Below are 144,179 nucleotides of genomic sequence, written 5' to 3'. Positions count from 1 at the left end.
GATATCAAAAGTTTTTTTATTTATAACAGGGAAAAGGCTACTTAATTCATATTTCTTCGAGAGTAATTTTTTTGTAAAAGGCCTTTTATTATTTCTCGAAACAAAATACATACATACATTGTTTAATTAATAGTACCGTGTGCAGATTCATATTTTTTATTCATCCAAGAGATGTTTTTATAAATTATAATAGTAACTTCGTTAGCAATAACAAAACATAAGGAATACGAATAAGTTACTCTTATTATTTTAATTTAATTATCTTTACTGACTCGGAGCTGCATAAAAGCATTCTTTATAAAATTGTAAATTAATGAACTCGTAAATATTTTTCAAGTTATTTGCAATGGGGAAGGGATGTGTGGGAGATGGTCCCTGGAGCTACATGCATCAGGGCAAAAAGTGACTCACAAGTGTTTCAACTATCCCTTGTCTCTCTTGTTATCTCCACATAAATCAGATTGCAATGCAACATCCAAACTGACAGTCACAATTATAAGTATAGCTAAATATGTATCATCATCATCATCATCATCAGCCTATCGCAGTCCACTGCTGGACATAGGCCTCTCCAAGTGCATAAATTAAATATGAATAATTTAAAAATATTGTAGTGTTTATATAGTTTTAAAATACTTCCTTATCCCAATAGAGTGCTACAGATATACAAAAACAATTTCGCATCAATTTGCGAGCCCGTTAAACGGATAGTTGGTTTGTTCAGAGGTAATTTAATTATGTTTAACATGGAAATAAACGCTGCAATATTTAAAATGCAATTCAGTCTCTGGTTGCAGAATGCACTGGTTTCGAGGTTTATTAATATGCTTATTTAATTTTGAGGTTTATCATTTACAATTTAATAGTAGGTTTTAATTTATTTTTGAAAATAAAATGAAGAATTTACATAAATTATTAAATTATGAATATAAAAAATACTCCGATATTTGAATGCCTAACAACCTAAGAACTTAATGATGATAATTTTTTTAAAGATAAAAATCTGTAGGTATATATTTTTCATTTCTTTCATAGCAAAAATTGCACAACACCAATAGAACAACAAACTATAGCTCCTTATTTACAACACACAAATAAACTCTACTCTAATATAAAAAAGAAACACAACTAACCATTTCGTTCTACAAAGTTCATCTCAGAAATCTTTTGGGAAAACTGTGTGCACACTCGATCTCGCTTCAAAGGACTGGCACAAAGTTTTGTCTTCGAACCAAAGAGAGCTTAAAGTATTCTAAGTAGTTTGTGCTAGGTAAGTATTTATTTAGTTGCGTGCGTTAAAGTGAGTTTAGTGCGCGATGGGTTTAGTTGGATAATGAAGACACTTTTTTATCCAAAACGCTAGTTTTAAAAATGATGCCTGGAATGATTGGCTAAAAGGCTGATGATCAATGATGATGATCGATGATGATTCCTGATGAATTGAAATTCAATTTAATGACTTTAGTTTAATACACAATGGAGATATCACTCAATTATTATGACAGATATGTTTACAATTTAAAAACCCGAGTCTAAAGTCTGATGACCAAATAGTTTGGTCCATGATAGTCAGAACAGACCAGGAAAATGGATGCCTCCATAACATAGTAGTGACACATTTGCCACAGAAATCACGTAGTTTCCCGCTCTCACGAAGTCAAACCCAAGGTCATAAAGGCAAGATTGCACGATTATTAATACGGTCTCATTTTGAACATTCAAATGCAAAGTGCAGTCGTGTTCACACATGTCACACGGTAGCTACGTTAATGCGCTAAATAAATTCATGCAAGACACGTCACGGCTCGCAGGTGTGTTCCTAGCTTGAGATATTATGTAGATAAGGTGAATAAATTTTATAATAATTCTCTCAAATCTTTTTAGTTAGTGAAATGAAAGTACAATGGGAAGGATTAGGTGGGCTACATTAATGGCGGTCTTTTGCGGAATTGAAATGGCCTTTTTGCAAATGATTCGGTTTGTAATAGGGATTCAACTCAAAGTGATATTTACGGATATTGTGAATGAAATTATGTTTGTTTACAGGAAGACTGTTTATTAAATTACTCCAAAAGCAGTATTTAGTTACCTAAAAATAAATCTATAACAAGAAAGAATAAACTTACTCGAACGGAACTAACCCGACAATAGACCAATAAATTTAACCTAATAGCGAATCGCTTTTGTCATTCCTGAGCATTATACTAGAAACGGATCCCATTGATACACACCCACACATATACAGATACACACACATACGCAAGCTATTCTGTGAAGATAATTGAATAGATTATTAGCGACCCCAAGGACCAAGGATCGAAGCGGGAAATCGGGCATGGTTCCATCCGAAGTATAAACAAGGAAAGGTATCGTGTAAATAAAAGATAAGAAAGAAAAGATGTAATAAAATTTAAAAAGATCTTACTGGTTAAAAATAAATTTTTGAAATTAAAAATATGTGTAGATAAAGGATAACAAAAAAAGTCTAACTTACACTAGGTTCACACTTATTTGTAAAAAAATATGGTCCATAAACAGCCTTATGAACGATGTTTTCATAACAGCGCCTGAACAATTTTTTAAGCATTTTTTTCGTTTGAATTTGTAAAATAAGTAAGAGAGTATTCCATATGTTTTTATTTTTTTTATCTTTTTTTTGAGATACGTCACTTTGTTATGACGTGGGGCAATTTTAATCCATTTTCTTTGTCTAACTTACACTAAGTGCATACTTATTTGTAAAAAAGAAGCTGAAAACTGTAACATTTAATACGAATAATTAAGCTATACTAGTTTACCTTCAAATTATTATTTGTCAACAAAGAAGAGCAATTTCAAGTTCCTTCCAAAATAACTACAACTTACTTTGTCACTTCACTCGCGGACACCTAGACTTAAAAGTTTGTTGATTCATACATAAATGATGCTCAGAAACTTGAACCCGGAATACTGCAGACAGGTAGATATTTTTGGTGCTGACATTAATATAAAGATGCTTTTGCTCCTAAGAAAATTTCTAGGAAACAATGTTACCAAACACTTAACTGGCGCTTGGAAGAGTAAAAACCAATTATAAAAATTACCAGATACTAAGTCTATCATCACCTTTGTTTCTGCAAAGTGATGAGAATAAATGGTAAATACTTATAGGTACTTTCGAGTTCGAGTTAAATGTCTAAGATTGGGAGCAAAGAGTGCCAAAGATTTTGAAATGTAAAAATATGGTGAGTTCAGATAATTTGAGTATAAATACCCTCATTCATCTTTAAAACTGGAATAAGAAAGTTCTGAAGTTTTCGTCTTTCAAACGTCTTCATACATATTAAGGGTTTGCCTTATGAAATATGTTAGCTGTAATGAACACCTACATGTACCAGTATCCTGAACTCTGTTCTCAAAGTAAACATTAGACTGTGTCAAATTTACTCCCATTTGCTTTTCTCTGTTCTTGCTCTTAGAGTATAAAGGGCAGGAAATGAAACGTCTGGTTTGTTATATCAGGCCAAAGTTTGAGATATAGACTTAACAAAATGGCTACTTTGTTCCGTCTCGGGCACAATTCGTATTCTAAGTTAATTTAAATTAAAATATTTCAAGTTATCTCATGAAATTAGTTTTGCCGCATTGCGCTTTCTTGGCTGTCATATTATTATGTTCTGATTATGAATATCCGGAAAAACCAGAATTACTTATCCAGTTATGTGCTATATTCTAAGTACGTTTCTCAACAGTACTATACATATGGCTGCTTATTTCTCACGGCTATGAATACACAGAGAATTCGCAATTAATCTCTCCCTGTTTGCTCCGGTGTTCCCAGTGTTTGCTCTAAGTTCGCTTATTTAGATTTTCGTGATACAAACACTTTAATATTTCTTATTCGTTAAACTGTTGTGGAAGTTTAGAATTACGTTGCTTACGTGTTGAGAGATTAAATAACTTTGTACTAAGTTCGAGGTAAGTTGAGTAGCTTTTTGTAAAGAGGCGAAGAAATCCGATGAAGTTTTAAACCATAACTATAAGAAGTTATAATTGCTCGTTCATAATGAAAAATGGAATAACGTGCTTTGTAAAAGTATCGATTAGTATTCTTTGGACGAACTTTGCCAGATTTTCTCAGTACAAAGTATGCTTGTGAAATTTTACGGTTTGTGTTGAGTGTTTAAACTGTATCTATGAAACGAAAATCCGATCTTAAAGTTGAGAGAATAGGCAAATAAAATTAAATGCATCTCTAGCAATATTGTAAAGTAACACATTAGATTATTGGAAATGGCAGTTTCCTGTAAATTCAAAATAGAAATGTTGTAGCTTTAGTCAGGCATATGCATTTCGAGAGAGCAAACGTCAAAAATATATTTCTCTGCTGCACAACTGAAATATTTACGCCATCATCTGCCTTTTTTTGGCCGGTTTCCCGTCTAACTATGTTTTACATGGAACCACTTCCTATCTGACCTCCTCAAACCCAGTAGAATTACGGAAGGTCAGATAGGCAATCGTTCAAAATTCCTCAAATATTCAAGTACGGTTCTCAATATCTTCTGGCTTCCGACTTCCGTAATGACTGCCAAAGATGTTCAATGAAGACTGATCAATCCCTGCAGTTATTTAGTCAGGAGTTTTCTAGGACTATAAAAATCGAAAACAAATTCTGAGTTATTACAACATCACAAGTGAAACCTAATCTATTACCCTCAAAGACCGTCACAAACAAGATAAATTCGAATGCAATTTTTCATCGTCTTACTTCACACACTAACGATATGAAAGGACCACAGACGCCTGACGTGTCACCAGCTAGAAAGATGACTTGATACTGTAAGACCAATGTTGATAGGGAAGCCTGATAAACGACATCTGAGCATCTACGTGCCTGCTTCGGCAATGACTGATTTTTTTAACCTACCTTCTTGGAATAATAAGTGAAGTAATGTGAATGATGTATAGAACAATTTGTTGGAGGCAAAGACTGGTCCTTTGAGCCTTAATTCGTATTGAAGGTTTTCGCAAAATGGTCGTCAAAATTTCAGCGTAAAATTAATTAAAATTATAGAATGAAAGCTGGTTTTTATCCATTAATTACAATGATAATATCTCGGTTTTTTGTTAAGTTTACCGATGACCATATTTTTGAAAGGACTATTGAAACACTATTGAAAATAAAGCAGTTCAAGCTTCACCACAAAAATCCTGCAATACAGAAATGTAACAATACAATTCAGTGTGAATTTTTCGCATCCATTAATTCAGTTACTTTTACAAAATAAATTGTTCGAGGAAAGTATTTATTTCGATTGTTGGAGCTCAGTGATTGCATAACGCAGTATTTCAACTGGTAATCAATTAATCTTTCAACAATGGGACAAGTTGATGACATGTTTTCAATTAATTATTTAGTACTATAGATCCTGTATGTATATTTAAATTGATTTTGAAATGTTGCATCCTTTGTTTATTGGTAACTGTTTGCGTTACAAATTATTTACAGGTTTTGTATAAAACAATAAACAACTAGGTATAACAATATGAATTATTTACAAAGTGGCATAAAACTGGTGTAGATAAGAGACATGACAGAATGCATGACAGAATCATCTTTATAGTCTTACCGTCACTGATTTTAATAACACTCACAAAAATAATATTTACAAGGCTTCTATTTCAAGTCTACGAACTAGTCCATACTTGTAATGATCAACTCAGCTTTATAATACCTAACTTTAATTAAGTTTCAAATCACTTGCATGCTCCAGTAAATTAATACTTATAATTAGTAAACTATGACCCTAAAGTGAGTGTACTCATGAGGTCACATTTGACCCATTCGACCCACTTTACCTCTCGAGATTGGTTTCATTCCAATTTAAGTTTCTTTAAAGTTGTAACAGCTAACTTTGTCGATAGTTTAAAATTATTGAATTCGCAGTCCGGCTGATAGAGTAAACGTGAGTGCGATGTTGATCTATGGGTAGCTATATGAAACTAGTAAAATAGGGATACTTCAGTCAAAATTTTTAAATGATTGTGCCATACATACATATGTACATTCGGAAGAAATATTTCATTCACTAATTGAAAAAAGTATCTACAAGTTTTTATGAATGGTTAAAACAACCATTCATGCAAACTTGTTGTCTATATTCAGAAATGTAGGTACATTTCTACTTATATTAACTAAGTGAATGTAAGTGGGATTTATACTAAAAATATTTTGCTATTTACTCAAATAACAAATGTCATTGTTAATACCATATTTTGTAAAATTCTCAACAATCGAGGCACAACCAAAGTATCTAACTATTTCACTCCCGCAAAAAACAAAAACGCGGTTGAAAAATTATTCTTCGCTACGCGTAACTTTTTTGTTCAAACGTTTCAGCAACGTTCGTTTGACTATCGAATATCGCATTCCTATACCGATATAAGCCTATCGCGTCGATGTAAAAACTGTTAGTTCAGCCCTTCTCATATTTACAATGTACTTCCGAAGTGTTGGCATATCTGTGTTTTTAATCTTAAGTAGGTACCTATTTCCGTGAACTCATTTTGACATACAATGGCAAATAGTCGAACGAGGACGACCTTGGAAAAACATTCTGTGTTTTCCTTGGTTTACTGGAAGAAAAGTTTCATAGATCCAGCTTAAAAATAACCCATGACTACCTCGAAGGTCTTAAAGGTGCTTACCTAAATGTGAATTGTTTTCGTTCACTTTCAAGGAAAAACTTACTATCCTGATTTGGACAAAAAATAGTATCTTTAGAAAATTTGGAAAAATATATAATGATAGACTTGGTTTGAAGATTTTCTTAAAATCCAAATCAAGTCAGCCATTTTCTCGTTGTAAGTGTAGAAAAAACACTCACAATTTTAAGTTTTCTTTGTAAACGTGTACAAAGAAAAAAAAACTCACAAATTCAATGCAAGTTTCCGATTGGTTAAACAGATTTTCCCTTGCTGCCCGCACCACTACTTGCGCTACTTAACTTTTAATGCAAAATCGTTTATAGAGTTAGCTAATGGCTTGGAAACTGAACGTAAGTATTTTTAGTAAAAAAGGATTATATACGTTTTTCAACTTAAGATATCTTTTCTTAACTTGAAGTAAAATATGCTTTTTTAACTTAAGAACATAACTTTTAACGTTTTTATAAATGTTCCGCTTATTTTTGAGACATTTTATGGATTCATGTGAAAGTAATATTTTAATGTAATTTCGAGTGATGTTATTTTTAGTCACCTAGAAGAATTTTCATTAAAGAAATTATTTAGGTAGGTACATTGAGCAAAAGAAAAGAGAATTTAATTAAGTCGAAAATGACATTTGTTGTTCATTGTAAATGGTTTTGTCTGTCGGTAAATATCTTTCTTTTTATTAGGTTTGGACAGAAATATGCATTTAGGTGGCTACCTTTTTCTAATTTGAGTATGCTCAGCAACAACGAAATATCAACGCCTCTTCCTATCGATGACGTATGAAATATTTTTTGTAAAGCTCTATCTATCAGTAGAAAACAGTAAGTATATATGTAGTGTGTTATTAGAATTTGTCGCAAATAGGTACATGTAGCGGGACGTACCTAAGTGATGCTGATGTATAATCTATTCACTATTCTTAAACAAACCATTAACTGGTCTAAGTAATCCGTCAAAATCACAAGCCATTAATGCAACATTAAATTACAGTTTTATTCTTAGTTCTTCAGAATGCAAGTGACTTATCCATCGAAATGCGTTTAAGTCCACCGAGACGAATTAATTGCTTGAAGCGAGTGGGGTCGGAGATCAGTAAATCAATCGGTTATCCGCTCTCTGAGGATTTAATGCATTATTTATAAAGTGAATTAAACTGCAGAAGTTGTTATCTTATTTCTTTTTAAATAAACAGTATTTTTGGTTTTAAAAATGCTCATTTTAATGTTTCGTGTCAAAGAGATAGGCCTTTTCACGTACGACAAACAGACCACCAGTTCCTTACAATATTATTTCATGATTAAACAATAGTAGGTATGCAAAATTGTGAACATTTAAGCTGTATTATTTTCGTATAAGAATAAAAAATGGATTTCCGAAAACATATACTCATTTCCTTGAAATCACGTTAAACCAGAAACAGTTAATACCTCAAACGAATGAATACGGCAAAATATAATCTGTGGCAACTTATAATATAACTGCTCAAAACTGTGTTACCGTATTTATGTACGTTCTAATAATTCCATGATCCTCTTATAGAGATTATAGCAAATAAGCCGACTTTCAGTACGTTTACCGGGTTTAAAATACATATTTTATACTTTGATATTATTATACTATAAAATATAGGTACGTAGTGATGCTTATAATATTGCAAAGCTACTTTCAAAGGATTCCTCCTACCTTCTTGCTAGAAGAAGTAGTTATATTAAAAAATAAAGAACAATGGAAATTATTTCTATAGTTACTAATTTCTTCCAAATCAGCACATTATGTGCCATTTCTGAACATATACATAAATATATAGGAAAAACTATTATTAATAAATTAAAATAACTATCCGTTGTCAATGTTAACTAACACATGAAATTGTGATCTAACCAATTCGAAATTCAGAATACACATATTTAAATAGCTCGGAATGTTAATTTACATATCGAAAATTAGCTATCTATAATCTAGCAACACATGTTAATAAATATATCGTCATTACATATGATAATAATATAATGACAATGAGCTAAACAGATCAAAATGAAATAAATGCATCAAATGTTAATTTATAGCTTGCTATCTATTAATTGCGTACCGACTGAGCGAGCAGTCGCGAGGCAGCTAGACGAGGCAGCCTCGGATATTTGGCAAGCTATGATAGGCGCGCGAGTCCGCCTCGGTCTACAATTTTATTGGATGAAGCATGGGCTATCATTCTAAGGCTGACCAAGCTCGTAGATCACCTTACAATCAAGTGACTGTACTACTTTTTAAAAAGAGTGTCTATGGAGTTTCTTGCCGGCTCTTCTACATGAGACCAACTTTTTGGAACCGTGCAACTAATGTGACGTTTCATAGGTGCCTGCAAAGGCCTATGTGAAATAAAAAGATTATGTTTTTTTTTTATTTTGATTGATTTTGAATTGGAATTGGGAGCAGCAAACCAATCAAGACATCTTCTATCATCGACAAAAACTGACATACCTAGCTTAACTTGTGGATGAGGCAGGAGTCTGCGAGGCAAGTCAAAGGTACTGACTGACCGCAAATGTGCCTCGCGAGGCTGCCACGCCAGGCAAATCTGGTCACTCAGTCAGTACACGACTATTGACATTGTACCAAGCCAATAATTGTATTGGCTCGCGATTCCACATCCATAACTGTGTTTCATCGAGTGATAAATGTGTATAATATGTATTGTAGCGGCATATCAAACACAGGATTTGACACACTGGTTGTGAAAAAAACATTCTTTTTTCATTGTTTGAATTTCGAATGCCTATTTGTCAGTTGTCCGAAACAATTGAGAAATTAAATTTTTGAATAATTCATCACACTATAAAAACTTAAAAGTTTGAATGAAGTTGATGCTTGTTCACGAGTCTCCTTCACGCGAAATACACCTAATGCACGGATTTTGATGATCCTAAATAAAGATTTTTTATGGACACACATCACCTAAAATTTATAAATAGGTACAGTTAGAGTTACTAAAGGCACTGCATTTATTGTATTGTAATCAAACGAATACCTAGTAGGAAAAAATAACAAAGTTTATAAAATACATAATCCATCAAGCTTAGTCTAAATCGAGTACAAATCTGTAAAACAAACAAAAACAAAATCTCAAATAACTAAACAAAGTAACCTTGTTCTATTTCCAAACAAATTATGATTAAAGAAATTCTAAGAATAACTGAATAAATAAAGCAGTAACGTAGCGAATTCCGAAAGGAATGGTCCGAGATTAATTCAATTTAATACCGTTTTAGAAATCTTGACCTGAAAATAAACGGATCTTACTTAGGTATATAACATTTCTTGGGTTTGGAATCTAGTACTACTACCAGGTACTAATACCAGTTGGGAAATTATTTGACACCTAAGGAAAATTGACACTCGGTGCATGGTCGGTTCACATAATATAGGTATGTTATTAGCATCGTATGTAAAAATAATATAAGCACGTTAAATAATTGTTTTATTGGGAACTGAACATTAGAAAATTCGATATCTTATGCACACGTAAATAAAGAACAAAGCGCAAAGTATAAGTATACAATCTTGTTTCTAAATCCTTCAGATTCCCAAAACGAATTTCATAAATAACCTACAACTAATGAAAACCGACTACTAAATAAACACAATCAACAAACGCACACAGAAATAATGATCCAAAACCGTCTCAAACCACAGAAATAGATGTCTATCTTAACCTAGATACGTTACAACAACGTTTACATACAGGCGTACTCGACAAATCAGATCGTAATCGTAGTGTGCTAACAAGCGCCCCACACGCGACGTCCGTATGTCACATCATAAGTACATGTGAAATAGTCAACGGCCGGCTATACGGGCTGACAAATGACGTCCGAATATGAGGTCAGTGGTGGACAATGATAATGTCGCCCGTAACAAATGGAGGGCTGCACCGAATAGCGGGGCCGTCGTGATTTGAGGATTACGATATATTATTACCAACGACACTATCGGGCCTGAGGTCTGATGACACGCGATGTAGCATGTCCAGACGGCCGAATTCTGAGAGTTTATTGCTAGGACTATTCTAGATATGGTTTAGGGTTTGTAGTTGTGGTTGGTGATTTAGAGTTGCTGGTCCTTTGGGATTTGAAGGTCTGATATGGCAACGTCACTTCGACAAATACCCTTGACTTTATTATATGTAAGTGTAAGCACTCCTATGAATACACTTCGAAGCTAATTAACTGTCCGAAAATATTTAAAAAATTCATCATTTTTATTTTAAAAGTTGCAGAGTAATTAATTAGTCATTTTTATTAAGCTATGCAAAATAAACTAACGCAATAGTTTGCAGAAGATAAATTATAATCCATTTTGCATAATGTAAGAGATATTTATCACATCAAAAAAATCTGGCAGGGCCATTATAAAATCTACATTACTTAACACCTGCGAACTCATTTACGCTAAACTGTTCATACCTTCTAGACATCTTGAACGGCTTTAGGCAAGGCTCCAAAATGTTATCAAGTAGAGATATATTACACTAGAAGCCACGTCAGAAAGACGTATTAGGCTGGAAGCCAGGCCCAATAGTACGTAAGGACCATACTTATTAATGTACGAACTAGCCTAATAATGTAGGTTTAGGAAGATGAATCGGAACGAATTTTTCGTAGGCTGATAGAAAAGTACAAAAATATAGAGCTTTTACCGGTTACCTGAGAATGATACCCCCGTGAACATTATAAAGTTCAAAAAAACATCCTTTCAGTTTTTTGCCTTCGGTTGAAAATTTTACTCCGATATAACTGCTGCTAAAAGATTCAATATTTTTATATCAAAGAATTGAATATTGATTGAATTGAACTATGATTATTGTCTACTAAATAGTGTTTTTAGAAAAAAAAACTTACGCGGTGTCCTGCGTGAGCGACGAACGCGACGCGACGCGACGCAACACGACGCGACGTAATGCGACGCGATGCTATACGCGACAGATGTCCTACGTGATTTTGGTCATTACTTCTCAAATCATGGAGAAGTTGTGTTACAATTTTGCTTGAAAGTTCATATTTAAAGTACAGACAGCAACAATCTTCCAACTTGTTTGTACTAATAAACGATTTCTTTAATATTTATGTTTTTTTTGTCCCACAACAATCAACGCTTCTGAATAGTTCGCGGTGTCGCGTCTGGTCGCCCTCAAAACAAGTACGCGTTACGTCGCATCTCGCCGCAGACTGTCACATAGGCCGCATGTAGGGAATTCCTTTGAGTTGATCGCGTTCGTCGCGTTCGCAGCGTCGCGTCGCGTCGCGTTCGTCGCTCACGCAGGACACCGCGTTAGCGGCTTAATAGCCTTTTCATTCCAATGATGAATGTAGGTCCGGTGGTGGTTTCCCAATGACCGCCAACCATACCGGTTTTAAGCAGCCCACATTCATCCACTGTCCGTCCACCTGTTACTGTTACAGCCTTTTAATCGTCCCACTGCTGGGCACAGGCCTCCTCTCACAGGGAGAAGGATTGAGCATTAATCCGTCCACCATCTTTATTTATTTATTTACAAAGCACACCAACAACTTATTTAGAATTACTTTCGCATACCTATATAAGTTTACAATCATGGTTAGTCCTGTGTAAATAAGTTAGTTACAGGTGCGCACAACGCTCACAGAGAAATCTTCTTCAAATCATCTTGTCAGTGTGCAGAAGAACATTGCACGCTCCTATGAAAGAGGTAAGGGAACTCAAGTACTACTTACCTACATAAAACAATCTTCGTAACATCAGCTACATAACATTTTAAAACAAAACAAATGCTTTGTTCTACATTTTCCAACAAAACATAATAGGATTGTCTATACAGAAACATGTTTCAAACATACTAAGAAGCTCTCAAATCCTAACAACATCAAGTTTCCTACAATTTAAGATAGCAAACAAAATAATAACACAAAGTCTGTTATTTAAAACAAGACTCTTCAAAGTTGGGTAAACAAGTAAACATTGCAGTCTCTTTGAGACTTCCAAAGTGAAGTTTAGACTTTCGGTGATATCGCGAGAGCTTTCAAAAACGATGTTTCACCACCATTTGCAAACATAGTGCATAAATGTTTGCTTAACGTTTAAATGTACGGAATGTGTTCTAGGAAATGTATGCTTTTCTGGTATTCTTAAAATGTAAAGTTAACATTCGGAAAAGACAAAGAGAGAGTGCTTTTTGAGGCTAAAAGATATTCCATCAAGATATGGGTCTTAACAATATCTGAATGTACTTGAATACTTGATTGCATCTGATCGGCACTTAAAAATGAAACAAGGCTGTGTTTTAAAATCTATATCATATTATGTAATAAAATTATGTTCTGCCCACGCACCATATACATAAAATATACCTATAAAACATAATCCAGAACACACAGAAACACTGAAACACTTAATCCAGATAAATATTTAGCTAGATAATCCAGCAATATAATCTTATGTAAATAGAGTCGACGCCCACACTTCAGCTATTCGGAGCATATTCTCGATCAGGTAACGGAGGTAGGGTTGAGAAAGGTTATCGAAAGGAATTCCAACTAGAGATGTCTTTTTTATTAAGTTATCGTGTCGATAAACGGGTTTTATTTATCCGTTGTTCGATAGTTGAAGTAGGTAAAATGAGACTTCAAAGTTGGGTGAACAAGTTTTAGATTGAGGCTTTACAAAATGTAAATAAATTGAATACTTACGTTTACTTTGTTTTTTAAAGGTTGACGCATGTTATCAATTTTATTTTCAGCAGCTTTTAGCATTAACAGTTTTTGATATACCTGTTTTGTTTAAAGAATTAGCTTACTTGCATCCTCATAACACCTATTTACGACGGTGTAAAAGTTTGAAGTACGCTTAATGAAATAACAGGGGTTAAAGTATGAAATTGCCGTTTTATTCTAGTAGGTTTTTGAATTGCCATAGAGTCTTCATGGTTTGAGGTTTTCGAATGAAACTTTTTTCACATGGTTTCTGTGATGTTCTTCTTTTAAACAGTAGGGACAGAGAGATACGTTCACCTGAAATATATTTTTATCGATAACCAACAGACGGATATTGTCCACCACTACATTATTATCGCAGTAATATATCAACAGCGTAAGAAATGACACGGTTCATTAGTTGGGGATTAATATCACTAACGCCAAAATGGCGGGTTTCATTCATCACGACGGTAATCCTGAGTCTGCCATTTCAGGACAGTATGGTCAACGAAAGTAACAATGCAAATTAACGTGTGTAACCAGTACGGTGGGCAAAAAAGTTAAGTGTGTTTGGGTTTGTTTGTTAAGCTCGTGTGGGTATCAAATTGTGAAAAATTGTTGTTTATATGACTTTTGTGGGGGCTTTCAATGAGATTTAAAAGACTAACAAATTGAGTTCAACCTAGACAAGTTATGGTATAATTTGAGCAATTTTTATAGTGATCGATATATCCATTAATTTGCTCATCAAAAGGCCCATTTTGAATGCATAGGAAGTAATAACATTGCATTAAAGCAAAATAGGCTCAATCAGTACCACAAACAATTCCTGAACAGGATTATCCGAATCCAGATTGATACAAATTACTGTACAAATTCAAAATATATTTCAACAAAGCGGGTTGATAAAATCGATCCAATAAATGACAGTCCCAAAGGGGTAAAAGAATTTCTACATAATTATCGCTATACAATTCCTTTTTATATCGGACAAAAGGACTGATCCGTCTGTCCTATTGAGACGAAATATGGAAGAAAAGACCTGAATTGATTATATCATCCCTTTGCATGGAGAACAAATGCCTAGTGGAGGTGTCATAATGGAAAATGTCCTAAGAAAGTAGCACGGCAAAATTGCGGGTGAGCGAGGGACGACGAACTTTACTCTCCGTTTTCGCCCTTAGACGCCTTCTTTGGACCCGACCATGTGTTTTTTTATTATAAAAAATCGTTCACAGATCTCTCAAAGAACCCAAACACCTTGCCAGTTCACTAACAAGTGATCGTTTTCCACGGTAAGAATATGACCTAGAAGAATCCGCCTGACCTACCTGCATTATGACATCTCCGCTCACCTTTCCTTTCTGTATGGTCCTTTGTAATTCGGGAAAGTGATGACACCTTAAATGAGGGTGCTTTGTAAATTAGGTTCGAAAGCCTTCGATAGGTCTGATAGGCATTACTTTTGTTCGAGGCTCTTCCTTATGAGTTTGTTATGAGTTCAATGTGTCAGCACCAGATGTTAGGGATAGGCGTCCAATATAAACTGTAAATTGTCTTTATTTTCACTTTGTTTTATTGTTTCCGGATCAGGATAGTAGGTGCTGTAGTAGGAAGCCTTGTGATAGCAATCTTGATATTTTAACAAGTGTCAACATATTTGTTTAAGATTTATCTCGATATTTAATCAACTTGGCAAATATTTACATTAATTATAAAAAGTAAAAATAAACTTATATATTTTCAACTTAAAACTAATATATTGCATGTCACTGGGTAATGTACCCAAAAGGCTGGCAGCAAAATAAAATAATTGACAAAGATAATCCTCTAAATGTTCAAATGTTACTTAACTTTTATGTTCTCATTTCAGTATAATAATAAAACAATGTTTGAGAAGTAGGTACTTAAAATTTTAAAAGTTACAATATACAGCCGTAAACCATTTAATTTTGAGGCAAAATCATTTTTGTTTTTACAAATCAAATGACATTTAAGTATGTATTACAAAACAGAACATTACTAAAATTTTCGTGCCAATACTGGACGGTAAAACCGTGCCATTTCCTGGGTTTAATGAGAAACTGCTAGCTGTCACTATGAGCTTACCTAACACCCTATATCATGGAACTTCGTTTCGAAACAACCTGTATAAAATATTAGGGTGCATGCTTTATAGGATTGTGGTATCATATAAATTGTGAGGAAATTATTATTTAGTATTGCGTTTGGTTATTGTGATTTGAACTATTAAAATGAGGTTTACATTTACATAAAGAGAACTTTTTTGTAAAACTGAACTGTCGAAAAATTTGTCCTCATCGCTGTCACCTGGTAGTATACTCAATAGGCTGGTGACATTGTAATCTTGGATGGCAATGTTTAATAGCTTTTTAAATTAATAACATTATCCGAAACATTGTTTTATTCACTGTAATGCACTTTCTGTCACAATAGAGTACAGATAAAGTAACTATAAAATGTGGAAGCGAGATAAATTAAAAGTAATGAAATCATTTTGGATTTATTTAATTTGTAGTAACACTAATAACCACAAAAATTTTGTACTACTACCCAATAAAATAGTAATAGGAATATACATAAAAATCTTGTATCCCCAATTCAACAAAAAAATTGCTTGTTATCAAAGAACAATAACTTCTACATTTTGTAGAAATGTAGTAGTAAAGAAATAAAATTCTACAACAACGTTTTTTGTTTCTCGCCCTCTACAATTTGTTACCGACAGCTGTAAGGGGCGGCTGTAAGCTGGGCTTGACAACTTGTTCGATGTTATTTCTCAATTGAGTTCTATTGGAAAAATGTTTGATTTTCACTACAATATAACCTTCACTCAATTTATTACATATTTCTTTAAAATTTGATCTGTCTATCAGTTACGCTGGTAATAAAATGGCTGAACCATCATCATCGTCATCATGTGCCGAGCCTTTTTCACAACTATGTTGGGGTCGGCTTCCAGTCTAACCGGGTGCAGCTGAATACCAGTGCAGTTATAACATAATGATTAATTAACGTTAATTAACACTTCCTTTCTGTAACAATGGTTTTTTGGTTTTGAATGAGGTACGCTTTTAAGTTTGATGTTTTATGAAATGATGTTATATTTTCTTAATATAAATGGTTCATACAGTAAAAACAACAAAGTAACAAAGAGTGTGTAACATCATTAGGACAGAAATAGCTGCTTATATTTATGTATACGTGAAATGATAATTAACAGAACACGTGGCTTCAGTAATGTTATGTAAATAAATACTTACCATTTGTTTTGTAAATAAAAATACAAATAAATAAAAACAAAAAGCCGTGATTCAGTTTTTATACAATATTTTTATTATTCAAACAAAAACGTAGCAATAAAAATCGATTTCAATTTAGATGATAACTATTCAATAAAACACCTTTTAATCGCTACATCTAAACTACTCAACGAAGTGCCATCAATCACAAAAGAACTAAAACGCTTATTCGCAAAACATACAAAAATAACACTTAAAGCATTTTCAAATACAAATACAAGAACAACATTAAGCTGAGATCAAAACCTTAACGACGTCGGGTGAATGTTCTAAATAGCAAATGTATTAGAAACTGATATTCAACACATTGAGTTTTCCCACACACTGGGTACACCAAAAAGTTCCCTAAGGACATATTTCTTTCAAGCCCTCGGGTTCATTGTACACAAAATTGGTGGCACAGCATCAACGTCCTCTAAAATGGTCTATCTGGCGAAAAAATCGTTTCAAAGTGATACATTGGTTCGTGAGCGTGTCCACTGTCCAATCTGGTTGATTTACCGTGCCAATAATCTGTGTCGTCGCGTGACGTCAGGTGTCAGGCGTAGTTGCGGCGCGGTATTGTCACGTACTACACAATGGAAACATACGGAGTTGTGTTTTGATAGCAGCCGTTGGTGTCAAAGTTTTGGACATACATAAATGTCAAGGACGAGCGAAGAAGATAAGTTTGTATGTTAGCAGTTTGGGGTGTGAAATTTTCTCGACTACCGATTTGTGTATTTTGGAATATACTGTAAATCGCACAGATTCTGCCTTCTGTTGTTTTTTTTTATATAATAACAGACTGAATCGAGAGTTAAATGCATCTTACGAAAGGTGTAATAGTGGGGTAGAAACAACAATGAATAAACTGACCGTGGCTTATTTCTAGTTTAGCGTACCGCATGCGCCATTCAAGAAAATGGATATTAATTCGTTCGCTATCTTCTTCTACCGGCCAAATACTGATAGGACGCAGATAGAGGCATTTGACAGTGTGAACATGTGCAGAGTTAGTTACTACAGAGTACTTTGAACTTCGTTCGTCAATATGCAGTGTCTTCTCTTATTTCTGTCCAAATTCATTACTGTCTTTGAGATGTAAAGGCACTAAACTAAATGTAATCGTTACTTGGATGCAACAGCTACCGTTAACTAACTCGTAAGCAGACCAGCACATTTTAAACCTACCCGTATATCCTGATGCTACAAGCGAGCAGCAAAAAATGTCGGATTAAGGTCAGACAGACAATGAAACAGGGCAGAGTCTGTCGTCCAACGCCTGTTTTCTTTGGCCTCGAGTCAAATGTTGCATTTAGAAGATGAAATGTACCCTAGAAATTTTTGTAAACCTATTGTGAGCTTCATAAAGACATCCATTATTGTACTCCTCGACGAAAATTGCATGTTTACTGTTCAGCTATTAAATAAATCGTTTGGATAATCCACGAGGAAATACCAAATGAAGTTTGTTGCCTTCATTTTATTTTCTACTTCGCTAACAACAAGATATTTATATTAAGGGGTGTAGGCGTGCCGGGCCGCAAGTATTGAAAAAGATAATTTTGCGGTGGCTTTCTTTGGATTTAATTTTACATTTAATTAACCAGGTTTACCAATTAAAATAGCTATTAATAAGTAGGTACTTATTGTGTGATGAAATGGAGACAAACTTAATGTATTTTTTGTATTTCACTATTTGAATTTTGATGTTTTTTATGAGATCGAATAAAGAATCAACTTACTAACACCATTAATTGCTTCATTATATTCCACCATGACCAATTCTTGTCTTACTGACACTTTACGTAGTCCTGATACATCAACACAAATATACAATTCTCGATTCTCTTACTTCTAAATCGAGCTGCATATTTCAATAAAACTTTCGTCTTTTGTCAGGTACGAGATTCATAAAGTATTACAGTCGTTTCAATGAGACCTTCCCACGGGGTAAGAAAAGATGAGCGGAGATACCATAATGCAGGTAGGTTAGGCACCTTCTTCTGAGTCAAATAGATACAGGCATGACCAAAACTCTCAGTTACGAATGAACTACCGAGACTTTCGGTTTCTTTGAGGCATCTGTCAGGTCCAAACAAGGCGTATAAGGGCGAAGACAGGCACGTTCTTTTCACACACCTGCATTTTGGCGCGCAACTTTCTTAGGAGATTTTCTGTTATGCCACCTCCGCTTGCCATGTTGTTCTCTATGGACCTTCCTGAATGCGATGCTGATGCGATGTAGCGTAAATATTTTACGATGGACGACGTAACTCCCGGGTGCAATAGATGGAATTCTTATTGAGCTCAGATATCAAGTTTGTTTAGCTGTAACGAGTCAAATTGTTTGTGCTTTGCATTCTGTTTTTGTTTGTTTGAGCTGCGATTTGAATGTTACGTGTTCAATGTGGGGTCAAAAGTAGATGAGTAGGTACATGACATTCAGAGACCCATTTAATGATCTATGTGTCATACTATTGTTTTGGTCGAGTATGTAATAACAATCAAGTTTGAATACGCCAGTAGAAAAAATAATTATTTAATTCCTGTTTTGACAACTATTATGTAAAATTTTACATGATACAACACAAAATTCACTTCGGTGATTTTGTTTTGTAAAAAATAACCGCTCTATTTACAAAAGTGAATAGTTCAGCCAGTTGTCAATGCAGGCTCTGTAGAAGCTGCTACAGCGTAGTACGTAGCGCTACGAGCTGCGTAACAATTTTAGTAAAACATAAAAAAAATATTTTCTTTTAAGAAAAGGTTAATTTTTGGTTGAAAGGTTAAGTATATGAAATTAGATATCTTGTAACCTTGAGGTCTTGTGACAAACTTCTTGTTACCACCTTATTATTTTTTACTATTAATATACATTATACATCTAAGAAATACTCCAAAATAACTTTTGAACAAAAGTTCAGTATTTCATTTCGTTTCGTAGGCACACCTAAGTTTGTGGCCTTGAATCCAGTGAAAAGAGGTTACCTACGTACATGTTTAAGCTCGTATTTTAACCAGGTAAAAAATACATACTGGACGTAATATTAATCACCAAAGAAGTTGAATTATACATTACATTGTGTGTTTTTGTTTTATGTTGTATTGTACGTAAAATAAAAATAAAACAATTGTCAATACATTCGCATTTGAAAAGAAAGTTTACAATCAGCTCGGAAAGAAGTAAATTAAGTTTTTTCCAAGTTCAGGAAAGCAAACTTTTATTAAGTTGAAGAAATTCAACACATTGCGGAACCGTGGAACCGTGCTGTTGTAAACTTGGCTCAATTAATTCCTCTAGAGACTGAGTAAAAGCTTCCAGCTTCCCCTACATTAATGAGGAATTTCTGATAATATTATAGACTACAAAAGTCATTTTCTACTACTAATATTACTATATAAGGCCCTTGAATATTTTGTTTGTAACATTAATGAAAAATAATTAAAAAAATATATATATTTATTTATTCTTTTATTTCAGGCAACTAGGGCCCATAAAAATACAAATACATATATATCATTCATAACAATACTTATAAACTAATACATAATTAATTTAAAAAAACTACTACTACTAATTAAAAAAAATATATATAATTGAAAAATGAAAAATATGTTAAATTATGTTGAAAGTGGTTATTGTTTCGGATTTAATTCCTTTGGCATACTTATTAAATCGTTAAGTAGTTCTTCCACGTATCCATTATCCAGTATCCATTAAAGTAGCTTATTTATTCAGAGATTGCGTAATGTATTGTTTTTCGTTCTTTTTAAAGAGCAATATGCGACTATAAATCATTTATATAGAATCATCTTTGTTTTATGCGACTATTTCAATTATTTCAGCTCACCTTTTTTGATAAAAGTATTTCCTTTTTTTTCCGTGGTAAGTATTAACTGGTTCTAACCCTTACTAACATAAAATATAGTTCATTTTTTATTTTACGGAAGAGTGTAGCTTTCCAACAGTGAAAGAATCTTTCAAATCTGTTCAGTAGTTTTGGAGCCTTTAGGGTGAAAACAAATAAAAAGAAATCCTCTTTATTGCATTAAAATAATAATCTTTGTTCTATGGGACCTTTCTCTTTAAAGTTATACCCATGTTCAATTTTTTTTATATATTTAAATAATGGTCACCGCCGACTTCGTGGCCACAATATAAGTGAAACATCTTTAATATTCATCGCGACGGTGCCGTCGCTATTTATGTCAACGGCTTCGTACGTAATTTGACAGCAAAAAGCATTGCTTTTGAAACAATATTTTTTCTAACACCATTGTCATTTATAAGGATAAGGCATTCTCTTTAATTATATTGGTAAAGGTATATTACTTTTTCAAATGTCTTCTTCAGTGACAACAAAAATATTTATCACCTCTGCCCTTATCGCAATTCATTATTTGCGTTCAGTTCAGCATGTCATCTTCTTCCATACCTTCCTATCATTGTCATCTTCCAAGCAACAACTCTTTGAAATACCTATACGGTCTTCACACAATCCATCCATTGGTGACATTTCTAGAAAAAAGTGCACGAACAATATTTCATAGAATCCCATCATAAAGAATGTCCCAATAACCAAACCACACTCAAAACCTACTCTTTATAGAAAAATCACTGAATGCAAAGATTCAAGGAAAAAGGAAAACATAATACGCATTATTATGCTATCGAGAAATTGAATCATACAATTCCTAGGTATTTTGTAATGGCACCTACGATACTGAAAAAATAATTCGTGTAAAACTCTTTTTCACAAAATGACAATGAAATATGTAATATGCATTTTTGTTTGATAACTATTTCGTGGACCAGGGTAAAAAGTAGCTTTTCTTAATAAATGGGCTTTTATAACTTATGTTTTTTTTATTTGTATAAACATTTTTAACCCCCGACGCAAAAACGACGGGGTGTTATAAGTTTGACGTGTCTGTGTGTGTGTGTGTGTGTGTGTGTGTGTGTGTGTGTGTATGTGGCACCGTAGCTCCCAAACGGATGATCCGATTGTAATGCGGTTTTTTTTGTATAAAAGGTATGTCAGTCGGGAGTGTTCTTAGCTATGTTTGGTGGAAATCGGTTCAGGTCTTCAAGGTCATCAGCTCGTTTGCTAGATATGATAGAGGAATGTTACACGCTCAGTTTACTTGCAAGTATATGTGGGATCTGAAATTTGAAACACTAATGTCTTTTGGAACCACTGAGCTGGTCTGCTGTTAGGGCACGAAGGTAGGAGACGTAATCCTGAACTGCCTTTTAGTAAACCCATCGAGTTTGGGCTCGTTGAATTTGTCTTGACAAGTTCTCTTCATGTTTCTGATTGACGAGAACCTGATGCTGGAAATGGGATGTGGCGGATGAAACCCTGAAATGCCGGAATGAAACGGATAAACCGATTTATATTTTTGCTGAAAATCTAGAATGTCCAAATGTTTCTCAATCTGTGCAATTCTCCCAGAGCCAGTTTGTCATGAGGATTGTTAAACAGCTTCCTTTGGCCGAGATCGCATATAGCGACCCCATCTTAAGATAAAATAAATTAAATGAAAGAAGGAAAAATTAAGGAGCTCCTTTAAAAAGCATGAAATAAAATTAAATTATAAATTTAAAAAAACCCCCGACCCAAAAAGGTACCTACGCAATAATTATGACAAAAGGTTAAAAACGCTAAACCCTATAAAAAGCAAAAAATAACTTTAACACTACGTAAACTAAATTTTGACGTGTCGGGGGACCGCTTTTTACCTTCATAAATACTTACATAAATCAAATGATACCTACCTAATTACAACATTCGTTAAAAAAAAAAACACGTATCTAAAGTAATGAATTAGAGCGGTCCCCCGACACGAAAAAATTTAGTTTACGTAGTGTTAAAGTTATTTTTTGCTTTTTATAGGGTTTAGCGTTTTTAACCTTTTGTCATAATTATTGCGTAGGTACCTTTTTGGGTCGGGGGTTTTTTTAAATTTATAATTTAATTTTTCTGAAATAAGAACAATCAAGCAAATGACCAAACTCTTCTAATCTATTTTATTGTTCTCCGAGTGAATTCACAAGGAATGCATTATTTATTATTAGTTATAGATAGTAGATAAATACTTTAGTTTTTAGTATAAATAATTTATATGTTAATTAAGGCGCATTTATCGCATTGGGGTAACCTGTAATGGTAAATGTATGTAGATAAATAAATAAATATCAGTTTTAACTTTTCTGTGGTCTTTCTAATGACTATTCAATATGGAGCTATTTCATCAAAATACATGATTGTGAAAACAATTTACACCATGTTGAATGATTATAATGTTAAACACAAACCTCAAGGTTATAGGAATCATGTTACCATGATCACAAAGCCATGGAAATTACCATATTGTGAATGTTAATATTGTTCCATAGTTTAGGCCGTAACTTAATCCGATTCGATTATACAACCTGCCTGTTTCTGATGTTGATATTTGAATTAGAATTCGATACCTATTCTGTTATGTGTTCCTGGTACACTAAAGTTAAACTAGGATACATTGAGACCGGGGCTACGGAATTGTTCCAAAGAGTTACCGTGGCCCTGGTACACAAAGGGCTCAAGAAGGAACAGGGAAGGTTATAGACAGTAAGAGTCTGATACTCCCTCATGCTACATTCTAAGCGGGGGAGGCATTTGATGATTTTCCATCGAAAAAAAAGATACGTTGGGACTGTATTTAAATATTTTGAGGACAGAAGCTACGAATATCTATGACTTTTTTTGAAGCTTCAGTTAGATCCAAATTAAGGATAGCTTTATTTCAATTTCCTAAAGAATTTTCTATAGTGAGTTTTTGATTTGTTTAAAATTATAAGCGATACACCATCCATGACCATACATAAGTAGGAATGTTTTCAAACAATTTATTAAAATAAATTAAATATAACTTTATAATTACAGTAATAAACAATCTATAACGTATTATTAACCCGAAACTGTGACAGTTAATCACTACAGCGCCAATATTCTGGGCGGAATACACAATTATTTTCCTCGGCGTCTAACTTAATTAGTGTTGCATCTTACCGCAACGGCTTACGCAAGTTAATTAAAAACTGTTATATAAGCAAGCCGCGTATATATTTAGATTAACTGGAGTCTTTGTTTTGTCATGATTACATACTAGAAGTATTTTGAAATTGGAATCATTTTGTTTGTGTATCCAACCAGAGTTTAACATTTCATATTTTTTTTCAACCTCTGGTTTGCATATTTTACGAAGGCTTTACTGATTGGTAAAAAAATGTTTTTAGAATGATTTGTAGGTAATAAAAAAAATTATAACAGACTTATTATTTTGGTAATTCAAAATCTATCACAAAACCTTAAACTGCCCACTAATCTGAACCAATTTTTTCAAATATTTTATGAACACAAATTATACGTCTAACCTAATCGAAGAATAATTTTCATCAAAAAGAAAATTAATCATAACTCATCAAAAAGTAAAATTGGTAAACGGCAAGAAATTACTTGCAGTCCATTTAACGTTAAAAAAGTTAATGGTGACAGAATTCCATGGAATAAAAAGTTTTATTTACTCCTAAAAAATTTGGTTCAAAGCGAACATTTTTGATTACCCACGGAATTTCAGAGCAGAGACGAATATAACGAAATTGAAAAGCCATGCTATCAAAGTATTGAAATAAAATATTTTTGAGACAAAATAAACACACGTGTGGTATTAAGCTGACAATTTTAAATGTGTATATTTTTTTATACCAAAACGTCCTTCATAAACTTATCATCCGCCTAGCTTTATACCAACTGTTGAGGTGGGCTTCCAGTCTAGCCGGATACAGCTGGGTTGTTTTACTAGGATCAACTGACTGTCTGATCTGCTAAGCCCAGTTACCCGGACAACCCAATACCCCTTGGTAAGACAGCCTTCATAAACTATTTTTTCATGCCAATACTATCTTTCAAAGCAAAGCAATCAAAAACTGACTTTAAATCCTAACAATTTTCACGGTAAACTAACACCAGTTGCACTACGTTCGATCAATATACAGAGTCGTGTTGGTTTAAAAATCACAGCGTATGTATTCAGCAGTGGCAACCTGTACTTACTGTTTCTCGTTTACACCAACACGGAGTAAGGAAAGATGAACAGAAGTGCTATAATGCAGGTAGGTCAGGCACCTTCTTCTAGGTCAATTTTGTACGGCGAGCATGACCAAAATTACCTGTTACGAGTGAACTAAAGAGGCGTTCGGGTTTTTTAAGACATCTGTCAACTATAGTTATCGGCACGAATCTTGATCTCTGACCGCTGAAGTGATTTATTAGCACATAACCAATCCTGAGTGACGGCTATGACGCGATGCACTGCGGGCCAATCACCGCTTTAGCCCGCCCTCACGCCTCACTTTATACCACAAAAGGGACCCAATAAATTACTTCTGCGCAGGTGAAGGTCAGAGCTCAAGATTCGTGCCGATAACTATATCTTTGGTATTTCAAAAAATGGTCGGGTCCGAAGAAGGCGTATAAGGGCGAAAACAGTAACGTTCCTCGTCCCCCGCACACTCGCATTTTGGCGCGCTACTTTCTTAGGAGATTTTCCGTTATGGCACATCCGCTAGTAATTCTGTTCTCCATGATCCCTCACTAGTTCCACCCCCGGGCTCCGTTGTAAAGGATATGTTTTATTTACTAGCTCGACCAGATACTCAGCACTTAAATAGTAGTTAGTTCACTGGCGTTGAATGCGTTAATACAAATGCTTTACATCCAATTTAACTGTGCACAAAATTATATGGTTTACAGACAAACAGCCAAAGTTATTTGGTTTAGGTTAAAAGTTGTGTATTTAAATATGTAAAAATATACATATTTTACTTTACTTTATTATTCCTAAATTATCGAATCTGAGCTGTCCTGACCTTTCAGTTAATTATTACACGTATATCCATACCTATAACATATCAGAAAAATTTAATGAGGTTATAAAATTATTCATGTTTTACGACTCATAAACTGGCCATGTTAAAAAATAGATTTCATGTCGTGTCCTGTAAATATAATGAGTTCTAAAAATACTGTCACTCAAAACATTAATCTATAAAAAGAAACTGCCTTAAAGAAACATGATTGATGTACAACAGTTTAATTAATGTACTTTTCTATATTTAGATTATTAATTATTAAGGAAACAAGACCTTATTAGAGAACCAATGTACCAATAAGCCGGGATACTTTGGATAACACGAAAAGAACGACTTTATAAAGCATCTATCCAACTACCTAATATGACAAATTCGTGGAAAATGAGGACAGCTGATGAACCTTTGAAGGGAGAAAAAAAAACTTTCCTAAGAATCTTACAAAGTCTAGCCTTGTAAAAAACTTACTACCTACTAACTGATTAAGTTCTACAAAAACTAATTCCACCTACTCAACGTTTCGTTCTACGCTAAAAGTTAAACGGTAAACCTCCTCATATTAAAATCAAGACCGGACTTGTAAGCCAAACGGGAAATTGAAACATACTTTGAAATAAACATTTTCGCCCGCTACATTTCCGTATTAAGATATATTTGTAGGCATTTTCGAGAATTATTAGCTCGCCAGTTTCTGTCCGTGAATTTGGCTACGTTAATATTGTAATTTAGTTGGTTGTTTATTTTAAGTACTAATGGTAATAATCTGCCTTGCAGTGAGACCTGGTAGTGTTTGCATTAAAAAGGATAAGATTTATTTACTGCAATATACTTTATTATTAGAAAGTAAAAGAGCATTTCATTGTAGATTCAATGTTCCATGTAATAGTTACAAATCATGTTCTTTATCGCTTCTTGCGTAGATGGATAACCTGTTAAAATAACCAAAACTATGGCTCTACTAGACCCAACTTACCCTTACTTACTGACCCAATATTATTGTAAAAAAAAAGTAAATCCACAGCATTAACATCACGCCCTCAACATTCGAGCAACGCCAGTCAAAAGCTTAAAAATACACCCTGTTAAACTTATTTGAAAATATTCTGAAATTTCCGTGGCGTGCCGTCCAAAAATGTACCTATAATGTTTATTTCGATAACCGGCCGTGGACGATCGCTGCCGTCACAGCGATCGGCAGTGCCGTTAAAATCGCACGCCTGGATGTATTTCGTGACAGTGAGACGTAATACCTACCTGAACTTTTGTGGAGTTAGGGAATATGGAAGCGGCAGAGAGTGCACTTCACTGTCCTTGACTTAGACGCAGTAGTTAAGCAATCGATGTGTACCACATAATGACATGACTCATAGGACTGGGAAGTTATTAAAAGGCGGATTCATTTTATCTCTAGATTCACTGAATTTAGAAACTTGAAATGCACAGAGGTTCCTTATATAACGTAAGAGCGCCTTAAGAAAAGTTTTTTTTTTAATCCATTAGAACTACAAATCGAGTTATTGTATTATTCTTTTACTCTACTTCCAAAGGATGTTGTTTGAGAAACTGTCTTCATTAAGATAAATTATAATTTATTAATGACAATACTACAAACTTCTAATTAATCAAAGTCGACAATGCAAAGGTTATTTATGACCGGCTAACATTTAACTTACTGAAACAAAAAGCTATTGAAAGCTAATATTTTTCTTTAAAATAATTTAGTTGGGACAAATTAATAATAACAAAACTTTATAACTTTGACATTCAAAGGTCAAACAAAATGTTAATATTAAACAATTTGGTTACAGTTTATTTGCGATCAAAGAAATGTTAAAAACAATTATGTTTGAACAAAGTAAAGACAAATAAGCAACACAATATTAAACAGCATTGCTTTTATTGGTTATGAAGTCAATAAACTTTAATCTGTTTATTTTAAATGGATAATAAACTTTCTATTATTATAGAAAAAAATCGATAATAGTGTAGTCGTAATAATGTTACTAGTGGCAGAGAAAAATATTGTGAAAAAAAAGACTCTTTTTCATAAAAAGTTCTGTGATACGGTTCTACACGTGCCAGGACACTCCCACGCACGCACTCAAATACATTACACTTATAAAACTGAAAATTTTGATAAAATATCTGGATAGATGTAACCGTTTCACGCAAAAAAACTGAAGGGATTTTAACTGATGATGAATTTACCTGCAGTAGGTATGCTTAGAATATCTGCTAAAATAATATAGGTAATACTATAAAAAAAATATAATAAATAAAGTACTTTTACGGATTTTATCGCGGTTTTATTAATGATATTATATTGTTTACTTAAATATCTAATGTCGTATCAGAAATAAAAAAAACTTTAGTGCTTATTAATTTGCCTGCAATTCTATCTACCACTGAAAGCCACTTTAAACGAAATAATTACAAAAAATATATACTAAACAATTCACTTGTTTCAAGTTATATATTTACATAACATATTTAAATTATTTACAAATAAAAAAGGAAACATTTAAACTAAAAAAGTTCTAAAAAAACTAAAAAAGTCCTGGTTAGGCTTAACACGAAGCCACTTCCATTTACCCTAACTCCTTAGCTCGAGCATTTCATATCGAGTCGGGGACGCGTCGGCATTTCCCGAACCTCCTGGGACGTCCTACGTGACGAGCTTTCACTCCTAAAATATTTGTACTATTCATCGCCACGAGTATTAAAATGTGTGCTATTCGACCCCGTCTTTTTATCACACTTTATTTTTTTTATGAGCAAAGATTATGTGCCTGTGTTTTGTTTACTGCAGTAACAATAACGAGGTGTTATTTTGCTACCATATATAACCAGCTTAAAGTGGGTTGATGCGTTTAAAATATTTTAACCGTTTTAATTTAACGATTTTTTTAAACGACGGTTTCTGGGACAGGTATATGGGGGATTTCTCGGTTGTATTTCGGTAATTTTTAGGCTTCGTTTCAAGACCGCAGTAGCTCTTTTGAACAAACCCTTCTAGGTCATATTAGCCCATACCCTTAAAAACAAGAGTTTATTCTTTAATTCATTCTTCAAATCTTACAAACAGACGTGTTGCTGGGGAGTTTCTTGCGCCTCTTCTCGTCTCATATAATATTTGACGGCCGAAAATTCTGTTTTTCAGCCCATTTTGAATAAATGCATTACAACCAACAAACAAACAATCGACATTCCAAACAATAGCAGTTAATTGTCCTCAAAAAACCAAACAGCAAAACCGTAAAAACCTATAAAAAAATAACGAATACAATGAAAATTCCGAATATGGTTGTCAACACATAATAGAAGTCGATACAAAGGGTGAAAGTACCGATTACAAGAAACACCAGTCATTTCATTATTGGCATATTTCACCTCGATTGGTATAAAACCTGGCTCAATCGTCCTCATTGAGCTTAATGATCAGGCTTTTGTGTAGTAAGCTGCGGGACGGTTTCAACTGTTTTCCGATAGGAACTTATAAAAAAAAACACCCTGAAAAAGAACTGAGAGCAAGACTGAAGTTATTTAAATAGTTACATTATTATATAAAGTATGATGTGAGCAAGAAATATATTATTCTATCTATACTAATATCACAAAGAGGAAGTTTTTTTTGTTAGTTCGTTTGTACCCAAGAGGCTCCAAAACTACTGAACCGATTTGGAAAATTACACTCTTTTAGAGTAAAATAGTCTATATTTTACACGGAACGCGGGTGAAACCGCGGAAAAACGGCTACTCTTTCATAACAGAAACGTAAATGAAATTGTAATTACGAGAATAATTTAACATGTCCTAGATCCATTATTTTAAAACACCAACTTACATTAAACATAGGCACCAATTTTTAAACTAGCGAGACTATTATTTTAGGTCTCAACGTGTCACATAAATGTTTATACAAAAGAAAGTCTCAATTCAATGTCAAAGGTCAAACTCGACCTTTTCAGTTATTTTAGGCGATACATTTACACAAGTAAAATTCTCATTTAAATATTAGATCTTTCCTTTTTCGACCAGCTCTCAGGTCAATTGACTTTTCCATTTTCCCATTTCTGAATGGTCGCAGTATCTAAGGAAAGACTTTCCGGTATCCCGAATATAGCCGAGTATACCCGAGTGAACCCGACATAGAAAGCAGGAAATCGTATATTCTAACTTGTGACAAGTTTAGCCTGTGGTCCGGACGCGGTTGGTGACGTCATTTGATCCTGAACCGATGTAATATCAGATAATGCTTAGAATATTGTCCAATATCTATCAGCGAACTATTCCAATAGGGTGCTGTTAGGTTAATATTGAGCGGTGGTATTTTGGTTTATGCGCCAATTAATGCATAGATAAAACCATTGCAGCTTGTGCAGTGAATGTGATTACGCAATTTGTAGGCAGAGGGACTGAAAATTCAATATTAGTTTAGGTATATTGTGTATCTTTTAAAAGCATAGGCCTCGAGGTCAATAACTTAGAAAATCATATGTTATAAAGGTAATAAATAAGGTGGTTGCGGCATTTTGGTTTAGATTAATTTAAATGGGGATTAGGAACGGTCATTGTTACCTATAGGTCAGTATATAACAGTCAAATATTAACAGCTTAACTCACATCGCTCTCATTCACGTCAAACACATACTCATCAATTCCATAATGACAACAGAATATTCAGTACCAGCTAAATCTATTGTTAAAAGCACATAATTATGCTATTTACAAACCACCTACCACCAGAGAAATCTAGTTTCAACCGGTACCTAGCAAACAAAGCTTTTGATTTAAATCTACGCAATAATGGTGAGTGAGTGAAACGTGACCAATGCCTGAATGAACGAACGAAAAGCTGAACAATTCGATGCTTCGAACACAATTCATTCAAAGTCTGTGAGCATCGTGAAAGCCGACATCGACGGTTAAACAGTGATGTCAATTGCAGTTGAATACTTTTTACTGTGTATAAACGTAACTACAGTTGATTTTATCCTCGAAACTAAAACAGCTTTTTTAAGATTCCAATATTGTTAGTGCGATAATATAAAAAGAGATAGACAAAAAGTATCTAACAATTGAACAATCCTTAATATTAACAAGATAGAACACGATCGTAACTTCGATAAACAGCTAGTTTATTAATGTACCTCTAGTAACTTATAAAATAAAAATATCTTACAAAAGAAAACAATTATATTTTCCTGTAAACATCACAATAGCGCGCTTAAAGCTTCAACCAGGCGTGCAGCCACTACAAAAACTCAGTTTACAAATTCAGAAGAATATTAAAATAGTCTGTACAAACTCTGTGGTAAAAGGTTAGAGGTTCAACCTGCAGCTGTAGAATTTTTAATCTAGTTAAAAGGCTTTAAAAAACGTTTTTGGGAATCAAGCATTGCCATAAAACCCTCAGAGGATACCAAAAGATTAATTGCAATCGTAATTTAGTGCAGGTTTATTGAGAAAATCTTGTTAAAGCTTTACTCATTTAGCGTACAAAACAAAACTCAGAGATGAAAAGGAAAGAAAACAAGGCGACAATCTCATCATCTCTTTAATACTTCTAACAAAATACACACTTAAGATTAGACCCTCATCGCTCCATTTAAACAAAAAACAATACAAAGTACATTAATTAAGGCGAACAGGACCAAAATTTAATTACGCCGTGCGTAAGTTATGCTAATTCTTCGGCCGATTATAAGATTAAGTTGAGTGTGAATTACTGTCGTTCCTTATAAGAAAAAGGCGGGCTCGTTATACCGCCTTGTTGTTCTTCGGGTGATTACATTGCGGGAGAATCCCTCGGCGCGTTTCTCGTACCTTCAACGGGCGGTCGGCGGTTTTGCAATTTAGTTGGAACGGGCGATGAGAAAAATTTGCGGCGGAGGACGCGGAGCGCTTGCGCGCGGTAGCACGCGGCGCGGCATCCGCGGCACGGCAAGCCCGCAGTCAGCGACGCGGCGCGACGCGACTAGTCTGCGCCGACACGCTCCGAGCCCGGCCCGCGCACCCCCCCGCACGTCAAACTAACTAATTGATTTATACCCCCAAACATTAGTAAACGAACTTACTACAACTTTATGTGCCACGCAATCTACAGTGCTGTGAACTTTTTTACGTTGAACAACTCCCAGTTATGACTTTAAAGTGTTTTTAGGCTCGTTTAAAGTTTATTTTCCCATGTTTTATTTAATGCTGGAGCCGGAGGAGCAGCAATATGTCATGGTAAAATGACACTGGATGAATGATGGTAAATATTATAGCCACGTTCTTTGTGTTAAGTTAGAACATCACGCTGAGTCACGGTGACAAAAATGAGCTAATGGATTCCCTCGCACAAAATAGACACACAAATAAAACGTGAATTTTAAAACTCTGCATCATTTATTATCTCGTCACCAACGCAATTTGTATGAATAAATGAATAACTAATCAGTTATTTCAACTTTTACATAATAATATAGCTAGAGTTCTGGGGAAGACTTCGTTACGATGTGAATTTTAATATAACTAATGCTCCGGTTCCCGGCGACTTCTAATTCTACATTTTACGACTTTTTTGAATATTTAATTTAACGTTCCAACTGTTCAATTTACAAGTGAAACGAATGAAAATCTCTGTCGCACTTTTTACGATTTTCTAACGACATTTTTAAAACAGTCAAGTTTATATCTTTTAATTAACTTCTACTGAAGCTGGAGGAAATAATTAAAATTAAAACCAATAATGGTATACTGTTAATTTTGTAGGTACTGTTTAACGACAAAATACGCTATGTAAAATACTGTTACTTAATCCAATAAGACTGGAAGCCGACCCCAACACAGTTGTGGAAAGGGTAGGCAGGAGATGAGAATGACATACCAAAAAAACTTTTTTATAAAAAATAAAACAATTAATATTTCATTGTCAAACCAAATTCTGGACAGTTGGCTCTTTGTATAACTTTTTATTTGCTAATTGAGCAATCAGCGGCTTCATTAAGACACTTCCTATTTCCTTGAGCGCCAACGAAGGGAAAAGATCTTTCTCATGTTTTATTTATTTCTATTATTGCTTTTCTTTTGGGCGTAGTTAGCAGACCATTAGGTTTTACTAGTAACTTTCGGTATTTAGCTTCAGTTTTTTTTAGTTTAGGTATCACTTATTTTATATTTTATACAGAACAAACGTTTTCGGAGGTAACTTATTATGTCTTTAACTACACTGTAGGAAGACTGTTGATTGTTGGAGAATTGGCATTTAGCGTATTATTATGAGAACTTATATTGTGGACTCAGTGTGATTTAAACACATTACACATACAAAGATATTTTATGTGTATTTCAATAACCCTACAAAATAAAAATTATTATTTCCATATCAATGTCTAAAACACACACAGCCTTTATCAACATCAAATGTAAGCCACAAAACAATTGCCACACGTTAATTTTTTAAAATTGGAAATGACAGGCGAGCAACAATTTTTGTCCTTTCTTACTCATATTTTATTCTATACAGTTCGCAAAAACTGGCTTAGTGCCAATATCACAAAATGTACTAGGTAGTAATTTTGAGATTTGCTTCGCATACTAAAATATCTTTTTTAAATTCGATAAGAAATCCATAAAGTTGGTATAAACTTCACGGTGAGCTATTTTAGCCCATTGAGTGTTGGTTTTACTTCTGAAAATTGTTTTACACGGGTGTATTTTTTACTCATAATTGGAGTCTTGAATAGGAACTTCCAAATATTTAATACCTGGTTAGATAGGTATATCAAAGCTGTCGGTGCGTGGATTCAAAGGCACAAGGTATGAAATTGATCTTCAACCATCCAAGAAAGAACCGATTGTGATGTAAACGTCAAAGGCTTAACCTTGATCGACCTGTATGATTTCTACATACATATTTATATAGGACGACAAAATACAGGAGTCATAACACTGTTCCAAAATATAGCGATTAACCGGGTTTAAAAACTCCCCTCGATTACCCAAATTAAACTTAATAAAATATTAGCCATTTGGGTGCGACGATAATTAAATTTAACGCTTATGCCTTCATTAATAAAGTCCATATTTACGTGTTAATTTGCTACAATTTACATACTTTCGCGTAATTTTTACGGCACACCCTTCGGAAATATTTTTAGTTAATAAAAAGTTTCGGTCGTTTCAGTATTTGGGTTGGAAAGTAGGTATATTATTTTCACGTAATTTTAATGGCAGGTTGAGTTTTGGAACTGATGTTTTTATTGCCTTCCATAAAAGTTAATTTACGTTTGCTCGATTACAATATTGTTTCCTTACTCTGTGATCAATATTTTTGTCACCCTCGAGGAAAAAGGTTCTAGAATAAACACCTAATTCTTTGCCTTGAAAACAAGGATGATTTAATGATGACCTTTTTTTGGAAAAATATGTAGGTTTTTTGATTTCATAACTACCTATATGTACTTGCAATTTCAAACATTTATTTTATTACACTTCCGATTCACGAAACAGACTCAAATTGTTTACAATATTTAACAAAATACAATGTTTATGAGATAGTACGAACCGGTCTATTAGATATTCATTCGATTGAGCTCAAACCAGGAGCGAGCAAATTCATGTTTGTCAGTTCTCGCTTCAACATTCACCAAAGATATTGGCTAACAGCGTTACTGATGCAGCTGAAATGTTATAGATCGTATACTCGATGTTCCTTGTAGATTTCTGATATTCTAAGACACTACATTATTTGGTGGTTCCCAATATTCGATCTATCTGTTTGATTGGCTTCTAAAGATGTAATTTTGGCATTGGCCTCTTACAAGTAATTCCTATCTCCAGTTAAGTATTGGGAACAGTCGTTAGATGAATACATTGGGTACTCGGTTTGTGTAGGTATCAAGCAGCAATTTTAAAGATCGAACATTAAAAAAAAAAACAATTGAAAATACGGAAAACAATGAACTGAAATAAGCTCATAATATTATGTTTTTTTTCCATTGATAATATTTGTCTGTCATGTTATGACAGGCTTACCTACATACCTACTATGTTTTATGAGGAAAAGGTCACCAAAACATTCGTCTCCGTAGTTGTCAACATTTTTCTTCAAAATAGTTTCTTTTTTTGGTAACTCTTATAAAAACACCTTCATAATACTTAATGTCAATATGATTTGTTATAAACACCTTCGAACTAGAATCATAAATAAAAGTGAAAATAACTCTGTTTATCTGTCTGCCCCACTTTCACGCCTAAACAAGGAAAACGGACATAGCCTATGTGTTACGCAGCTGCAGGATGTAAGTAGTCTCCCGGGACACAGGTCCTCTACATCAGGTAGGGAAATAGCTAATCCTTACTATGTTTTCAAACCTTTTGTATTTTGTGTTCAAAAACCCCACAAACAAAAGTTGAAAAAAAACTTTAATTCGATTGTCCGTAAAATTTTGGAAAATTTCCAGTTTCATAGAAAAAAATGGCACACCCAAATAAGTTTTTAATTGGCTCTGTCTACATAATAACAATTGCCATTGAAAACTTTTAAGTAATAAGCAATTGCGTAATGACTTTATGATGAAATTGGTAATTTTATTCGTTTACAGCGAAACCCAATTAATACATGCGGCTAATGTAATTTTAAGCTGGTTATTTAATAATTCTATATTAAGTATTATTCATATACGATACATGTCACAGTAATATTTAAACCAATAGTATAAAAAAATATATTTTAGTTTCTCTTTCACCGTCTTCAAAAAATGGAGAATCAGTTCAGTTTTTTTTAATAGGGACAAACATTTCTTCTAAACTTCTGCCTGAATCAAAACAAAATGTCATTAGTCAACCGTATTTATTATCAATCAATGAATCGATTCTTGAACAGTTAACTACATATCTATTCTCAAGCATAAGCCAAAACCAATTTCGCCTAAGAAAACACATGCGATCTTAATCCTTCCCCATCAATTAACATCGATATAGCTAGTACATATACCCCGTTTCCTCCTGACTATTCACCAAGTGCTGCAAAAACACTCTTATAAGCTTGTTAACGTAATCGCTCACTCGTTCGAGATAATCGATTCGTCTTGTTCCACTAAACGTTGGAAAAGTTTTTCGTGTACAAACTGACATATCAATCAATTTTCTGTGTCTTAATTATTTGTGGAATATTTTTTGGGTAAACATTGATCTATTTTTAATATAATTACAGAAGTATTTTTAGGTACTTGGTAATTTTCCTTTGACCGATGTTGACGAATCTTTAGTTTTTACAGATACTACCTTTCTCCAGCGGTTTTGCCCGCTTCTTGATTGAACTATTACATGTATGGATAAAAAGTAGCTTCTAGGTTATTCTAATTTACAAGCTATGTTACTGTCAAGTTCATGAAAATCCGTGCAGCGCGTGACAAAGTAACAAACACATTATACACGCAAAACTTTTATAACATCGGATATCATGGCCATCAATAATTTTTCTTAGAAGAAACCACAAAGATTCTTCTTTCTTTAGTCCACGTGCAATCGAAGGCCAACTTCTCAACGACAACAAAATAATTGACGATCACGAACACAGATACCATTATTTGTGACGTCATTATGGTTAATCACATTCAGGTAGGGGATCCTTATCAGGCATACAATACCCTCCTTCATAATGATCTCCTTGGTAGGGTGAAATCACGTCATTGTTGGCTGATAGTGATGTGTTGAGGACAAAGCACCCTTGATTATAGGAAACAGATACTGGGTAAAATAGTGGCTTGATTTAAGAAATGATAGAGTTTGAGGTTTGGTATAGTATTTGGTAGTAACAGAGCCTTAAAAATAACTGAATAGAGAGCCTCCTCCTTTTTGCGAAGTTGATTAAAAATAAGTGTTGACAAAATGAGAAAACAACCGGCATGATAGGGTATAAGTATAGTAATAGTTAAAAAAGTCATAGCGTAAAGTTACAGTTCAGCAGAGAATCATTATCGTGTATGCTGGTCGTATTTGTAGTGTGTGACATTTAACTATATATATGTACATAGGTAAGGGAAGTAAACACCTATAGTTATTTGCCAACTAGAATTTGCGTTTGCGGACACAAATCAAATGTACACAAATATTATTCAGACTAAAGGTCATGGAATCGATCTCAACGAACCGTTATTCACTGGATAACTGTGCCAAGCGGCCAAACACATCGCAATGCTTGTTTGTTAACAGATAATATATAAAAAGAAATTAGGTAGCTTCATTTCTGATGATTATGCTTTGACAAATATTATAAATAATGTGACAGAAAAATACATCTTATACTATAAGATATAATTAGCTAAACTGAGGAGGGCTAAGCTCCATTATTAAAGACCAAAGTACTTTTATAAACTAGCAACATTTAATTAATTCTGCCTGCCAACAGCCTATCCTGGCCACAATTAATTACATTCAAATACCTCACGCACACAATACCGGCACACTAACACAACAACACGCCCTAAATTGGCTTATAATGATGTCATAATACAACAATAACGATACACTTCTAACAAAGAACAAGGGTGCTAACAATAACCGCATTTTTGCGAGAATTTCCAGCACCAACAATTTGATAATTACATGCCTAACTGTTATTGGGGGACTCAGCACACCAATTAGCAGCTCGATGCTGCAAATTGCTTCTCGATTAAGCAATTACCACGCAATTGAGTTCTAACATCAAAGCACCCCACCTATATTTTAATCAAAATTAGGTTATCATATTTAGATCAACACCACGACCAAGGTTAAGATGCTAATTTCATTTTGACGCAGGTCAGCGAAAATGGAAAATAAAGGAAAAGCGTCCATAGGGAAGAAAACTTAACAAGTGACAGCTTCCTAGGGTTTTCGGAACTGACAAGGGTCAAAGGAATCGTTGGATACAAGCCTCCCAGAATCCTCGTAAAGTGGGGATCCATAAGTTACGCTGAACAGCGCCTTTCTGCGCAGCTCAAATCATTGCGTCTAAACAAAAAGATTAGATCCCTTATCACGTTTACCGGATTCTTTATAACAAAAGGAAAACAATGAAACAAAATAAAGCGTCGCCGAGTTCCGTAAGTCACATCACTAGTGATCCACTCCCTCAGAGATGAATGTATTAATATTCTCCTAGCGTCTCTCCTGGGTGATAAACGAAAAAGTTTGCGATCCAAAAAAATATTAAAATAAAAAATAGGTAGCAACTATATTAATAAATTCTTTTCACGTTCAATACATACGTCTCCGCAGACATAGGCGAAGGGAATTTCAACTAGGTGTACGGTATAATATTGTTACTAGAGAAGGGAAGATTAATCAGAATTCAGATTTGGCTTCCTTGTTACTTTAGGGTAACACTACGGGCTGACGGCAGCGTTTATTTGAATAAAAGGGTTGTTTTACGCAGATATTTTAATCTAAAGTCAATAAAAAGATCCCATGTAAAGGATTCAATGATCCCCAGTAACGCTGAAAATGTTGTTTATTGTTTTGATAAAACAATTTGTCTATTTAAATCGTTTTGTTTATATTTATATCAATTTTGCCTCTGCAATAAACAACATTTCAGATCATCAAAAAATAAAAATATAAATCAAACGACGTCAAAAATTAGGCTGCTCCAAAACATCCAACAGAAAGAACTCCAAAAGAATTCTTCGCAAAAAACAAATGCATAACTCTTGGCAACGATCTTTGTCAGAAAATAACAAAAGTATCCGAACATCGTCCCGGCTAAGCGATAAAAAGGCCGAAGATTCGACGTTGGCCGAAAAATTGCTCTCGTCCGGACTCAAACATTACGTATAGGAGCATTATAGGGGCCCCTACCAGGCATTTGTGTAGCTCGATAGTTTTTAGAATTTCTCTTATAACCTAGGTTCTGGGCTCTGGGCAATTTAAAGCCTTTACGGATGATTGGTAGTTTATTGAGAGCTATTGGCTGTATTTTGTGGGGCTTATTTACTGAAAGATATGTACTACCCAGTAACCGAACCCAAGAAAGTTCGTTAGGAAGGTAAACTTATAATTACTCGTATAGGTATCCTGTTAGTCTCCACTTTGTTCTACATACGAATCTTTACTCGTCGTTTGGGCTAAATTGTACCGACCGCGGTCATGGGTGGACTCATAATTCATTTTGGGTCTCATAATTGTATCCGAGACTCTAAACACACAATACATTATAATTAGTCAGATTCGTTATTTTACAAGAACACCAAAATAGTACAATAGCTAATAAATTAAGAACATTCACCTATATCTTAAAGGAAACGATTGTAACCACAACTTCCAAATTTTATCGATTCTCAGCTTCCTACTACGGACTTTTGAAACTCGATTTTTCTAATCATTCGGTCAAATGTTTGTTCGACTAATATTGTGATAAAGTCGTCGCCCTAGTTCTTAGAAACTCTTTCTTGATTAAATAAAGTTCTATCTTGTTTAGAGATAACTCTGTGCTTGCCTGCGGGGTGTTTGCTGGTTATTAAATCTCATAGATTTACCTTATGACTACGTTCTATGAGAAATATCAGTTTTCGAAATACAGTAATAGTAGCAAACCCAAGAGTTATTTGTTATATTTGTATGTGACTACCAGCTTTTCTTCCCGAGAGAGCTACTTGGAATAAAGTAAAGTTTTTAGAATTTTATGCATAAGTTATTTTACTGCCAATATTTGTCAAAATCCAATCAACAGTTTACACTTGAAGAAGTATCAAATACACACTCAAGCTTACTCTTTCATAATATTGTGTGATTCACTCCAGAAAAAACCTAGATCTAAGTGCCCATTTTTAGTTAATCCCAGTTGACACAGAAGTGATTAGTTCACCCGCATAACTAACCAAACTCAGATAAAACTAATCTAGCCCACCGTTTGACCTTACAGCGTAGACACTCACTAAATATTTGTGGAAAACAAACCTGACGAGACGAAATCTATTTGAAGCTGACCCGAGATAGCGCGCTCAATATGCTCTGCGAACGAAGATTCCTAAGTTTATCTTGACCAATAAGTACACTTGAAGTAGTCTAGTACAGTCACGGACACGGTTGAGACACAGGCCACTGTTCATATTTTACCCGAGTAGGTCGAAACAAAAAGTCAGCTTTAAAAAAATGACAATCGAATGAATGCAACATTGATAACATACTAGAATCGTACCTATACATTGCTTGTGACCAGAAGATGCCTTTCTGTATGTATATATGCCTTATCTCTTTATAATATGTGAATGTATTACACAACAAAAATCCAAAGGTTTGAAACTGTGTGAAAATTAATGCCAACGATTGTACCATCATTCCTTTCCCAGACGTTTGTATTATGAATGAAGATACGAAGCCATACGTGCGTAAGATTCACGTACGAAACATATATGTAGTTGTTTCTCTCCTAACGAATTGTCTGCAATTCTATTTTGTTCCCAGTACTTCATAAGCCCAATCTAAGATGTGTCGATATCTTTTAGCTCCAATAAATACTATTGGATTTTGTGTTGAGAATAATATTTCGTTTCCTAGCTGTCGGCAATTAAGTGACTTGATTGTTCTTAGTTATGGTGGCGTGGTAATTAATGATATCTGCGAAGGTATTGTTTCAGTGTTAATAATTTTGGAGTAAATTCAATATATAGGTGGTGTTAATTTTACTAGTAACACGTTTTGGTTGCATATGTAGAGTAGCCGTGCGACATATCCATTAAAAACAGACAATATTAATGAAGAAGCAGGAAATGAAACGAAATGATTTATTTAATTTAACCTAACTAACACAACTTTGTTCAGAGAATTTTGGTATTAGGTAACCTAACCACAGGTCCCGTGCACAAAACCATCTTTTCACCTCTATAGGACAACGCCGTCTAATATTGGTATTTTAGGTCAAACCAGCTTAAATATCTTAGATTATTTACATTCTCGAATAATTGGGCGGTAATTTTTTCTCATTTACATACTCTCTCATCTAAAAACATAATATGTAACACAAATAATCAATCATAAAAAGTGTCGTTCGAAAAATTCAACACTTAATAAAATTATCATCCCAATTTATGAACAAAAAAAACAAAGTACTATCGAGGTCACAACACTGAATAAACAAAAGCTCGTCATCCTACCAAAACATAATTTAGAAAGAGGTTAATCAACTTTCTAAGTACCGAAGTTTTATGACTTTAGGGTTCACTAAACGCCTAGACTCAAAGATAAAAGTTAGTAGGGAAAATGTTCTAGAACAAACAAAAGCTAACCCGCGGAGTAAGGAAAGATGAGCGGAGATGCCATAATACAGGCAGATCAAGCGCCTTCTTCTAGGTAATAACTAAATAAAAATATACGGTGGTCATGACCAAACCGACAGTTACAAGTAAACTAACGGGGCGTTTGGATTATTTGAGACATCTGCCAAAGACGTTTGGTATTACAAAAATTATCGGGTCCAAAGAAGACGTAAAATAGCGAACTCAGTAACGTTCCTCGTCCCCCGCACACCCGCATTTCGGCACGCTATTTTCTTAGGAGATTTTCCGTTATGGCAACTCCGCTTGTAATTTTGTTCTCCATGGGCTCACCAATTTCTTGAGCAAGCGGATCAGTAGCCAAACAATAAGAAGTCATTAATAAGAAATTAAAGTTTAATTCGGGAAGTTCAATTAGTTTTCATCGCTTTTAATTTAAATTGACATTGTTTTATTTTGAGAAAACTTTAAGAGTACTTTAAGAGAGAGCACACTACAAACTTTTAGTCCGCCGATGGTTGTTTTGGACTCACAAATTATTATGAAGATGAATGGACACGTAACAAAGATCAAGTATTTGACCGGAATCGTTCTGACTAAAAACTTTAATTGAATTCACAAAAAAAAAAAAACTATCACCGGGCCAACAGTTGGCCGACTGCTTAGTCTGCATGTACGTGTAGGCTAAAGGTGTATCGATACCTTTCATTTTTATTTAAAAGAAAATAGTACAAGATATTTTATATTGTAACTTCTTGGGAAGTTGTCTTTGTCATGTTATCAAATAGGAAAATATGTATGTATCTTGTATTTTCTCGGATAAACAATAACTCTATTTCCTTATTTAATCGGTACCAAGACAGAAGCTTGGATATCAATATAGGGATTGAGATATACTTGTGTGTATCCATGAACACTGTCTTTGTATAGAGATATTTTAACATTTGTATGCGGTTCTTCAAACCATACAGACAGAATCGTGTTGCTGGGGAGTTTGTTCCACCACTTCTTCTTCCCAGCAAAAACACATAGGAAGTGGTGAAGGGCGGGCGTTTTGGGGACTGTCTTTTGTAAATTTGACATTTGAAAAGTGCTGATTTTTAGCCTATTTTGAATAAATGACTTTTGATTTTGATTTTTGATTTTTTAAGCTCAGGAGCGCTCAGTCATACAAGGTGCTTTGACATTTTCACACAGAAGTATTTCTTGACCGCTGTAGTGGGATATATCATCTGTATTTCGTTAATTTTAAACAATATCTTTCATACCATTTGTCAGCTTTGTATCTCCTTTAAAGTATCGCAAAATATACCGATTTTGCAACTGTCAGACAACCTCTTTCCCAGACCCCTTCTAATTATGAAATTTGAAGCTAAAATCTGAGACTCAGCCCTTAAAGCCTTTAGCTTCCAATCTGTGCAATCAATACCTTCACTCTAATTGGGGTGAATTTCAAATGGTCTGCAATCATTAGTGCGTGTCAAGAATTCTAGACAGTCTATAAATTAAACGTCGGCAGCAATAAAACAGAACTTATATTGTCATTATTTCTTAGTAATTAAGTTCGAGAACTAAATGCAAATTTAAGTATTTAGGTTTGCATAGTAATAGGTCGCGTCTTGATGATGGTTGATGGAGGCTGTAAAACGATTTCTTAGATTCTGTAAGTGTTGAATTTGACCTATAATATAATAGTTTGATAGTATGTGGTTAATAACAACTGGTTATGAAGTTAATGTCTTAGTTCCATGTTGTAAAAACAGTAAGGACAGTATACAAATATATACAGTATAGAAGAACATATGGAAGTAAAGTTTGAATAAAATGGCTATTTGCAGTTTTCATCAAATAACTTCGCTAAATGTCACTCGTAGCCAACTTCAGTTGTTTCAAAAGAAAATAAGCATCTGTATGTAAAGTGTCTCCAAGTGACTTTACAATTAAAAGGCATTCTCCTGAGAATACAACTCTCTTCTATTAATTAGTTAGAATTTATTACTCAAATAAATTAATTGTTTTATTTATTTTCAGTTTCATACAGTGAATATATATTTTTGCAATTAATATAATACCAGCATAAAAACCTACACTAGACTTAATTTTCTTTTATCAGACCTACAGAGAGATCAGTTCCTATGATTAATACGAGTATAATATCCATTTCAGATGAGCATTAATTACTTTTTGCTCATTACAGACATATAATCCATCTAGAAAGGTCTTATTATCCCTTACGATACCCTACGGAATGTCTAGCCTTATCTTAGGTCTGTGGCGTATTAACTCTAATGATTTATACTCTATTCTGTCAGAATGGAATATCGATAGTTAAGCTTAGATCTACGTCTGATCTTTTTGTTCAAGGCAGAGGGATTATAATAATTATGATGCTTTTTGTTTGTATTGTTTTTTCATATTAAAGCAAGTATCCCATATAAACATATGTATATGCAGACTAGGTCAGTTATTTCTATTAGTGAACTGACATTAATTTATTTGATAAATGCAACGCACAACGCATTTTGATAGGTAGGTATATGAGCCATATAAAGCTACGCCATATAAAGGGGACTATCATTATTTTCGCATCTTTACCAACCTAAAGTTATTTGGGTTCGAAGTTTGTTCTGACCCTCCATACATCGCCGTCATCATCTCAATATAGACTTCCTTTATTCATGCTTATAACATTATACCTGAAACTATTAATTGAATTGAATTTAATTTAATTAAGGATTATTATTATTATTAAAAAAAAACAGTTATGACGTAATACTGGTATTAACCACACCTTATAAAAATGGAAGCAAAAGCCGATGACAAACGTTTGCGCGAATGACGTAACATTCCAAATAGTTTCAAAAATGGAACAAGGCGCAACACAATAATGATGTACGTAAGTAACAGCTATCACGGTTCCTATTATTTGTTCACAAAGAACGGTTCCTTGTCCCCTCGTATCATTACGTTCCAGTACTAAATTGAATAAAAGGCGGACACACCGACATTCGTTGTTAACCCGAGATGGTCCCGCAAATGACTGACAATAGACTCGATTGTGTCTGAATGAAGTGATTTGTGACGGATCACAGGTGAATGTGGAGTCTAAAGGTCAATTTGATACTTTTTGTGAGCGTTCGCACTTATTGAGATAAAAGATTTATCTGAAGAGCGTTGAGATTGTATTTTTTGTTAGACTTCAAGGAGGAAATTACTTGTATTTGAAGAGTTATTTTTATGCTTAGATTTTTCTGATGTCTTTAACATAAAGACTTCAGTATAAATCCTATACAAATCTATCTTTTGTAACGACATAAGTATCATTTCCGTAACAATTGATGTTATTATATATCGAAGATCTCAGTTAATTCAACACACACAAATACATATTCTACATACTACAAATATTATATTATTCATAACTACATTCATGTTTATCAGTTTCCTGTCAAACTTTTCGAATATTGTCAGTCAGTCGTGACAGCAGTTTCAGTAGTTTGAAATGATATTGTCATGAAACCACTAACAGGATGTGAAATGTTGATACATGATAGCAAACAGACATACATACACAAACATATAAATAGCTGAATTAATAGTATAGGTACGTACACTCGCAAGAAAGTAAAAATTTATCCTACTTAAAGAACGCAATATGTATGAGGTATGTAAATTGTTAGGGGCTACTCTTTCACGCAAAAGATCTGGACGTATTTTCCTACGATGCTACTTTTTCATATGCAGCAAATAGCTTTCTCAAGGTACTAGTAAAACCACGGGCGGAATAAAGTCCTTTAAAATATTAATTGCCAGAAGCCAGAGATTCGCTTTTTATGAAATCCGTTAACAAGATTTCATCAAAATCTGCTACCAATTTATTGGTTGATGGAATAATTTATTTTTTGCCCACGAATTTGCATACATATAATTATGATATGTAGTCCGAAATAATAATTATAATTCTTAATTAGTTAATTCTGCTAACGACTAGTTAACTTGATTTTATATGTTTTGTTCATTACAATTCATTTGTGGTTTACTTGTTCAAATATTTTAATTAATTAGTTTAATTGACTTCCACTAGTAATTTGGTGTTCGAATACATTTGTTATTTGTAAATGACTCTTGTTTTACTGTTTCTATTATTTTGTACATTATTTTCAAAAAAAATATATTGTGACGTAATAGCTTGATATAGGTACGATATATCGATAAAGAATATCTTAATACAGTATGTTGTTGAAATTGTTTTCTAAGAGAGGTCCTTAGGGGCATCAAAACATGCGTAGGCGTCTGCCAGACCCTATTTGCCTGCCTATTTAATACTTTTTTACATACAGAAAGTCTACATTATTATTCAGATAGGCTAGACGGATTTAACGATCTGATGATAAAATATATTATAACTAGCGAAAGGTCCAAGTTTTTTCAATGTTCACTAAAGATATTTTTGATCGGTAATATTTGCGTTCTGTGTGTGTCAGTGCTAGTAAAAATACAGAATGATATTTTTTTCGCGTACGCGTTGATTCAATTTACATTTAATAAAAGCCTACTTTTTATCCCACAACGGTACAGCAAAGGAATAATAATTATTTTGCAAAGACTCACGATCGCAGTTCGAACTACCAGTTGCATTATTAACGTAGACTTTTATATTTGCTCATTAAAATAAAGACCTTTCATAAGCTGATTATTTTAAGAAAATAATATGTAAAATGGTTTTTTATACTTAATATAATGATGTAAAGCTAAACAAAACGCAGCACAAAGCTTTCTAATACAGATTATTCTGAAAAGAAACTCTGCATTTTTTATTTTAAAGAATACAATGACAATACATTAGCAAGAATAATGCTTCCAATTTCGACGAAAGTTTAAAAGGTCGTAATACTTTTGTGTCTCCGTTAGTGGTTCTAAAAGAAAATGTATAAACTGGTTCATTGTTCGTTTTTGTGCCAGTTGTAACATAATTTCTTATTACCCGCTTGAGACTTGTTTTTGGCAAATATTTTCCATGTTGAAGTGCTCGTTTGTAAATAACTAAAACTGTTCCATGCCTCTGAAGATAAACAAGAACATAACATTTTTAATAATGATGCCGAAAATCTGTTAAACTACTGTACAGTCAACGTCAGGTGAGTGGTAACAGTTTTATAGGAGAATCGTTCTTATTACTATTGAGTTAAGGTGCATGACAGTTACCACTGATGTGCGGTCTACTGTACTAACAAAAAATATTCCATTAATATTTACATAGGTGGTGTTTTTATCAAAGTTATTACTACTGTATATTTAGAAGCTTTAAGGCGGCGCTATATCTTAAAATCAGACACTTTCGCCTGAAAGGGCATTATTCATAAGCAATTCTGAGATTAGGTCACGCGAATACGACAGACTTATCGAAATGAATAAATTCAAGGTCTTTGAGAGGCATATCCCAGTTATTTATAAGAGACTGTGCAGACGACAGACTTGATTGTCAATTAACTATCGGCCGATAGTTGGCCAATAGTTTAGTTGTAAGGAGATCGTGATTTTCGGTTGTTTCTTGATTTGCCTAACGTGCACATTACCATACACGCTCCAAACTAAAGAGCGACTAGAAGTGTTTGACCAAACAATACGAAAAAAGAACTTTTCCGTAAACATATAAAATTCCTAAAAGGTTTACCTTGTTTGATCGAATCCAATTCCCTAGGAGTAAATTCTTGGCCCATACAACACATAAGCGATATATTTCCACCGCTAAATCAATTTATCTGAGCACCTTTGAGAGCTCGCTAAGCTATCGCCTAAGTCTGTAACATGGAGAACAAAATGACTAGCAGAGGTACCATAACGAGGGCTGCGGCATTTTTCAAAAGAGTTACTGCAGCCCTGGTACATAAAACGCCTAAAAAGCAAGATGATGAGTTTTAGTCAGAAAGTGTCTAACACTTGATGATTTCCCATCGAAAAAAAGTTCCATAACGCAAAATCTCTTAACGAAAAAATAGATGTAACACCCAAAATTCGTATTCTTTGATGCATCTGCATTAAAGAATACGAACTCCTCGTTAGTTCACTCTTAACTGATCGTTTTGGTCATGTCCAGCGTACAAATTTGACCTACAAGAATTCGCTTGACCTAGTTGCGTTATGGCATATCCACTCGTCTTTCCTTACTCAGTGGTTTTATCGAACAAGATCAAGCGTTCTCTAAGATTCGCAATACAACTTGCAGGTGGTTTTCAGAGCTTAAATGTATACCTGTATAATCTTTCTAGGTTTACTTTCCCAGTATTTGATGTGGCATAAAGCGAAATGTAAATGGGACATAAATATTTATGAAAGAAATAAGAGACATATTTTAATAATGTTGAGAGGTAGTGCAAACAAATATATATCCTTTAAACAATGATATTGAACAAGAAAACGTACGAATAAAATTGTCCGAGTTATTTATTCAATTATTTAATCATATTCTTTATTTATACAAAAACCTTTTACATTGCTTAGAACTAGGATACAGAACATGGTTAACTAAAGGTAACACGGAATTGGTGAACCCAGACTCCTAAACTAGGTGATCCTGTGACTTAGGAGTCTGTGTTCTGCTGTCGCTGTTATACAATCAACCTTTTTTTTTTTTTAATTAAAAATGACCTACTTCTGACTTACGTTACAGTAGGTATACCTACTGTTCTATTAATTAAGGAAATAACATTAAACGTGACATTGACACCGTGAAGTGTCTCGTGTTTCTGTGACACTTGTCGAGTAGACAGTAGACATATAGAAACAGAATTATATTTGTTTTTAATTTATTTAATTACATTTAGTATACACGAGCCTACATTGTTCATCTGTAATATAATTATATCAAGACTGTGAACCTTGAATTTGTTTCAATGTTTCTTCTCGAGTTAGAAAATACCGGCCTTATTTGGTTTGAAAATATATGTGTGTATATTCAAATAAATATTATTTAATAAATTACTACACTCATTCAGACTCAAACCGAGGAGGTCAGATAGGGCAGTTGCTCCTTGTAAAGAACTGGTACTCAGCTGAATCCGGTTAGACTGGAAGCCGACCCCCACATAGTTGGGAAAAAAGGCTCGGAGGATGACGATTCAGAGACTCAAACCACTCTATTTAGCTGATAAGCAGCTATGTCATATTACTTTTGTCATTCCGAAAATAAAACAAATATTTTATCAGATTTTTCTCAAGATATTACTTTTGATTCCAACCAGACTTATCCGTTTCGACAAAAAAATAAAAATTGTATTCAAATCACGTACAACGTGAAAGGTGTATTCTCAGTTCGTTTTAAACCTGTACATTAAATGAAAATGTACCATATACATATACATTATTGATACATGTAGCTTCCGAGCAAGGTACGTTTACCAGCTATTGTACTTACTCTAAAACGATACGGGTTTGAACAATAGTAGGTCCCATTTATTGTATGTATATTATGTGTTATATAAAAGGTATTTGTAAGCTTAAGTATTATGTAATTGTAGGTATATTGTGAGCGGCTCAGTTTTGCTAATATTACTTAAGGGATATACGATTGATATCCTACTGAGGTTCAATTACGACTCAATTGGGGTTGAATCATATCGGACATTCAGAAAATATGAACTATTATTGTAATTAAATAAATTGAACCATATTGTCTGCAATTGATTTATGATCGTAATACTATTGTAGCTTAGACTATCCTTTAGAGGTAGACCAACGGCAGAATGTCATTGGAAAACGATTGGTCTGACTTTAGAAGAAAATGCCCGCTCGAGTTAAAACTGCTATTTAGAATCAATTGATATCCAATTGAAACATCATTAAATTAACCCCTGGTTTTTCAACGATTATGCTCGAGCTTTCTTTGTATTTGTACGGGTAAGGTTGGATCAATTTAAGTGAACACGTGTAAATCTGTGCCTTTTCAGTTCGTGATTAAATTATAGCGATTTACATTTTCGTGTTGGCAATGAGATGATGAGGTGTAATTTTAATGTCGTACATACAAAAGAGAAATTGTGAAATAATAAATGTCAATTTCACTTTCGCTTACTTTTCGTGCGCTAGGTTAATTAACAGTATCATATGAAGATATGCGCTCTTTAATATCTTCACTGCAAAATCCAAAATAAAAAAAACGTTTATAAATTCGTTTATAATAAACATATCGCTTAATTAATTTACAAGCCGACGTGAAGCACCTACCAAAATTTTTGCTTACCATTAGGGTCGGTATACATCATACTCGTACCTTCAAAAACCCACACAATTCAATTTGAATGAGGTGAAGAAAAGCATCTAATTAGCCCGGGTTCAACTCGAGTGGGAAACCGGGGTTAACTCAACCTGCCCTCAAAAAGGATGAATATAAATAAGTCCATCTTTTTTGGGCCATATTGAGATCGAAAAGCGTCTGTACCAACAAGGCCTCAACCTAATTTGTATTCACGATTAATGATAGTAATAAATCATACAAGAAATTTTGGCACATAAGAATCTTTCAAAAGTTTTATAAATGTTAAACTCGCGGGCTGTAGGTGATTTTTGGGTCAAACTTTTGTTAGAACGCTAAGAATTTTCGATGTATTCAGTAACTAGCTGTTGACTGCGAGTTTGACAATATGATTGTATCCAGATAGTGGAATAAAAAGTTATTCGATATCATAAAATATCTGAGATTATGTTTACCAACTTTGATCCTGAATCTTTCAATCCTTTCCGTGAAATAGTAACAGCTATATTTCCGAACGATTCGATCCGAACAAACTTTCACATTCGTAATATTCTCAGAATTGTGTAGGATTAAGTTTCATCATTATAAATGTAAAGTACTGTATATTTTCGTTGGTACGTATCTTTTGTTATCAAGTACGCGACCGGCATTCACGTACTAAGCATCCCGACAACAAAAGGGTGAAATACTTTAACCAAAATAAAGATCTTTCTCCTTTATCCTGAAATATTCACAAAATTCAACGTGGTACACGTTTTAAGCAATTGTTTGCGGATTATGTTTAAAAATTAAAAAGGTTGACAATCTCTTAAGTGGGTGGTGAGGGTTTAATATATTTAAAACATTTGGAACGAACACAGCTTTCCGTTTAATAAAGGTTCTCTTTGTTACGTCCATTTCTGCTTAAGAGTGAATACTATAACAATTCGTATTTCAGTGCCTAATATTTCAGACCATTTTTATGTGAAATTAGGCTTTTAGATGACAAGAAATCTAACAATATTTCCCAAAAACTTTGTGACCCTTACCTTTTACCAAAAATTTTACCCCAAAAATATTTAGGTACCTATCACAAAAACATAATATTTCAATTTAAGGGTACACCGGTTCCCAAAACGTCGCAACGTCCCAAGATACGAGGTCACTAAACAAAAAAGTTACAGCAAGCAATTATTGCCAGCCGTCGTATACGCAGCTTGAGAAAGTTGCTCCATAAACGCTGCATGAGAATTGCTTTGAATAAAAATGAGTTCAGACCACGGAGGTTTTTTACGTTTCCATGTTCACGAAATTGATAAAACGGTCGGTGGAGATAGGTTTATAGCACTTTTTTTGAATTTTTGATGTTCCATTTTTGACCTGGTTGAATGGAACTTTGAATCTGCAGGGATCTACAGGGAAGACTTTTATAAGTAACTAGCTTTTCGCCCGCGGTTTCACCCGCGTCCCGAGATGACTGCTTCCCGTAGCCGGATGGTAACAAAAACCTATGTCCTTCTCCTGGCTCTAAACTACCTCCCTGCCAATTTTCAGCTAAATCGGTTCAGCCGTTCTTGAGTTATAAGTGGAGTAACTAACACGACTTTCTTTTATATACAACATGTAACTTAATTAACGCACATCCTGAAATTAGTTTGTTCAGAATCGTTTACTGAATCGATTTATATAATTTTTAATATAGGTAATTTTTTATCCCAAAAATAATTAAAACTACGAAAATTATTGTCATATTAACCCTGTACAGTCAAAACAAATTCAAATAGACCGTAACTCAAAGTAATAAGACTTCGAGTATTGTCGGCTTTTTCCGTGGTTTCGTTATGTTGTGTCGAGTCGAGCGGCGCTCGGCGCGGTATTTGCGTGCGTAGTAGTATGACCAAAAAGTTCTCCAAGAATTGGTATAATTAATTTAGTAAATAACAATGCATATACATGTTAAATTAAAAATTCAGTGTATGTATTATGATTATAACATAATATTCTAATTGGGGTGTTTGAGGGTGTGCGTTAATTACGTTACATGTTGTATATAGATTTTGTCTAAGTTTTTTTTTTTCGTATGTATTGATTGTACCAAAGTTTTGCTTACTTTTTTCCGTTGAATATAAAACACGAATGTTATGTATGTGGGTCAAGAGAAAATGTAGGGTCGGGAATGTTTGACTTGTAACAAATGTTAGCAATTTCAGATAAACACAGTTTTGGTACCTTAGTGGAACCTAATGGTATCGTATTTTGTTAGTAGAAACACTTTTAACGTGGGTAAAAAATACTGAGGAAACCTTTTAAAATAACAGTCATTTTGAGTATTTTTTCTTCGACTCACACAAATGTCTTATGCCTTTCATTCCTTTCTTCAAGATTGTTTAATATTCGTACTAATATACCTGGAATTTCATCACATCTATTACTTCAAAATTCCTGCCGTCGACAAGCATATTATTTTCACAGCAAAGACATGACTAGATTAGTAAAAATCAAATTAAAAATGACACAAACAGGTGTTTATTTGAGACAATTTATTTGAAACAACACATGTCATTGTTCAAAAACCTCACTCAAACCTCCTCATTTAAAATCCTTACAAATTATCACGTCACAATTCTCTTTGTACGAGCAGACATAATCAGGTGTTCGTCCCGCTAAGCGTGGTAGACGCGCATTCGATACGACGGCTAATTCACAGGCGACATGACAGGTGCAATCTATCGCGTAGCCTAGCTAGCCTACCCACTACATGCGCCTCAAATTAGCTGCGTATCATTGGCAGAGCGTTTAGGTAATTAACTTGAGTCAAGTGCACAATGTTTTCACATGGTGGAATTACAAAAAACTAAGCTTTGTTTATAATGAATTAGCTTCCACCTGCGGCTTCGCCCGCGTAAAGTTCGGTTATATCGCGTTCCCAAGAGAATTCTCAAAAGTCCGGGATAAAAACTATCCTATGTTCTTTCTCAAGGTCAACTCTATCTCTGTACCAAATTTTATTAAAATCAGTTTACTGGTTCAGACGTGAAAGCGTAACAGACAGACAGACAGAGTTACTTTCGCATTTATAATATTAGTACGGATGCTTGTATGCTATTCGTTGTACATTCTTGGCTTTCACTCACACCGTTACGTCTCAAGAGAACTACTTCCCGTACCTGGATAGGGTTAAAAAGTCTCCTCTGGTTTCAAGCCCTACCACAATTTTGCAGCCAAATAATTACAAAGTAGTGTAACTTACACTACTTTCTTGGATATTATAGTTTGTTTAAAGTTTAAAAAGAAATGTCAAATTCCACTAATTCATCGCGATCCATTGACCTTTATCCACAAACAAGTAACCTACGCAGTGCAGCCACATCATCAATGTTTACGATATTGACGGTACGGCGAAGCTATAAATAAATTCATGAATAATTATTATAACCATATAATCAGTTCACTGCCTACTGAGCCTACGTAAACTGTAATCACGTCATATTATGGTGTTGTGAAGTAAATATAGATTACCATATTGATAGCACGGAAAAGTAGTGATGTCAAAAGTGTCGATAGAATCCTTATTAAAGTTGTAAAGGCGAAAGTAATCATGACTATTTGTCTGTTCGTCCGGCTTGCACACCAAAGCTACTGAACCTATTTAAATAGAAATATTGAAAGATAATCTAGAGCCCAAGAATGGACTAAGACTACTTTTTTATCCGGGTGTAGTCGACTTCAGATAAAAAAAGATTCAATATTCGTGTTAATATTCTTTGTCTCCCTTAATATTATTATAGAGCCATCCACCGATGCTCTATTTAAAAGTGTTCTAGTTTTCTGACCATGATATAATTTAAACACTTGCCTGTCGTATTCTATCAAGCAACCAACTGTGAGAAAAAATGTTTTGACGCCCTGATAATACTCCATTGCAACGCCCCTTAGAAAAACATCTTATGTAAAATGATTTTCCGAGCAACTGAGCTATTTCATAGTAATATGATTCACATGGGTTTACATGTTTTGAACTTATAATTTACCATCCTAATTTATAATAGTGTTTTTGGAACAGATTTTGTTATGATAACAAAAATATATCATTTAGTTTCAAACTTCTTTTTTTATATATTTATGCGTTCCTCATATCAAGACTAAAAAATTGTGATCAACTAAAAGTTCTGAGCTTACAGCATAACCAAAGGCTTGTAAAATCAAAGCCTAGTTTAATAATTTCACTTAACTGGAACGCTGCCCGTGCACCCTTTGACAGAATGAAAGCGAACATGGGTGTCCATATAACGAAGTCTATAAAGGTCTTATTTTATATTGAAATATTTTTATAGAACTAAAATAAGGAACTGTTCCTTACAGTGACTTATTTAGGTAATTTCCTTTCAGGTAGAAATTATTTTGTTGAGCATTTTTCTATTGAAAATAAGTAAACTGAGAGCGTGTAAGTAATTCAATTATTGATAGGCATTTTTGAATACCCAAAACCAGAATAATTTGGTAGGCCGTTAAGTTTATGTTGCTGTTCTGTTTACGCGTTAATTCCTGTATTTCATACTTTTAAGACGAAGTTATCCTGAAATTAAGAAGTGAGAAAAGGCATACTTACTAAACAAACCTACCACTTAATCTCAAAATCAGGAAATTAGACCCAGTTTTTCAAAAAAAGAAAAATCAGTTTCTTATACAGGCATTCGATCATAATTCTTGTTTAAACCATCTTTCATCTGCTTGTGACAAACATTGGACAATAAAGTATATCATAAATCATGAAGACTTATCTTGTGAAATCTAGACAGTTTTCCCCTTTTCATTTTTGTGTCTACAGTTCTTTACCTTAATACAGTTGAGACAGAGGGAGATATATTCGATTTATGTATGTATGAATGTTTGCGGCAAAACTGCTTATTCTTCTGTCAGCCTTTTCTCAAAATATGTTGAGGTTGGCTTCGAGTTTTAAGTGAATGCAGAACTGTTTATTGCAGCCACGTAATTTTGTCGAATGATTTACCAATGGTTTTGATCGAGTATTTGACAAAACGAGCTAGGTTGATATGCTAGCAACCAGAAAACTCTATCGTTGAAAATTTAGATTCTTAACTTAATACCTATGCTATATATTTTCTAATAAAGCATACGTGCCTAAACCCTTAATTCTACTATGACTCTTCATCTTACTTAACTTCATCAGGTGCATGCCTTAAAAAATATTCCCATATTTAATATCAAATAAGTAGAACCACTCTATCACGAAGTTATTGCAGTACGTGCCATATAAGTCTGGAAAATATGTTCCCACTATACGAAAGAACCTTTTTGATGACACTTTTATAGTTCCCAAGCTTATACCTAGAAGGTTTCAATAAAATTTTACGTCATACCTCCAAGATGTCGAACCGACAACTTAATATCGTCGATACAAGAACTTTGTATAAAAATGTTGAAGAACAAATGGAATTCTCAGTGGGGAACTCCCTTGAGATGGCAACTTCTAAAAGAACCGGAGGCCAAATCTGTAACCTAGTTCTATGATAAAACTTAAGCTATATCTCATGTTTACTTACATAGTACTTAGTTGATACCTAGGAGACGTAACGTCTTAAAGTTCAGTGCTTTAGGCTCCCCGTTGAAACACTTAGATTGAGATTTTAAGTAAGTTCGCGAACTTGTTATGTGAAAGTGAAATTTTCTAGGCCACGGACTAATATTTTGGGTTATACGACTCTAGTTTTAGACTTAAATAAACAAACGGAGACAAATTGTTACTCGCGGTATCTTCTGCGGTTTTACGTAGTAGCTACGCCGTAGCAGTGCTACGACTTCGTAGTACTTGTAGCTACGAGAATAAACGATTCCTACTCTAGCGCAACTATTTGCCTTTCATTATAATAAACGCCTAACATTTTTGAAGTGTTTATCTATAGAGCAATTTATATAGTTCCAAATATTCCATTCCTATACTTTATTAGTTAGCTAACATAACCACTAGGGACAAGTTTGTGGCATACATTTACATTAGATGTAATTGCCAATTAACCGGCCGTAGATAATTACCAATAACAAGTATTGTCAATAATCATGCGGCATCTGCCATATTATCGTTTAGATCTACGACCCTTGACAGTTTGTAGCTATGTTAATAATATTACATGTATAATAAATCATGTTAAACAGTGTAGTGGGTAGCTTATCGATATTAATGGATTGCGTTACTTTGAGAATATATATTAGTTTATGACATGCGGCTTCAATCATTCCAAGGAAACACTTTTACGGTTCTATGTAAAACTGGTATAAGTTTTTAGTATTTTTTCAACCTATTAAGCAGCTCAACCTCAAATGGCTATGTGATGATCAAACATATTTATCCTCAAGTTCTTTTCTGAGGACAAAAAGAATACCATACTGCTTTTCAAGTTATGTCACTCAAATGCGTGGGTTTCAGCTATTTGGTGTCTCCTTATCTCTCTTCGGTCGTAGCTGATTGTCGGCCCTTTGGACTAAAAGAGTGAAGGAATAGGGTTTGCACCTGTGTCTGTGCAAACGCTTATACAGTATATTACTGCGCAGCTGGCCGACAATCGGCCGGGATGCCATCATCATCATCATCAGCCTATCGCAGTCCACTGCTGGACATAGGCCTCTCCAAGTGCACGCCACTGAGATCGATTTTCGGCTCCTCGCATCCAGCTCCTGCCAGCCGGGACGCCATAATTAGGTTTATTTGAAACCCACAAGAATAGCGAGTCATATAATTCTTTATTGAGGGGTTTATAATTATTGTGTACTAGAACTAAATTGTTGTAGTTACAGTAACAAGGTTACGTAATAAGATACCGCAGACATAAAACAATAACTTCATACGTACATAACTTAATAAAATTAAGCTGTCATTCCTACTTAATGGGTTACATAAAAGTTTGTTTACTCTACTTGAAACAATGTTATTTTGACGATGTTTTGTGTAAGAAATAGTAGTAAAACTGGCTCATTTTACTGACTGTAAAAAGGTTTCTCTATTTTGCCTACTAACATAAACTACTTACTAAATAATTCAGCGATAAAAATGTCCTAATACATTGAACAAAAAAACCTATTCAACATTTTTTTTCAGTCCTAAGAAAATCTCTAAACGTTCCTATTTAACCATCATCTCCAAACCCTCTTAAACAACCAATAGTTAATCGTATACTATAACATTGTTAATTGCTAATCCCATTAATCCAATCAGAGGTCCAGTTAAATAATGCAACATCTCAATACAAACTAACAGACTGGCTAGTTATACTGACCAGCGATAATTTTCCCTTCAATTGAGACCTCTTGGCTCGTGATTAATTGCACAACAGATTGGACCTTTGCACCCTTGGCTTAATAAAGTTGCCACCCTTTTTACCTACAAGTCAGATCAAGGTCTTTTGGAAATTTATTTTGTTTTCGAAAGCTGGGACTTTGTTTTAGAGTGCCTGTAAATTATTCTCAATTAATATGTCCTATTTTGAATCCTACTGATATTAAAATGCAAAAAAATAAGGATGTTTTGTGTGTATGGTTTTTACTCTTCATGCAAAAAAATAGCTGTAATATAGCCTATATAACGACATTGGATATATATTTCTCTATATCCATGTGCAGAAAGTAATTTCCTCGAAACGCGGGTCGAGTGAGTGTTGAATAAATGCGGTCATCAGAATAATTAAATTCATATTCCCTAGCACTGTAAATTATACGAAGCTAACGCTCAATAATCGTAGTTTCATGGAATTTCATTAAATAAACCAAGCACAAGAACACTATACAGCAATAAATTCACAAAATTCCGAGTACACAACAGTATTGAATTGCATAAATTACTAAACAATTTCAATTTTGGTAACAACGCCATCTAGCGAAATTTCCTCGAACTACGCAGAACAGTAAAACAATATACTCGCGAAAACATGTCTGAGTTTGCAACAGAATTGTGCTTAGAAAATGTTTGCAAGTAGTTAACCATATTTACATACATATGTAGGCACGCTATCTGGTCGGGAATATCAAATAGGGAATCCCATACAGGTTTCTAGGCTATCGTAAATTATGTATCTACTAAGCCTTCAGTGTAGGTTTAGGCTGAATACAGTTATGGAAGTAAATATTTATTTTTGTTTGTGGTATGGACTTCGGCACAAATTGAAATGGATTGTGCTTAGAGACTAAACACACTAACTTAGTAAATTACACAATCAAGTATCTATGTAATAAGGACCACGGTGAACATAATTCCTTCCTCCGTTATAGAGAATTGTGTACCTAAAACATTGAAGTTAAAATCAGTAAGTTTCAAAGTTGTTATTATGCAATATGAGTAAGAATCACTACTTACACGCCTTATACAAAACGCGAAGAAGTTTTTTTAGACTGTCACAGAAAAAAGTATATTAGCTATTAATAATTTCCGATCATTCTATTATTCTTCAATTGATAAATTAATATAATCAAAACTCTAATAACCACTGACAAAATTAACACTCGAATTTGCATTAAATTCATAATTACTAACGCGCCCAGTCTTAACAAAATTGTCACAATGGTCCAAAATTCCCGCGAAATATTAATTAAGCAACAATACATATTCGGTTATTGGAAGCCATTGCAAATATGAGTACTTGAAATTATGTAGGATATGTACGGTCAGCGTCAAAAGTACCTGAACAAAGTAACATTTTCAAAAGTGGCTAACAACGCAAAGGCTCATAATTCCTTAAAAACAAACGCCAAAATTTACGTAACATCCTAAACTTACAAAAAATTGAACACTTGACGACACATTTTTAAATCTCTGGCAGTTGTCACAGGTAGTCAGTAGAAGCCAGTATATCTGACAACCAGTCTTACCTAGAAGTATTGGGTTTCCCGGGTAATTGGGTTAAGGAAGTCAGATAGGGAGTCGCTCCTTGTAAAACTGGTACTCAGCTGCATTCGGTTAGACTGGAAGCTGACCCCAACATAGTTGAAAAAAGACAAGCCTGATGATGACTCGATGACACAGTGTTTAGCAGTTTTAAAAATTTTGATTTGTTCAGGAACTTTTGGAGCTGACTGTCCATTAAATTTTGTAGGTACAATTGTGGCTCAACCCACATGTATTACGAAAGGTATTAATCATTTGAGAATCGACACTAATGTTACAATATTGGACATTCCCCGACAAGCAATTATTGATGATGTATGTACTATTCATATTCAATACTAGATGATCTAGAACAATTGTTCAGGGATGTGGGTGTTTCAAATTTAGTCGGGCGTAACTTTGAATTATGAAGGCCCCGATTCCTATTGGTAAATTTTGATTTGGGTGGTAAACTTTTTTCTTATGTATATTTTATTCTTCTTCAATAATTAAGTTGAACTACTTTAAAGAGCACAAATAGCCCTTGTTACGGAATACTAAAACTCGATTTTAAGGACTGCTCAAATGCCATTCTACGTATCTCTGTCACATTTAAATTTAAGTGATATGCTTTAAGTTCTAAGTTAGTCAAGTTAGTAAGGTTTTTACAATTTGTTTGCTGACTTTCAAATTTCCGTTTTTGGGCTTTCGTTCCACGTTCTGCAACTAAATCCAAAAATATCTCAAACGAAGCGATCTCCTCATACTTTATTTTATTCATAGCTCACGGACGGGGCGTTCCGTTGTATCATGTTACAGAAACATTACACGACTGTATTGTTTATGACGAACATAAAAAAAAATGTTTTTACCGCACACACCCACACACATGTAGACAATCTCACACACTCATAAACTCATAATGCCTTTATCTTATGAACGCGAACATTGTTTGGTGAAATGCTTAATATTACTAGTTGTTTGGATAAGCTAGGGACGTTTTGATTTAGTATAGATGTTTTATATCAGGAAAGCGGCTGAGCTGCAGTTATGTGATATAATGCTGCAGATATAAATGTACATGCACCTTGTCGTTGTATGCGTAAGCCCGGAAGCACTTAGTAGTATTACATATGAGTATTATGCGCCACTATTTCAAACATAAGCGTAAGAAAGAATTAAGTTTTGTTTCAACATGATAACTGCCCATTAAATATCTGAAATTGCGATATTTCATTTTTGATCCAAATAACCACAACATTTGAAAGACAAAATCGAATTACGATTCTTAATTCCGAAAATTGGGATTTCACTTAATGTCGGTCTTTTGTGCCGGTTCATGTTATAATGTAACTTGAACCGATACAAATGACGGAATTTCATTATTTACATCGTCTCGTTTGACATGTTGGCTTTCATTTTATATGAAATCATCTATTACTAAGATTTTTACGCATTGGAAATCAACTATGTTGAGAGAAAACTAGATTAGTTGAGAGAGAACTGATTAGTGAACAGTGCCTTCACTTTTAGGTAATTCACTCTTGTCAAATCACTTCGTAAAAATGAATGAAATCCATTGTTAGCCATGTTTTAGACATAAAAAAAGTTTGATTTTGCTTCAGAAAGTAATAGTCTTACTTCAAATACATTTTTAGGGTTCCGTACCTCGAAAGGAAAAAACGGAACCCTTATAGGATCACTTTGTTGTCCGTCTGTCTGTCTGTCTGTCTGTCAAGACCCTTTATCTTAAGAATGCGTGGACGTATCAAGCTGAAATTCACATGAAATACTCGGGTCTATTGTCCCTTTAAGCTGTGAAAATATCAAGCTTCTAAGCCAAGCCAATCAAAAGATACAACCGATTATGTCGATATTTTCAACAAATTCTCGACACTCGCAAAGGAATCAAAACCTACAGGGTACTTCCCGTAAACTCAGAGTCTTGAAATATGGCATGAAGCATTGTCATATAATGCAAATATAGGAAAAATTCCGAAAATCTCATTTTTTTAGTTATATAATGTAAAAAAAAATATTTTAATAAAATGAAACTTACTACCTTATTTCTCACGAACGAATAAAGGTATCAAATTGAAATTTATACCAAATACCTAGGTCTATTGTCCCTTTAGGTAGTGAAAAAATCAAACTTATAAATTAACGCGATCAAAAGATACAGCAGTTTTACCGACACCTTAGACGAATTTCCGTCACACGCTAGGGAATCAAAACCTACAAGGTACTTCCCGTGAACTCAGAATCTTGAAATTCGGCACGAAGCAACGTTATATAGTACAGATGAAGGAAAAATTGCGAAAATGATAAATTTGAAGTTACATAAAATATTAAAATATTATTTTTGCTTACATGACATAAAATATTTTTTTAATAATTATAAACTTACTACCTACCCTTTTTCACATGAACGCGTAGAGATATTAAAGTTTTGAATAAAAAGTGAAATTCATATCAAACACTTCTTAAATATAATGGCCTCTAAACTGTGAAAATTTTAAATCATTCAAAGGTCATTGGGCACCTTAGTATGAAAACCATACCCACGGCGGATACGAACGAAATATAGCACAGTATAATGATAAAGGCTCTGATTTACTATGGCATTAGTCGCATCAATGTGAACCATGGGAATCTAGAGAAAATCAGGTGTAAACATCAAATATTTTCCTCATTTCAATGGGGAATTTAAACGACCAAGTTTGACGGATTTGAGAAATTATTTCTTTGTAGTGAAAGAGTATACTCGCCGTTTATTTCCAATGTCATCAGGTCAGGATCTGATGATGGAAATCCTGAGAAATCGAGGGCAACTATCAGAAATTGTAGGCATGCATAGGATTAAAACTTGATTCTCAGATGTATGTCTGGTGATACTATCAAACAGTGAAGGTTTAGAGCTTATCTGATGATGGAGACGTGAGAAAGTCGAGAGAACTCGGTATGTTTTAGTAACATCGTGTTTGGGCTTATATTATTCGTATTGACGAGAACTTTTCACAAAAGTTAAAAATAAAAACTTTTTACAAAAAAAAAACAACTTCTAAAAACAACAAGAAAACTGTTTATATTCATCGGTCTAGATCTCGGTGGTTAAATAAATATAGATGCATCCTCTAGACACCGACTTCTAGACCGATGCACCTAACATCTTTTTAATTTCTTTCTTGCTTTTGTTTTCTTTTTGCTTTTTTATATGTTTGAAGTTGGATTTGTTTGTAAAATGCTACAGAATAAAATAATGCCGACTTTATAAAACAAAGAAAGGGACAGAATTACACTTTTGCCAAGGGTCTAGAAACGTAAAGCCAGCAGCCCCGAATCCTACTCTCTAGAAGTCGTTGTTACAATTCGACAGCTACAAGACGTCAGGCGGTTTCGAAAAAAACCTGAAACTGGGGCTCTTTAGGTGATTAATCCCTCAAAAATAAAAGATCCCATTCCTGCAATGGCTGCTTTAACCCAAGTTAGTAGTGAATTCTCATCACCTAAAATAAAATAAGCTCCAACACAAGGTTACGTTATAAATTGTAAAGGAGTTCCCATAACTATATCTGATCTTAGCTGTCGATCCCACAATGGCAGTCAAACCTATCTTTGTGGAAAGTCTTCGCCAATACGAATTAAATAAGCCCAAACACGTGGTAGTTGTTCAGGAGTTCCCTCGACTCTCTGAAGTCTCCATAATCAAATCAGCTCCAAACCTTCACCGTTTACCAGTACCCTCAAAATGCGTGCCTACAATATTCAAGATTTGCCCTCGATTTCTCAGGGTTTCCAGATCCTCATCAGATCCTGGTCATCCGGATTGGCACCTTCCTTCTTTATGAAAAGTCTTTAACAATAAAAACTAGCATTGCAACCTGTACAATCCTCTGAAACTGCTTGTCTTTTATATTTTTCAAACGATCCTGGACATTCGTCTCCATGGAATTTTAATAAAATATTTATATTCAAAGAAACGTCATACCATTCTCCACGATTTAAAACTACTTTGATTCATGTCCGCCACTTTTTACAAAGCGGGTCAGATATGCCCCATGACCTTTAAGACATAATTAGTTATTTTCAATCAGATTTCTGAATGATGACTATAAAATGTTGTATATAAATAACTTCAATAAAATAACTTTTACAAGGTACTGGCCTACTATTTTAGTTATATGATAAAATAAAAAATATTAACTATTTTGACTCTCACGAAATTACCATAACTATGATTGATCTAAACTGAACGGTTGGCGCGAAACTCACTTTTTATCTATACAGCATTTGTACCCTCGGTGCGCGAGTCCGACTCGCACTTGGCCGGTTTATTGTTAGCGTGACCTACTTATATTTACGAGTAGTTTTTCTCCTACGACACACTACATACTTTTTTGATTGATGATGTTAATATTTGAATGTCTTATCGAAAATCCCTATTCAATCAGTACACTATTGGCAAAACACACAAATAAAAAAGTTACTAGGTACATAAATTTATTTATTTTCCTTTTATTTTTGGATACAATAACAATGGCAACAATTAAGCGAACGAAAGCTTAACACAATTGTTCATTTTTTTTAACCTAATCGCTGGTTGAAAGTATAAACGACTACGCAATAAAAAAGGTTTTATGTCACAATCATGCGGATTGAACAAAATAACTGTGTTTTCAAAGGTCAAAAACTCGTCAAAAATATATTTTGTATACTTACACAAAATGTAGTTGTTTCTCGCCGTTACATCCACGTCTTGAATTACTTCAAACTTTAGAGCGAATTAAAAATAAAGCAGCTTACATTGTAGCCTTTCTTCATAAATTGCTTACCAGTATATATTTGACCTATTGGACCAGTATTTCCAGAATTTAGAGAGTTCAACCAATCAAAAAAATTCATCAGGTTTATTAAACAAGTATAATATTTATGTAGATTGTCACAAAAACATCCACATGATTGCTAACAGTTCTCGTTTATTTCAGTGATCTCGCTTCGAGCTGATCGTAATGGGGCACACAGCGAGCGGAGTAAAATCCGCTTTATGGCTATCTCTTCTACATGGCTTCCTCTTCCTCATCGGTAAGTATCCTCCTGTTGTGTACCGTGTTGTATTTACGTATTGTTTTTGAAATATTCCTTTTTTAAAAGCTCCTGTCGTTTTGCTAATGGCATGTGACATGATGTGAAAAAGGATGGTTGCTTTTTATTTTTGCAATTTTTTTTGTACTGTGATAAAAAGAGTAACTTAATGTTTTGTTGTAAGAAATTGTCTTTATTTAAACCATTGATTGGTATAATGATGCGTGGTGCTTATAAAGACAAGCTGTAGTAGACTTTGTATTTTCAAAGCAAGCCTAGTACTGTGTTTTGTCCTCAAAAATACTTGCAACATTAAATCTCCTGAGTCAAACACAACAAAATCTTTATAACAAATGGGTACTAACCAAGAACAAATGAAGGTTTATAACTTTACAGCCTTGAAATATAGCTTGAACGGACACACGGCAGCTAGTATTTTAGACTTGAAATAGGAAAACCTATTTGAAAAATTGTTACGTGGAGTTTGGTAGTGGCTGATAAATGACGTTAGGTTTGTTCTCTATCATAGTGGGGCTAATACTAGCTATAAATCTGTATAGTCATGTAGATAGGTCATGCTCGAATTGACAGTTCTCCGAACTGGAATTCACTGTGATGTTCCATTGTTTTTCGCAATTATTTTGAAGCGGGATTTTTGGTGTGTCCGAGTTTTGTAGGTTAGATAGTTGTTTTTAGAATTATGCGATTCAGATTTTGAGCTTTTGATGCGCATTATAAATGCCGGTGCTGTGAAATGCAAAACCACCGCAAAATAATATAGGTACTTGTGATCCATCGCATGACAATGATGGCAAAGATGTTCGCGAGAGACAGAAGTAACAAATTTTATGCTAATTTTCAGTATTTAATCTAATTTAATTCTTAACTACCATATGTTGCAACTTTATCTGTATTAAAGACTTAAAAACATAATAGGCTCGGGAGGGTTCCTAACAAAAATGAACTATGACGTAGAAGCCGATCAGTTATATTCGATCATCCTTTGTTACAATAGTAGTTTCAACACGAATTGAAATGTTGCACATAAAGAGCTAGGGTACATCGCTACATTGATGGCACATAAAACTGGAATCACGTTACGAACGAAATGAACGATACATACATTCCATGGAGAACAAAATGACTAGCGGAGGTGCCATAACAGAATATTGCCTAAGCCAGTAGTAGGCCAAAATACGGACGAGGAACGTTACTAGCTCCGTCTTAATACGCCTTCTTTAGACGCGACCATTTTTTGTAATCTTTGACAAACGTCTCGAAGAACCCGAACGCCTCGTTAGTTCACTCGTCACTGATTGCTTTGTCATGTTCACTGTACGAATTTGACCTAGAAGAAAGCGCCTGACCTACCTGCATTATGGCATATCTGCTCATTTTTCCTTAACCCGTGGTACACACAAACATTTTACGAGGAATGGCTTAGAACATGTCCGTGTGAGATTTGTCGGGTCCCATTTTATTTGATGGAAATCTTTTAAGCTTCCGTTCAGATAATTGGCATTTTCATTCTTTGACAGCTGTTACGAGTAGTGAGAATTTTATAAATGTGAGCTGCAATATTTTTAAAAGGCTTTATGTTATCCAATACCAATTGTGGAAAACTTATCGGTGCCTAGATGAAAAAACTAGTATTTAGCGCTTTCTTTTATTTTTGAGGTAGACTCAAAGCCCGGCAGAAGCCAGGTAAAAAAACTGGGGCAATATACGTTTTACGGCGATATACATTACCAACTATACAAACAAACATGCTTCGCAGTGCTGTGAAAACCAGCAACATTTAACAGTTACCAAAACAAATGAAAACCTCATTCGAATTTCATATTCTATTAAACAAAACGTTCCAAACTTAAAACGTGCTTCTTAAAAGCAAAGATGCAGGCATAAAACAATTTCGTCCACCCCAAGTCCTTCAAAGACAGACAACAAAAAAAAAACAAGGATTATTAACTATTAACAGCCAGCAATAAAGGCCGATGTCGTTGCCAAATAACTGATACAAGTCTGAATGATATCTGGTCGTAAATCATAGAACCTCTTTTGTGAGGCTCGGCTCGTATTTATTTCCTTTTGGTTGGCTGGCTTTGAATAGAAACTGAATGTTATGGAGATAATTTACTTGCAGTTCTGTCTGGCGTCGATTTTATAAGGTCGCGGTTGTATTTTTTTATTGGCAGTCGGGCCTTTACTTTTAAGAGACAAGATAATGTACTTACATTTCGTTTAAGTTTATGCTTTGAGATTTATTTTCAACTTGAAGTTTTGAGACAAATCGAGTATCTGGTTTCACCCGCAGTTCCTGTCCACAGTCACGAGGAAACTGCTTGCCGTACATGGATAAAAAGTAGCCTAACTGTTATACGAGTGATGTCGAGAGAGCTATGAGTTGAGTCAGCATAACTTTTTGCCTGAAATTGTGTCAAACATACCCATGTAGGTTTCTTTTCATAGATTATTGACATGTCACATTATTGTCAAGTAATTTAGACTCACAAACAAAAAACCGGTACCTACCGATGGTACCTACAAACGTATTATGTAGGTAACATAAACAGACCCTTAACAATACAGCGTATTGTCAATGACCTTATTAGATACAGACCTCCTTACTCACTAGACGTCCACTACGTTCGAGAGCATTACATCAAAGAGAATTATGAACTCTGTTCACAATGTGTACTGCGTTCTAACGTAAGAAATAATAATGGTATTTGTAGTTTTATACTCAAGAAAGCGGATAGAACTAGCCTACATGTAGTCGACAATAGGCTGCTATGATGATGATTATAGTCTACAAAATCCTTCACCATAAGTTTTTACTTGTTCACCATCCAATAATGGCACGGTACGATAATATATTTTTAGATTAAATAAATAATAAACAAAAAATAAATTAAATTCACTGATCACTATTGTGTGTAAAAACAACAAAAAGCTGCTGCTTTTTCCGTTGAATTTTTACCCAAAATACTGTAGCGTCATGCGCCGTCAATGAACACCGGACCATATTCAATCCTGTTATTGTTGAATTTTCAACGAAAACTTACCGTAATGTGCCATCAACGTACACCAGGCCTTATTCAAGTTAAGTACGTAAATCTCCTTCTCTGCAAAAACTGAAGTCCTACATTCACATGTATCTTTTACTACGTTCAAATTCCAAAACCAGCGTAGAATTTCCGAATTCATAAAAAATGGATCATCCAGTACATACCTATTCAAAAATCCGAGAATCTATTCTGATAATGTTAAGCCGTCAGTTCGTTGATATTCCTGTGAGTAAAAATTGAAAACTCAAACGTGAGATTCGTTAGAGGATTGGTATTTTTCGAAAGCATTGTTTTGTATTTCTTTTTCATATGTAGCAACCGCTGTACAAGTGTACAGACAGAATTTTGAATTGTTTGGTGTTTTGAATTACGAAGATAACCTATTATGAAAGCAATGAAACATTTGCCGTCACAAGTCACAAGGAATTTGAAAAGTACACAGACGTAGAAGCAACTTAATATGGGACACGCACACATAGATAAATGTGACGGAGATGTGATGCAAGCTTTGAAGCATTTATGATCACCCATACCTCTAAAATGCGTCATTTAATAATTCACGCCAAAATAAAATAAAAAATATAATTCAACAAATCATAAATAAAGAATGAAATAAAAACAAAACAACAAAAATAAAATGGAACTACATTTAAATTGGACACGAACTTCTGAATTAAATTCGCTAACTGCTTCCAACTATGAATGCCAAGTATGACGCTGGACTGCTGGGAATACCACAACAGGGGTGGTTTTCACACCCCCATGAAACTAATTTAAAGTTCCACAGCTAATACTGATAAAACAAATTATGGCTATGGGGATGACATTATCATAATGGAAGTGGAGGTAATATTTATCTCAGACAATGTTTCACTCTCTATCTGGTATGCCTAAGGGATAAGCTTATCTAGGGATTCAGAATTTTGGTAGACTTAAATATGGAGCATGGTTCTAATACATTCAGTCTTAAAACAAATGAAGATCTGAGGCATGAAAAACACACAAAATACAACTACTATTATTACTACAGGGGAACCTAATGCAATAGTGTATTTTCAGTTTTTATATTTAGCCTAAGTTACTCTATTTACTTATTATTTACGTATTTTTTTATCTCATGTTATAGTAATTCGTAGGAAAAAGTGTATAATTTCGTAATGTACTATTATTTATTTAACAGCAGGGTTTCAAAAATGATATTATGAATGCACCACTTTTCTGGAAAAGACAAACGAGTCAAAACCTAGATAGAAATAAAAAAAATCGAAAGTTAGGAGGACCCAATTATTAGTCTCGTAGAATGTAGTTTCATTTTCACGCAGACAACTAGGTTAGCAAAATATGGAGGTAAAAATATTTGAACGTAGACTCACCTTATATATGAACCATTGTAATTTGAAAAAAATGCTAAATACAAAAATCCTTAAATGTTTATAAATCTACTTAAATCTAAAAGACTAACTACGAAATTGGCAATTAACTTTAAAATTCGATGTACATATTTTCCAATACTAAAGTAAGGACAATAATAATAAATTATCACTTAATTACTGTTTATTAACCTTATTAACGAAAATGTACTGTAAACTTTACACCCACGGTTATTGAGCGTATAAATATAATTTCGAATAAAACATACATTAATTCATGAAGTGAATAGGTACATTAATTCACAAAGTAATAAAGACTTTAATGAAATACAAACTCTAAAATGCCATTTTTGGAAGTCAAATTAACTTTTCCTTACTACATGAAATCTGGGAAAAATACATAATTACTAAGTATATTATCCTGATTCATTTTTCGTGCCAACATGAACAACACTAAAAGAGAAATACTGATATTCATAAACATTTATCTCAATTCTGATAGCAGCAAGCACAAATAGAATTCTCAGATAACAGAATTTACATTGAATTCTGAACAAGGAAAATATATCTTGAACAGATAGAAAATATACGGGTAAAGCTCATAATCCCTCATTCAGTGAGTTGACCTAAATCACAATATTATCCTAATATAAGTTACAAGTACCAACCAAACAACCCCACTTAGTTTTAATCCTATTTTATAAACCTAACTCAGCGAGAATTGCTTATTTTAATCGTCCCAGCTGCCCTGAAATTTAGACTACAAAATTGCTTTCAGGGAACTCCTGTAACACTAAATTCAGCTGAAAACAATAACAAATATGCCCAAGCCACTTAGGTGTAACAACGTCAGTGAGATTTGAAAATTCCACGTAGTGAATGTAGATAAAAGGAGCAATTAATTAGTTTGTGTTAACATTTCTATCAAAGCATTGAAATAATAAAATACATTGTTCACTTTGAAACTGACGCGGAAATGTAATTAATAATTCACCGTGTTGTCCATACTTCTAATGAAACATTAACTTTATTTAATAAATATTCACTGGAACGGAACTCGGTTTATGGATTATTTCACGGTGTATTTAACTTTAATACGTTTTGAACGTTACGAGAGCTCTGCCGTACTTGTGATCGCGAATGGACCCTTAAACTCGGAGATTCAAATGGTGCTTGCAAGGAATTCAGCCGGGCTTACAGAAGTGGAAATCTATACTTAGGAGCTCAATTCTTGTTATTTGGTTATTTTTAGATAGCTTTTTTGTTGGTTTGTTATTTTTAGACTAAAAGAGAGGAAAGTTTGCTTTATCAAATATGTTTGGGTAAATATAATCAATCAAGGCGACTCATTTAGTAGGCTTTAAAGTATTACTTAGATGAAGGTTATATATCAATCATTAAATCTTATAATAGTCTACATAATTATGCTCAAAATTGACTGCTAATGTAGCTTAAAGGAACCTTTTTACAACAATTGATTAGTACACTTCATTCGATTTTTTTCAAAAGCCCCTCCAGAATAAAATGACTGATCAAATTGCTTTCTCTTCCCACCAGCTGATTCTGGCACAGAAACTCCTCAAGACCACTCAACCATGGACATCTCTTCGCGCCACTTCAGAGCTGAATTCCTTCAAGAATGGCAGGGTTCACCAGACGCCCCGTACTTCGACCCCAGCACGCCGAGAAATATCACTGGTTTGGTCGGACACCCAGTTAGACTGCTGTGCAGAGTGAAGAATTTACAGAATAGGACTGTGAGTATACTATATCTATGTACCTGCCTACTAATTATTTAAGTAAACCTATTATATTGATAAACCTATTATTTAAAAAAACTTACGTACCTAATAATTAATAGGAAACTAACTGTAACTTAATATAGTTTCCTATTAAGTTTGGTAACTGAGAATAGCCAGAAGATACAACTAGGTTATTTAACGAGGTATGAAAGGGCCTGTTAAAAATAGGCAAACAAGAGCTTTTTTGCAAAAAAGTTGTTAAAGTTTTTACAACGTAAACATTTCTGACATGCCCTTAAAAAAGTAACTATTCTCATAAACGAAATAAAAATCTAAACCACGAGGCTGTTACCCAGAATACGAAACTACAAAATTGCGAAAGTTATTTATTTCATACAAAGTAAACTTTCCATTAATTACTGCTGTAGCAAACCATTTACATTCCGAACATACTCGTCCAGTACGAGCGTCCCGTGGTCGCATCCCCCCGCGCTACCTTGACGGCGCGGACATAGATGCGCTCGGATAGCTTCGGCTTCTTTCGGCTCGCGCCGCTTAGGCGTCGAAGCGCCTACGACTGTTGGCCGGCCCGCACCCCGCGCAGTCCGCCACCAACCGGCGTGTGATACACACATATACAGTCATGGACACATAATTAAAGACACCCCCCGACTCGAAGTGAAATAAATAGTTATGGTACCGACATGAGCTTAAGCACGGTATAAACTGTAGTGTAATAACTATTAAAAGAAACATTACATTGTGTTCTTTAAATTAAGGACAAAAAATATTTTCTTTCTTTAATACTTTAGATATAAAACTCTATGGGAAATGAACACTAACTTTTGTAGCTGATACTTGGCTGGTCAGCTAATTAAAGACAGTTAAAGCCCAGTTAAGAAAAAAAAAAACGAAAGATACAAATAGTTGCCATACTTTTTTTAGAAGTGAGTAAAATACTTATGAAAACTCGAATTAGGTTATAATTTAGGTTTATTTCATTAAAAATTTTCATTTTAGTCCTATCAATAAGACTAGAACAAAAATTCTGGTAAGTAAAATGTTTTAGGCTTTTTAATATTATATTTTGACATACGGATTTATTCATACCACTTGATCTATAGTAAGGACATGGTAATAAATTTATTATTAAAGATTTCTTATCAATGGCACTAAAAAAGGCATGGTTTGAGAACAACTCAAAACCGACCCCAAGGAAAACTTGTCCGCAAACAGACTTTAAGGCGGTGTTATAGGCAAATAGTGAACCATTTACATGATTCGGTACTGGTTTTTTTGGGAGTCATCTGATGCTAAAAGGACGACAATTGTGTCTGCAGAACTTTTAGACTACAACCGGGTCGGGAAAAGCTGTAAGGCATAGGTATCGGAAGATGTTACTTTTGGAAAAGCACCGCGTGTCCATACTGTAGTTGGCTATTTCCATCAAATGTGAAAGGTGCAGTTAACAAGTGTTCAAAAATGTATTTTTTTTCTCATTAAACAAAGGGATACGAATAATTCTAAAATAATGTATCGAAATTAGTCGCCTCCAAAACATGAGATGGAACCAAAATACACTAAGAAAGTTCTCAAACATAGGAGGCGAAAAAGTAATAGTGTGGGGCTTCTCTCCACTACTTGGTGTGGTGATCTTTTAGAAAGATATTATTAAAAATAGGCGAATTCAAGTACTATAATATTTTAGAAATAGCATTTTGTTATATGCTAAGCATAATTTACCGGTCCTTAGCGCTTTCCTTAATTAGAAAAGTTCTGAAAAACACTTTAAGAGTAGTAAAAAGGACTCATTGATCGAGCAACTTACGACTGTTTTGGTTTGGCCCATCGGAAATTTAATAGAAAAAAAAACTGGTGATCGGCCAGAAAACACAATGGCGATAAGTCACACATGAAAAATTGATCAATTTTACACAAATTTGGAAGAAAATTCCCGTAGCGACTTAAAACAAAACTGACCGCTTGCACGCTTAGGGATGTCGTGCTGTCATTGAGGTAAAAGGAAATAAACCAAATATTAGTTCTCATTAGTATGCTTAGTTACAGTGTAGGGAATGTTGTTATAGAAAAGTACCATCAATAATATTAATAATTTGCATTTCTTCCTCTGAGCAAATGGAGTGTCTTTAATTATATGGCCAGGTCACGGTATGGTTCATACCGCTTGAGATTCGGATAAAGCGAAAAAAAAACTTGTCGCGAAGGATCACTGAAGATAGTCTTTAGTTTTAATATTTCACAATGCCCTCTTAAATATTTTAAAATAGAAAATAAAGTTCCAGTAGCAATCAGAAAAAAGAAATACAGATGAAATGCGGCAGCAATTTAAGATTCCAACAGTGTCTTTAATTATGTGTCCATGACTGTATATGTATGCTCGTTCCGCGCAGCCCCGCCAACAGCCGAGGCTAGTTAGTTTTATACACGAAGTCTATGTATACCACGAATCCTCCCGATAACTGTGTTCGTTAGTGATTAACTCTTTTTTTGTAATAATTCTTATAACTTTTTTTGTACTTTTCTGATAATGGTGTAGTGTGGTTATGTTCTTTCTTCATTATACAAACGTAATCATAACCGGTGCGTTTAATTGGAAACCCCACTCCCATATGTGGCGCCCCAACGTTTATTTCGTGTGATAAAACTATTCCTACGCGGACATAAGTGTGGTGCGATAAATAAGTGGACACTTGTAGTGACGAACTATTTAGTTACCTACGTAGTTTTTACAATGCCGATAACAAGGAGCAGAGCCGCTAGTCTGACTCGCAGGGATGATACCCTCGAAGTATTCCCCGACCCTCGAGACCGACGACGCCGACGCCGACCGCGCCCGCCTATCACCAAGATGGCGGCGGCGTCTTCGCCGCGCACCGACAACAACAACGCTACGTTTTCCGCCGATAACGTCGCGACTATAATTGCATCTTTGCAACGCTCGCAGACGGAAGCGTTTAAAGAGCTGTTCGACTCGGTGAATCGCGCAAACACATCTACTCCAGTCGCATTGTTAGGGCAAAGCACCCTTACCCGCTGCAAGGCCACCTTCTCCGGCCGACCAAAAGAATCGGTCGAAGCATTTATTGACGCCATCGAAGCATACAGCGAGTGCGCACAAGTGACGGACTCAAATATCGTCCGCGGACTTGCGTACCTATTCAAGGACGAAGCCGCAACATGGTGGCAAGGCATTAAGAGTTCCGTGTCCACCTGGAGCCAAGTAAAGGAAAATCTAATTAGTGCCTACGGGGACCGACGGCCACCGCCACGTATTTATTTAGAAATATTTTCCACTCCGCAACAACAACACGAAAATACGGATATTTTCGTTGCACGTGTTCGCGCCCTATTAGCGAGGTTGCCGAAGGGCGACGTATCAGAGTCAGCACAGATCGACATGACGTACGCCCTGCTCCACAGCCGTATACGCAAAAGATTGCGGAGGGAGGAAATTAAAAGTTTCACTGAGTTACTCCGCCTAGCACGGAATATCGAAGACGCGTACGATCAAAAGCTCACGACGCCGATAAGTGATAACAGAGTGCAACAAAATGTGCAACCGCCATCGCACATCATCATCACGCTCCGCATAGCACGACCGTGCGCGCGCCGACCGCAAGTGTCGTGCACGCGCGCACGCCGACTTCGAGCGACGCGATCGCGCGCGCGCCTGCCGCCGCTCCAGCCGCCGTCGCCGCGCGGCCCGCCGCGCCGCTCGCGCCGGCGCCCGCTCCGCCGACTCGCGACTCGCAGCGGCCCGCCTCGGTCAACAGGCAACGACCCGTCTGTTCGTATTGTAAGCGATACGGTCATATTAGGGACCAGTGCCGTAAGTTGGTGAACCAAGGTGAGCGTATCCAATCCAATATAAACTCTGCGGATAGTGAAACATTTTACTGTACTGATTTATTTTCATTTTATTGTACTGATTTTTTTTCATGTAAATATTTACAAAATGTTGTATGTAGCGATGCTACTACGGAACCCTCTGCTGGACGTAGTTTACGGCCTATTTTTAAAATTAAAATTATGAATTTTAACGGTACTGCGTTAATTGATACGGCCGCAAAACGTTGCATTGCGGGTCATTCGCTATATACTCTCCTTCTAGGTCAGGGACATTCTTTTAACTCCTCCTCACAGAACGTGAAGCTTGCGGATGGTATTATTCGTACTATGGACGTACTCACTACCACCTTAGAAGTACACTTAGAATCAAAAGTGATAACGGTTCCGTTTATAGTTTTTCCCGACTCTACCAATAATGAAACATTATTGGGTATTGATTTTATTACCGCCGCCGGAATAGTTATTGATTTTGATAAAGATATCTGGTATTTTAGTAGCGATGACAATATAAAATACACCCTGTCCTATGAACCTACGTCGCGTAGAGTGTCATGCGCCTCTACAGATATACTAAGAGATGACGAGGGCACTCATCTTACGTCAGCTGAGCGACAGGCGCTCGCTGATGTTCTTAACCGACACGCACACGTTTTTAGAGCAGGGGGAGGTCCGACTCCATATGCTGAGCACCGCATAGAGACGGGGGATCACCCACCTATTGCTGTCCCTCCGTATCGATTAAATCCGTCGAAGAAACAGCTGATGAAAGCCGAGTTGGACAAAATGTTACGTGATGACATTATAGAAGAGTGCGAGTCAGCTTGGTGTTCACCGGCGTTGATGGTGCCGAAGTCCAACGGTGGCATCCGCTTCTGCGTGGACTATAGGCGTCTCAACGCAATCACCAAGCCTGACACATACCCGATGCCACGCATCGACGAGCTACTACAGAGCACGAAGCGAGACTGTTACATGAGCACGTTGGACCTTCGTTCATCATACTGGCAGGTAGGTCTTCGGGAAGCCGATAGGGACAAGTCTGCTTTTATCTGCCCTCTCGGTACTTACCGTTTCAAAGAATGCCGTTCGGTCTCCGAAACGCACCTGCGACGTTCCAGCGTCTCATTGATCGTGTCCGCTCTTGTTCAGCTTTACAGGATGTAACCTTATTAGCATATTTAGACGATCTTTTAGTCATTTCTCAAGGTTATACTCAACATTTAAAAGACCTCGAGGCAGTTTTTAAACGTCTGGCCGAATTCAACCTCTATGTAAACAGGGAGAAGTGCGCTTTCGCTAGGGGGAGCGTTCATTACCTCGGCCACGTTATTACACAAGAAGGTGTTTCCACCGACCCTAGGAAGGTGAGTGCTGTTCTCGAGATGAAGGAACCAGGTAACCTTAAACACCTGCGCACCTTTCTACAAACATGTTCGTGGTTCAGAAAGTTCATACCGAATTTCTCGAAGGTAGCTGAACCACTTACACGCTTGACTAGGAAAAGTCAAATATGGTCTTGGGACTCAGAGCAGTCTCAAGCTTTTGAGGAGCTGAAGCGTTTACTAACCACAGCTCCTGTACTGATCCAAGCTGACTTCAATCGTCCCTTCATTCTGCGTACAGACGCAAGTAACTACGCCTTAGGTGCGGTTTTATTACAGGGCGATGGTAATCAGGAAAGGCCAATTGAATACGCCAGCCGACTCCTCAACGCAGCAGAACGCAACTACTCTACCACCGAGCGTGAAGCGCTTGCTGTAGTGTGGGCGGTGGAGCGTTTCCGGCCTTACCTAGACGGCCAACCGGTCGTAATCGGCAGCGATCATCAACCACTGCGATGGTTGCTTTCACTTAAATCACCAACAGGTAGGTTGGTCCGTTGGGCGCTCAAGCTTCAAGCTTTTGACATCCAATTCCAGTACACACCAGGGAAAGCGAACGTCGTGGCAGACACGCTGAGCAGGCCGATCTGTTCTAGCGACTCTCGTGACAGCTGCGGTATCTGCTCAGTCATCTGTGACTTGCCTACGAAGACGCCTAGTGAACTTCGCTCGGAACAACTCTCAGACCCTGAAGTGGAAAAGATTGTCAAGGAGCTTGAGGGACCTGATGATGTCGCGGCCCAAAGATGGCTAGAAAGGGGTTACCTCATGGATCAAGGTGTCCTGTTCCGATATAATCCGGACTCTGAGAGTGAATCACCGCAACTAGTCATCTCTGCAAGCCACGTTCCAAATATTTTAAAAGAGTTGCACGACTCTCCAACAGCCGGCCATCCAGGCATTGACAGAACGTACCAGAAAGTAGCACAGCTGTATTATTTTACAGGAATGCGGAGAATAATCACTGATTATGTCAAAGCCTGCATCCACTGCCAACGATATAAGGCCACCAACGCCAAACCACCAGGCTTACTCCAGACACCCGTTATGAACCAACGTAACGAGGTGTTGGCTATAGATTTATTCGGCCCGCTACCGGAGGGAGACCAGGGGGAGCGATGGATTTTACTCGTTGAAGATACGGCTACACGATGGACCGAGCTGTATGCTCTTAAAGAAGCCACAGCAGAAGCTTGTGCCCACATTCTTATTGAAGAATACTTCATGCGCTTTGGTCTACCTCGTAGGATTATTTCAGATAACGGTGTCCAATTTGTTTCAGCCGTCATGCGCCAATGCATGACAGTATTGGACATCAAACAAAACTTCATTCCTCTCTATCATCCAGAGTCGAATCCTGCAGAGCGAAAGAATCGTGACCTCAAAGCCATGCTAGCTCATCTCGTAGAGGGAGACCACACTTCCAAAGAAGTTGCCGGTGATTCGATTTGCCCTCAACAGCGCTAAGTGCCGCACTACAGGAAGATCACCCGCTTATTTGTCCTTTGGCAGAGAAATGCGATCCCCCACAGAGGTCGTTCATGACCTTCGTGCCATTGAGGAAAAGCATAACTTCGTGCCGCAAATTACACCTTATCTTAGGCAGTTCCTCCACTCGTTCTCAGCTGTAAGAGAACGCGTGGAGGTCCAACAGGACAGGGCGAAACGGTATGCTGACGCTTCGCGCCGACCGTCGGATTCTTTCCAGGTAGGTGACTTAGTAATGTTGAAGTCGCACCTACTTAGCAGCGCATCGAAAGACCGTACGTCGAAGTTTTACCCACGTCGCGATGGACCGTATAAAATCGTGGGAGTAGTTAGTCCCACAACATTCAATGTAGCCAGCACGCAGCAACCTGATGTTGTCATAGGCAGATACCATTCGCAAGACATTACCCGTTACCACGGTAATGAACACTCCTTCCCTCTTCCCGTCATCCCTAAAAGGAAACGCGGACGTCCAACGGTTAGCATACCAGTTCAGGAGCGAGGGCGTTCTCCAGAACTGGAGGGGGAGTGTGTAGCAAACCATTTACATTCCGAACATACTCGTCCAGTACGAGCGTCCCGTGGTCGCATCCCCCCGCGCTACCTTGACGGCGCGGACATAGATGCGCTCGGATAGCTTCGGCTTCTTTCGGCTCGCGCCGCTTAGGCGTCGAAGCGCCTACGACTGTTGGCCGGCCCGCACCCCGCGCAGTCCGCCACCAACCGGCGTGTGATACACACATATATATGTATGCTCGTTCCGCGCAGCCCCGCCAACAGCCGAGGCTAGTTAGTTTTATACACGAAGTCTATGTATACCACGAATCCTCCCGATAACTGTGTTCGTTAGTGATTAACTCTTTTTTTGTAATAATTCTTATAACTTTTTTTGTACTTTTCTGATAATGGTGTAGTGTGGTTATGTTCTTTCTTCATTATACAAACGTAATCATAACCGGTGCGTTTAATTGGAAACCCCACTCCCATACTGCCAAAAAAACTCTCGTGTAAAGTGGATTTCGCCGAATTTATCCGAACAATATTTATTTTGAAACCACGAAACATTTCACATTTAATGAAAAAGGTAACTCTTGAAGTTCTCACGATTTATCATCGTAAAAATCTTTTATATTCCAGTGCAAAGGCTTTTTCGCCCGGTTTCGTCCACGTTAAACTTTAAATTTACTGCTTGGTCGTAAAACCACTACAGCAGTATTCACTTGTCGTCAATTTTAAAGCTCGTGATTTTAATATTTCCATTACTGTTACAGAAATAATAAAGTGAAACGGAACAATATTCTTTTGTAATGGAAATGAATGGACATATCACAATAACATATCGCATATCGACAAACTGATGTGATGAATTCTATTGTAACAATATCATATATCCAAATGTCATCGAAATGGACATGACCATTCGGATGACGTTTTAATTAAACAATCGTTATCCATTACGAACTACTGAAAAATTTCTACGAATAGAAAATAGCTCAATAACACATCGACTCCAACATGGTCAAAATATTAAAAAAAATCTTAAAATAAAAATAAGTTTCTCTTGAAAAATCACAAAACCGCCTATAAAAATTGTTAAAACACGATATAGATTAATACCGCCATCCCAACAAATGACCATAGATCCGCCCTGTACTAGATCGTAAAATTCTTAAGTGTTACAGACCGGCAATTTTATATTTACGCTTAAGTTGAGGTATCGACCATTTTGCCTCGAAAGGGCACACTTTACCGCCATTGATAACTTCTATCCAGTAAAAACGCTTAAGAAGATCCATTACAAGGAATTCTTAAAAAAGCTTAAGGGCAAATTGAACCCGTATTTTTTTTCTTCTTTATGCCTAAAGTCCATCAACGTTTTTCCCGGGCCGTTAAGTGACTCGACGTCACAGTCGTGAAATAGCTGTTTGTAAACAACATTAAAATATTTTTATAGCGAGTTATAAAGTAAGGCAGGTTGACACTTGGAAGTTTTTAATAGAAGCTGACGTTTAAGTTGCGTTGAGACGAGTTTTGTACGGTGGTGCGGCGTTGAAGATTGGTCTTTACATTGTATGTTTTAGTGCTGGTATTTTTCGTCATACTAATATAGCAGTCGTGATGTCTCAACTATAAAATCCCTCCGCATTCTCTAAACTGTTGGCCAATTGCTGGCGGACAGTTTATTTTGAAAGTAAACGTGAATTCAAAGACTTTGTAGTCGGTCTGATACCGGCTGGACGCCTGATCGTTGAAATGTCCCCACTTACATTCATCTCCATATTAATTTATGAGCTCGCTCAAACGATCAGCCGGCTGGTCTTGTAGCGTGCCGGGAAACAACAATGGTAATTTCCACATATTCCTACCTGTACGAACTGAATGCATAATTCATACAAAAAAAATCGGAATTTGACAAGCGTGACCACTGAACATGAGGGGTTCATTTCAATTCCTTGGTAATATTTTACTGTTGTACTACTTGCCAGTGTAATAATGGACCATATTTCCAAGATCGTAAAGTCTATAATGATTTGGCATGAGTTCTGTGACAATTTTACCGTCTTCAGCCGTATCATCATAACTCACAGATAGAATTTCAAAGCGGGGGCATAGTTCAGATCCATCACGCTGATCTATTAGCAAACTGGTATCAATTTGTCGTTTGAACCTTCGAAATCAATACCTTCATTAATAATGTCTTTGAACACTGAGAAAACAGCTTCTGTTATAATGACAGTGTCCTCCTTTGTAATGCTAAGTTGGTCTATTTATATTTTAACGTCTTAGAATATTTTTGTTGCTAAGTAATTTAAATGGTAGCGTTATACCGCGGTGTTGCCTCAGATTGTGAGGTATTTCTTTATTATGTCTCAGTCAGTCAGTGTCCGTTTCAAGAATTTAATTTATTCAAATTAGGGACAATCTATCTGACTATAGCGTATCCAGTATTTTTGAATGCGAAGTACAATAAAAACTTCCTAAAATTTTCATTTTGAGAGTTAAATAAAAGACTAGTTGGTTATAAGTTTCAGCGAGATAAATGGTCAAAACGTATGCGGAGTCCAATATGGCGATTCCTTCATAGTTATTAAAGTATAATAAGTACCACCTGGTTGTGAACGTAACGTCCAAAATGGCTATTCCTTTATAAATATCAAAGTATTATAATCACCACCTGGTACAATACCACTTTTTAAACAATCTGATCAGCAATTACAAACCAAATCCCTCACATATATAAACCCAAAAATCCGAGATATCAAGACAAAGTCCAAGAAAGATCATTAAAGACTTACTATTAGCATGTTCTACAGCTGACAACCGGCTTCATAGTTGATGAAGGAAGTTTTAATAAAACACACAAATAAACGTTGATGCAGCTAAAGTTTCAAGAATGCAAATGCAGGTTTGCTATGCTAATGAGGAAAGCTTTCTTTGCACAAATGAGTGGCTCTCAGAAGCATTTCTCAGCAATAGTAAAAAGTACAAATAGGGGTACTTTGGTATTTTGCACCGCAACTATTTTAGAGCTAGGTTTTCTTAGTGATTTTTATTGTGTCTTCTAGGAACAATTGTATAGAACAGAAATAAAAGTTTTTCTAGGGGTTTGGTATGCTGATGCAACATAAATTTTGATAGCGACTTTTACCTACTTTCAAAAAAAATATTGTGTTTAATATGGAGCTCAGGAACGTTTATTTTGTATTTAGAGCTTTTTTTAATGTTTTGTTAAATAATGATTTCCGTATCACAAACAAAAAATAAGTTAAATTAGTAAAAAACCGATACGAGTATGTTACTTTACTCTTGTACTTATCAAACACATTCACAATTTCTAAAGATAAAACAAAATGTTTTGGTTTCATACGTGAATTTTATGTGTTCGATTCAGGAAACCCTTTGTATCGTATCTATGTGTGTCATCTAGCTTTGCCGTTGGAATGAAAAAGGTATAAAAGATAGGGAATAAAAAGGGTATTTTATGTTCATGTTCCTTTAATTCTTGGGTTGTGTTTATTTGTTATCATTTCTCGCTTGATTCGGGAAACGAAGTGTCGTTGAGGGTTTTGCGGCGACAAAGAACTGATACGTATCACTAGTAATACAAAGATTTGAAAAGGTCACAAACACAATACAAGAAACTTGTTTTCGTTTATTTGTAAACTTGTTTTTGTTTATTTTTGACATAATAAAGTTCCTAGAAACGTAGGAAGTTCCTATTAGAAGTTCCAAGTTTAACGTCTTCTTCGTTCTTTTAAAACACGTGGATTTATCCTGATAGGCATAACTTATGTAATTTCTGGAAATTTGTATAATATTAAATTGTGACGAAAAATTGTTTGAACTGACAGCCACGAGCCTGAAATTCTGACAAATAATCATACCATGGGGACTCGGGTTGTTCAGGTTACTCGTTTTAGATCGTCAGTCAGTTCTTTGCTCCATGCAAAACACTGATCTTCGGCTGCATCCGTCTTAGCTAGATGCTGACCCCTACATAGTTAGCTAATGGTTATGCAGATGATGATGTTCATGTTTTTCTTTATTAGTACCATATTAAACGATTATTTCATTCTCTTCGTAGGTATCATGGGTCCGTCACCGCGACATCCACCTGCTGACGGTGGGGCGCTACACGTATACCTCGGACCAGCGCTTCGAGGCGCAGCACAAGCCGCGCTCCGAGGAGTGGGCGCTGCGTATACGCAGCCCGCAGCGCCGCGACTCCGGACAGTACGAGTGCCAGATATCCACCACGCCGCCTATAGGCCATGCTGTCTTCCTTAATATTGTAGGTTAGTATGCATCATAGCTCATGGATAAGACAAAGCTGCGCGGATCGATCCACCGTATTATGGGGCTATATATCGGGTGACCATCTTATTATTATTAAGAAGCATTTTTTTCTAGTTTCATTTTCAAGTACGTCTTTCACGTCACTTCTTTCTTATTTTTTTCGTAACTAATTACAACAGTAACGTTATCTAAGTCTTTTCAGTCGTGGAAGCGTCACTGAAAGATCTGATTATTTATATTAGGTACAATGCTTAAAAATAATATTCCTTCTTCCTGTCTACTACATTACCTAATGAAGACCAAATAAACAACAAACAAAACTCCCTTTGCTCAAATGTTGCTGTATTTTTCCAAAAGAAGTTTCTGAGTATTAAACTCAAGTCTGATTTGATTCTGCCCTTGACTTCTAAAACATTTTATGTATGGATTTCCAAGAACAGGGCACGAGCAAACATAATATTATTCCGTACATTATTTATTGTATCCTGAAATACTTCCAGGAAATTGTACACAAACTCTCTGGTTACTTTATACCGGTAAGCAATTTATAACTTGAATATAAAATTCAAGTAACCTATATCTCGATGAAATTCAAGTTTTTACATAATTGTTCCATCCAAATATTTTATTCAAAGAAATAATTTCATTCGATTTTTTTCAAAGACTGGCTAGCTGTTTTTCCGTGGTTTCATCCGCGACCTGTGGGTACTACTGCCCATACCGGGATAAAATATAGCCTATGGTAGTCGGGAAGAGTGTAGCTTTCTGACAAAGAACGATTTTAAAAATGGGTTTAGCAGTTTTGGAGCCAAATGTTTCTTCTTAATTACTATTATTCTTTTCATTCAAATAGAGATTTTATTAAATTATATTCAAAGATAAACAATTTCATTTATATTCTGTAACAGTATCCATTTCACAAACATATTTATGTAAATCACACATTCCCTAGAAACGGACTTAGTATTTGCATAGACCCTAAACAATTTGGAACATAGGGTATTTGTTGATTCCACGGAGAATGTTAGAAGCCCCAAGCCCTTGAAATCAATATGGTGGTGCCCTTTTTAGTATTTCTATTTACGAAATATTTTACGTAACAAAACTTAAAAAAAAACTGACTTCAATAATATACCAAAAACCTTTTCAGTGATATAACCATGCTGAAAACCGCATCAAAATTAGTTCAGAGTATGGTGAGATAATCGCGCACGTACATACATACGTGTGAAACGAAAATCACCTTTTCTGATTTTTTTTTAAAGGTTAAAAATAGATGTTAGTAAAACAATAAACTTTTAAATACAACATTCGTTATAGCTATCTAAATTCAGCTGAAACCAGATCTCGTTGTTTCGTTGTTTGAAACTTAAAACTAAAACAGGTTATTTGAAACGTTTTCCTAAATTATTTATTCACTGTTACAATGTTTGAATTTGCAGGTTATTTTATGTAACTATTTTAATAAATAAATAAACTAGATGGATTTTAGTTTACTAACTGCATTCCTATGGTATGAAGTATTTGCAGTAATTCAATATTTTTCCATTAAGCTAAAACGATTATCTATTTTTAACTACGTACATAAAATATATGTGAAATAAATGGACTGATTAAATTGAAAATATTTGTATAATAATGATAATTTTTTTATTGTTTGTTTCTAACCTAAAGGCTCCGAAACTACTGAACAGATTTGAAAAATTCTTTCACTGATGGGAAGCTACATTATGCCCGAGTAACATAGGCTATATTGCAACCACCTACAGGCAGTAGTTCCCACGGGATGCGAGTAAAACCGTGGAAAAACAGCTAGAGTTTGATAAAATGACAAAAAAGTAAATACAATATGCCTGGACGCATTTCATCATTTTCCTTAACATTGTTCCTTATTTAATCATCTTATTCAGGATCTAATATATAAAAGATCTTACAAAAAGTTATTAAATAGGGATCAGACACTATTTACGGAGAGGATATTAATTTTCAGAAAAAAGGGACGGCGCTATCTGACTTCTATAGCTGTGTCTCTGTCTCGCACTGAAATCTGTCACTACGGCTTGTATACGAGTTTTGTATACATAGGTCCTCTTTATAAGTCACGGCCAAAGCTAAGTACATTATGTATTTATTGGATTTCGTCCTTAAATATTAATGCTTTATAAAGAAGTCAGGATTTATTCATAAGATATATAATATAGGTACTTTGCTTTTCAATGATTCATAGATTCAAAAAATATATGTATACCTTACTTAAATTTCTATTAAAACTAAAAGCTAGCGACATATTCTCCAGTGTATAGGAATATAGATTGTATTGTGTCCTTTGTTATAAATATTTCTGCCAAATATCTACATTAGAGTATATTGTGATTTGAATTGGCGAACTATTAAAATATGGGAAAAATCGTTCTTTCCTGTCATCTTTCTTTATTATGTGTGTGTACAAAAATTAGTAAATAAATAAATTAAATAAAAATAAAATATGGGGAAAATCTATTCATTATTCTATCCATCTGTATGTAGCAGTTCCACGTCCAAACTAGAACCGATTTAAATTAAATTTGGTATACAAATAGTCTAGAACCTGAGATGGGACAAAGGCTATTTTTTACCTAGATGCAGATAGTAGTTCCTTCTGGCTTCGAATGGAACTGCGTGGTACAGCTGTTACTCAAAATATTCGACTTTAGAAGTCGCGTACGATGCAAATAACACAAATAAAACCTACCAAAAAACTTTTTTTGTTAAACCCACAATTAATTATAATCTTCTTTTCACCCTCTAGAACCAGAAACAATAATCTCCAGCGGACCAGAACTCTTCATTCAAGCTGGTTCCACTATCAACCTGACATGTACCGTACGCCACACACCCGAGCCACCCAGCTCCATAACGTGGACACATGGAGAACAGGTAATTTCAAATGTATGTTTTACTTTTATATTATTATCTTACCCGTAGTTGCCCTTTAACTTTATAGACTTTGATTGGTTTTATCAATCAAAAGTTCCTTTGTCGTTCTCGTCAAATAAGTCTGCCGCTTAGGTACACTTTGACTTTTCATATCGACTTTCATATAGGCGGCCATATTTTGACTTTAACATGCTAGCCATTTACGGAGCTCAACATTATATTGTTTTATTTATTAGAGATAGGAATTTGACATAAGTTGTATGGGGTTAGTATCAAAAGTCTATTTCAAGTAGGCAAATGCACCGATACAAAAGAATAGCCCTTACACTAACGTGAAGTTCTTCGTAGCAGGGTTCGGAGTGGCAAACTTATTTGACGAGTTGAACCTAAAGTATTTGAGAACAGACTGATAACTAGTTAATTACAAACATTTTGAATACCAAATTGACAATAACGTCCATCAAAATTAATACTGTCTGTATAGAAATTCAGTTAATTAAACTCGTAATATTGACTGAAAAGCCAAGCCAATATCTAATTAGGAGCAGTTAGAAATGTGGTCCCACATTAACTATTGTTAACCGCAATACAGTGTGCAGTCTCCGTACACTATCTGCGGTTTCATGGGTCCAACACATCGTTTGTAATGCTAAATTCCATTTAAAATAGTCTGAGCATTAGTATATAATTTGTTGGTTTAGTTAGAGACTATTAACGAATAGCTATTGCATTTGAAGTGATTAAAGGTTCAACTAAAACTAGACCAGTCGAATATTCGAATTACAAATTTGCTAACATGAAAAAATGGAAATCCATTTTGATCAAATATACGTGCAACATTCTATGTTGACAGTACTATAATTTATGCTTAACTGAAGAGACTACGACACGTTGAACAAAACATCCACGAAATTCGATGCCAAAAAAAGCATTACCTTGTAAAAATTCACTGAATAACTTCGGAAACTCGGCTAATAACTGAATTTGTCGACAAATCCCCGCCAGGCGGGATTAAGAGCATTAAATTCCTGATGTATACGGAATTGGGAACTTAATCCTCAGTCAATCGATTTCATGGTTTGAAAGTGATTACGTAATGACTGGCCCGATGAACAAATTCGTTCAGTAATTATGTCAGCAGCGAATTAGCACAGCAGTATTCAATTTTAATGGAAATTCAATAGTGTCAACATACTGAAAGTTTGCTTATTAAAAACGCAGTAATGTTGTTTGCAGCAATTTAAAATTTGCATTATTAATGTTGTGCAAACTGAAATATTTAATTGATATTTGTTTCGTTAGTAGTTTCGCAAACAAAGTCCTTTTAACGGCATTTGTTTATTACTTTTACTGATTTAAAGTCTGCTAATAAATGAATAAGTATTCCAATTTAGAATCTCTTCAAGCCAATTAAAATGAATTGCAAATATTTTAAGTCCCTTAAATTTTTAGGTGATAAACTTTGACTCTGCACGGGGAGGTATATCATTGGTCACAGAAAAAGGCTTGAAGAGTACCAGCCGACTCCTAGTCCAGCGAGCCACGGGTTCAGATGCAGGTATTTACACCTGTGGACCCAACAACGCTCCCTCGGCAGCCACGAGAGTACATGTCTTATCTGGTAAGAAACATCAAAATTATGTTCCAAAATAAGTTTTATATTAAAACTAATTAATATTAAAACTCAAATTAAAACAATCTTTGTCAATATTTAATAGAAGTTTGGATAATTTTCGAAGCTAACAGTGTCAAAGGCTTCGTCCAAATCTCTGTGATTAATTTCTTGTTTAAACTACATCAGCTATGTTGATACTGTATCTCATTTGAAATGTTCTCCGTTCCTAGGTGAGCACCCAGCTGCGATGCAACAAGGATGTGCAAAATCAACACTAGACAAGACCGCCTCCATACTATGTTGTTTGTTAACACTATATGTACTAAGAAAACCTTCGTTTAATAACCTACAGTTTGGTACTTGAATGTAAAAGCCCCTCAAGAGAACCATAAGCTGGGTCAATAAAGTATTGTTATTTGAATGCTTGAGTAAAAACAAGCGTGATTTGATTGGTAAAAGGGATAAGGAAAAATGTGTGTACTTTTGGTGCCTAAAAAAACTTTGTTAAAAAGCCACGGCGTCTTGCAAATAGACAACTTTTTGGCTCTAACAGCCTTTAATATCTCGTTATTTGCTTTTATCAAGTTACTTTGTAAAAGTGATTTTGTTTGGGTCGTTAAACATTGTGAATAGAATCCTCAATGGACAACAGTTTCATCATTGGGAAAGTGTTTTGTAGGGTTAAAACCCTCGTTCAATTAAAAAATCATTAGGCTGTTATATTTAGTTTTAAATGTACTATAGTTATTTTGTAAATATTTCTATCACTTCTCTGTATATACTACTTTAACATATTGGGAGTACAATTATATCTTGTAAAGCTGTCCGCCCGTATCATTATGTTAACACATTGAAGGGTCGGTGAAACTGCGGCGTATTTTGAAAAGGTATTGTTTAAACTCATTAGCAGTAACGTAAGGGTATATAATAATAATTAATTATTACGGACGGACAGCGGAACCCTTCTAATTGTAACTAACGTCTAGCTCTAGAGAATTTAATTGACGAGATAAAATGGTTAATAACGATTATGTTTATGTGATCGAAAGGCGTGGTTTGAATAAGATTTTTACGTAAAGATAAGGCCCATAACGTAAGGTCCCCCATACGTTACGTGAGATAATAAGCAGCCGACACGGTCCATGGTGATTGTCAAGCCTAATGGCGGTCGCAGATGCTTATAGAGGTTCCCGGGAGTATATTGCACACTTTTAGAAGACATCGGCACGGATCGGGTTCGGAACAAAGTCCCTCGAAATATAAATAACACGAATAAGCGTGGGTTTTACGAAATTTGAGCTCAGTCCTTTCTCTAAATAGTGAGCGGATTTGCTTGGTAATGCTTATATTTTTCAGTCGTCTGATAATACCTACATTTTTCACTAATGAGTTCGGCCTGATTTTAAATTAAGGTCCCTGTTTAATAATTTCTGTTCGGCGTAATTTTACTCTAGAGATTCATTTGTTTATTTTGGGCAACAAGTTTTAAAATGGCCTTGTCGACAAATGATCGTCTAAAACCCTTAAGTAATATAAAATATCAGAATAAAGCTCAACTATGAATAAATAAGGAGACGTGTCGGCCATTACGTAAAGCCTTGAATTTTAATGACACACTAAATTGTGTACAAAATTTGAAACACGCCAGGCCATTTTATAAAAGATGCTTTCCGACGTTTAACACAATTATCTTGACAGCTAATAAGATGTCGTCATTGGGGAGCGAATAAATTAATGTAAATTGACTGTAAATAATTAAACCCAAATTATTGTCCAATTTTAAAATAAATAGATACGGAATGTATGAATAATGAACGTCAACGAAATAAAATTTGTTATAAATTACGTTTTGTGTTTTATTGTGATATTATGATGGAATTTCGTATAATTATGATTTCTGTTTTGTGAACAAATGAATAATGATGAACGAGCGTGTTTTTTCTTTTTTCGCGTGTAAGGTTCCAATAATTGTGATTTTCAGTACTTATCTCACACCTATTTTACCAAGAGGGGTAAGTAGACATAAGGATTCAAATAGAGTACTCATAGTGTTAAGGTGAATTTTTGAAGTGGAACATTTTTCTAAAACGACAAATTGGAAGGAATTGTTCAGAAATCTATCTTCGTCCACAGTTTATTTACGCGGCCTAGATTTCAATGAAAATCGATACGAGGCTACGTAAATATCTTCAGTTTAATCTTTGTCGCTTTCACGGCTTAATGAATAATGGACTCTATTTTTATTTAACACAGAGTGCAGTTTCGTGTTCCAGTTAGTTTGTTTATTTTTTTAATATTGGACAACTATGAATACGATACTGTAAAGCCAGTTACACAGTTAAAATATAATATGATTGAAAGTGCAAAATAAATTGTAATATTTATCAAACTAAAGAATATTTATAAGAATAACGAGGAAAATATTAATTTTACCTTCCCTCTGAGTTATTAATTAAAATCCATATTCGTTAGGTAAGATTAGTTTTATCAGTTTTTTGGACCTTGCATTTCAATTCAAAAATTGACTATTGATTCAATTATAATCTAAAAACAGGCGGTCTCAGCAATATAGCAGGCTGACCTGATAAAAAATTAAGGAAATTAAAATTAATACTTTCTCGAACCAAAATTATAGGTACACGCTCCTGGATAAATAGTAACTCAAACTCTGAAATTATCTTCGGTCCTGTAGTTGGTTGTACCTGAAATGAGTAAAAATACTGAACAAGGCCCCCAATAAAACCTTACACTTGGTTTAAAAAACACCTAAGTAATCTTCCAGTAATGTAATACAGCAGTAAGTATTAAGTAAGTAATAGGGCATTCACTAAGCTATAAGTAATAGCGGTAAGTAAGAAAACTGTTGCGCTCGCAACTTAACAAGAGAAAACGTTTTTAATTTAAGTAATACGTTCACTTCTCTAGAACAAATGACACTCTTTACTTATTTCCAAGTTATGAAACTTTTAAAAGGAGTCATAAGGTTTACTGAAACATTTCTTCATCTTAAGCTAACCTGTTTTCCTTGCTTCAACTGTTTTCATTGATTAATTTTACAGAACGTCATCAGACTGGTACATTTCGAAAATGGTCAATAATAATAAGCAATTATAACACTAATGCCCATTCTCATCAACAAATACCTATATTTAGGGATCCCCTGAAAGAATTTAGGGAACTCTTAATACGAATTTCGTTTCACCAAAGTTTAAGTATCCCTTATAACCTTTATTATTGGGGGAGGCCTTATTCTAAGTGACACTTAGTTAGGGAAACGTTAAGAGATTGTTGGTGAAAACGGGCATGGTGTCATGAAAAAGGAACCAATATCCAAGAACACGCATTAAGGTATTGGTAAAAACCGATTTACCTGAAATTCAGACGTTTCAGTACCATTAAAACGCTTTGACACTAGCGTATTTGAAAACATTTGGCTTTCGCAACAACACATCCAGTTTGCTTATACTTCCATACTTGTTACTGTTACAGCCTTTTTATTGTCCCACTGCTGGGCACAGGCCTCCTCTCACATGGAGAAGGATTGAGCATTAATCACCACGCTTGCTCAATGCGGGTTGGCGATTTCAGACTTTATAGTCCAGGTTTCCTCAAGATGTTTTCCTTCACCTTTTTTTTATCAGCCATTGGTGTCTAAGTATTCCATACTTGCGTGCGGGAAATCCGCTGGTGTCAAAGTGCTCATAGATACAGCTGTAGCTCGGAATAGGACCTAGTCAACTATATTTAACTTCATACCAAATCTATGTGTCCATGGCTCAAGGCAAGGAAAATTTTAGTTCAAGAATTTCTTTTAAAATAATAACAAAAGTAAATTCGTATTCTAGTACTACGAAAAGCAATGGAATGTCAAGTTCTTGCGGCCAGCCAAAATATTTTAGTTCGTGCCTCGGCCAGCAATGCGATAACGTTGATTTATAACAGTAGTTACACAAATACCTATCCATTCATAAATTGCATCCAACGCCTTCTGGAATATATAAGTATATACATTTACATTTTCTTTTATTTTCGTAAAATGGTAACACGCCTTTGAATTTGTGTGGATGCTAATTGATAAGGACTTTAAATCTTGCAGACTAATCAACCTGGTATAATTATGTTTATTATACTTGAACCATTGTTATCAATTAGCCGAGCAAAACAATTAATCCTGAAGTCAGTTCAATGCTATATTATGGAAATAAAGGGCCACAGGAGAAACCACGGAATCTCGCAACAATTAAGACTGTCTGTTTTTTACGAGTCGCATTTCTCGATCTAGGTACAATGATCGATATTATGATTATAAAATATTCCGACTCTTATTTACCCAAATAATTGTATAAACTATTAGTTCACATAAACTATGTAACTATTCTATTTTCGTTATTTACTCAAGTGACGAAATACTAGAATTATGTCCCTAACTACAGGACGATTGAAACTTCGGGACAAATTCAGCAAGTTCCATATCAAACTTGTGTTAGAAAGAAGAAAGTTTGGTATTTCCGTGAGCGGCGGGTAGCGGCCTGATTGAAGTATAATGTTGTTTACACATAAGCCTTGAAGAATTTGTAGTAAGTATGCCTAGGTATTTTTAAGTCAGTTTTGGACAACAATGACTATAAAAGAAAGTAAGAAAAAAGAGGAATAGAGGTTAATGGATTGTGTAAGTATATGCTGGATTAACAGTCAAAGCCTTACCCATGCACGGTGAACAATTTTAGGTCTACAATTATATAGATCCTTGAATCAGATAAGCAATCATGCCTATAAAAATAACTAGTAAGTTGTAGTTAATAAAAATGTGTCCAAAATCAAAAGAAAACATTCATTTCAAAAAAAGTATCGTCTCCCTATTACTAATAACACATTTACACAGACATAGTATTCATATTATCACATTCAATATTCAAAATGTTCTAATGTATCATCAATAAATCGAATTACACATTATACCTATCCAAAAATAGAATGTACCGAAATGTATTTTTTAAATAAAAATGTATTCCTAAAATATTGAATAAAAATTCACATTTAGAACTCGCATATATTTTAAATAAAAGAACATTAACGGCGTTCGTTTTTTAAATACCTCCTAATTTAATAGCTTATGTAAAAAATAAACTTTCTTTTTATGACGTCGTCAATTTCCTTTGCTTACGCGCCAGTAGCTTGCCAAAAACGTTCAATACTGGCATGCCAACATTTACAGGCTTTATGTAAATGTTCAAACGTAATTAATTATACCCTCTTTAAGCCCCCAACGTCCGTTAATGAGGCAGTATAATTTATTTTATAAAACAATTTATTTGTATTGCACGCCGTCTTTAAACAGGGAATAGATGTAAATTTCTGCTGTTAAATTATTCGGAAAATTTTTGGAATAGCAGCTCAGAGAATTACGATCTGATAACAAGACAGAATTACGGTTATTGTTTTAGGTTTTAATAAACATTCTGTGTAGAAACTGTGATAATTTTACACTCTAAAGATTACGTTACTAAATAAACTAATAGATTTAAAACGTAATTAACAAACAACGGGTGATCGTAATCATAAACATGGATTTATTTTCTTTCGAACTATTTTCAAAATTGAAAGTAAAATTCATGAAAAGGAAACTAAATTAGAAAAATTAGACCTGCAATGTCAATCTAAACAGTAACAGAAATACGCAGTAACAAAACTACACGTGTAAGTTAATTTTCACCTCAAGCAAATTGTTAACGGTATGCCAGTTGCAATGTACAGAAACTTGTAACTTCATAAGTAACTTATTGCTAACTTAACTAAGTATGAACATACCGCATGCACGCACTAAGAATGATTATGTCTTGTTAAGTTAGGGGTGCCTTGATAAGCTACATGTGTTAAACACTGCATTCATAGACTGCTTCCCGGCTCTGGGTGAAGACGTGGGTGGGTATGTCTTAGAACTGTGGGGAGCTGGGTAGTTTGTTCCACCATTTCTTCTTCCAAGCAAAAATACATAGGAAGTAGTGAAGGGCGGCGCTTTTGGGGACTGTCCTTTGTAAACTTGACCTTCCAAAAGTGTACTTACAATAAATTACTTTTTATCTTAAGGTTCTAAGCGGTCAATAGATTGTTCCTATTGACGTCAGAATTTTGTCATATTGTAGAAACAGCCTTAGAAAGTGAAAACAAGTTGTTTAAGGAAAAAACTAACTTAGGGATATTTACTTTATTTTTACCGAAATTATGGAGATTTAAAGCTTAATTCAATATTTTTCATTATTTTTTTCCTTGATGTTTGTTTTTATTACTTTTATATTTTTTATGTTTTTTTCCACGTGTACGAAAAGGGAGATCATCGCTAAAGAATTATAATTTTTACCTTATTTTGTTATTTATTTCATTAAACCACAGTTTACTTAATAGTTGATGAAACTAGCTTCGAATAATAGTAGCCTTAATGTTCCAAGATAAATGGCTTATCCAATACTGAAAGAATTCTGCAAATCAGTCCAAAAGTCCCTGAGATTAGCGTATAGAAGTAACAAATCCTGCAGCTTCTGCTTCTACTGATATACTATACTTCTTACATGCTAGTGAAAAGCCCTAAACTTACGTTATACTTTTTCGTTTCATTCGGTACATTTTTTACACTAAGCTCTTTCGTATTATATTTTTCTTCACCCTATAAAGTAATAATGCAGGCCGAAAACAAAAACAAAATAGAATCAACTCCAAATTCAAACTACGGAACCGACCAAAAGTCTGACGCTAAGAACCCGGGAACTACTCTTAGAATAAAAATACGAAGTGTTTGGAAGCCGGCGCGAATCAAGTTAGATTAGTAAAGTTTGATTTATTTAGTTAATTACACGACGCGTCTGAACTTAGTTGAATGTTCAATTAAAATCTAGATATTCCAGCCTTTGGTTAGTATGCCAAAAACATTATTTTTTGTTGGGATTTAGGTTAATAGGTTTAGGAAAATAAAATGTCTCTGTTTTTTTTAAGGTGGTTAAGCCTCGCTAGGTTGGTCTCGCAATATATTTTTTTAATATTTATTATTTTTAGACGCAGACAGTCTTTCAAAATAATGTTATTTTTAGCATAGTTAACTTCGTTTAGGTATTTTATTTAGAGCTTCAGCTCCCTAAAGTCTAAACAGACGGCCGACAGTTTGCCTATGGTTTGCAATTTTTAAAAAGAAAATCGTGTTATTAATCTAAGTTTATAGTCTGATACTGATACCAGAAAAATATTAATTTCCTTATAATATGAGCCCCAACAAATTATAGGCCCACGCAAAGTTTGCACTGTGTGGGCGTTCTTAGGACATCTAATATTTCTCTATATTTTTTTTATACATAATAAAGTCTTAAACTAAATGATTTATACAGTCATAAAACATTCCCCTCGGGTTTGGTATTAAATTAAAATTAAGGAAATGAAAAAGGTAAGATAAATGTGTCCCAGTTTTTACGGTTAAAACAAAAAATAAACTGTGAATGCCTAAAAGCTTTTTATATTAGATCTGGGACGCCTAGGACTTTTAATATTTAAAGTATCCTTTTATTTGAATAATGCTCAAGAGATTAAAAATGAATTATACAAAGCCTTCTAGTTGCTTAACTGGTTTTAAGTACTTAAACCGATTTCAATTAAAAGATTACAAAGAACAACGGCCATCAATAAACACTCAATAAAAATAAAATTACAACACGAAATAAATTGAATGAAGCAAAGCAATGAAAAGTTACAACGGCAGCGATAGCCAATTCATTCAGACCGGTAATAAACCCTTTTAGAAGTTCACTGTTCACATTAATTGTACTAAAAACCTGTCTTAAATTAATACTATCAGCAGTTCTATTCCGAGCGCTGCAATTTGTCCTGGAACCTTTAAAATTTAATTATATTCGCGAAAATTTGAATCCTTGAGTTCGAGACGAACTTTGAAAGTTCCATCTCTGTGATTCGGCGGAGCAATATTATAGATTGTGCCAGCTAATTGGTAGAGCTTAATTGAATTCAGTTCAAATTGAGTGCCGGGAAGTAAGACACCTCCGATAGAATTGTTAAAACTTATTGATGTAACAGAAGTTTTAGTATAGAAAATTACGTTCATTCTTGTTCTGGAGTCCCGAATTTTCTTGGGCAAGAATAAAAGTAGCAAAGCGAGTGTATGGACCAAATGATCCCAGAGGGATTACTGTGAAAATTAACTTGTTCAAATAAAGAGCACTACATTGCGCAAGATATTCGCAATAACGAAGGGAACAGAGAACGAATAATTATTTTTTGCCATTTTTCCGAGAAGGTTCATTTAAGTCCATAGTCACGTCGGCTCGGAATCCGTAACAAGTTTTTTCTTGGTCAGCAGAAATTAATTCACGTAATCGAAACCCAGACGAACTTCATTTCGATTTGGTAAAAAGATAAAAGATATTTTATTCGAGTTGGAACAGAATAAATTAGGCAAATTTATTTTTCCATTGAATAATATTGTTGTAGGTACTTAGCAGAAAGTTTTACAAATGATTGTGAGATAAAGTACAAAATTATAATGAAAATCTAATTTTCTATGGTTAGAAGAGTTATATTAACCAGAAATCAAGTTCCAGTAATGTAACAGTTTCCTGACGAAATAATAATTATTTTATTTTACCGTATGTTTATATATGTACCTAAACCATAAAGTTCCAGAAACTCACCTCAATATCCCATTTATTACGCACTCCAAAAAATACAAACCACAAAAGCAAACTGTAGTTCAAAAGGATTAACCTGAGGAAAGACAGTTGGAACTTTCGCTGAGTCAATTTACGAGCCTTTCGTCTTGAACCGTACCCGCACGTCAGCCTCAAAAATCTCGTTAAAACTTAACTGGGGAAGTTTAACCGGTCCGTGGGTATAGCAGCGCAATGTTGGCTGTAGCTACGGAACCAAGATTGGACGAATGTATTGAAGTGCACTGCACGAACGGCAAGACGGTTGATTGATACTTCTATTACGTCTTGTTCTACAGAAATTGTATGCCCGTTGGAATTAGTCTGTCGTTGCTTCCTCAAAACAATTGGTTCTTCGAAACAAGTGAAGTGTAGAGATTCGATTACTGGTGTATGTCTTGCTGTAATTTAGATTGATATGTAATTGTTGATAGTTTTGCTGCATTCAGCGAATTTATAGTTTCATAAATTTATCGTGCTTTTGAAGTTTGTCGAAATAATTGATTCTGTAGATGTCGTGTGCTGATTGAAATACGAGGAAAGCTCAAAAGTGTTTTAACTCTATCTTTTGACTTTGACAAGTCTATTTATTTTGTGTGCTTTTGAAACACTGTCTAGACAAACTTGGCGAACTATTCCGTTATTCCATTTAGACGAAAGAAAGTAGGTTACAGTTGAAAAAATGTTTCTAATAATTCTCCATGTAACACTTAAATAAATTACTGGCAGAAAAAAGAAAAATAAACATTGAATACTAGTAGTACTAGCCCATTTGTTAGGCTGGAGTTTTTCGACAATATCAGAAGTAACAACATCATTTCGTTTCATTAAATATTCTGTTCTCGTATCTTCGCTTATTAGTTGTTCTTTATGTTATCCTTAGAGCACTCGCACACTGTCAACTTTTAGTCGACCGATAGTTTGTTTGGGCCCATTAATCAGTATGGCTATGAATGGTACATTAGACATGGCACATTCGAAAGATCAACCGTCTTACCACAAAAACTTTTAAACGTCAGTTTATGCCTTGTTTAAAAAAATGTCAAATTATGACGTTGACATATGGTTCATTTTGCAGCCAAAATTTTATTAGACAAGTGTAAAACAGGGTTTAAAGTTTTTGTAGTAAGGCCCCAAGTATTTAACCGGTACCAGACCGACTTGCAACTGATTGGCATTAAGATTTTTATGAAAAAGAAATTTCAACCATCGAGTCAACTGTCGGTCGACTGTTTGGTCTGCATTGTGTGGGTTCCTACTAAAAGTTTAGTAGGAATATGTCCACATCTGAATAATAACCAACACGGAACAAAACGTGGACTTACCCTTAACAATTACCCCTTTAATTAAATCCTTATCAACATTTGCAGTCACGTGAAGTCATTTTGAGGAAGCAGGAGAAGACCTTGTTTTAGAGTTTTATAATTAGGGAAATAGAAGATTTAAAAAAGTTTATAACAATATGTGAAGAAAAAAGTTTATTATTTTTATCAGTATGGTGCGGATAGTGTGTTGTCATTGATTTATATAGTAGTAGCAGTATTCCTTTCCATGCTGTATTGTAGAAGTAAAACGAACAAGAAACATTTTCATGGAAGCTACCGTTTTGTTCATTAAAAACAACAAAAACGGGATAAAAATCGAAATTACAGCGACGTCTAATAGAGCGAAGCATAATTTATTTTCAAGCCATTAAATTTTGGCAACGGAACTACATGTGAGCCGGTAGAAATACCTAATCCTAAACTTAACCAAGTAGAGAGAGAAATTTGGCAGGCTTCTGAATAGCGGACCGAGCAACGGTATCACCCTAGTCTACAATAAATAAAACCTTTTTAAATTAAAAACATTTCCGCTGTTTTCCTCGAAGAAACTGCTGATGTTTTACCATGGAGGAAAGAATTACCAGCAGAGACGCCACAACGTTATGCCTCCGCCCTAAACACCTTTGGAAATGGCCCATTTTTTGTAATGCCATTAATCGTTGACAAATATCTCAAAGTACCGTCAGCCGAACGCCTAGATAGTTCACTTGTAAATGATTGAACTTTCACAAAGCAGCCCGTTGTCTGAAGGTTGGTGATTGATTCACCCGTACATCGGAGAGCACGTAAATGTCGGTCCTGGGCCTGATCTCTTTCCGGTCGTCTCGGATTGCCATCCCATCGCGCTATGACAGTGAAGGAATAGGGAGTGCACCTGTGTCTGCGCAAATGCTCGTGCACTAAAATATGTCCTGCGCAGCTGGCTGATCTCCTTAAATGAGAACAGCCGCCGTGGCCGAAATCGGCAGTGGATGATATGAAATGATCGTTTTGATCATGACCACCGTACGAATTTGACACAGAAGAAGGCGCCTGACCTACCTGCATTATGGCATCTCCATTCCTCTTTCCATACTCCGTGTGTTTTACTTACAAAAGTTGCTGAACCTATTTTCTGAAAGTGAAGCGTCTAGTTTATTAGCTACCGCGGCTACACAACTTTTCAGTTAGCTAATAACTTTCTATAATCGATACCCATGTTTTCGACAACTATTTTAAGTTCGAAAGATGGGATTAATCGGTTTGAGAACTAGTTTTCTTTAGTTTTCATCGAATAAGTTTACCTGTCTGAAAGTTAGATACCTACACAGGTACTCTGGAGTCTACGAAAATAGAGAGGATACTTTTTGTTTGAGTGCGTAAAGTACATGGGTAAAACTAAAGGAATAGCTAGTAATTCCTTAAGGTAAAAAAAAACGTAATAAAATTATGAAAACACAAAAATTGCGAGATTTTAAAAGCTTCTCAAAGATTTATTAAAATGAAGTGAATTCTTTAATGAACTTAAGCGTTGAGTTATAATCTTGAGTAAAAACATTTAAGTGCTAACAGCATTCCTGCAGACGAAGTTTATTTATGAGTATTACCGTTTTTAATGGGTGTGTTTTTTTCTTAATATTTTTGACTTTTTTGTAGGTAATGGGATAAAATATGGGAGTCATTACATATGTACGTACGAGTAGGTATATGTATACCTACATAGGTACAAAGTTGGTGTTGGTCAGTTGTAAAATTGTAAGACACTTTAAACGGACCTTTACATGCACTGTACGTAAGAAAAACGTAGAAGTCCAAATTTTCAAAAGTGACTATTATTTAATTAAATTATTTCAAATATTTCTACTAGAAGCTAACCTTAATTCTCGAAATTCCTGCTCAAAATGAAATAACTAAGTTGTCTAACCCTATTAAACCTAAAATCAGTCGTAGATTGTTATTTCATAAATACTCTGGGCCTTACTACAAAAACTTTAAACCCTGTTTTACACTTGTCTAATAAAATTTTGGCTGCAAAATGAACCATATGTCAACGTCATAATTTGACATTTTTTTAGACAAGGCATAAACTGACGTTTAAAAGTTTTTGTGGTAAGACGGTCTGAATTCAGTAAAAACTTTTCGATCTACCCTCCATTGTTCTTCAGTTGAAGTTCAATACAATAGAGTTATTATTTGGGAAGCACTTAACGGCCTTGTTTCTACTTGGTTAACTTCCAGGCACTTTGGAAGTTTTTCCAAAATTATTACAGTCAGAACTTTTGTTTGTAGTTCCTGTAAGAGCGATGAAAAACATCGGATATCTGAGAAACATGTATATTATTGTGTTTCTGAATGTTACTTTTGTATTTTTAGAAGAAAACCTACAATTTGTAACATAGGTAAGAAAGTAATGAAAAGTTAAATAAAGTACTATACACCTATTTCACTGACTTTACTACCTATACACCCTTTAAAAAAATAAATAAAGAAAACTATATTATCCCCGTTGTCCAATTACCCGAATAAAATACATACAACAGAACATACAGAAAAATAAAACCTTAAAATAAAGGTCGAGTAATATTCATAAAAACACGACTATTGATGGAAAAATACTGTTCATTAAAAAAACATATATGTCTGTTGATACAGGGGAAAAGTAGAGGTAGGTACAAAAAATTGATTTTCCTATTCAAGTCGGGCTTTGACTTACCAGAAACAATTTTTTAGACAAGTAAAGTGTTTATAAGCAATTAATTAACCCACACCTCTCAAAAACACTTAACAACTTTTAGAACATTAGGCTTTACACGTGCGTAAAAGTACAGAATCAAAATGCTCGATTAGTACCAACTTATTTCTTTGAACACGTTAACTTACCTAAGTTTAAAATTCACTTTACCAGTACTCATAGTACACACGTACGTTTGAAGACTGTGTAAGTCCGAGATGTGTTTCAAAATTAATGTAAATTGAGCTCAGTTTTCAATCTCATACATATTTTTCTATAAGCACAACACACTCAAAAGTTCGTAAAGTTTGCAGGCTTGAGTCTTTTTATTACTTGTGCACTTTCAACTGTACAACAGGATGGTATTATTGTTATACCATTAAACTCATAATTCTTTCACACGAAGCTATATAAAATATATTTTCAAATCGTGTTAAAATTAGAATTCACGCTACCCATTCATCTGAAAACAGCCGCCAACCCTGACCCGGCTGACACAATAAAAACAAGCTTACCATCATTACATAAACGACAGCAATTACATTATCAGTCTGACACCTGACCACACAATGCTTACTAATTAAAAGAATAATGAAAAAAACAAAAAAACAAAACAAAAACGGCCGGTATCACAATCGTTGACACGTTGAGGTAATTTGGGATAATCTACCGCCCCCGTCACTTCCGTAGGTACCAGGGTATAATGGTCGGTATACACCCTACAGAATTTAACTTTGTACAAATATCTGTACGAACTAAAGTTTGAGAAAACATCTAAAGTGGAAATGGAAAGTCTGTGTAAAAATCTGAAGTTTTTCAGACTACTTATTATTGGCTAGTTTTTATTGGCTCAGACTTTTGTGTGCACCGATTTGTTGCGCAGACAAAATTCTATGAAAGTCTGTGAGAAATTGGTATCGTGTGGACCCACCATTAAGTGTAAAAGGAAAGTCTGCGTAAAAATCTGAAGTCTGAGTGCAAAAATGGTGACAAGATGTTTATGCAGACTTATCATTGGCTCAGACTTTTGTAAGCACCGATTTGTTGCGCAGACAAAAGTCTGTGTGAAATTTGTACCGTGTGTGAATGAAAAGTCTGCGTAAGAATCTGAAGTCTGAGTGAAAATATGGTGACAAGATGTTTATGCAGACTTATCATTTCGCTGGCTCAGTCTTTTGTATACACGATTTGTTGCTCAGACAAAAGTCTGTGTGAACTTGGCATCGTGTGTACCCACCACAATAGGCGTACCCTCGACAGGATTACGCGGCAGAGCCTGAAATCCATTGGAGGATCTATTGGCTAACTGGCAGTGTACTTTATCTACAGCTAATTGTGTGGATGGCTGTGGTACGCTTTGTAGAGACAATGTTGTGTCGATGTTGGTTCATGTTTGTTTGTTTCAGCCGGATTGTGTGCTGATAGTGCTGTTGAGAGGTTTATTGACAGTGCCAGGTGGAAAGGACAGTGTTACCAAAAGGTTGTTTCGGTGATCGTCAATACATATAGGGGGATATGTGACGTTGAAGGACTTTTATATATTTATGAACGTTATTTTCACTCATTATTAGGGGTCAGTTGAAACATTTTCAGTCCATATGGGGGGAGGGGGCTTATTTAATATGTCTATGTGTGGGATATCTGGTATCTGAAAATTTTCATATTTTTAATCACCCACTTAAACAAATCGACCTTAATTTTCCATAATGTATACTAATAGCAGCGAAACTACAACGACAATTACAATACTGAACCTCTATATTTAAAACCCCAATTATCCCCTACAACATGCCACAAATCAATGTGGCGTATTTACCAACACCCCACCCTAATCGTTCATACAAAGGGGAGCGTGGGGTAATTTCAGCCACTTCACAACACGGCCGGCCAGCCGGGTTTAATCGTCGCGCCTCGGTAGGATTACGCGACGGACCCTGAAAATCGGTGGAGTGAATCTATCTAGAACTATCACTGGCTAATAAGGATTTATGAGTGTTACAATGTGAACTTATGTACAGCCTGCTTCTCGATGGGAAAGAAAGGGTTTTTAAGTTTGATTTTCCATAGACTATTACAACCTTTACATTATAATAGAATGTATCTCCCCATATATTCCCTTATGTACTTACTCCATAGACTCCCTTATGTACTTACCCCATATGCTCCCTTATATACTTACCCCATATATACCCTTATGTACTCTAAAAAGTGTTGCATACATTTTTTGGGACTTTACAGAACCTAACTCCAATCTCAAATGCCAACACAAAATCTAGATCGCAACGTGCCAAAATAGACCAACACCAGTCAAAATCAGGTCCAAACGTGTCCTTAATTTTCATGTAAATCAGAAATCAGTACACTCGCAGAGAACGTGGTCATCTACGATACAGTCACTAACAAAACTGAAAAGCAATTTTGGAAGTCACGTTTAATAAAGTATTACATTACGTGCCGTTTTAAGTGAAGTTTAAATCTCTTTTGGAGATAATAGCTGTTAGTAAGTTTTCAAGCACGTTTATATTGATCTGTTCTTTGTGTCTTGGGTAACCAGGGTACCAAGGACATTTAGTAACAATAGAACCTTTTTGTTTAAATAGCAATAAGGAAGATAATACTGAGAAGCTGAGTAACAGTAAATATGATTGTTTGTGTTCCCAGATATTGGAAAAGTATTATTTTCTTAGTGAATTAAGTGCAGAAAGGAGTTCTTCGTATGTGTGTGGACCCAACAATGTTAGGAAGAAAAGATGTTAATTTTTTTAGAGACTCTCTTTACATAAATATATGACGCTACTAATGTTCTAATTATTATATTATTAATGGAAAATAATATATGTATGTACATAAACTTAAATAATTGTATTCTTTTATTCAGTTCCATTCCTCCATTACAAGATTTTCTGTAAAAAAATTGGACCTGTCCTAAGTAGGTTTAGACTTAATCAATATCGATAAACAATATAATAAAACTTTTAGTAAAGCGTAAACATAAAACAAGTCTTACAAAAGTTGTAAAACGATTGTAATTTCATTTAACAATAATCGTTAATCGAATGAACGATTTTCGATTTATCTTTTTTATATCAAGTTTTCCTTTTGCCCAACTTAATGAATATCTGTTGAAATTAAAAATAACAAAAACTTTTTTATATGATTTTTTACGTAGCTCTGGTATGTCGGAACCCAGATATACGCGAGACAAAATTGATTTTCTATTATTTTATAATTAGCAAAATACAAGAGGTTTAACCAATTGATATGAAGTTTGAATTGGAAAATACAAGAGGTTTAACCAATTGATATGAAGTTTGAATTGGAAAATACACTCGTATACAACTTAAATATATATTATTTTAATATAGAAAAGTAATAATTCAAGACACGAGTGAAACCGCGAGCACTATCTATTTACACGGCCTCACAGCTAATTATAATTTTATAACGTCAATCAATGTCGTTTGAATGAGACAAAGTTCTAAGTAATCTCATCAGCACTTCATCCCATCTAGGTCGAACCTTCATCAATATCTGTTCGCCAGACATTCTTGTACAATAATATCACTTGAATGGCAATCACCGTAATTGGTTCTGAATTTAATTTTAATCTCCTGCAACCACTACGAACGTCTTGTCTACACTTATATGTATACAAATATAAAAAGAGTTTTTTTTAATTATTGTTTGTTTGTACCTCAAAGGCTTCGAAACTACTGAACGGATTTGAAAAATTCTTCCCGTGTAATATACCTAGGCTATATTTTTTCCCGATACGGGCAGTAGTTCCAACGGGACGCGTATGTAACCGTGGAAAAGCAGCTAGTGATAAATAAATCGCGTCTGAAACAGAACCATTGGAGTATCACTTCGGATGGCCAGAGGTCAATTGCCTTGAAAACTAAGAAATTGGGCGCAGAACTTTCGAATAGGCATAAATCATTTTGAAGTTTTAGACAATAACCGACAGTCTCGTAGTTTAATTGATTGTTTTTTGGGCTTAATGAATTTTGTTAGCAGTATTTTTATTTGAAGTCTAGGAAGCTCTTTGTCGGAAATTCGAAATACAATCTATCTTTTGTCATTATTATTTTTTACATTAACTTAGGTATTACAAAGAAGTAGCTATTCTTTAAATAATGCGGAGTTGTCAGATTCCTATTCAATATTAAACTAAACAGCACAGATTTAAAAAAAATATGAAATCATTTTACAGCCCCAACCGTGACTGTCACCATACAAGAAAGAATAAGCGCAATGTCAAATGCCGGCTTCGCAGAATGTCCGTATGACAACATTTCTCAAACCGTTTCAACCCGCTCCATATAACTGTTCCCGTTGGTAATTTGTACTGGCTAGGAGATAAATTGAGCTCCCCGTTTCGGGGACAACGGTTGAGGGGAATAAACTAGTCAAGCTACCAGCAAAGGTGATTTATTTTCTTCTTGAATTGCCTAAGGGTCGTGGTACCTAGATGTACCTAAGTGAAGGATTGGAGCAATGATTATTGCGCTCTGAAAATTAATTTACGTAATCTTGTTAAGGATGGCAGATATTACTTTTGATGTATTACAGTAATTTGTGTTTTGTTAAAACATTTTTTAGAGCACTTTTTTATTTTTTAGAACCATTTTGCTTATACGTTATGAATGCCTCTAAAAATTAAGTGCAAATCTCTTTTATCTGCTTAAATTAAAAACCTTTTCAGACTGAAAAGAATATTTATTTACAGACATACAGACCTTTACAAACCAAAATGAACAACACTTACAAAATGAAAGACGATCGAACGAACCTATCATTAATAAGCGAGCCACAGAGTAGGCAGGAACCTAAAATGGCAGTGTACTCATTAGACTTGTGTCCATCTATGACCACAACAGGCGTTTCGCCAGTTAGTTAGAGGGAACTGAATCACAATTCGCAACACTACGACGCCGGATTTATCGCCGCAACTAATCGCTGGACTGTAATGCCACAGAGTAAATTATAACAGAAGAGTATTAAAAATTATGGACTAACTAATGACAATGCCAAAAAAATCATTGAAAATACTATCTAAAAGTTCAAAAAATGTGTAAAAAATTGAAAAATATATTATTTACAAACTTGTAAAATAATAGCGGTGAAAACATTATAGAAAATCGATACACACGATGAAGAAAGCTTTTACAAATATCAGATAAATTCCGAAATATTTTCTTTAAAAAATATCAGACTTCTGTTTTACTTATTCTACGTCCATACTTTCCAAGTAACCGTTTCCCACGGAAATGCGATTTTCGGTATTGAATACGAAAACGTGTATTACCATGTGAGTTACAATGACCGGAGGCATCCACTTTGCCTAGGAATTTATTTTCAGAAAATACTCGAAATAGAAGTGGCCGTGCTCTTCAAAATCGATGACTCGTTTAGTTTCCGAGTATCGAATAATTCGCTTGTTGGTGGTCCGATTGGCAATTTAAATCGATTTCAGAATCGAATGTGGATTGTTGAACTAATTTTGCGTTTCATTAGCTTTTTGATTGGTGTTTCATATCTCTACACTATTGTCAAGGTAGTTCGTTTCTCATTTATTTAATGTTTAAATGTAATATTTTAATGATTTTTGTTTCTTAAATTAACGATAAATGAATTGGAAAAATGTTCCAATATAAACAGCTTTCTTGTGTCCATTAGACTTGTTGCTAAGCAAACTACATTCCTTGAGACTCAGTCTGTAGAGAAAGGAAATTGACAGTTAATTAATAATTTGGCTTTAATCATAATCCTATGAAAGATGAGCGTTTTGGGACTTACCTGTAATTAGGAATGTCAAATGAAACTTCTATTTAAAAAATATTAATTTTGACCTAGAAATTGATTTCATCAAAAAAGCGTAGGAGTTTATAAGAAAAACATGATATCTTTTAAACTTAGGTCCTAAGCTCGGGACTGCTCGATTGTTCGAAAGAGTTACCGCGGCCCTGGTACATAAAGGGCATAAGAAGGAACATGGCGGGTTTTAGTCAGTAAGAGTCTGATACTCCCTCACGCTCACCCACAGCGGGAGGGGTCATTTGATGATTCCCTACCAAGAAATAATTAAAAAAAAAACAGACAAACTCATATAAATAAATGTCCGATTCCCTGGTTCTTTTCAGAATACCATTATCCTTGAAACACACGTTCCAAATTCAAATCGTTAGCTCATTTCGTATTGACCACAGAGGACTTAAAATAAATAGAAGGTCTGTTACACGAGCACTGATGACACCCTCATTGGTTTCCGCTTTTCCATTGATATTAATTATTCAAAGGTTTCCTTTATTTAACATACGATCATTATTGAGTAATGTATGTGTGTATTGTATAGGTTTGAAATTCTGATACATTGGGGCAAATATCTATAGACACATGATGCATGCTGTATCAATTTTAGATTAGAACAATAAATTATTATTTATAATAAATAAATTATTAACCCATTGCATGTCGATACGCGAGTCAATTTTCTATTGTTTTATATTCAGCGACATACAAGCAGTCAAAAATTCAAGTATACCCTATGTGCAAAAATGTGAACGGCATGTTTATTTCTTCATAACTCTACAACACTGTCCTACATAAGTTGCGAATAGAAAATGAACTGTATTGAAAATTAAAATACTTTTGTGAAGTACTTCAGCATTAGGTATTGTGGAGACCGCGCCCGAGTTTTTGCTCCGCGTTATTCTTAGGGTTCCGTAAACAAAAGGATAAAACGGGACCATGTAACTAGACTTCGATGTCCGTCTGTCCGTCCTTTCGTCTTTCACCAGGCTGTATCTCACGAACCTTTGAAATTTTCATAGGTAATTTATTTATATCGTCGCGATAACAAATACTGAAAACTGGGATATCTGTGCTAATATACATATAATAAAGAGAAAAAGATTTTTTTGTTTGTTTGTTTGTCCTCAAAAGGCTCCGAAACTACTAAACCTTTAGAAAAATTCTTTCACTTTTGGAAAGCTACACTCTTCCCAAATAGCAAAGGCTATAATTTTACCCCGATACCGTAACGGGAAGACAGCTAATAAGAAATATACTAGGGTGTACGGGACCCTTCAAGGCTCGAGTTCCACTTGGGTTTGGTCTGTTTTTTATTTTATTTAGAACCTCGGTTGTTTAATTAATTTATGCTACATTGTTGCGTGCGAAGCCGGCTCTATTTGTGAAGTCTCCTAAACTAATTTACGTACACAACTTTTGTGGCACACGTTTTGCTGTTGTTTTCGTTTGAAATCTACCTAGTGGGTGGAAGTAGGGTAATGCATGTTGTGTTATTTATCTTGTCATTTAAAACGTTGTTATGGCACTTAGATGATTCTATAATTTACATTGTTCAGAAGATTTCTTGAGTGTGCTACTTAGATATTAGTTTGAAAGGATAACCAGATTGCCTAACCCTAGTATAGTAAGGCAGAAATAAAGCCAGAAATAAACCTCATTTAGTTCTTGAGCACTGATTAACAATACTCAAAACACCAGCGTCTGAGTAATGATGAAGAAAAGCATCTTAAGGAAAACTGGACTTAAAAATCTGAAATGACCAACTCGCATTAAGCAAACGTACTGATTAACGCTCATTCCTTCTCTATATGAGCATTGACACAGTAAAATGGCTTATAATATATTACGTTAACATTACTAAATCTACATTGAAAAGATTGCTCACACGTGTTAACTGACCCCACACATTCCACTCCATAAGTACCATTGTTACTTAGCCAAATAGTTATTATAATAGCAACTAATGTTCCCTCTAGACGCCTTGTATTGTTGATGGCAGTTTGCCCAATGGGCGCGCAATACTTCTTCATTAGCATCTGGCTAAACTTGTAGCTGAGTCAGCAGCATTGAGCGACCTTGATATATCAGCCTTAATGTGTCGGTCATAACCATATTCCTATATCTTTGGAAGTAAGTACTGTAGTTTTGATTTCATAAAAGATGAACGAAACCTCAAGGTTTCAAAACTAACTACAGGAAATTACTAATTACACGAAAACAAAGGCTTGAAAATTCGAAAAAGCAACGGATGCAAATAATCTTTGATTAAAACCGTTTTACTAATTTGGTATGTTAATGAATTTTTTTCGCTTGCCAAAATAATAAAATGATTCTGTCCATCAGTGGCAGAACCTACATACACAACACATAAAAAGTTTTAGATTAAACTTTTTTTTTAATAAAAAATATTTGCAACTAAATGGTTGACTGGTCATCGACATATAGGGACCCAAATACAGTAGTCATATTTACAAATATTTTGTCGCTTCGATTCTCTGGGGATGGTATATTTACCTTCATATTGCAGTACTGTGTTTATAAATAACTAGCGAGCAACGAACTCAGATACCGTAACTTTTTAATAAAACCAAATAACAAAGTATTTTTGAGTTAAATTGAAATATTTTTTCCAGTAATGAAATAGAACTCCTCTCTCTACGCATTTACAAATCATCATCATCACTTTATCAAATTGTTTTAAAATAAAACGAAGCATTTTTTCGTTGTTCTAAAAAAATAATTCATGAATTTGTGAGAGTTGATTCCACGAAGATACTTTTAAAACATTAAAAATAAATTTGATTTGATAAAAAAAAAACACAAATTCAAGGAATACAGGCAAGGCTCTTTGATATAAAAAATCATACTAAGTTCCAAAACTTTTTTCTGAAAAATACAATCTTCGAGTGAAATTATTCTCTGCTCTAGTACTTTGAGATTTTCTTTGAAGTCAAATGTTTTTAGTCTCAAAAGTTACCTTTATAGGCTTTATGTACTTAGGCAAAAATCTACATCAAAGTCGGTACTTCTGTAATTCGATTTAAATATGTCTGCTGCTTCAAGAATATTAAGGTTTGTACTATGAAAACAACGCGTGGTGTTCGTTCCTGATAAACTTTAGGAAAAATATGAAGTCTCCAAAATTATGACACACAGCATACTCTATAATATTCAATTTTTATCTTCATTTTAAAGCTGAGTGGAATTAATTATCACTATCAAATTAAGCAATAGAATGCGTCGTTGCAGACCGATAAATTTTGATAAAAAGTTCGGAGTAAGGTTCTTTAGAGCCGACCCTAATGGCGCTATAATTCATAAAAATGCTAATCTCAGCCATGAATTTTCCAAAAAGCCATTATTCTGATAAGCATTCGGACAATAAAATGCATTTGTTGATGGGCTAATCCGAACTAATTTGAGCGTACACAATCCAGACTACAGTCGGCGCTAACGAACCACATTTGTTACAATAATGGCCGCCACGGACCATATATTCCACTTTTAATGTAAGCAAATACCCCAACATTGTATCCAGTTTAAAAATGCTTTTGATTTAATTGTCCGTAAACGTAAAAAGGCAATTTCAAAAAAGGAATCCAGCAAAGCGCTTCAAGCGAACTCCGTAGGCTTTGAGAAATTTATTGCGATCACAAATAATCTTTCGCTCAGTTTTCCCTTTGCAGCATTCTTTAAATCTCTGTACAAGACAAGTTCGTAGGTCGTACAGCTCTGCATGTTTTACGAGTAACATAAATTACAATTATTTAGCTTCTAACCTAAATAAAACGTGAGTTATTCTCCGCGAATATATTTCGTTTGACGGATGACTGTGTTGTGAAATAACAATCACAACAATGGATGTATCGATTCGGAATAAATCAGGATCGATCTAGTTGTTCAAATGGTAAATATTTATAACTCTACTTATGATGTGGATGCTTTTCAAATTATTTTTCTGCTATGATCAGTGTTGATAAAGTACTTCTGTCATGATAATTCACTTTATTCTAAAGAGTATTATCTACCTGCTTTTAAAAGCACCATCTTGAAATACTTTTACGAATTCCACGAATACGTATTTTATCATTAACATGTCCTATTCAAACAAAATAAAAATCACCTTTTCACGTTAAAACTATCCATATGAAGCCATTTTGTTAAAAGCCTAATAAAGTTGAGGCCATCGATGTTTATTGCTAATAATGTTTTAAACTGCAAGTCTATAAAATAAAGCCAATCTAATGGAAATATGTTCCAATCTTCTTCGTACCCGGTTGGTGCTATCAAACATGTTATAAAGCAAGCTCGTCAATCTTCGAGAGGAAGACGATCGTACAAAACAACTAAGACGAGTGCTACTAGCTCTTAAGACTCCAGCATAATTGCTTTCAAATTATGTTAACTTATTTAAAGAAATAGCTTGTAGTGATATCAATAAGGCATCAAGGTGAACACAGTAAAAAAAAAGTTACAGCCAAACAGTTTATTTAAACATAAATCTATGACAAAATCGTAAATGTATGTTCTAAAATCAAAGAAGACCAAAATCAGTGCCAGTTAGTAGAGAAGAAGTTATCGATTTGTATTCAACGGCCGAACAATTGTGATATGCCACCCTTGATCTTGTCCACTCCTTTCTCTAAACTGTCTACGATAGGTAACGTGGGTAGTTTGATAGGGAACTTCGAGTTTGACTCTTCAACCTTGTTATTTTCTTCATTGTACTCCAAGAATAAGTCCAGTGCTGAGAGGACGTCTTCAGAAAATACCTCTGGGGCCTCCATTGCCAAGAAATGTCCTTGGCTGTCGAGAACTGTTGAACGAAGTAGGTTTTTGAATTTGTATTTGAGCATGATCGGAGATTCGTAGATGATTTCGTCCTTAGCGTGAATGGTGCAGGTTGGTACTGATGTTGGGATTCTGAAAGAGGTAAAAGTATAAGCTGTATAAGTATTTAGTATAAAGAAGAAAGAAATAAATACCTCCAATGTTTATGGAGAGTAAAGAGTTCAAGTTGTTTCTTTGTGGTAGATAGATACAGTCACGGAGTGGCTAGAAGACTTGAAAATTTTTTAATACGGAACCCAAAAAATATTACTTACGATGATATACCCATGCCAAGAGTTCTCTTATTAATGGACTCAGCATATACTCTGACAGCAGTGGTGAACTTGTTCTCAGTCCAGTACATCATGACGTCATCAATGAGTGTCTCGGGCGCGTACAAGAGTGAAAGACCTCCGTCTACTCTGGTTTTGTAAGCTTTGCGAGTACCACCAGAAAGAGGCTGCATCAGCCATGCGAAGAGACCCATTGGAGAATCTGACAGGGCAATTCCTGTAATAGAAATATTATGAAATTATCTTCGTCTGCCTTTATCCCAATTTTATTTGGGGCTGGGGGAACGTGTTTTTTCCTTCCATACTCTTCTATCTGTCGTCGTCTTACGTGTAACATAAATATATTTTCAAAATAATAAATAATATATTAATAAATTCTAGAGAGTATTAAATAGATACAAGCAAAACTATTTAATAAAATGCATTTCGATATTATATTCTTACCAATGGTATCTGGCTTAGTAGCCTGCATGTGCAAGTACCCGGATTCCTCAACGAGTCCCAGAACGACATCAAGTATTGGGTACATTCTGTCCGCTACTGAAGAGTCCACGACCAGCGATTGGAACAACGGGTTCAGTGAACCAGCTAAGTAGGTGAGCAGTGAGCCAGGAGCTAGAGATATCGGGAAGTTCGTGTGGTAGCCAAGGATTTTCTGAAAATAAAACGTGAAGGAAAAATTTCTTAAAAAAATAGGTAACCTATGGTGAAAACTATCATGCATTTTAATTAAAATAATAATTGAAAACCTCCATCAAAAAACTCCTAATTATTTTACAAATATAATTTTTAAGTAAACTCTATAATTAAAATAATAAAAAAGTATTCGAAAATCTTACATCAGCATGTCGATTCTATAAAATATCACAACTCACTTCGACATCACTCTCACTTCGACTTCGATCTAAAGGTAGAATTCCGTGGACGCGACAATAGTCAACCTATGAAAATGTATGGCACCGTTGCCGAGGCCCGTGACAGTCGCGCGCGGCCGACGAATTTCGTAAGCTGCTCGCGGCATTGTCAACAATTTAATTCTGGTTTTACTAAAATTCTATAGATGTTATTAAGCGCTAGACCATGTTGAGAAGCGTACGGCCGCCAGCGGCTCACAAAATTCGTCGTTCGCGCGCGACTGTCGCGGCCCTCGGCAGCGGTGCCATACATTTTCATAGGTTGACTTTTGTCGCGCGCGGCTGCGACAATCGCGACCCACGGAATTCTACCTTAAAGTTTCGTGATTGACATTGTCAAACTACACTAGCGCTTCACTATCGAGCGTGTTGACAAGTTGAACTAAATTAAAGTCGAGATTTTGACAGATCTGCCAAAATCTGTCTATCTATAGGGGAGGTAGGGGAGAGATGGGCAGTTGGGAGACATGATCAAATCAGATTAAAAGGGGGTCCTTTTATTCTGATTTGATCATAGTTTTATTGGGTAGTTTACGTTACCGACTGGTAACGGTGTTCATCCATAGACTATCTGTCATTTCTGTGAGTTGTCAAGAACAAACACTCGTAAAAGTACTTAAATATTTTGTTGCGGTTTCGGATCGTTATAAAGAGAAAACTAATGAAAGGTATGTGTATTTTCTATTATTAATGATTGATTGTCAAAATCTCCAGTTACGATTATAGTAAGTCGATGCAATCCACACCTATTATACCTCTAGAAGAGGTACTACAGCAATAGTTTATGGGCCCCACGTTTTTATTTTAGTCTAATATGACCGGGACCACCTACGTAGGTTGACAGGTAAGTAACTATTTTTATTTATTTTCTAGTTTTCAGTGCACATAAGATAAAACCGTTTTACTTAAGTTTTATTACCGATTTTTTTTTATAAACTAAGTCAAAAGTGTCCAATGCTCCCTATGGTAGGGAGGCTTGGACATACCATGTAATGTATAATTTGTAAATTTTGTTCTTCTTCTTCAGTGAAAATTTGTGAGGTTATAAATCTGCGCTAAAAATCCTTTATAGAATCTTGTTTCAGGTACCGTTGCCAACTTGATCTAGGGACTCCATATTTATCAGCTGTTAATTTTATTTTTTAACCTTTTGATACCTCTTGTATTGCTCGTTATATTAAATCTTTAGGAATTTCCCGTCGCAAACCATTCTTTTAACCCCGACGCAAAACGACGGGGTGTTATAAGTTTGACGTGTCTGTGTGTGTGTGTGTGTATGTGGCATCGTAGCTCCCAAACGGATGATCCGATTGTAATGCGGTTTTTTTTGTTTAAAAGGAATGTCATTCGGGAGTGTTCTTAGCTATGTTTGGTGGAAATCGGTTTAGGTCTTCAAGGTCATCAGCTCGTTTGTTAGGTGTGATAGGAATGTTACACGCTCAGTTTACTTGCAAGCATATGTGGGATCTAAAATTTGAAATACTAATGTCTTCTGGAACCACTGAGCTGGTCTGCTGTTAGGACACAAAGATAGGTAACCCTGAACTGCCTTTTAGTAAACCCATCGAGTTTGGGCTCGTTTAATTTGTCTTGACTAGTTTTCTTCATGTTTCTAATTGACGGGAACCTAATTCTGGAAATGGGATGTGGCGGATGAAATCCTAGAATGATATATAACCCTGGATCAACAAATATATAAACTGAGATCGCATTAGCGAACCCATCATAAAAAGAAGGAAACATTAAGGAGCTCCTTTAAAAAACCATGAAATAAAATAAAATTATAAATTAAAAAAAACCCCCGACCCAAAAAAGTACGCAATTATTATGACAAAATGTTATAAACGATAAACCCTATAAAAAGCAAAAAGTAACTTTAAACACTACGTAAGTACCAACTAAAGCATGTCAGACTAAACAAAATTTTGACGTGTCGACGGTTTTATTTAAACCGTTTAAATATCTCGTAATGTTGAAACTGATTGTAATTTTTAGGATAGCTCTTTGATTTTATCTAGCCAAACATAAGAAATGGCAATAAAAGTTGATTATCTGTAAAATCTGATTTTTTATGCAATAAATGTGAAAAAGTGCCCATCCCTCCCCTACCTCCCCTAAAGTATGAAATGACATTACGAATCGAAGTGAAATGCGAGTTGTTGATCGAGTTTTATAGAATCCCAATACAGGATAGAAAGTGACCATATCGTTAGCTATTAGGGCACCGAAGTCGCCGCCTTGAACGTAGAACTTCTCGAAGCCAAGTCGGGCCATAAGGTTTTTCATGATAGCTGCAATTTCCACTTCTCCCATACCAGGACGAGTTGTTCCCTGAAAAATAAGAAAAAAAGGTTTGGCTTATGTGGAACAAAATATATAAAAGCTTTTCAATTAGCAATTTATCTAATCATACGTATTGGAAGTTTCCAAAATACTTACATCGGAAAAACCGAATCCTGGCAAACTTGGAACTACGACTTCCACAGCGAAACCTCTCTTTTCGTTGTACTCGGTAATAAGTGGAATGGATCCATAGAACTCCCTGATGGAGCCAGGCCAGCCGTGCATCATCAGAAGAGGTAGTACCAATGTGCCTTCAGGTACCTAAAATAAAGAAGCGCCACATTTAATAATATTCTAAATCACTTATATAAGCTTACCAGGTTTCTTCAAAGAATCAAACAAAAAAATTGTAGAAAGTGAAGAAGAAACCTTATTTTCTACAATAAACCTCTAAGATTTCTGTCTAGTTTAATAACATCAATAACATACTCGTACATTTAGGAAATTCCAAAAAAAGAAGGAAATTCCAGACATTTAATCCGAGCAAGCCCTTAGATGCAGAGTAGGTACTGCAACGGCAAGACTCATGCAACAACATAGACTTATACGCAAAAGAAATAATCCTTATTATTAGAATCATTAATATACTGACCTCAGGCTTCACTCTAATGAAGTGAATATCAAGTCCTTGAATGTTAGTCTTGTAATGCGGGAACTGGTTCAAGAAATCTTCGCGTTCAGTGAAGTTGTACTTGTTAGCCCAGAAGTCCATCCAGTAGTCCAGGTTATCTGAGTTGAAACCGTATTCGAAGGCTATGCCTTCTAGAGGTTTGGTGACTTCGCGGCGATTGTTGATACGGTTTCTTAGGTCGGTTACCATCTGGAAGATTAAGAGGGAAAACATGTAGATGAAAAATAGTTTCGGAACCAGTCACATAGACCAAATGGATTTCCAAAAAATAAAATTGATCAATTCGACAGCGTACCTATGTATTTTTGCAAACGTAAGTTCATTTCCATACAACAAAAAAAAGTTTGAATTAAAATGTATCTACACAATGAAATACAAAATGAAAACACCTTACCTCATCCGTGAACTGGATTTTGAAAGGTCTGATATCCTCGCTAATCTTCCCCTCTTGTCCAAGTGGACCCCACCATTTTTCTATACTTGATAGAAATTCAGGTGAAGTGACCTCCTTGGCGGTCACACCCAGGACAAGAGTCACGTAGGCAGAAAGCACGAATACTCTTAAGAACGTATTCATCGTTGCTGATTTCAATGTTCGACTAACCGAAGTCCCAGCTTATATACTGTTTCCCATTTAGTTTATTTCGACCTATACCAATTGTTTAAATATTAAATTTTTAATATTAACATTAAAATGTTTAATTTTACAATATTTGCTCAATTTCGTCAGTGAATGAAAAAAAGGTGTGCTTCCTTTTCTTATTTAAAAATGCCTACAATTTTTGCTTGACTAAGAATGTTTCCTCGCTTTGCCTGCATGATTAAAAACCAGTGAAGTGTACTTCATACCCGCGCTCCGGTATTCGATGGTGCAATTCCGTAAAGTATTCGAGTACAAATGACCGCACACAATATCAAAATCAACCTACTTTCCTTAAGGCAGTGTATTGTGTGAATTTCGAAATCTCATTTGTTATTTCTTTATTTACGATTTTTTACATATGAAATAAAGAAAAACAACAGGAAAGAAACAAAGAAAGAATTTACAAAGGTAAAGCCTATTTCTAAAAAAAAATCTTCCAGCATAGCTGCGAAAGTAAATAGGAATAAATAAAAGAGATGTTTGTTTTCGTAGGTTTTCAATGGTTAAATAACTGATAACTGTGTTTTTTTTTATTGAAACCATCTTTACCCTTAGAACTGCTTCAGAGAATGTCAAACTCAATAATGATTCTTTAATTCCTAAAACCTTGATGGGCTATTTCTGGGAATAAATGAAAGGGGTACGTGGATAAAAACATTTAAGCACTTGTTACAACTTTTTCAGTTTCTATTTGCTTCAGGCACTAAAATTAACAATCATTAATAATAGCCACATTGAATATTAAATGTGTCACTAATTTGTTAATTTGCATAGTTATTAATTAACACCTGGTTCTGTATATCATTAGTTCCAGTCGAAAAACGTTCAAATAAATATGTTTTGAAGGTACATATTTTTGGCACGTACAGGACTATTAGTTCTCCAAATAAGAAAAATTGAAACAAACTAAGCAAATAGGACTTGAAAATTTATTATTTGTGTTTCGTCAGACGGTCTTTCTTTATTTATTCAAAAGTAAGAGTTTCCAGGTCAACAGGGTGTTTTTGAAAGCTTTTAATTTTATATTGTGGTGATTTTTTTGTTATATAATTTCTTTCAAGTCTAAGGTTACTATGTGGTCAGCGGGGCCAAGCAGGGCTGTTCGAAAGAGTTGTTCAGATTGTAGGGCCGCGGTAGCCCTGGTACATAAAAGCCCTACGACGGAATACGACGGTTTTTAGTCAGTAAGAGTCTGACACTCCCTTACCGCTGCTAACCCACAGCGGGAGGTGTCATTTGATGATTTTTGACGTAGGTAAGAAAAAAGTTACCATCTGGCTTCCTCACAGTATTTCTTTTATCATTATGTCTTATAAACTCATAGTGACAGCTACTAAATTTTGTCGTGTCGGGGGACCGCTCTAATTCATTACTTTAGATACTGTTTTTTTTTTAAACGAATGTTGTAATTAGTTAGGTATCATTTGATTTATGTAAGTATTTATGAAGGTAAAAAGCGGTCCCCCGACACGTCAACATTTAGTTTACGTAGCGTTAAAAGTTATTTTTTGCTTTTTATAGGGTTTAGCGTTTTTAACCTTTTGTCATAATTATTCCGTACTTTTTTTGGGTCGGGGGTTTTTTTAAATTTATAATTTAATTTTATTTCATGCTTTTTAAAGGAGCTCCTTAATTTTTCCTTCTTTCATTTAATTTATTTCATCTTAAGATGGGGTCGCTATATGCGATCTCGGCCAAAGGAAGCTGTTTAACAATCCTCATGACAAACTGGCTCTGGGAGAATTGCACAGATTGAGAAAAAATAAAGATTAACCTTTGGACATTCTAGATTTTCAGCAAAAATATAAATCGGTTTATCCGTTTCATTCCGGCATTCCAGGGATTCATCCGCCACATCCCATTTCCAGCATCAGGTTCTCGTCAATCAGAAACATGAAGAGAACTCATCAAGACAAATTCAACGAGCCCAAACTCGATGGGTTTACTAAAAGGCAGTTGAGGGTTACGTCTCCTACCTTCGTGCCCTAACAGCAGACCAGCTCAGTGGTTCCAAAAGACATTAGTGTTTCAAATTTCAGATCCCACATATACTTGCAAGTAAACTGAGCGTGTAACATTCCTATCACATCTAGCAAACGAGCTGATGACCTTGAAGACCTGAACCGATTTCCACCAAACATAGCTAAGAACACTCCCGACTGACATACCTTTTAAACAAAAAAAACCGCATTACAATCGGATCATCCGTTTGGGAGCTACGATGCCACATACACACACACACACACACACACACAGACACGTCAAACTTATAACACCCCGTCGTTTTTGCGTCGGGGGTTAAAAACACAAACCATATTTTGAATACATATATGGGGTGTCGTTCACGATCACATTAAATGAAATGCGTAAATTTTCTGGTTAATATGTCGATTTACACAAAGAAAAATATGTAGAAATAAAAAAATGAATTTTTCAAACAAAGTAAATAGAATAAAAATGTGCGAAAATTAGAACACCATATAAAAGTCAGTCATTACCAAAGATGTAATATACTAAACAAGATTGCGCACTCTCAAAATATATATTTACGAAAATGAACTCTATTCCAACGCAATAAAGTACTAAATTGGTTTCATAATACATAGAGGCAAATCCGAGCCGAGAGGGATAGTTAGAACGGAGGCCGTGTGCCTCGTTCTAAAGGCCCCAGTACACGTTGGCCCAAGTGCGGCCAATACACGCCATCACAAATATGTACTCGGGGTATTGGTGCAGGTTGGCGGACATTTGTCAAGGTTGGCCCGCATTCGGCGAGTTGTCGGTTTTTTGGGCACACATCAAAGGAATCTTGGCCTAGCTTGGCGTGTGGTGTTTACACATTCCGCCAATGTTTAGTTCGTCACCGACCGCTGAGGATAAAATACACTTTTGTGTTGCGTGTAAAAATAAATATAGTAGTAAATATAGTAGTGTAGTATAATATAAATATATATAGTAGTGTAGTATAATATAAATATATATAGTAGTGTACAAATAAATAGCCGAAGCCTTAATTACTTCGACGTCCATCGCAAGTGGTTTGCCAGGCAGGAATGAGCCATGCGCCAATGTGTAAACACCATTTGATCGTGGCCTACATTTGTGCATTGCACAGCTTGGCCCAACACAGGCCAACGTGTACTGGGGCCTTAACACCTTGCTAGCATAAAAATATGTTATCATCAACAGTTTTGTCTTCCCAAAAAAACAATTGAATCACTTATATTTTTATCTTATTTTAACAATTGTAGGTCAACAAATTAATGACAATCGCATTAATGTATTCGTATTTATTCTTAAAACATAAACAACATTTTTTACTTTGCTTTTTTTATTTTCTAGCGGTAACCCTGAACATTCTCTAGGGTGCCCATGAATTTTTGTAATGAGACAAAATATATGTGAATACAATAAATTCAGGTAAACTCTAGTCAAAAATATAGTCAAATAGTTATTTTCTTGAAGTGTTACGTGAGATCTCAGTGTGTACCTTAGGTTAGAGGTTGTTTTCATACAAACCGATGTCATCCTTTATTTTCTTTCTCCCATATAGCAGCCGTAAATAATTTATATTTTTATAAGGGTATTAATAAAATAATGCAATAATTGTTACTGTAACATCAGGCCCAACTTTCTAGGAAGTTTCGCCCATGTCCTTTTATTTAAGATACAATTAAAATATGTAAAATTAAATGCATATTTAACTATATACCTACACAATTAATACAATCAATATTTAAGCAATTGTTTAACACAGTGTTAACCAAAGAAACATGATTACATAGAAACAGGAAGTAAGATCTACGTCATAGATTAAAATATACGAGGAATATTACATTTATTTCATCAACAACTATTGAAACTAGTAAAAGGAATCCAGCAAAGCGCTTGAAGCGAACTCCGTAGGCTTTGAGAAATTTATTGCGATCACAAATAATCTTTCGCTCAGTTTTCCCTTTGCAGCATTCTTTAAATCTCTGTACAAGACAAGTTCGTAGGTCGTACAGCTCTGCATTTTACGAGTAACATAAATTACAATTATTTAGCTTCTAACCTAAATAAAACGTGAATTATTCTCCGCGAATATATTTCGTTTGACGGATGACAGTGTTGTGAAATAACAATCACAACAGTGGATGTATCGATTCGGAATAAATCAGGATCGATCTAGTTGTTCAGATGGTAAATATTTATAACTCTACTTATGATGTGAATGCTTTTCAAATTACTATTATGCTGAGACAGATCAGTGTTGTTTTATCTTTCTGCTTCCAATAGCTTTTGAAAGCACCATCTTGAAATATTTTAAAGTATTTTAACATTTAACATGTCCTGTAAAAACGAAACAAAAATCACCTTTCCACGTTAAACTATCCATATGAAGCCATTTTGTTCAAAGCCCAATACACTTTAGACCATCAATGTTTATTGCTAATAATGTTTAAACTGCAAGACTATAAAATAAAGCCAATCTAATGGAAATATGTTCCAATCTCCTTCGTTCCCGGTTGGTGCTATCAAACATGTTATAAAGCAAGCTCGTCAATCTTCGAGAGGAAGACGATCGTACAAAACAACTAAGGCGAGAGCTACTAGCTCTAAAGACTCCAGCATGATTATTTTCAAATTATGTTTAATTATTCAAGGAAATAGCTTGTAGTGATAACAATAAGGCACCAAGGAACACAGTAAACAAAAAGTTACAGCCAAACAGTTTATTTACACATAAATCTATGACAAAATCGTGAATTTATGTTCTAAAATCGAAGAAGACCAAAAGCAGTACCAATAAGTAGAGAAGAAATTGTCGTATTCGTATTCAACGGCCAAACAATTGTGATATGCCACCCTTGATCTTGTCCACTCCTTTCTCTAAACTGTCTACGATAGGTAACGTGGGTAGTTTGATAGGGAACTTCGAGTTTGACTCTTCGACCTTGTTATTTTCTTCATTGAATTCCAAGAATAAGTCCAGTGCTGAGAGGACGTCTTCAGAAAATACTTCTGGGGCCTCCATTGCTAAGAAATGTCCTTGGCTGTCAAGAACTGTCGAACGAAGTAGGTTTTTGAATTTGTATTTCAGCATGATCGGAGATTCGTAGATGATTTCGTCCTTAGCGTGAATGGTGCAGGTCGGTACTGTTGTGGGGATTCTGAAAGAGTTAAAAGTATAAGTATTTAGTATAAAGAAGAAGAAGTAAGAAATAAACCCCTGCAATGAGCAAAAATCCCAGGTAGTTTCGACGAAGTAGATAATTATACAATCATATAGTACTCAAGTAACTTGAAATTTTTAAATTCGGAACCCAAAAAATATACTTACGATGATATGCCCATGCCAAGGGTTCTCTTATTAATGGACTCAGCATATACTCTGACAGCAGTGGTGAACTTGTTCTCAGTCCAGTACATCATGACGTCATCAATGAGTGTCTCGGGCGCGTACAAGAGGGAAAGACCTCCGTCTACTCTGGTTTTGTAAGCTTTACGAGTACCGCCAGAAAGGGGCTGCATCAGCCATGCGAAGAGACCCATTGGAGAATCTGACAGGGCAATTCCTGTAATAGAAATATTATGAAATCATCTTCCTCTGCCTTTATCTCAATTTTATTTGGGGCTGGGGGAACGTGTTTTCTCCTTCCATACTCTTCTATCTGCCGTCATCTTACGTGTAACATGAATGTATTTTCAAAATAATAAATAATCTATTAATCAATTCTAGAGAGTATTAAATAGATACAGGCAAAAGTATTTCATGAAATGCATTTCGATATTATATTCTTACCAATGGTATCTGGCTTAGTAGCCTGCATGTGCAAGTACCCGGATTCCTCAACGAGTCCCAGAACGACATCAAGTATTGGGTACATTCGGTCTGCTACTGAAGAGTCCACGACCAGCGATTGGAACAACGGGTTCAGTGAACCAGCTAAGTAGGTGAGCAGTGAACCAGGAGCTAGAGATATCGGGAAGTTCGTGTGGTAACCGAGGATTCTCTGAAAATGCAAAATAAAGGAAATTACGTATCGACGATGAATAACTATCATGCATTTTAATTATAATTTAACAAATACTGTTTGTGAGAAAACTATAATTTTAAGCTGAAGTAAAATTCTCTAATTTTATAAAAAAATATGTACTTTCATTGCCACTATTCGGCTGGACCCTCAATAAACTTAACACTTATGTGGTCTATGTTAAGTGGTCCTAAAAATTATAAAGATTTAAAAAAAGTATTCGAAAATCTTACATCAGGATAGAAAGTGACCATATCGTTAGCTATTAGGGCACCGAAGTCACCGCCTTGAACGTAGAACTTCTCGAAACCAAGTCGGGCCATAAGGTTTTTCATGATAGCTGCGATTTCTACCTCTCCCATACCAGGACGAGTTGTTCCCTGCCAAATAAATAATAATTATAACTTGGGACACCATATATAACAGCAATACGTGGGAACAAGAAAGACATACAACTCTGTAAAAACAAAAGCCAGTCCACAAATTACTTACATCAGAAAAACCAAATCCAGGTAAACTTGGAACTACAACTTCTACAGCGAAACCTCTCTTTTCGTTGTATTCGGTAATAAGTGGAATGGATCCATAGAACTCCCTGATGGATCCAGGCCAGCCGTGCATCATCAGAAGAGGAAGCACCAATGTGCCTTCTGGTACCTAAAACAAAGAAGCACCATATTGCCTGGAATCCTTGAAGAATCAAACTATTCATTTTTTTTACAGTTAACTGGAAGTCTCTCTAAGAAACTTTCTTTTGCTTCCTTTGCTACGATTCTTTCTTTCAAATACTGACCTCAGGCTTCACCCTAATGAAGTGTATATCAAGCCCTTGAATGTTAGTCTTGTAATGCGGGAACTGGTTCAAGAAGTCTTCGCGTTCAGTGAAGTTGTACTTGTTAGCCCAGAAGTCCATCCAGTAGTCCAGGTTATCTGAGTTGAAACCGTATTCGAAGGCTATGCCTTCTAGAGGTTTGGTCACTTCGCGGCGATTGTTGATACGGTTTCTTAGGTCGGTTACCATCTGGAAGATTAAGAAGAAAAACATGAAGATGAAAAATAGTTTTGGAACCAGTCACATTGACTGTTACTGCTGCGTCTTCTTATCGTTTATGTATTTTTGCAAACCAAGTTAATTTCCATTACAGCAAAAAAAAAGTTTGAATTAAAATGTATCTACACAATGAAATAAAACACTTACCTCATCCGTGAACTGGATTTTGAAAGGTCTGATATCCTCGCTAATCTTCCCCTCTTGTCCAAGTGGACCCCACCATTTTTCTATACTTGATAGAAATTCAGGTGAAGTGACCTCCTTGGCGGTCACACCCAGGACAAGAGTCACGTAGGCCGAAAGCACGAACACTCTTAAGATCGTATTCATCGTTGCTGATTTCAATGTTCGACTAACCGAAGTCCCAGCTTATATACTGTTCCCCATTTAGTTTATTTCGACCAATACCAATTGTTTAAATATTAAATTTTTAATATTAACATTAAAATGTTTAATTTTACAATATTTGCTCAATTTCGTCAGTGAATGAAAAAAAGGTGTGCTTCCTATTCTTATTTAAAAATGCCTACAATTTTTGGTTGACTAAGAATGTTTCCTCGCTTTGTCTGCATGATTAAAAAGCAGTGAAGTGTACTTCATACCCACGCTCCGATATTCGATGGTGCAATTCCGTAAAGTATTCGAGTACAAATGACCGCACACAATATGAAAATCAACCTACTTTCCTTAAGGCAGTGTATTGTGCGAATTTTGTAATCTCATTTGTTATTTATTTATTTACGATTTTTTACACACACAAGAACACACAAATAAAAACAACAGGAAAGAGAGAATTTTTAAAGGTACTTAATGTTTATTTTTAAAGAAATATCTTCCACCATAACTGCGAAAGGAAAATAGGAATAAAAGAAATGTTTATTTTGGTAGGCTAGTTTTTCGATAGTATAGTAGTAAATAATTTATATCTGTGCAAAAAATAATACGGCATTTTTGTTATTTAAACTATTTTTACTATGTAGAAACTAAATAAGGATTTATTAATTAAGTGGTCAAACAATATGTCCCGTCTATTATAAAGTTCTATTTTCAACCTAAATGGACCATTTTTCTGCGAATATATGTTCATATAGTCAATTCAGATAGCCTGACAACCAGTCGGTTGCTGGGGAGCTGGGGTTGAAGGCCAGATAAGTAGTCGCTGCACGTAAGACACTCGTAGGTATTCAGCTGCATCCAGTCGGACTGGAAGCTAACTTTAGCCAACCCCAACATAGTTGGCCATGAAAACATTTTTGCACTTGTTACAACTTTTTCAGTTTCTATTTGCTTTAGGCACTTAAATCAACAATCATTAATAATAGCCACATTGAATATTAAATGTGTCGCTAATTTGTTAATTTGCATAGTTATTAATTAACACCTGGTCAGGCCTCCGTCACTCCATGTACTTGCGCGCTATAAGTGCCTACCGCCCAGCCGAGCGGTCTCGGTCCGCCGGCGGATCAAATTCAGTTGCGGTTTTCACAAGCGAAGCGCGCGCACGCCGTTCAATTTTTAACCGACTTCTAATAGTGCTGTTCGTTCGTACGCGCATTACGATGCCGTGTGGTGCCTTATGTGCTGTAACTTTAAAGATTTTTTTATTTTACCTACACACTGATGTATATAATTATGTTTTATCTAGGTTTCTTCTACAGTCAGCACCAATAGGTATATAAAACAAAACAAACTTACAAAAATAATAAAACAAACTAAAAAAAGAGAACCGACTTCAAAACACTAAACCGTAAGAAATAATTTATTTTTTGATGTCGGTGCTTTTTCGATTCGTAATTACCAGCTGTTAGCACCAACATAATTACCAGCTGTTAGCACCAACATAAAAAAAAAATATTTCTTACGGCTTTGTGCCTTATTTGAAGTCGGTTCTCTTTTTTTAAGGCTTTTTTTTTTCATTTCTAGTGAACATCTCCGAAGATCATCATCAAACTAAGAAGTATTATACTTATTTTAAAACGTTCTCCTAAATGTAACAAATCCTTTTCTGAAAATCGCATTGATATCAGTTTAGCCAAACGCGAGATTATCGCGCACAAACATACATACCTACAAACCATACAAGTCAAACTTCTCAGTTTGGCCTGTACCTATGTCTAATCACCTCCTTTTTTTAAGTTGGTTAAATATTTTATAAATGATAAAATTTTTAACTGCCACATAAAAGTCAGAACATATTCACAGTTCTCAATAACATAGATAAAAAGTTATGTTAATTTAATTTTACCGAAGAGGCAGCCCTGCGATTACTGTGGAATCGCGCGGTGCGAAGCAATCACTGCTGTACGCTTGAGCATTTAGGCGCATTTTAGCATACAGTGGTTGCTGACGCGAAGGAGTAGGCAATTATCGTAATAGGTATTGGAAGTTTTCTACTGAGTGAAGTATCTGTAGAAATCTGTGACCTGGTTCTGTATGTCATTAGTTCCAGTCGAAAAACGTTCAAATAAATATGTTTTGAAGGAACATATTTTTGGCACGTACAGGACTATTAGTTCTCCAAATAAGGAAATTTGAAACAAACTGTGCAAATAAGACTTTACATTTTTTGTTTGTGTTTCGTCATACGGTCTTTCTTTATTATTTCAGAAGTAAGAGTTTCCAGGTCAACACGATGTTTTTGAAAGCTTTTAATTTTATATTGTGGTGATTTTTTTGTTATATAATTTCTTTCAAGTCTAACACCGGCTTCCCACGGTGCGTGTTATCGCGGATGCACGCCGACGGCCGCCGACCAGCACAGACGACGCAACGTGGAAATGGCCTCATCCGTGGACGTCTGCAACGTCTGCAGCGGTGCGCCGGTATCCATCGCGAGGCGGTAACTTCAAAGGTGCGGACAGGGATTTTATGTCATTCGATAATTTTCTACCGTGATCCTACTGCCATGTGTGACAAAACACAAAATAAATAAAATTAGATATAATATATCTAATTCAAATGTTAATGTAAGTGTATATAGACATATTAAGTCGTTAAACGACTCTTGTTGTATGCTGATATCCACCAGCGCCGTGGTTTCTTTTTACTTTTACTACTCGTAGATCGCATAATTTGGTACTTGTTAATTAATATCACAGCCTCTGCTGCAGCGACGACACGTTCTCTTTCACTTTGCATTTTGAAATGAAGTTATAAAAGATCTGCACAGACCGACATAGACCGACACGCACCGTTGGAAGAGCCCTGTCCGTGTGCGTTGCCGTCAGTGAGCGTCGGCTGAGGTGCGTGAGGATCCGCAGAATCACGCACCGTGGGAACCAGGCTTAAGGTTACTATGTGGTCAGCGGGACCCAGGAGGGCCAAGGTTTGCTGGGGCTGCGGGATTGTTCGAAAGAGTTACCGCGGCCCTGGTACATAAAAGCCCTACGACGGAATACGACGGTTCTTAGTCAGTAAGAGTAACTCACTCCCTCACCGCTGCCTAACCCACAGCGGGAGGGGTCATTTGATGATTTTTGACGTAGGCAAGAAAAAAGTTACCATCTGGCTTCCGCACAGTATTTCTTTTATCATTATGTCTTATAAACTCATAGTGACAGCTGAAATACGTAAGGTAAAACACAAACCATATTTTGAATACATATATCGGGTGTCGTTCACAAGCACATTAAATGAAATGCGTTAATTTTCTGGTTAATATGTCGATTTACACAAAGAAAAAAGAAAAATATGTAAAAATAAAAAATAATAATTTTTCAAACAAAGTAAATAGAATAAAAATGTGCGAAAATTAGAACACCATATAAAAGTCAGTCATTACCATAGATGTAATATACTAAACAAGATTGCGCACTCTCAAAATATTTATTTACGAAAATGAACTCTATTCCAACGCAATAAAGTACTAAATTGGTTCCATAATACACAGAGGCAAATTCGAGCCGAGAGGGATAGTTAGAACGGAGGTCGTGTGCCTCGTTCTAACACCTTGCTAGCATAAAAATATGTTACCATCAACAGTTTTGTCTTCCCAAAAAAACAATTGAATCACTAACATTTTTATCTTATTTTTACATTTAACAAATTAATAACAATCGCATTACTTTATTCGTATTTATTCTTAAAACATAAACAACATAAATTTTTACTTTGCTTTTTTTTATTTTCTAGCGGTAACCCTGAACATTCTCTAGGGTGCCCATGAATTCTTGTAATGAGACAAAATATATGTGAATCAATGTGACCTACAATACTTACCGTCTTACCACAAAAACTTTTAAACGTCAGTTTATGCCTTGTCTAAAAAAATGACAAATTATGACGTTGACATATGGTTCATTTTGCTGCCAAAATTTTATTAGACAAGCGCAAAACAGGGTTTAAAGTTTTTGTAGTAAGGCCCAATGAATTCAGGTAAACTCTAGTCAAAAATATAGTCAAATAGTTATTTTCTTGAAGTGTTTGCAGAATTAACACAACTGTGCATTTACTTTTGTGTTATTTGTATATGTATTAAAGTTTATTTAATATTATATATATGTATTGTGTATGTGTAATAAGTCTATGTACGTATATATTTTCGATTTGTCTTTTGTATTTAGTGCACCTGCCATGAAATTTCTCCTCCACCTAAAGGTTGACTGGTAGAGAACGCCTAAGGCGTTAAGTCCGCCTTTGTACATTGTTTTTTTGTGTAAAATGTGTGCAAAAAGTGTAATAAAATAAAAAAAATAAAAATAAAATCCTTTATTTTCTTTCTCCCATATAGCAGCCGTAAATAATTTAGTATTTTTTTATACGGAATAAGGGTATAGGTAAATAAAATAATGCAATAATTGTTACTGTAACATCAGGCCCAACTTTCTAGGAAGTTTCGCCCATGTCCTTTTATTTAAGATACTGTGGAGGTATGAGAGCAGAGAGTAAAGCTCATCATACCTTGCACTAAAGGGAGGATCCTCCGACCGGACAGGTGGTTTTTGTCCGGTGGGCTACTGCCCGACAGTTGTTGTCGGGGTGATCTAGGCGTATTAATGTGCGCGCGAACACTGCATGTGCGATGCAGGATAGTTGCGTCGGCGACTGTGTAGATGGCGGTGTTGACAGTAGTAGTACCGCTACAATACAATTAAAATATGTAAAATTAAATGCATATTTAACTACCAACACAATTAATACAATCAATATTTAAACAATTGCTTAACACAGTGTTAACCAAAGAAACATGATTACATAGAAACAGGAAGTAAGATCTACATCATAGATTAAAATATACGAGGAATATTACATTTATTTCATCAATAACTATTGAAACTAGTAAAAGGAATCCAGCAAAGCGCTTCAAGCGAACTCCGTAGGCTTTGAGAAATTTATTGCGATCACAAATAATCTTTTGCTCAGTTTTCCCTTTGCAGCATTCTTTAAATCTCTGTACAAGACAAGTTCGTAGGTCGTACAGCTCTGTATGTTTTACGAGTAACATAAATTACAATTATTTAGCTTCTAACCTAAATAAAACGTGAGTTATTCTCCGCGAACATATTTCGTTTGACGGATGACTGTGTTGTGAAATAACAATCACAACAATGGATGTATCGATTCGGAATAAATCAGGATCGATCTCGTAGTTCAGATGGTAAATATTTATAACTCTACTTATTATGTGAATGCTTTCCAAATTATTTTTCTGCTATGATCAGTTTTATAAAGGACTTCTATCATAATAATTCACCATATTCTGAAGAGTGTTATCTACCTGTTTAAAAAGCACCATCTTGAAACAGTTTTATGAATTCTACATGTCCTATTCAAATAAAATAAAAATCACGTTTCCACGTTAAACCATCCATATTGCCTATATATTATATTGTTTAACTAGCCATTTTGTTCAAATACTTATAAACTTTAGGCCATCAATGTTTATTGCTAATAATATTTTAAACTGCAAGTCTATAAAATAAAGCCAATCTAATGGAAATATGTTCCAATCTTCTTCGTTCCCGGTTGGTGCTATCAAACATGTTATAAAGCAAGCTCGTCAATCTTCAAGAGGAAGACGATCGTACAAAACAACTAAAACGAGAGCAATAACTAGCTGTAAAGACTCCAGCATAATTGCTTTCAAATATGTTAACTTATTCAAGGAAATAGCTTGTAGTTATATCAATAAGGCATCAAGGTGAACACAGTAAAAAAAAAGTTACAGCCAAACAGTTTATTTACACATAAATCTTTGACACAATCGTGAGTTTATGTTCAAAAATCAATGAAGACCAAAAGCAGTACCAGTAAGCAGAGAAGTAGTGGTAGATTTGTATTCAACGGCCGAACAATTGTGATATGCCACCCTTGATCTTATCCACTCCTTTCTCTAAACTGTCTACGATAGGTAACGTGGGTAGTTTGATAGGGAACTTCGAGTTTGACTCTTCAACCTTGTTATTTTCTTCATTGTATTCCAAGAATAAGTCCAGTGCTGAGAGGACGTCTTCAGAAAATACCTCTGGGGCCTCCATTGCCAAGAAATGTCCTTGGCTGTCGAGAACTGTTGAACGAAGTAGGTTTTTGAATTTGTACTTGAGCATGATCGGAGATTCGTAGATGATTTCGTCCTTAGCGTGAATGGTGCAGGTCGGTACTGTTGTGGGGATTCTGAAAGAGGTAAAAGTATAAGTATTTAGTATAAAGAAGAAGCAAGAAATAAATCCCTACAATAATTAAAGATCAAAAGTAGTTTTTATGTAGTAGATAGATACAGTCATGGAGTATCCAGATGACTTGGCAATTTCAATTTCGGAACCCAAAAAATATACTTACGATGATATTCCCATGCCAAGGGTTCTCTTATTAATGGACTCAGCATATACTCTGACAGCGGTGGTGAACTTGTTCTCAGTCCAGTACATCATGACGTCATCAATGAGTGTCTCAGGCGCGTACAAGAGGGAAAGACCTCCGTCTACTCTGGTTTTGTAAGCCTTGCGAGTACCACCAGAAAGTGGCTGCATCAGCCATGCGAAGAGACCCATTGGAGAATCTGACAGAGCAATTCCTGTAATAGAAATATTATGAAATCATCTTCCTCTGCCTTTATCCCAATTTTATTTGGGGCTGGGGTAAAGTGTTTTCTCCTTCCATACTCTTCTATCTGCCGTTGTCTTACGTGTAACATGAATGTATTTTCAAAATAATAAATAATCTATTAATCAATTCTAGACAGTATTAAATAGATCCAAGTAAAACTATTTCATAAAATGCATTTCGATATTATATTCTTACCAATGGTATCTGGCTTAGTAGCCTGCATGTGCAAGTACCCGGATTCCTCAACGAGTCCCAGAACGACATCAAGTATTGGGTACATTCTGTCCGCCACTGAAGAGTCCACGACCAGCGATTGGAACAACGGGTTCAGTGAACCAGCTAAGTAGGTGAGCAGTGAACCAGGAGCCAGAGATATTGGGAAGTTCGTGTGGTAACCGAGGATTTTCTGAAAATGCAAAATGAAGGAAATTGTGTATCAACGATGAATAACTATCATGCATTTTAATTATAATTTAACAAATACTGTTTGTAAGAAAACTGTAATTTTTAAGGTGAAGTAAAATTCTTAAGTGGTCTTAAAAATTATAAAGATTTAAAAAAAGTATTCGAAAATCTTACATCAGGATAGAAAGTGACCATATCGTTAGCTATTAGGGCACCGAAGTCGCCGCCTTGTACGTAGAACTTCTCAAAACCAAGTCGGGCCATAAGGTTTTTCATGATAGCTGCAATTTCCACTTCTCCCATACCTGGGCGAGTTGTTCCCTGCCAAATAAACAATAATATTTTATGTGGTAAAAGCAAATAAAGGCATTAATTACGTACAAGATTAATTAGCTATATATCTCATCACAGTGAAATAATGGAAAGGCCACAAAATACTTACATCAGAGAAACCAAATCCAGGTAAACTAGGAACTACAACTTCCACAGCAAAACCTCTTTTTTCGTTGTATTCAGTAATAAGTGGAATGGATCCATAGAACTCCCTGATGGAGCCAGGCCAGCCGTGCATCATGAGGAGAGGTAGCACCAATGTGCCTTCAGGTACCTAAAACAAAGAAGCGCCATATTTATATACCACTCCAAATCACTTATGAGTTTATATGGTTTCTTTGATTTTAAGGAATAAAAGCACAGTAAAGTTAGCGTATAGTCTCCACAACAAACTTTCTTTGCTTCAAAAAACTTGCAGGATTCCTAGCTAGTTTAATAACATCAATAACATACTCGATCATTTAGGAAAATCCACAAAAGTTGGTCTAGCTCAAAAACGTAATCCGGGCAGGCCTTAAACTACTAAGTTGCCACTGCAACGCACGGTGAGACCAGTGCAACAACCTAACATGATATACTAATAGTACTCAATACTGACCTCAGGCTTTACCCTAATGAAGTGAATATCAAGTCCTTGAATATTAGTCTTATAATGGGGGAACTGGTTCAAGAAATTTTCGCGTTCAGTGAAGTTGTACTTGTTAGCCCAGAAGTCCATCCAGTAGTCCAGGTTATCGGAGTTGAAACCGTATTCGAAGGCTATACCTTCCAAAGGTTTGGTCACTTCGCGGCGATTGTTGATACGGTTTCTTAGGTCGGTTACCATCTAGAAGATAAAGAAGAAAAACATGAGAATTTATTTTAAAATCAGTCATATAGACTAATTATGTATGCAAATGTTTTTTTCAATAAAAATGTTCTGAATTTATGCAACAAAAATGAACAAATCATTTTTTTTTTTTTTCATTTTTAACAAATAACAAAAATAAACGCTTACCTCATCCGTGAACTGGATTTTGAAAGGTCTGATATCCTCGCTAATCTTCCCCTCTTGTCCAAGTGGACCCCACCATTTTTCTATACTTGATAGAAATTCCGGTGAGGTGACCTCCTTGGCGGTCACACCCAGGACAAGAGTCACGTAGGCCGAAAGCACGAATACTCTTAAGAACGTATTCATCGTTGCTGATTTCAATGTTCGACTAACCGAAGTCCCAGCTTATATACTGTTCGCCATTTAGTTTATTTCGACCTATACCAATTGTTTAAATATTAAATTTTTAATATTAACATTAAAATGTTTAATTTTACAATATTTGCTCAATTTCGTCAGTGAATGAGAAAAGGTGTTTCCTTTTCTTATTTAAAAATGCCTACAATTTTTGCTTGACTAAGAATGTTTCCGCGCTTTGTCTGCATGATTAAAAACCAGTGAAGTGTACTTCATACCCGCGCTCCGGTATTCGATGGTGCAATTCCGTAAAGTATTCGAGTACAAATGACCGCACACAATATGAAAATCAACCTACTTTCCTTAAAGAAGTGTATTGTGCGAATTTTGAAATCTCATTTGTTACTTATTTACGATTTTTTTACACACACAATGAGAAATTCAACAGGAAAGAAAGAATTTCTAAAGGTAATGCTTATTTCTAAAAGAAATTTCTACCAGAGTCGCTGCGAAAGGAAAATAGGAATAAAAGAGATATTTTTTTCGGTAGGCTAGTTTTTCGATAGTTAAATAACTTAGGTATATCTGTGCAAAAAAAAATAATACGGCATTTTTATTATTTAAACTATCTTTACTCAGAACTCTGCTTCAAAGAATGTAGAAAATGAATAACGATTTATTAATTAAGCGGTCAAACAATATGATAGTCTATTATAAAGTTCCATTTATGACCTAGATAGGCCATCGTTTAGGTAATAAATTATCATATAGTCAACTCAATCATATAGTCTGACAACCAGTCGGTTGAAGAGGTCAGATAAGAAATCGCTGCAAATAAGACACTAGTTTTCAGTGCAAGTTGGGGTTGGCTAAAGGAAGCCAACTTTAGCCAACCCCAACATAGTTGGCCATGAAAACATTTTAGCACTTGTTAAAACTTTTTCAGTTTCTATTTGCTTCAGGCACTAAAATCAACAATCATTAATAAATAGCCACATTGAATATGAAATGTGTCACTAATTTGTTAATTTGCATAGTTATTAATTAACACCTGGTTCTGTATGTCATTAGTTCCAGTCGAAAAGCGTTCAAACAAATATGTTTTGATGGTACATATTTTTGGCACGTACAGGACTATTAGTTCTCCAAATAAGGAAATTTGAAACAAACTGTGCAAATAAGACTTTACATTTTTTGTTTGTGTTTCGTCATACGGCCTTTCTTTTGAAACACGATGTTTTTGAAAGCTTTTAATTTTATATTGTGGTGATTTTTTTGTTATATAATTTCTTTCAAGTCTAAGTTTACTATGTGGTCAGCAGGGCCCAGCAGGGCCAAGGTTTGCTGGGGCTGCGGGATTGTTCGAAAGAGTTACCGCGGCCCTGGTACATAAAAGGCCTACAACCGAACACGACGGTTTTTAGTCAGTAAGAGTCTGACACTCCCTCACAGCTGCTAATCCACAGCGGGAGGGGTCATTTGATGATGTTTGTCGTAGGTAAAAAAAAGTTACCATGTGGCTTCCTCACAGTATTTCTTAAATCATCATCTCTTATAAACCCGTAGTGACAGCTGAAAGACGTAAGGTGAAACACAACCCATATTTTGAATATATAGGGTGTGTCGTTCACAATGACATTAAATGAAACTCGTTAATATTTAGTTAGGCTTTAGCTCTGGTGGGCCTCACTGGGGTTTGCAGAATCTCCTAAAGGGGCGCGTGTAATAACGCGCATCGCTGACATGGGCATGTTAGATACGGGTCTTCTAGGAGCCGGATGGTCGACGACCCACTCAAAACTCATCGCCCACGCCTATGGTGGCCGGGAATCGGCTCCCGTGGTTTCTTACCGCAGTGGGAATTTTCAATCGTTCCGCCGCCTCATTCTTTTTCATCCCATTTCTTCTCGCCCCAGACCATGGCTTAAACCTGGGCCGGGTCCGATAGTTCGCACAGTCCACACAGTGGTGATAGTCGGACACCATCTCCATGAGATCAGAGTTGGGAATAAATGTTTTCAAAAAAATAATAGTACATTTAGCGAAAACACGTTTTATAGCAAGTCTTTGTAACTGAATGATATCAATGATGTAAACTTAGATATATAAAAAGTGTTTTTTAGACTCAGCTCGGGTCTGATTGTGACTATTCATAATGAGGAACAGTGTATTTGTGATCAGAAGTTGAAAGTAAGTACATACATTATGTCTCTGGTATGCGACGCGTAATTTGTACGTTTTCAGGGGCGATAAAGCATTTTACGTGCGTGTGATATTCAATCGAGGAAGCTCTCATTTCTTTAATGTGCACTTTGTGTCTGGGCTTGTTTCTAAAGCTACAGAAACTTAACTCACGCTTAGCAGCGCTTGCGAGAGACATATCTTTACCCTTTCTTTTAGGATCCATAAGCGTTACATGTTTTGCACCACACAAAAAATATTTAAGGTCTACTTAATATTACTCATTTAACGTAAGTTGCTTTTAAGCCTCCACATTAATGGAAGATAAGCTAAAATAAAACCCCAGCTCAATTTGTTTATGAAAAAATGCACAACTCCATCTATGACTTTACATGATAATTAATTAATGTCAAATTTGTTGTATTTTATATACCACAGCTGGAGCCGCTTTGACCGTGGCTGAATAATTTTACCCCTGTTGACCGGGATAAAAAGTAGCCTATATGCTAATCCAGAGTATCACCTATCTACATACCAAATTTGAATCAAATCTATCCAGACGTTTTTGCGTGATTGAATAACAAACATACATCCATACATTCTCACAAACTTTGACATTTATAATATAAAAAAGTAAGATTTTGTCAAGGAGTACTCAATCGAAACCTTATAGGTATGAATAACAAAACATAAAGAAATATTGATTTTGAATCGACAACATATATCCGCAAAATTCGGATTATGGAGAATTTCGTTAAATTCCAATGGCCCTGACAGACAAAGCGCAGTATGATAGCCATATTTGTCAATAGATATAGATAACAGTAGATAGATCGACCATTATGTGATTTCTGGTGAAGCCAAAAACGAAACACACTTTTTATGTAGAAGTTATAGTATTTAGAGTTACGTATTAGTATTTATAGCGTTTCTTAATTTTTTTTTGGAATCAATTTTTGGAATCAATTCATAGAAAATGTTAAACATTTTTCAAAGTATCGCTTGTTTTGTTACAAAAATTTGTCTTTGACACATTCGGGGGCCAGCTACATGCCTCTACAGTGGTCAGTTTTTGGACTCTTATCGCATAAAATTATGTGTCACCTATTGCCTATCTATCAAACGGTAGTGGGTTTCTAAATCTATGACAGCATCCATGATAAAAGGATAGAAACCTGCGTACAAATCAAAAAAACCGGCCAAGTGCGAGTCAGACTCGCGCACGTAGGGTTCCGTACCATTATTTATAAATCGAACAAAATAATCACGTTTGTTGTATCGGAGCCCGCCAAATTATTTATTACATTCTAGTTTTCAGTATTTGTTGTTATAGCGGCAATAAAAATACATCATGTGTGAAAATTTTATCTCTCTAACTATCACGGTTCCTTAGATGCACCCTGGTGACTGACGGACGGACAGACGGACGGACGGACAGACAGAGGTGCTAAAACAATAGAGTCCCGTTTTATCCTTTGGGTACGGAACCCTAAAAACAAAAAAAATACAGGATTCAGAAAAAGAAACGGCAAAACTCAAAAGAGGCCGTCTATACTAATTTAACAAAATATTAATAAAAATACGGTTTATCCCTGTTGACCGGGATAAAAAGCCTATGTGTTAATCCAGGTTATAACCTATCTACATACCAAATTTCAATCAAATCGGTCCAGCCGTTTTTGCGTGATTGAATAACAAACATACATCCATACATTCTCACAAACATTCACGTTTATAATATATGTAGGATATGTAGGATGTAGGATGTAGGATGTAGGATGGGATGGGATGGGATGGGATGTAGGATGGGATGGGATGGGGATGGGGATGGGATGGGATGGATGGATGGATGGAATGGAATGGGATGGGATGGGATGGATGGATGGGATGGATGGGATGGATGGGATGGGATGGATGGATGGGATGGGATGGGGATGTGGATGGGATGGGATGGGATGTAGGATGGGATGGGATGTATGTAGGATGTAGGATGTAGGATGTGGATGTAGGATGTAGGATGTAGATGTATGTAGGAAATAAATAGACTAAATATGTGCGCAAAATTAGAACACCATATAAAAGTCAGACATTCATTACCAATAACTGAAATTCTCCCTTGAAAACTGACAGCTGTCAACTGATCAAAACATTCAATACTCCTTACTTTATCTCTGCTTTACACATGATATTGTAAATTATAAAAACGAAAAAATAATGTGGCTAAACCTATGGATAATTTAATTGCTTATGATTATGTGGGTGATTAATAAATAATTTAAGTAGAAAGTGTTTTTTTTTGTCACCTCGCCTGACTGCCGAACCTTAGGTCCCGGGTTCGATTCCCGGTTCGGTCGACGTTTATGTGATGAGCATGCTTGTTGGCCGTGGTCTGGGTGTTACAATATGTATTTATAAATATGTATATATGTAGCTATATGTAGTTTATCTGTTGTGTTAGCACCAATAACACAAGTTAATTAATAACTTAGCATGGGGCTAACCGACCGTATGTAAAAAAGGTGTCCTAACATTATAATTCATACTCTCTTTGCTGGTACCTTTAGAATCTAGTAGGAAAGCGTCTGAATCAATGTGGCCTACAATAAATTCAGGTTAACTCTAGTCAAAAATATAGTCAAATCGTTATTTTCTTGAAGTGTTACGTGAGAGCTCTGTGTATAACTTTAGGTTAGAGGTTGTTGATACAAACAGATGTCATCCTAAATTTTCTTTCTCCCATGTAGCAGTCGTAAATAATTTAGTTTTTTTTTTTATACGGTATAAGGGTATAAATAAAATAATGCAATAATTGTTACTGTAACATCAGGCCCAACTTTCTAGGGAGTTTCGCCCGTCTCTTTTTATTTAAGATACTCGTACAATTAAAATATGATTAATTAAATGCATATTTAATCACCTACACAATTAATACAATCAATATTTAATCAATTGTTTAACACAGTGTTAACCAAGGAAAAATTATTACATAGAAACAGGTACTAAGATCTACGTCATGGATTGAAAAAATGAGGAATATTAAATTTTTTCATCAACAACTTCATGATATAAACTAGTTAAAGGAATCGAGCAAAGTGCTTCAAGCGAACTCCGTAGGCTTTGAGAAATTTATTGCAATCACAAATAATATAATCTTTCGCTCAGTTTTCCCTTTGCAGCATTCTTTAAATCTCTGTACAAGACAAGTTCGTAGGTCGTACAGCTCTGCATGTTTTACGAGTAACATAAATTACAATTATTTAGCTTCTAACCTTTTTTTTTTTTATGATAGTTTTTAATCAGATCTATTTACCCTTTATTTACAAATAACTTTTTACAATAACTTAATAATAAATATATATACAACATATAACTAACTTATTACCTAATATATACACTTACTATAAATAAAAATATTTAAAAAATTGCATCAAAAAACTCCTCATGGCAGCATTGCCACGTTGGATGGCAATGCTTACTTTTTGGCCAAAATAAAAACCAGCCCTTGGGTCACCTGAAGTGTCAGCAAGTCGCTTAGCGATATCCTTATATAGGAGATGAGCACTTGGACCCCACGGCCCGAGGGTTTCAACCCCAAACGGCTCAAAGGTATAGTTACCCACCAGGGTACTATATTTGCGCCGTTTGAGGTCCTCTGCAGCCGCAGCAGCGGAACCAGCACATCGCGCCGAGCTAGGAAGGTGAGATGGTGCAAGAGTATCGACGCAGGTCGCGTCCCATACTAAAGACCTACCCATCTTCCACGGGAACAACGACATACCGTCTGGTCTCTTGCCATCGTCGCGTGCCAGACCATTGGGTTCTAATATGGCTGGAACGCCGACGGCAACAAGAGCGCGACGGATTATGTCATTGATATTCGCATGCCGTGCAAAACGGCCGGCGCTGCGGCTACATGACAAGCCGTGGTGTCCAAGGCTGCTGACAGCTTCACCACATGGGCAGCGGTGAGGAGAGCAGCACGGAGCACCCAAACGCAAGCAAACAGCAAGCCGGAAAGTGGTGTCGTCAAACAAGGTGCCTATGTTTGACGACGGAAGTGCCAGAAGCCATAAACCCGACTCCCATTCGCCCACAGCCAGAAGGCGCGCTCGCTCTGCAGAAGAAATTGACGTATTAATCAGATTATTCCGTGTAGCTCTGCAGAGCGGCTCATCCCACTGTCTCTGAGAGGATGGGTTGACGGGTAGATCAATATTCGGGCAGGTGATTTTCCAAGCCTCTACAGCCTCAGCCAGGCATGGTACCTCGCAATTGACCAGTGTGGAAGGGAGAATTTTCCTGGTCAATTTCTCAGTACCACGGACGGAGGATATAAAGGCCGGTAAACTTATACTAGAAATTTTGCGGACGCCAAGCCCTCCCATGCGAATGGGAAGAGTAGCCTGAACCCAGGCTCGGTCGTCTAGGGCCACATTTAAAATTGATGATAATGTGTGTCTGATAATTTTGTCAAGTTGTTCCAAAAGGTTTGTGTGCTTCCATAGAGCGGAAGCGCGCAAATAGTATGTTAATTTTGGGCCGAAACAACAATATCTAATGATTGTAATGGCTGAGTGCATGTTAATTTGGAGCAGCCTTTCAAAATCAAAAAATCAAAAAATCAAAATCTTTTTATTTCACATAGGCCTTTGCAGGCACCTATGAAACGTCACATTAGTTGCACGGTTCCAAAAAGTTGGTCTCATGGAGAAGAGCCGGCAAGAAACTCCATAGACACTCTTTTTAAAAAGTAATATAGTCACAGTACAAACAGTCTATTACATAACAATAGTAAGCTCACAGAATTATACAATGCAAGAAAGTTAAACTGTAAATCTATACAATGCAAAGGGAGAAGAAAAAGTCGTTTAATTGCCAGGGAAGCCACACATGGAGAGATGAGTTATCGCCATATAATATCTTTATCGTCAACAAAGTCTTGAATTTTATAATAAGCTTTTTTAATTAGGGTGGATTTTAAGGTGTTCTTAAATTTTATATCCGTGAGATCGGTTACACACTTAGGCAGCTTGTTGTAAAAACGGACACAATTCCCTAAAAACGATTTATTTGATTTCTTTAATCTGAATCTCGGAACTACTAGCTTGTGCTTGTTTCTTGTATTAATGGAATGTATATCACTTTTAACACTAAATTGATTTAAGTTTTTGTACGAACATGATATTTTCTAGTATATAAAGAGAAGGTAGTGTAAGTATATCAATTTCTTTAAATAATTCTCTTAATGACTCGCGAGGGCCGAGGCCATAAATTGCACGAACTGCCCTTTTCTGGAGAACGAAGATTGAGTTTACGTCAGCCGCTGCCCCCCACAGTAAAATACCATAGGACATAATACAATGGAAGTAAGCGAAATACACGAGCCTAGCAGTAGCAACGTCAGTAATCTGTCTTATTTTTCTGACTGCATAAGCTGCGGAACTCAGCCTCTTTGACAGTGCTGAGATGTGGGCACCCCATTGCAATTTAGAGTCAATGGTGATGCCCAGGAAGACGGTTTGACTAATAACATCTAATTTATTATCGTCCAGAACGATATTGAGCCCTACTGGTGTTACATTAGGTAAAGAGAATTTAATGCATTTCGTTTTGGAAGAATTAAGAAGCAAGTTATTCGCGGCAAACCACTTGCTCAGAGTAACCAAGCTATCGTTTACGTCTATAGGACTAGATTCCTTTCTGTTAATTTTGAAGACAAGGGAAGTGTCATCAGCAAATAAAATAATATCAGAGATCACAGACATCATATACGGGAGATCATTTATATAAGCTAAGAATAAAAAGGGACCTAAAATTGAGCCCTGCGGCACGCCCATTTTTACTAATGACCCAGATGAAGTTGAGCCACTTACGTCTACTACTTGCTGTCTATTTGATAGATACGAAAGGACGAGCGCGAGCTTTACCACGAATTCCGTAGTGGTTCAGCTTACAAATGAGAGTGTCGTGGTCAACGCAATCGAACGCCTTAGAAAGGTCGCAGAAAATGCCCACAGCATCCCGCGAATCTTCCCAGGCGTTTAAGATTTGGGTGATCAATCTTGCACTTGCGTCAGTGGTAGACCTACCCTTTGTAAAGCCGTACTGACGGTCATGAAATATGTTGTTTAAATTAAAATGTCTTAACATCTGATCCAACATGATCCTTTCGAAGATTTTGCTAAAGGCTGGAAGGATTGAAATAGGTCTGTAGTTGGAAGGGTTTTTCTTACAGCCTGATTTAAAGATAGGAACAATTTTGCTGAGTTTCATCAAGTCAGGGAAGATACCGTTGTCAATGCAAAGGTTAAAGATTTCACTAAGTATCGGGGCAACACTCTCAATAATGGAATTAATGACTGTGACAGAAAAGCCCCATAAGTCCTCAGTCTTTTTTAGATTTAAAGACTTGAATGCTCTTTTGATCGTGTAATCAGAGACATATTGAAATTGGAAGTCAGGTATATTTCTACTGAAGTTCTGTCGAAGTAATAGTTTCCGAAATATGATTGAAATTTTGTATTTTGTCCTGAATAAAATTCGAAAATGAATTTTCATATATTGGGGAACCAAGGAGACAAAGAGAGTCCTTATCAATTAATTTAATATCCGGGGCTATTGCATTGAATTTTGAAAGTGTGTCTTGTCTGTCAGTATTGTCCGGTACAAAAAGTTCGCATTTGGAGTAATTTAAATTTAGACCTATTTCTTGAAATTTTTTTTGGAGAAAAGAAAAATCACCAAGTACTGTATCTACTTTGCCCCCCAAGGTTCCGTCATCAAGGTACCAAACGTTAAATTCCGAATTTAGCTGCCGAATTATTGGGTTTATGGCTAAACTGAAAATCACAGGCCCGAGTGGGTCACCCTGCTGACAGCCAACAGAAGATTCCAGAAGGTTGTCCTGATATAGTAATTTAGATGGATGTCTGTAGCATTGCCAAATAAAACTGTAAATTTGGGGTAACTCTTTTTTCGTTTCTGCCAGCAAGGTGTCCCTATTGACTGAATTAAAGGCATTCTTTATGTCAACCTTCATTATGACCTCTCCTTTGCCACAATTTAAATAGGTCGATAACGCGTGCACGGCAGCCTCGCAGCCCCCTCTTGAGCCGTAACCCAGCTGAAGGGGCTGAAATTTTTCCGAAACACCCTCACTACAAAATTTACAGCAAATCTTGGCTACCGTGCGACGGTAAGTAGTCCCTACGGCAATTGGACGAATGCCGCCATCCCTCTTGCGTAGGGCGCAGAGGTTCGCTCCATACAAGACGTCGATGACGGCCTCGTCCACCTTGCCGGCGAGCATAAGGTTGACCAGGGCTGTAAGCTCCTTCAAGAGTGACTCACCAGCTTCCCCGGCGCTTGGGCAGGTAAGGTCCTTAAGGTGTTGCGGACTCAAGCCGTCGAGGCCGCCTGCGGAACCGCTCCTGAAGGAGCCTATTGCCGTGCTCAATTGTCGACCTGTAATAATGAGGGTATGGGTGTCCGGGTCAGGGGGGTCAGGAAAAGAAAGGTCATCGGATGGGGCAGGGTGTTTGCTCTCCAAAGCGGAAAGTGTTTCTGGAGAACAAGGTGCCACCACATCACTGCTGAAAAGAATCCTCGCTGCACCACTTATGTCACCTTCACTTAACTTGGATTCTACCAGGTGGGGGATGCTCCTCGAATAGGTAGAGCCTGTTGTCGGTGATTTAGTGTCGAAATCTCTGGCCGAAATATTACAATTATCTTTAATTTGGGTCGTTAAGGACTTTTTGGATGCCAAATTTTTTTGAATATGTAAGATTCTATAAGGGAAGGTGAGTAAGTTCTCCCAAGCACGTTGCGAGTTCTCCCGTGCAGCCAGGCGGACACAACCTGCCAAATGTTGAGCTACTAAAGTCCTGGCGCCTCGGGGAACCCGCTTTAGGATTGGAATTGTGTTTTTGAATTTTGAAAGTCTTTTCCAAAACGGTTCCAAAGGTGTGTCGGTATCTGGGTTTGTCGGGGTTAGTGTGGGAGGAGCTGCACTTTGGGATTTATGTGTCTTCCCAATGTGCACGTTCAAACCCCGCTTACCTTTAAAAAAACGTGCTTGGGGGCACAGCGGGCATCTCAGGGCATCCAAAGATGTTGAAGATTGACAAGCACTTACACTCCCATCACCATTACTATACATCTGGGTGCCTCGCTACTTATTTGTATACACTTACAACTATTAGTTTTCCACAAAAGAATATTTACAATAATAAAAGTAACAAATCAAAATAGCACTCAAAAACACAAATAATCAAAATGTAAATTTGACGCAGTCGCGCTGGTTTCGGCACATTTCGGCGCGGGACTCACTGGCCAGCCCCGGCCGGCCAGTGCCGCGCCCCGGCTTCTCAGGCGGTAGCCTGCGTTTTATATGGAAGGTCCGATGCTTATGATTCTGAGGCTGTTAAAATCGGACACGTATGCATTCAGTACCACGGAGACTCGGCCGTGCAGCAGTTCTACTGCGGCGCCAGCGTGTTCGTGACAGGCGGCTACGGATTCCTCGCCAAGTAGCTAGTGGAGGAACTCTTCAGGATACTATTTCTCAATTTAATAAAAATTCTTCCCTTACAAATGACAGCTAATGTCAATGTGCTTCTAACCTAAATAAAACGTGAGTTATTCTCCTCGAATATATTTCGTTTGACGGATGACTGTGTTGTGAAATAACAATCACAACAATGGATGTATCGATTCGGAATAAATCAGGATCGATCTAGTTGTTCAGATGGTAAATATTTATAACTCTACTTATGATGTGAATGCTTTTCAAATTACTATTATGCTGTGCTAGATCAGAAGATATGGACTACTGTCGTAAAATTTCACTGCACCCTACAGTGTATTTTTCTACCTGCTTCCGATAACTTTTAAAAGCACCATCTTGAAATAGTTTTAAGAATTCCAAGTATTTTAACGTCTATGTCCTGTTAAAAATAATTAAAAATCACCTCTCCACGTTAAACTATCCATATGAAGCCATTTTGTTCAAAGCCTAATAAACTTTAAACCATTAGTATTTATGTTTTAAACTGCAAGTCTATAAAATAAAGCCAATCTAATGGAAATATGTTCCAATCTCCTTCGTTCCCGGTTGGTGCTATCAAACATGTTATAAAGCAAGCTCGTCAATCTTTAAGACGAAGACGATCGTAGAAAACAACTAAGACGAGTGCTACTAGCTCTAAAGACTCCAGCATAATTGCTTTCAAATTATCTTAACTTATATAAGGAAATAGCTTGTAGTGATATCAAAAAGGCATCAAGGTACACAGTAAAAAAAAGTTATAGCCAAAGCAGTTTATTTAAACACAAATCTATGACAAAATCGTAAATTTATGTTCAAAATCAAAGAAGACCAAAAGCAGTACCAGTAAGTAGAGAAGAAGTTGTCGATTTGTATTCAACGGCCGAACAATTGTGATAAGCCACCCTTGATCTTGTCCACTCCTTTCTCTAAACTGTCTACGATAGGTAACGTGGGTAGTTTGATAGGGAACTTCGAGTTTGACTCTTCAACCTTATTATTTTCTTCATTGAATTCCAAGAATAAGTCCAGTGCTGAGAGGACGTCTTCAGAAAATACTTCTGGGGCCTCCATGGCCAAGAAATGTCCTTGGCTGTCGAGAACTGTTGAACGCAGAAGGTTGGTGAATTTGTATTTGAGCATGATCGGAGATTCATAGATGATTTCGTCCTTAGCGTGAATGGTGCAGGTTGGTACTGATGTTGGGATTCTGAAAGAGGTAAAAGTGTAAGTATTTAGTACAAAGAAGAAAAAAATAAATACTGCCAATGTTTATGGAGGGTAAAAAGTTCAAGTTGTTTCTCTATATAATAGATAGATACAGTCACGGAGTAGCTAGAAGACTAGGCAAGTTTAAATTCGGAACTCAAGAAATATTACTTACGATGATATTCCCATGCCAAGGGTTCTCTTATTAATGGACTCTGCATATACTCTGACAGCGGTGGTGAACTTGTTTTCAGTCCAGTACATCATGACGTCATCAATGAGTGTCTCAGGAGCGTACAAGAGGGAAAGACCTCCGTCTACTCTGGTTTTGTAAGCTCTACGAGTACCACCAGAAAGTGACTGCATCAGCCATGCGAAGAGACCCATTGGAGAATCTGACAGAGCAATTCCTGTAATAGAAATATTATGAAATCATCTTCCTCTGCCTTTATCCCAATTTTATTTGGGGCTGGGGGAACGTATTTTCTCCTTCCATACTCTTCTATCTGTCGTCGTCTTATATATAACATGAATGTGTTTTCAAAATAATAAATAATCTATTAATCAATTCTAGACAGTATTAAATAGATACAAGTAAAACTATTTCATAAAATGCATTTCGATATTATATTCTTACCAATGGTATCTGGCTTAGTAGCCTGCATGTGCAAGTACCCGGATTCCTCAACGAGTCCCAGAACGACATCAAGTATTGGGTACATTCGGTCTGCTACTGAAGAGTCCACGACCAGCGATTGGAACAACGGGTTCAGTGAACCAGCTAAGTAGGTGAGCAGTGAACCAGGAGCTAGAGATATCGGGAAGTTCGTGTGGTAACCGAGGATTTTCTGAAAATACAACGGGAATGAAAAGTAAGTACCTTAAAGCTATCATATGATTTAATAATAATAATTTTAAAAAACCGGCACAAAAAAGTCCTCATTACTTTACAATTACTATTTGTAAGACAACTCTATAATTTTTTAAGGTGAAGTAAAATTCTCTAATTTTATAAAAAAACATATGCTTTCATTGCCACTATTCGGCTGGACCCTCAATAAACTTAACACTTATGTGGTCTACGTTAAGTGGTCCTAAAAATTATAAAGATTAAAAAAAAGTATTCGAAAATCTTACATCAGGATAGAAAGTGACCATATCGTTAGCTATTAGGGCACCGAAGTCGCCGCCTTGAACGTAGAACTTCTCGAAGCCAAGTCGGGCCATAAGGTTTTTCATGATAGCTGCAATTTCCACTTCTCCCATACCAGGACGAGTTGTTCCCTGCCAAATAAACAATAATATTTTATGTGGTAAAAGAAAATAAAGGCATTAATTACGTACAAGATTAATTAGCTATATATCTCATCACAGTGATATAATGGAAAGTCCACAAAATACTTACATCAGAAAAACCAAATCCAGGCAAACTTGGAACTATGACTTCCACAGCGAAACCTCTTTTTTCGTTGTACTCGGTGATAAGTGGAATGGATCCATAGAACTCCCTGATGGAACCAGGCCAGCCGTGCATCATCAGAAGAGGTAGCACCAACGTGCCTTCAGGTACCTAAAATAAATACCACTCTAAATAACTTATCTGCTTGCCTGGGATCCTCGAAGAATCAAACTATTAATTTTTTTTACTGGAAGTCTCTCTAAGAAACTTTTATTTGCTTCCTTTGCTACGATTCTTTCTTTCTTTCAAATACTGACCTCAGGCTTAACCCTGATGAAGTGTATATCAAGCCCTTGAATGTTAGTCTTGTAATGAGGGAACTGGTTCAAGAAATCTTCGCGTTCAGTGAAGTTGTACTTGTTAGCCCAGAAGTCCATCCAGTAGTCCAGATTATCTGAGTTGAAACCGTATTCGAAGGCTATTCCTTCTAGAGGTTTGGTCACTTCGCGGCGATTGTTGATACGATTTCTTAGGTCGGTTACCATCTGGAAGATAAAGAAGAAAAACATGTAGATGAGAAGTAGTTTATGATCCAACCACGAATACTGTAATTGTTCGGCTTTTGAGACGACTTTCCAAAAATAAGTGAGTTACTCAATTCGACAGCGTATTGCAATATGTATTTTTGCCAAGTTCATTTCCATTACAAAAAAAAAGTTGGAATTAAAATGTATCTAGCTATGCAATGAAATAAAACACTTACCTCATCCGTGAACTGGATTTTGAAAGGTCTGATATCCTCGCTGATCTTCCCCTCTTGTCCAAGTGGACCCCACCATTTTTCTATACTTGATAGAAATTCCGGTGAGGTGACCTCCTTGGCGGTCACACCCAGGACAAGAGTCACGTAGGCCGAAAGCACGAATACTCTTAAGAACGTATTCATCGTTGCTGATTTCAATGTTCGACTAACCGAAGTCCCAGCTTATATACTGTTCCCCATTTAGTTTATTTCGACCTACACCAATTGTTTAAATATTATATTTTTAATATTAACATTAAAATGTTTAATTTTACAATATTTGCTCAATTTCGTCAGTGAATGAAAAAAGGTGTGCTTCCTTTTCTTATTTAAAAATGCCTACAATTTTTGCTTGACTAAGAATGTTTCCTCGCTTTGTCTGCATGATTAAAAACCAGTGAAGTGTACTTCATACCCGCGCTCCGGTATTCGATGGTGCAATTCCGTAAAGTATTCGAGTACAAATGACCGCACATGATATGAAAATCAACCTA

The 144,179-nt window shown here is 35.5% G+C and overlaps 5 protein-coding genes across 6 annotated transcripts; 1 reads left to right on the top strand and 4 right to left on the bottom strand.

The window, feature by feature from the left end:
* The first annotated feature begins 31,576 nt into the window (after positions 1–31,576).
* Positions 31,577–87,165, top strand: LOC110373363 (hemicentin-1). 2 transcript variants are annotated; one of them, XM_021330626.3, is made up of 7 exons: positions 31,577–31,902; positions 62,976–63,072; positions 69,068–69,267; positions 80,578–80,788; positions 83,578–83,705; positions 85,158–85,326; positions 85,551–87,165. In XM_021330626.3, exons 2-7 carry the CDS (start codon positions 63,000–63,002, stop codon positions 85,682–85,684), a joined length of 915 nt encoding a protein of 304 aa, XP_021186301.1. In that variant the 5' UTR covers positions 31,577–31,902; positions 62,976–62,999; the 3' UTR covers positions 85,685–87,165. The 2 variants fall into 2 exon arrangements, with proteins under 2 accessions (XP_021186301.1, XP_021186300.1); XM_021330625.3 differs by having other exon boundaries at positions 83,578–83,717.
* A 21,177-nt stretch (positions 87,166–108,342) lies between these two features.
* Positions 108,343–113,496, bottom strand: LOC126054523 (juvenile hormone epoxide hydrolase-like). Its single transcript, XM_064037419.1, has 7 exons — positions 113,277–113,496; positions 112,844–113,071; positions 112,348–112,512; positions 112,096–112,239; positions 109,439–109,649; positions 108,977–109,211; positions 108,343–108,794 (listed from the first exon to the last, which is right to left on the bottom strand). Exons 1-7 carry the CDS (start codon positions 113,457–113,459, stop codon positions 108,461–108,463), a joined length of 1,500 nt encoding a protein of 499 aa, XP_063893489.1. The 5' UTR covers positions 113,460–113,496; the 3' UTR covers positions 108,343–108,460.
* Positions 113,497–118,264: 4,768 nt separating this feature from the next.
* On the bottom strand, positions 118,265–120,953 carry LOC126054522 (juvenile hormone epoxide hydrolase-like). Its single transcript, XM_064037418.1, has 7 exons — positions 120,741–120,953; positions 120,336–120,563; positions 120,035–120,199; positions 119,776–119,922; positions 119,311–119,521; positions 118,849–119,083; positions 118,265–118,678 (listed from the first exon to the last, which is right to left on the bottom strand). The coding sequence occupies exons 1-7, from the start codon at positions 120,921–120,923 to the stop codon at positions 118,345–118,347; spliced, it is 1,503 nt and encodes a 500-aa protein (XP_063893488.1). The 5' UTR covers positions 120,924–120,953; the 3' UTR covers positions 118,265–118,344.
* Positions 120,954–126,758: 5,805 nt separating this feature from the next.
* On the bottom strand, positions 126,759–129,577 carry LOC135116631 (juvenile hormone epoxide hydrolase-like). The gene is made up of 7 exons (XM_064037417.1): positions 129,373–129,577; positions 128,974–129,201; positions 128,485–128,649; positions 128,217–128,363; positions 127,833–128,043; positions 127,371–127,605; positions 126,759–127,205 (listed from the first exon to the last, which is right to left on the bottom strand). The coding sequence occupies exons 1-7, from the start codon at positions 129,553–129,555 to the stop codon at positions 126,872–126,874; spliced, it is 1,503 nt and encodes a 500-aa protein (XP_063893487.1). The 5' UTR covers positions 129,556–129,577; the 3' UTR covers positions 126,759–126,871.
* Positions 129,578–141,054: 11,477 nt separating this feature from the next.
* Positions 141,055–143,863, bottom strand: LOC110373357 (juvenile hormone epoxide hydrolase). The gene is made up of 7 exons (XM_064037416.1): positions 143,647–143,863; positions 143,201–143,428; positions 142,890–143,054; positions 142,622–142,768; positions 142,122–142,332; positions 141,660–141,894; positions 141,055–141,485 (listed from the first exon to the last, which is right to left on the bottom strand). The coding sequence occupies exons 1-7, from the start codon at positions 143,827–143,829 to the stop codon at positions 141,152–141,154; spliced, it is 1,503 nt and encodes a 500-aa protein (XP_063893486.1). The 5' UTR covers positions 143,830–143,863; the 3' UTR covers positions 141,055–141,151.
* Positions 143,864–144,179: the final 316 nt, after the last annotated feature.

The sequence above is a fragment of the Helicoverpa armigera genome, chromosome 13 (genome assembly GCF_030705265.1).
Source record: "Helicoverpa armigera isolate CAAS_96S chromosome 13, ASM3070526v1, whole genome shotgun sequence".
In the NCBI taxonomy this organism is placed as follows: Eukaryota; Metazoa; Arthropoda; class Insecta; order Lepidoptera; family Noctuidae; genus Helicoverpa; species Helicoverpa armigera.
Note: the sequence above shows the minus strand (reverse complement) of the source record. Positions and strands in the feature narration are given on the sequence as shown.

What these genes read in the sequence shown, in the direction of transcription:
- LOC126054522 (XM_064037418.1), bottom strand. Translation starts at nt 120,923, where the DNA reads ATGAATACGATCTTAAGAGTGTTCGTGCTTTCGGCCTACGTGACTCTT. An exon ending in TCATTAGGGTGAAGCCTGAG is followed by an intron (nt 120,200 to 120,335) that starts GTCAGTATTTGA and finishes TCTTTGTTTTAG; the next exon opens with GTACCAGAAGGCACATTGGT. An exon ending in TGGTCACTTTCTATCCTGAT is followed by an intron (nt 119,522 to 119,775) that starts GTAAGATTTTCG and finishes TTGCATTTTCAG; the next exon opens with AGAATCCTCGGTTACCACAC.
- LOC110373363 (XM_021330625.3), top strand. Translation starts at nt 63,000, where the DNA reads ATGGGGCACACAGCGAGCGGAGTAAAATCCGCTTTATGGCTATCTCTT. An exon ending in TGGCTTCCTCTTCCTCATCG is followed by an intron (nt 63,073 to 69,067) that starts GTAAGTATCCTC and finishes TCTTCCCACCAG; the next exon opens with CTGATTCTGGCACAGAAACT. An exon ending in GAGAACAGGTAATTTCAAAT is followed by an intron (nt 83,718 to 85,157) that starts GTATGTTTTACT and finishes TTAAATTTTTAG; the next exon opens with GTGATAAACTTTGACTCTGC.
- LOC110373357 (XM_064037416.1), bottom strand. Translation starts at nt 143,829, where the DNA reads ATGAATACGTTCTTAAGAGTATTCGTGCTTTCGGCCTACGTGACTCTT. An exon ending in TCATCAGGGTTAAGCCTGAG is followed by an intron (nt 143,055 to 143,200) that starts GTCAGTATTTGA and finishes TATTTATTTTAG; the next exon opens with GTACCTGAAGGCACGTTGGT. An exon ending in CTTGGCATGGGAATATCATC is followed by an intron (nt 141,486 to 141,659) that starts GTAAGTAATATT and finishes TACCTCTTTCAG; the next exon opens with AATCCCAACATCAGTACCAA.
- LOC135116631 (XM_064037417.1), bottom strand. Translation starts at nt 129,555, where the DNA reads ATGAATACGTTCTTAAGAGTATTCGTGCTTTCGGCCTACGTGACTCTT. An exon ending in CTGGATTTGGTTTCTCTGAT is followed by an intron (nt 128,364 to 128,484) that starts GTAAGTATTTTG and finishes TTTATTTGGCAG; the next exon opens with GGAACAACTCGCCCAGGTAT. An exon ending in TACTAAGCCAGATACCATTG is followed by an intron (nt 127,606 to 127,832) that starts GTAAGAATATAA and finishes TTTCTATTACAG; the next exon opens with GAATTGCTCTGTCAGATTCT.
- LOC126054523 (XM_064037419.1), bottom strand. Translation starts at nt 113,459, where the DNA reads ATGAATACGTTCTTAAGAGTATTCGTGCTTTCTGCCTACGTGACTCTT. An exon ending in AAATCCAGTTCACGGATGAG is followed by an intron (nt 113,072 to 113,276) that starts GTAAGGTGTTTT and finishes TTAATCTTCCAG; the next exon opens with ATGGTAACCGACCTAAGAAA. An exon ending in CTTGGCATGGGTATATCATC is followed by an intron (nt 108,795 to 108,976) that starts GTAAGTAATATT and finishes TACCTCTTTCAG; the next exon opens with AATCCCAACATCAGTACCAA.